At 38.4% G+C, this 144,179-nt stretch overlaps 3 protein-coding genes across 3 annotated transcripts; 1 reads left to right on the top strand and 2 right to left on the bottom strand.

Moving 5' to 3' along the window:
* Window positions 1–10,055: 10,055 nt before the first annotated feature.
* Window positions 10,056–97,928, bottom strand: LOC140243631 (kinesin heavy chain). Its single transcript, XM_072323296.1, has 27 exons — window positions 97,398–97,928; window positions 82,558–82,645; window positions 53,529–53,602; window positions 48,440–48,544; window positions 36,071–36,119; window positions 29,348–29,491; window positions 28,580–28,704; window positions 27,620–27,724; window positions 27,061–27,209; window positions 26,122–26,270; window positions 25,415–25,569; window positions 24,091–24,264; window positions 22,621–22,722; window positions 21,585–21,734; window positions 20,639–20,830; window positions 19,649–19,766; window positions 18,799–18,875; window positions 17,695–17,804; window positions 16,927–17,028; window positions 16,378–16,438; window positions 15,436–15,507; window positions 14,758–14,868; window positions 13,819–13,955; window positions 13,219–13,298; window positions 12,435–12,597; window positions 11,314–11,381; window positions 10,056–10,156 (listed from the first exon to the last, which is right to left on the bottom strand). Exons 1-27 carry the CDS (start codon window positions 97,518–97,520, stop codon window positions 10,056–10,058), a joined length of 3,084 nt encoding a protein of 1,027 aa, XP_072179397.1. The 5' UTR covers window positions 97,521–97,928.
* Window positions 97,929–101,760: 3,832 nt separating this feature from the next.
* LOC140243887 (uncharacterized) lies at window positions 101,761–116,339 on the top strand. Its single transcript, XM_072323557.1, has 9 exons — window positions 101,761–101,886; window positions 104,253–104,371; window positions 105,341–105,487; window positions 108,385–108,528; window positions 109,422–109,537; window positions 110,209–110,332; window positions 114,285–114,443; window positions 114,857–115,000; window positions 116,130–116,339. Exons 1-9 carry the CDS (start codon window positions 101,817–101,819, stop codon window positions 116,337–116,339), a joined length of 1,233 nt encoding a protein of 410 aa, XP_072179658.1. The 5' UTR covers window positions 101,761–101,816.
* An 8,108-nt stretch (window positions 116,340–124,447) lies between these two features.
* Window positions 124,448–133,781, bottom strand: LOC140243886 (serine/threonine-protein kinase 16-like). The gene is made up of 7 exons (XM_072323556.1): window positions 133,684–133,781; window positions 131,151–131,370; window positions 130,441–130,583; window positions 128,953–129,073; window positions 128,259–128,354; window positions 127,068–127,192; window positions 124,448–125,214 (listed from the first exon to the last, which is right to left on the bottom strand). The coding sequence occupies exons 1-7, from the start codon at window positions 133,758–133,760 to the stop codon at window positions 125,088–125,090; spliced, it is 909 nt and encodes a 302-aa protein (XP_072179657.1). The 5' UTR covers window positions 133,761–133,781; the 3' UTR covers window positions 124,448–125,087.
* Between the last annotated feature and the right edge of the window lie 10,398 nt (window positions 133,782–144,179).

Raw genomic sequence — 144,179 nt, forward strand, 5'->3', positions numbered from 1 at the left:
TAATTGGGTTGAAATCCCTAAGAGTTAACCGAGTGTCTGTGGTCTCCTACCTCTTGGTTGTGAAATCAACCCAAAAAATTACCATAATCACTGACAGTCATCGTGCAAAATTTTCTCGGTCACTCTTTGTCTTCTGTGTCATAGCATTAGGACTGCATTGACTTCTACTTGAGTTTGCCCTTGTCAAAGTGAAATAAATCCTGCACACTTTTTCTTTTTCATGCACAGACATGAAATATTGTTGAGAATTACTGCTCATCTCTCCCTCGCTCTTTTCATTTCTCTATTTAGCAAATCAGAATAATAAAAATATATTATTACAAAACTGAGAAACCAACCAACATCCATTACTGAAGGTAATGTGATGCAAAGGTCACACAACACTAAACAATGTACAGATTCTTAAGTGTAGCCTATATGAAGTTACGGCTCAAATATACACATGGGGTGGTATTTGTAGATTTCATAACTGAAATACATGTATGCCAATGATTAAGGCTGAAACTAAAGCACGACTAAGATTTTTAAGCTGTATGCCATAACACTGGAATTGAGAACTACTCCGGAAACCTAAGAATCCAGTCCACAGCTCTTTCAATGGCTGGTGACAGAATGTCTCAGATAACACTGTTGCCCTGAATAAATGTCACCGCCCAGCTCAAAACCTACAAAAAGTGGGCCAAAATGAATTTCCACTTTTCTACATGATTTACCAGAGTAAGCTCTACGCTTTGAAATGCATAACTTGTTAATACTGGATCATTCTAACCCATTCAAAAAGTAATTGAAATAAGAGAAAGTTAGGAGGTGCAGTTTCATAGAAAGGTGAGAAAAGAGGTTTTAAAGAGTAGGGCTACTCAAGAGTGCTCTGCAGAAGCATCAATGAAAATCATAGTGAAAGCAGCGCCTGTCTGAAAAAAAAAAATAAATATGGTCCAGAAAAACTGCTAATATCTTGATTTAGGTTTTGTTTTAAGCTACCAAATTTGAACAGTAGGTAGAGAAAAGATTACTCTCCCAGGTAAGACAAACTGTAAAAATTTGAGTTGGTCAACCCAGACGACATATTTTGGTCCATTACAGAGAATCCAAATCTTCTGACTTTTTACGGGTTTTGAGCTGGGCGGTCACACATGTGAATAATGTCTAAATTTACTCTTAATCCAATGCAAAGGACATGATGCATCCAAATGACCCAACAGAAGACAAACAGGCCTTGGAAGGATGGAATTTAAATCGGAAAGAAAGACAAAAGAGTATTTTAGGAAGAAGAGTCAGGGTATAAACATGCCAGCAATGTGCTGACACACTGTATAGCTACACTGATCATTTTAGTATTGGCCTTCAATATAGTTGGCATATAAAATTGGCTGGTTTGAGAATAATACCAGGATTGCCTTGCATTTCTTGGGCAGTAATTTCTGCTTGTGATTGAAGCCTTCTTGCACTAAACAAAGATGTTTACGGAAACATGGGTCACCTATGAAAGTACACCATACAGATGCCGTGTGCTTGGTGTCACTTGGGTATGGTCCCTTTGGTGGCCTGGGGTAAGTAACTTCATGCTCAAGCTGTGAAATCCGGATCGTAACACCTGTAATTGTTACAGGGGGAATTCCGGACCAGCTAAAAGTTGATCTGAGAAAAAAAAAGAGTACTAACATTGATATTTTAACAAAAAAAAATTTACAACAATGACAATTTGATCAAAACTAAATTAAAATACTGTGCTTGTAGAATTTTACTCTTTCATTCCACACTAACTTTCAACTGGTCTGAAATTCCCCTTTAACAGTCACAGGTGTTGCGCTCCGGGTTCCACAGCATGAACCTGAAGAACTAGACAGTTCTTTGTATGTGTGTTATTTGCTTGACCAAAGACTCTTCTTGTGTGCAAGCCTAACGGAAGCAGCAGTGGCTAACAAACTACACGCCTCGCAAACATACAACCACTGGTAATCGAGGGTGCTGAAACACTATAAGGAGACCTGCTCATTCCACATGCAAATAGCCAGCACAACTATTGCACTGAAAAATATCTGTTCCTCCATGCTGCATGCAGCCAGGCAGAATACACACACTCACTGAGGAAAACAAATTATGGCATGCGAACAGAAAAGAAACAAAAACAAAAACAGGGGAACACATCTGGCACACATGTAACACATTGCAAAATAAGATGAAACAAAAAATAATCAGCAAACAGACAAGGAATATCCAATATTCATTCAGTTCTCTGGTCGGAACTGATTTTTTGTTTTATTGGTTTTGGTCTAGCCTGACTGTTTCCAGTCAAATCAAAACGACAACAAAGCAAATGACATCCAGATCAATCTTGATTTCTTCAAAGTTTTGTTCTTGCCTGCTTTGACACAATGTGGAACATGATAGGTTTGCTGTAGGAGCTCTCTCCAGCCTTAGTTTCCATGGCAACAGTCAATCAATGACTTTCTGCAATCCCTCTACGACTGTGGCATTACCATACAAATCATAGAATCTTGGGATTTTGCATGCTTGAAATAAAAACTGAAAGGGTTGACATGCACTGGACTGCAAAAAGAGTGGCAAACAAAATATTAAAAAAAAAAAAATTCCACAGAAAAATCACTTCAATGAGAGACTGGTCCACATCAATTTGAACTCCAGTATTCCAAGAAAGAAAGAAAAGCAATCTGTGCTAAAGACGCGTCTGTGAAGCATAATCACAAACATTTCTAAATATACTCTCCCTAAAGTTTACAATCTTCACCACATTGCAAGAAGTAAACCAAATCCTACCACATGTAGGTCCTTAAACGACCCTCATATGCATGGACTTCAACACTAGGACTCCGCTGCTGAAAGCAAGCGGGTGTTCATGATACTGAAACATAAGCGCGACATGTTCAACTGAAAATGGATTATGTAAGTGTACTAGTGTTTGGTTCTTTAAAGAATTTCACATTTTTATACTTCTCCTATCTCCTGCTCTTACACAAAAATCATAAAAACATGAACAAAATAAACAATAAATGAGCACTAGTCATCATATTTTCTACTTTTGAAATAGAACTTCAACTTAACATGACATACAGATATGGCTGGCATAAGTGTATGCAGCACATTAAAACACCTTTGGTGCGTGATGTTGCATGTCGCTAGGATAGGATTAGTGTGAACGTTACATCTGACAAAACCAATATATAATGTTCCCATACTGGAAAGTCTCCAATGCAGTCTGCAATGAAAGCAGAAGCTGTACATCTGCTGCACAATCATTCGGTCCAACGATTTGCACACACCTGGCTACAGAGCAAACGAAACGAGCAGATAGTGTTTTTACTCAAACATGATAAACATACAGTACATCAAACGTTTAAATATAATGCAATTAGAATTCTCAAATTTAACCACTGAGCAGAAGTTGGCAGTAATTTACACAATGACTGTACACATACTTGAAGCTCGAGGCTGCACATCAGATGACAAAATTCTTGTCCTACTTACATACTCAACTTTGACTATAGAGCATTATATCTAAACTAATATGCTTTTGTACAATGCACTTTCAATAGACTCCTACAATATAGGAGGGGCATTACTGAAGGGGCAATGGTATACACCATGAAATATTCATAACATAGTATTTCACAATTTTCTTATTTTACATAAGCACTTTTCGAAACAGTTTACTGTTTAGTTGTGCCATAACATGATAATTAAAAATTCAACGCATTAAAAAAGGAAAAAAAAAATATTGAGATAGAAAGAACAATCAACGATTTGATTGGTTAGCAGGGGAAGCATAATTCACAAGCAACAGTGTATGTGTGTGTGTGGAATTTCATTCTCATAAATATACATCAGACTCATGAATATACATGCTCATTATCTATGTATGACATTAATCACCGGGCAATCAGTTCAACAAACTCACTCCTTGTTCGCTCTCCCTCTCTCTCTAACATGCACACACACACACACACATTGGCATACAACACACAGAAACACACAGAAACACACGCACACACACATACATCCACACAGTATGCATTATCATGAAGTACATTTGCAAACATTTTCCATGACTGAGTGAAAGCCTTGCGTCGGTCATTGACCCCTGTACAGCGGTATCCACATCTCTACTACCGTTCAAACACATCTGTCACAGTATTATCGGTTGCTATGCAATGAGCATAACATGTAGTACATTTTGCTAGACTGATTTACCCAAAGCGTTATTAAATATATTTACAAAATACAAGTTATCATTCCCTGGGGCTCCAAACAACCGGACAATACTCTGCACGGAGATAGACCAGCACAAACTCACTGGATATACATAGGTGTGGATAGCACAACTCTTGTATGAAACATTCAAGTACATGTTACAACGGTGAAATCCCAAGATCACGTTTGAAGATAAATGGCAAACGATCAATAATCTAGACATAATGTGCTGACAAATATAACGTAGATATTAGTCAATTTTGCATGTATGTACATGTGCAACTCTATCATCTAACTCATTAGTGCCTAATTTTCATCTACAGGTGTTTCCACACCAGGCCTATCCTTCTTTTTTTTTGCATCCTGCTTTGTAAACAGCCAGGAGAGTCCAGGCTCTAAATAAGTGTAAGTTTTATGACTCTTTTCAGACAAGCATGATTCTGTAAAATTTGATTTGAAATTTTTTGTTTCCTCAGAATTTCAGTCAACTCAAAAGAAATCAGGCTTGTGATATTCCACAAAAACAGCTATGGAAAGCTTGCAATACATACTGCTAATCTGCCTAATATTTATGCCAAGGCAGTTGCGGACTTCTACAGCACTCTGCAACTCTACATGTGTTGCATGGTAAACCTTCCAAACCGGTTCAAGTTTCTTGTTTCAGCCACTCAACAATCATCACACTTTCTGTCACACACCTTGCCAATGTATCCACCCAAAATTCTTTCTCATCTTTGCTCCTGGACATCTGAAAGAGTTTGTACAAAGTGATGACAACGCTACAATGTACTTATGGCTTGCTCAAGCAGGACAAATGGTTTTCCACAGAAGATTTTTGCATGCATAGTTATCCCCACAACCCAACAACAAAATCTGCATACCAGACAGACTCCCCTATATACAGACACACATTGCTACATCTAGAATACACACAACTGGCCACCTCCCAGAGATATGGAGTCGTAGGCCTTTAATGACCTTTGACCTCCTGTATATGTCTTTGCACTGTAAATGTTTTTAATATACATATATATGCTATCTTCCACACAACAAAAGAACAGCTACAGAGCATACAGCTGTAATACTTTGTATACGATATAATTTTGGACTGAAATGAATCCACACACACATACACACAAGTATGTACAACATTTTACGACGATGACGACAATGTTTAATATCTGGCTTTTGTTGTTTTGTTTTCAGGTCTTTGTGACCAACAGATGAACACACATTTCTGTATTTAAATGACAACTCATGGAGCTGCTCTTACTATAATACCATGCTATATGAGGGAAGGCCTACCAGTGCTCTAGTCTACACTTCAGACCCACATTACATCCTAATGCTAGGGTATGACAACAGCCATTGATTTCACAACTATTTTTATCAGATTTTCCTGGAGGTTGCTATACAAGACTATAGAAATGTCCTCCAATGTGCATACCACATTGAGAAACCTGCAAATCATACAAAGAGTGTGCTCTATTCATCCAAAAACTCCTTGCCTGTTACATGTGTATCTCCACGCATAGGGCATAGACCAGTGAAGCAGTATTTTTATACGTTTAAGATATTGAGAATGTGGGTAGAGGAGATTGCAGTACATATTAATACTCCCTAAAGGACCTGTACTGTGGGGATTTATAAAGTGGCAATGTGGGCCCAGTTTGCGTATATTCCAGAATCCCGTAACGAACTGTGTACGGTTTTCAAGTTGTCACTGATCTCAATGTCTGTACACAGACACCTGAAGAATCTTGACTCGAGTTGACCGTGACCGATGAACGTGCACTTCGATGCACATATTCGCTGACTCGTGGCAGGAGGGCGCTATTTGTGATTTTTGAATGTACCCCGGTGAGCAGCGAATGAAGACCAGTTCCATCAGATCACCAATGCTTCCCCACGCTACAGGATCTTTTAAGTGTACCCCCTTATTCCAACAGGGAGGGCGTGCTTTGGATTGCAAATGTGATAAATCCAAATAATTGGGTCCAAATATGAGCACAGTATGAGAAAATTGGAGGAATACCTCCCTTCGCTGTCAAGATTGGGCTCGAAAGGTTTGACACCTGCTAATTACGTCCATCTGCTTAAAGGCATCTGCTGGCAAAACCTTTTTAAAGGCAGTACAACTATCCAATGCTAAGGAGTGTCATGGAGTCTCTCTGTGCTGTGAATCATGAAATGGATGTTATGATAATAATTCTAGGTATACATTCATTTGCATCTCCACAAGAGGTTAAGCCCTGGCTTTCAAATTGCTTACTAAAGTAGAATGTAGATGGGACTAATTTAAGAAATACTGATAACTCAACTTTACAATGCACACTGTCTGAATATCACAACTTACCAGGTTGTTATAGAGAGAACATACAAGCTCAAAAGTGGTTGATCTATTGTTTATCCATACTTTTTAGACACGAATGTCTTGTAGGCTGTGAAAGCTATACTTGATAGTTGTTGTCAACCATCATAAACAATATCCCACAATATATGTAGATTATTTGAAATTTTACAATAATTGAGTATTCAATCGTGTGTTGGCTTTTTCCATTTTTGTTTTCCTTTATAGGGTCGTATATATGCAGCTGTCATTCATAAAATGATATAAAATGGCATTATCATTCTCACAAATTGTCAGATTGGAAACTGAGGAGTGGGAGGTTAGTCTCGATTCCAGGCTCTGGCACGACGCACTCCAAACGCAGGAGTGATTCACCTGAACACTGGAAGTGAGCCACAACCTCCCAGCCCTCTGGTGTACCAAAACGGAAAAGATCTTTTCTCCGCAGTCACAATGTTTAGGACAGATCGTTAGAATTTACTGAACAACGTTGACACAGAGTCAATTAATTCTATTTTTTGTGTCTAATCCAAGAAATGAAAATTGTAACCCAGAATCTAAAGACAGGATATTCAGACAGTGAGCATAGGGCTGATGTGAACAATGTCTACGAGGGCTATATGTTTATTCTTTAGGATAAACTCTGTCATATGAACACTGTAAAGATTATATCATTCACTTGATAACCGTATGCATTGAACGGGTCAATAAAATCCATTATGTCACCTCCTGAATCTGAATTTGGAATAAAGGGGTATCAAGTTTGCATATTTGGTTTTCATGTATTATTCTGAATTGTCTTTATAAAGTTTCCATTTCCATCGTTTTGCAAGCACTCTGAGCCTTATGGGAAGAGCGCACTAAACTTTTACTGTATTGTATTGTATTGTATATTGTTATGGCAGCTTACATGCTGTATCGCATATAAAGATCACCGTCATGAAGAGATAAACCTGACTATGTGTATGATTAGAATGACCACAACTCTATACCAGTAAGATGACAGACACCATTCTGACACAGACAATATCTAAGTGAGATGTTCTAATGTGCAATAGCCTTACTTGCTAACAATCTACATGTAATTTCTAAAACCACATAGGCAATTTTGTCTTCACAAATTTTCATACATGTACATATGTTTATAGAGTGCACTACCCCCAACATTAGTCTCAGTGCAAGGCTTGTATTTCTCAAGTTACCTTGCTCAAATGAATCAGTTTTTATCAGACATACACACCTACACTCATATACTGATACCATTCCAACACAATTTATAAGTCATTACCTGTGGTATATGTTCACCACAAATCAGTTACTGTGCTACAGCTAGGCAAGTCATGTATCAGTACAATGGATCAAATAATCAAGCGGATCAATTATCTTATGCGCATTCTAAATTTGTATGCAAATCATTTCAACGATCATCATCATCATCATCTTAGCATTATCGTCATCATTAAACATATTACTGACACACATAAAACATAAAAGAAATCATCTTTTGCTTAACATTCGTATTGCACTACTACGATGTAATACCCCAAGAAATCTAAAATATTACTCCACATTCAACATTTTTTGACCTAGAATGAGAAAGTTTTTACAACTGTTTGATACACTTCAGCTGACGCTCATTCTCTTTGTCTCCTGTGGTGACATTTGAACTTTTAACATTCACACTCAGGTCATGTATGCTGAACCCTATACACAAACACTCATCTCATATTACATTTTACATCCAAATAATTTAAGTAGCAGGCCTGGCAAAAGTACAATTTGTGAACAACTTTACAATGATGATGTAACTCCTGGGCTGACAGCAGTTCATCCGCTGGGTTAAAACTACATCCTCTTCTTGCATCAGCACGACAAATAAGTATCTCTCGCTAGTACAAATTTTACAGATATTTTTTTAGGAAGATTTGAAAGGTATAAGAGACTTTAAACATTTGATGTTGTATAAGTTAGACACGTTTCTCACATGGGATACATGATATTGATATAAAAGACATACCAAATCAGTGCTAAACGCACCACAGAAACTAGTTATGATTATAAAGTTAAAGTGACTGCGCAGTATTCACACCCTACCCCTACAAGTCATTGTTATTGAAAAAAGAAAGAAGAAAATTAATTATACTTAGTATTAGAATTATATATTTTTTTTTTTTGCTCTAAGTCGTACTATCTTTACAAGTTGCACACCCGGGTTCAGTTTGAGTTCTTACATGTTAAACTCCTAAGCTACGTTTCTTTCTTTCTTACATTATTCCATAGGTAGCTCCACCAGGGCATTAACTTGCTTGTTCACCGCTAGCTGCACAGTGATAAGAGAGTGGGGAAAAAAAGTATGAATGAAAATGAGTAAAACAGACTGAAGATGGCAGAGTTATTACATGGTTACATAATTGGTAGGTCTGAGGATTCTTTGTCTTCTTTAGTGCACAAGACTAGCTCTCTACACCTCTGCCTAATCCAACATAATTTTTGTCTTTGAAGACCGCCACTTCATGTCTGAATTGGTCATGAGAAATTGAAGTTATTCATGATATTTCTTTTTGATATCTTTACTGGCTCATACTTTAGATGGGGTTAATATAAAATGCTCACATTACAATATGTTAAGTTGAGCTTGCTCATTTTTTCCATTTTAAATACTTGTTAGGATTGTAAAGATACCAAGTCATCAAAATATTTTGTTTTGTACCGACAGGCTGTAATAGGCTCCCTATTATCACCAACACAGGATCACTTCAAACAAAATTTGAAGACCTACTTATTAGAAATCCCTTCATGTGCACTGGACTTGTACTGTCGCTGCCTGGTATTTTGTATACTGTAAAACATGATATATTCGCGGCATGAAATTCTTGCGAATTGGAGCCGATAGCCTTTTTTGTGGCAAGAAATTTGTGTGAATTGCCACTGGTATTCAATGCATGTAGTGTAGTGTAGAACTTTGGCGTGCATTTTAATTTTGCGAATCTTGGCGCTCGCGAAATTTGCAAAATTAAAATACACACAAACATTCCTCGTTTTACAGTATATCTTATCTCAACGACCAGGGATGACATCTCATAGCACTTTGTATCCAGTGGAAAAGGTGCTATCAAAATATTAGCTATCATCACTATCACAGGTCTGCCAACATTCCTACATCCAAATCAGGGAGATTCCACACAGCAATCACGGAGATATCTGTGTGTTACATGCATTACAATGGACGAAAATAAATCCCAAATCAGGGAGATTTTAATATTCTCTTTTTTGACATTATCATTAGATTCCACACAGCAATCACGGAGATATCTGTGTGTTACATGCATTACAATGGACGAAAATAAATCCCAAATCAGGGAGATTTTAATATTCTCTTTTTTGACATTATCAGGGAGACTCCTGCAGAGTCAGGAAGACTTGGCCGCTCTGCTATCATTATCTATCAGAGTTCCTGTTTAGTGTAAGGTGATGATAAAATGAATGATAAAGGCAGCTACATGAACTCACTGGTGAAGGGGACCTTGCCACTGGAGTTACTCTGTGTCTTACGTCTGGCTTTCATTGCCGCGATATCAGATTCTGTCAGCTTGTTACCTAGTGCAGAGAATGACAAAATCACAGGCTTTTATTAAAAAGACACTTCACAACATAGGATTGTTTGTGACTGTTATAAAATTACTTTCAATTGTCACTAAAGCAGGATATATAAATCATTGAGGACGAATACAGTCAACAATCGATTAGTATTAAAGAGGCCCACTGTAATCATTTGGTGAACATGGTTCAACGAAATGACAAGAAACATTTTAAACATGAAGGAGACACTACAACCTTTCTGGACAGAGTGAAGAATAACCTTGTGGTGTGTTTAAATGATTTTTTATCTCTGTGATATTTGTATGAACTACTCAATTGCATCTCTCTCTATTTGGATGAATATAAAAAGTATGACCTTTTCCTTAGAAAAGTAGAATTGTAATTAATCTCTAAACACATTTCAACAAATGTCAAAGAACGAACAATGCATGCTAACTGTCATTCGTGCTCACAAACCTGTTATTTAGTGAGAGAAAGACAAAGCAAGTCAAAACAAGAAAACAAAAAAACAAAAAAATATTGACAACTAGGGGTACTCTGCCGATTGACTAAAGAGGCAATTGTCTTGTCACAGCTACTAAAGAGGCAATTGTCTTGTCACAGCTACTACATACTTTTAACAGTCCCTTCACCCTCTCTGGCAGGACTTCTGAATACACTTGATCCAAACAATAGGAAGAAAAATGTCCCTAAATGACAATTCTGTGTTTCTCTATCACAGCTAGCCTTGCCATATTAACATTATTCCATCAAAAGATCACACTAATATTACATTTCTTTCCAAATATGCAGTGCACATACTATATATTCCTAAAGAATTTAAAAAAAAAAATCATATGTATCTTTGTATTCATAATCTAGAGCATTTATAGGCAGAGGCAGTGTACAAACATGAATCATTTTCCTCCTAAAACAGCCTCACAAGTCAAAGCATGTATACTAATTACTGATTGCTTGTGTAATAGTATCATACAAATCATGAGCAAACAAATTCCTGCTATAGCAGATTAGAAGTCACTCGGGGAAAGGCTTCTAATACATCAAGAATGCCGTTGATACAATTTGGAATGTCCTGCATAACAGTGACCATGTGAGGTTACTTGTGGCCCAAGCTATCTATCATCTTCCATCAGTGTATCGGTTGCCATAGTTACCTCCTGGTGGCAGCTTTGGCAAGCGCTTGGACTTCTTCTCCATGTTTTCCACATCGTTGGAGTTCATCCTAACAGGACAGGGGGGAGAAAAATGGTTTGAAAGTGGTGCAAACCTGACATGTGTCACAAGATTCAGCGGATGCACAGGCTTGAATGCATCTTGAGATATTTAGAACGGTACCAAAAAAGTCACAGCATGGCGATTAAAATGATTAAAAGGATGACCTTGCACTTATGACCCAAGATGAACACTTCACAAAACAGAAATATCAATCCCACCACACTACATAGCAAAAAATTGTGCAAGCACACACATACACACACTTTAAAGGGATGGCATAGTATTGGTGGAGATGAGGATTGGACTTCTAACTTTTGGGGAGATACCAAGAAACCACTTACGAAATAGTACAGAGCATACCATTCTAAGAGGAATTCAACATTTATTTGATGAAAATCGGTTTTGGGATGGCCGAGACATCCTAAAACAAAGTAAAGCGATCGTAATAAAACGTGGGATCCCTCTCCTTTGGATTTATCGGCAGTTTCAAAGCCAATTTTCATCAAGTAACCAGTGAATTCCTCTTGGAATTAAATGCTCCTTCATATTTCATAAGAGGTTTCTTGTTATCTCGCAAAAAAAAAAAAAAAAAAAAAAAAAAAAAAATGTTACAAACGTGAAGTTAGGTCTTAACCAGAACTATCATGATCCTTATAATACACAAACATGCACCTGGATCAAAAGGCTGGCAATGGCTCTCCCAATCATACAAAATATACAGACATATCATGCTCCAAATTCACTGAGCACTTTGTACAGGCATTAATAACCAAATGACGATGAAAAAAAAAAAAAAAAGAACAAACAAACTCAATTTTTTTTTTCAGATTCAAACATACCACACAAGGTACTTGCATTGGAGTCTATAATATTCCTTCATTACACACTATGAGTGAAGTCCAAACAATCTTTTAATCCACACATTAATATCCATTGATAAAACATCTACGTAAAAAAAAAAGGACAAAAATCCTGTAAAATCATTCAATCCATGAGGCAGAGTTCATGAAGTAGTGTACATTGATTGTACCAAGCCTATGTTAAAAAAGGAAACACTTACGACTTCTCCATGTTGTTGTACTGTGCAATGGGCTCTGGGCTGCCCTGTGAGAGGGGTCGCATGCCAGGCGAGTGACCACCTCCTCCCCGGATACCACCGCCTCCCCTGATGGAGACTGGCCCACCCGGTGACATCGGAGGGTGCCCCGCCCTAATGGCCTTGGCTGCAAGACAAACACAAATAAAATCCATTAAAGCTTACAGCTCAACTATGAGATACTCCTGCTGCTGTGAATACAAGGATGTCAGTTTCATTTTACAAAGTAGCATAATCAAAGGTCATTGTCCTGCTGCAAAAGCAGGTGCAAACAACAACAAGATATGTGGATGATATTGATATTAGGATATGGTAGCCAAATAAGCATCACAACTTTTATGACATCATCCAATAAATGATTCAATTTCTCATCAGCACACTATTCAACACAGATATCTGTGTGCAGACAGACACATCCCAAATTTTCTGAATCAAAATTGAAGACTTCAACACACATGAGTAAGGACTGAGATTTACTAAAAAGACTGGTAAATAAGCATAAAACCTTCAATAAACATAGCCTGCTCCTCTGCATATTCATACTGCTACAGACTGCACTAATATCTCTGAGGTCTTGCTTTGAAAAGAACAGTCATTACTGATTCATAACTCTTGCTTGAGTCACTTTGGTTGTTCACTTAATACATGAGTGCATTCAGTATCACTGTTCCTCAAAGCAAATTTTCCCCAAACAGGTTAGACAGATGAGCGAGTATCAGTGATAAAAACTTGGATTCTCTCTTCCTACCAATCTGGGCTGAGTTTCCTTTTCTGGCATAGTTCCTCTGCCTGACAGCCTCACGGATCCTGTCCACTTCTTGCTGGTACCTGTCACAAAAACCAAACAAAATCTTGGTTATAGGCACAGGCTCTCTCATGACAGCACAGAAATTATTGAATTTGTTGTTTAACTTTGAGAAAGCCTTCATGGCTCTTTGCTTTGAATCGCTATATTGATTATGTGGTGAGACTTACATATGACATTTTGTAGCCTCAATCCAAGACTGTACTGTTTTCTCTCAGTATTGGCCCTCCAGTTTTAACAAAGAAAACTTGAGCAATTCTTTACATTCTCCAGAAATCAATGCATTTTGTGTTTATATAAAGCACAGAGATACTTTCTTCAAAATAATTACACTTATACATTTAGAAACAATCCTATCAAATTTTTTGTGTGTATTGCATCTAAAATTCTGGCAAAAAGCAGACAGACAAAGGGGCAATTATACAATCTCTGCTCTGCTCCAACTATATCAAATCACTAAGAATGTGCAAGGCTTAGACGACATAGCAGTAGACTAAACAAACAGGAAGAGCTAGTCACACAACTAGCAGGAAAATGTCTTACCTCTTGCGGTCACGCATAGCGCCCTCTTTGGTCTCCTTCAGAGACATCTCCAGGGCCTTGACGCGCTCGGACGTCGCTCGGAGACGCTTCTCAAGCTTGGGCAGCTCGCATCGCAGGTCAGCGTTGTCTCGCACCAGCTGTGAGGTATTGGCAAATTGTAAGAAAATACATTTACATCTTGTAGCTTAGACAGCGGCGAACAGGTATAGTAAAGAGAGATATGATTTGGAGCTTCATTTGTAAAATGTTCTTTGATAATTTCAGATATGATTACAAGTGCCAAAAGCCCAAGGCATTTGGTCACAGAGAAATGAAAAGTCAAATTTTATATGACATCTTAACATGGTCTCTAATGAAAACAGATGGGGAAAGAATCCCTTTGCCACATTACAGGATGATTTATACACCTATGATTTCTTTTGTGTATAACCCTTGCAACCACTTAATTTAAATGGAATAAAGTTACCAAATGAGATTCTCGCTACAGTTGGATTCTCCTGTGGGCTCTGCATGCATGGCAAAGCACACATACAGACTTTTGATTAGTCCCGATGATACTTGGGCAGGTGTCTAAGGGAAATGTGTGTAATAGCAATATCAGCTCGCCCTAAAAAGGTTAAAGTCTATAAAGAATCGACAAAGTTACCATCATCTTCCCCCCGCTACCACCCCTCATCCCACCCCTCTCCAATACCAATGTTGAGGGAGGGTACTTCACCCCTCCTCCTCTAGCCACACCCATCCTTCATCCCACCCCTCTCTGATGCCAAGGTTGAGGGAGGGTAATTCCCCCTCCTCTTCCTAGCCACACCCTTCCCTCATCCCACTGGTCTCTGATACCAATGTTCCTCCTCCAGCAACAACCACCCCTCATCCCACTCCTCTCCAATACCAATGTTGAGGGAGGGAACTTCCCCCTCCTCCTCCGGCCACACCCACCTGTTTGTGGACTTTGGTCAGCTGCTCCAGGTTGTTCTCCAGGAAGGAGATCTTCTGCTTCTGGGCCTGGCTGCCTCCCGCATCGTCGTCACGGTCACCACCCTCAAGAGCCTGGCCAGAGGTGAAAGGTCACAAACAGACATAGATGTGATTTGCTCATCGACTAACAATGTATGTGTCTGTTACCCTCTACAGGTTAAGGAAGGCACATAGCTGAACACATGCTTGCATTTTGTGATGCAAGTTTTCAGCCTCCAATCCTAATCTATTACTTTTGTGAAGCTTGTCTGTAACTGGTGAGTCTATAATAATCAATACCCATTTCAAATCAAAGTTACATCTTTACTTTGAAATTAACATGATCATCTACCATTTTCTCACAGTAACTTGAAGGACAAGACAAGTCCTGAAACTGCTTTAACTTGCCCGTGGTTTTCACTAGCCAAGGGCAATTCGGGAAGTAATAGAATAGTAGCTTAGTATCTGACCAAATCGTATTCTGATAGCCAGACACATCAAACTCAAAGCCACGCTAGAGCACTAGTCTAGAAATAGTTATAAACTTGTCCACTAGCCCACGGCTTTCACTAGCCAAGTGGTCAAACCCTGCCAGATGATAGCTATGTAAATTAAGCCCAAAGCCACTCTGGACGCTGGTCACGGTCAAGGCAAACTGACCTTCTTCACCCTGTTCTGCAGATCCTGCACAAACAACTTGCGTAGGTTGTGTAGCGTCTGAAGCTCCTTGGCCTGTTGGGGGAGAGGAAAAAAACCATCATTCCCATGAGCCTTTGCACCATTTCAGATACATGTCAAGGCAGGATGTGAAATTCATGGTAATCAAATCCACTAGCTTAAATCCACATTTTGGAAATCAAAGGAAAAATTGTCTTCAACATACATTCTCCTCATGGCAGAGCTTCCAAAGAAATTTCTGTACCGGTAAATGGTATTGTGAAGGGTATGGAATGACATAAGGCAGATATACATGAAGAAATGTTAGAGTATTACTTTGCATATTTATCTCATGAACGAAGCAAGTAATTCTAATGCAGATACATTGTACGATGGAGCGTTCATTCATATCTGAAAATGTAAGTCTCTAAATCCTGGTTTAATCTTATTTATATCATCCCTATATGAATTGTCGTCAGCATGGCTGGTAAAGGAAGAATAAAAAATGTGTCTTGAGATTTGACAATTTGTTCATATCAACAGTGGATTTGCTTGATCCAACATGCATTAAAGGTATAATTTACCATTTGCAGATGAAACAAAAACCCAGCATTAGTGCTTTAAAGTAGTTCTAAAATATGAGTTTGGGATAGAAACAACCACTGTAAAAATTTGAATACATATAATCAATGTTATGTATTGTTAAATACACAAAATATGAACAATAGTTATAGAAAATGTTTCTAGACTAAACCGCCTACAGTTATGGATTAATGAGAAAAATACTAACATCTCCTTATATTTTAGGCTTTATAGCAAAAATTTTATATGGTAGGATGTTTTGTGATACATCTGACCTACACATATGCATCAAAAGTGATATCTTGAACATTTAATTAAATCACTGCTCCCAAAGGTAAACAGGACCTTTCAATCAAAACTTACTACTGTCTCCTCAAGGCCTTTCAAGTCTTGCTTGGCTTGCTCACGACGGTCAAATTGTTGGCTGTGGTAGTGAAAACAAAAGTGAAAGTAAATTTCCTGATGTTGATTATGACAGCCTGTATTTCTCCATCAAATGAAAGCATGTGTCTTTTGAGTATAGAGACTTCTCCCTATGTTATTGGCTCATTAGAGACTTCATTTGGAGTTTGCGTGCAGTAGATACAAAGTGGCTAATACAAGATACACACTTGAGATACTTTTTGGTTGCAATTACATTTAATAAGGGTTGGAAAGCAATTCGATGTGAGAAAGTGTTGCAGGTAAAGTTGAACATTTGTGAAGAATGATACAGAAAAACTAATTTGGATGTCTCAATTCCACCTCTTCTTTCGGTGCGTAAACTGACAAATGAATTCGGGAACAACATCATATCCATATCAAGGAGGGTTGTTCGTCAAGTTCGTGGAATATGCATAGCATCTGTATGGCTCTGGAAATGAAGAGTTAGCATTCCAGAGATTAAAGGGAAGAGAGGAGAATAGCTCTAACCTCAGTTCTCTCAGCTTGGATGCCTTCTCTGCTTCCTCCACCTTCAGCTTCTCATAGTCCAGCTGCAGCTTCTCCTGCTGTAGGGTCATGCGCTGGTTTTGGCTGCATGGGTCAGAAGAGATGCAGACCACTTCGGTTACCATGGTTACACAGATACAATAGTGTATCTATGCAGACAATCGTCTATCCTAACATAACATCAAGGCACGTATTATCACTCTGGACTGTATCTGACGTCATCAATCAATTTCTAAACCTGAAAGAATCCATCATCCACTTAGACAACTACAGAGTTTACTTCCTAACTTTCCAGAGCAATCTTGATAAATTTTCTCTGCATGGTATAAATATAAATCTAGCACTTATCTTCACACAAGTTTTCATTTTTCCCCTATGGAAAATTAACTTGAGGTCTGTTCTTGGTATATGATGAGAGTAGCATGTGTTTTCATGTCCTCCTCAGTGGGTAAGTTTTGTCTGTGCCCAAATATTTGAGAAATATGAGAATTTGTGAAATTTTGCTTACAAAATAGAGAGATGCTCACAACCCAGATCACTCAGAGTTGCCAATTTGTCATACTCACTGAACTTTAACAATTCACTCTTTCTTTTTTTTATGGTCCGATTCCCCCCCCCCCCAAAAAAAAAAAAAATTTTCACTGATTTACTTCAATGAATTTTCTGTTTGCATACAAAGCAACATAACATGACAATGAAATTTCAAAGACTTTCAAATTCAAATTTTCAAAATCTAAGACAGTCACTTACTCCTGAAGGTCTTCAATCATGTGCTCCTTCTCCAGGATCTCGGAGCGGAGCTTGGCCAGCTGCTTCTGGTGCGCCTCCCTGTGGGCCTCCATCTGCTCCTGAAGGGCCTCCTGGGCGGGGTGAGGAGACAACGATTGGGATGGGTGGGGTTAAAGGTCATACATCCCTTTGGCAAATTTCAAAAAAATTATGCATGGTTGAAGAATAATATCTCTCAACATCATGTATGACATCTTATGGTGATATATCTCGGGGTTTTACAAAAAGAAAAAAATGCAAAACTTACCCCATGTCACTGGAGAATATGCTCGCTTGTTGTACTGAGAATAACAGTTGGAACTTTTTTTTTGGAGGGGGGTCCAAATAAATTCATGGGAAATCTATAATTGTGTTCCCCCCTTCATCACAAAGAAGTTTCAAGTTTTATTATTCTAAGGAAATGTCTGACTTACCTACCTCAAGTATACCAGCCTATGAAAGGAATTTATACTTTCAGGATTGCAAAAGGGACACATGAACTTTAAAAGGACATTGGCAGAGGAAAGGCGTAGTGTCATTTCATCTCACCGGACATTTTCTCACAAAACAGCATCTTACCCTCAATGGCTTCATACCATTATGACCTCTTTCCATTTGTTAGCTAGAGATCAGATTTCTTGATTCATGTCTTACATAAAATACCTACATCAACAAAAATTAAAAATAAAACTAATGGTTCTGTAGAAGGAATTATCTCTACTTTCCTCAAACCATTTAAAAGGGTCAAGTGAAGAGATCAACATGCTAACATGGAGTTGGCACCTAGGAAATATATGACAGGGAATAATTTTCCAACTCGAAATTGAGAAGTAATTTCACCTGATGAACAATATTTCATATGGTATCCTGTACACTTCTATGGAAGAAAACTGCTACCCAAAAGATGTTTGTGTAACAGTGGTACAAGCATCCATAGCTAATTGTAATGCGATACTAAGAAAAGTATTCCCTGCATCATGACGGCCACATACACCAGCACATGGAAGAAAGTGAAGAAATGGTATGCATCCTAACAGTTAAAAGAGTCATGAGAGGGAGGGGAGGGAAAACATGTGACAATAATACCTTCATCTCATTGGCCAGCTGTATCTCGTCTTCCTGTTCACGTTTCATGTCCTCCTGGTCTACCAAACGCATCTCCTCTGTGGGACAAATTGAAACATGAAAGAGATGAGGTCATTATCAGAGTGCTGATATGTGCATGCTTTTTGCATGCTTTTAACTCTTAAAAGACATTAACATCTGGTTGTGTATCAACATCACACAACATTATCATCTTCATTATCATCATTATCGTCATCATTAACACCTTGTTATGTATCCATGATACAGAATATTATCAGCATCGTCATCATCATCTTCATCATAAAACTATCATAATCATCATCATCATCAATATCATCATCATCATACCACTGTCATATTTGTCACAAGTTTCATTGGCAATCACCACTATCATTATCATATATCTTGTATTATCATTATTTTCATCACCTCCAGATACTCATTATCTCTTGGATTATCATCAGCATTATTATCATCACCATCATCGTCTCTCACATCACATTATTCATCATCATCTTCACCTTCATCATCAATATTCATATTATCTTTATCATACTGAGAGTCATCATCACTGTAGGTACAATCTTCACCGTCAGTACACTGTATCCTCACCTTACTTTAATATCATCAAATATAATCCTAATAACACCAGCACCTTAATGTTCATCATCATTATTATCATCACCATGGCAGTTGTTGTTATCAATAAATAATAATAATAATAATAATCACCATCACATACATCATTACCATCCTAATCACACTTTTGACTGGCTACAGGATACATGCATGTTGAGAGCACATGTCTACAGACTGGTACAGAAATGACTGTCATCTAACACTGACTGACCTGCAGCTCTCAGTTTGGCCACCTCCTCATTGAGGGAATCTAGATTGCCCTCAAGATTCCTCTTCTTCTGCTCAACTTCGGTGATGTTCTTCTGCAGTGACTTCATCTTAGCTTCATGCTGTAAAGTGTAAGGAAAATATGGGCAATTGTAAGGCCAAGGTACCCCAAACATTACTATCACAGTGATTTCTTCTGTACAGCACTCATTATGCTTAGGTGATGACTACAAATCATTGCCACAGGAACTGGTTCTAAACTTCATGCTGCACGACATCTGTGAATACTGGTTGCTAATGATGCTTGCATCCTGATCCAACCAACCACCTGAATCTTTGTGCAAGGATTATCTTGTTTGGAGCCACATTTTTATCATTTTTGTAACAAAAGACTGTGACATCATCACTTCGGTAATCTAAAAGGTCAGCAGAACAAGGTATTGATGTGTTATATATTCAACATCGACAGCTGACGCCTTTATGTTGACCCCCTGGAGGGTAGTCCCTCAAGGTTTAACCCTAGAATTTTCTTTTCTACATGTTGTCATTTCATCTGCATCCCACCTCTACCTACTGTATCAGCATCCAACCCCTACCTGCTGGAACAGCATCTGACCCCAATCAGGAGGATCCACATCCAACCTCTACCTTCTGGATCAAGATTTGACCCCTACCTAATGGATCAGCATTTTGCCCCTACTTACTGAATAAGCATCCTACCCCTACCTACTGGATCAGCATCCAACTGCTACCTGCTAGATCAGAATCCAACCCCTACTTGCTAAATCAGGTTCCCACTCCTACTAGCTAGATCAGCATCTAACCCCTACCTTCTGGATCAGCATCCAACTACTATCTGCTGGACCAGCCTTCCACCCCTACCTATTGGATCAGCATCCTGCCCATATCTACTGGGTCACCACCTGACCCCCTACCTCCTGGATCAGCATCCCAACCCTACATTGTACCTACTGGATTTGCATCAGACCCCTACCTGTTGGATCAGCATCCTGCACGAGCTGAGTTCCTCCTCGCTCTGGCTGATCTTGGACTCGTGCTCCATGTTGCTCTGCTCCAGCTGTCGGCAGCGCTGGGACATCGTCTTCACCTCTGTCTTCATCTTGCTGACAAAGAGGCGTGCCATGGTGAACTCCTCGTCCACCTTCTCGCTGTTCTCCACGTTGGGCTGGAGTGAGAGACAGACAGGGGTGGGTAGAGTGAGATGGAATACCTTAACCTGTTCCATACAGGAACTTGACGGCCTGTGTATCAAGTCTATGGGCATTTCAGAATTCAGCATGAAATGAGTTAACTTGCAACGGGCGTGTGTCCTCAGAGGAGGAACTTTGAAAGAAAACTATTGCAACAACAACATAAAAATCCTTGTAAAGCCCTTGGAATGACTTTTTAATAGCACCAGGCTAGATTTTGTTATGAACACTTCCATTTCCACATACTTTCGAGCACATAGGCTCCAAATTTAGAAAAAATTGAGAAAAAAAAAAATGATGTATGATAGCAAGGTAGGTTTTATTAATTGTACTGATATACTTTTTGTGTAAGAAAATTATTACAAATTTGATGGTTGGGATTTTGTTCCATCCATCTCTTTCTTTTTTTTCTGTTTCAGCAGTACCTCATCCATGTTACATGATGAGGTCAGCATTTTCACTAATGCTATGATGATTAATATTGATATATTTCATTACTGTTATTCACTTGTCATATTCAACAACATGATCATAATGAATCATCATTGCCATCACTGGAATAACCAGTACCACAAAAACCTTTCTCAGTACCATTCTAATCATCATCTCATCCACCACCATCACAATTCCTTTGAGATATCCTATCACAATCATCTCAACAATTAATGGCAAAATGGTAGATAAAGTATTTAAAAAGGAAACAAGCCAAGGAGTTGAGATAATGGTTACCTTCATGTCTGCAGCATTGCCTCCCAGGACCGTTCCGATCTCCCCGAGGTCCTTGAGAAGACTGGCCATCATCTCGGTGATGCGGCGGCGCTGGTGCTGCTCAAGCTCCTGCAGCTTCTGTAGCTCCATGTTGGTAGAGGAGAGGGCGGTCTGTGGGGAGGGAAGGTCAAGAATAGAACTCTTACTGGGAGGCCTTAAAGGTCCTGTTTACCTTTGAGATCATTGATTAAAATATGTTCAAGATATCACTTTTGATGCATATATGTAGGTTAGTTGTATCATAAAACATTGTAACGTATAAAGTTTTTGCAATAAAGCCTAAAATATACGGAGATATCACTATTTTTGTCATTAAACCATAACTGTAGACAGTTCAGTCTGAAAGCATTATTATTATAACTGTTGTTCACATTTTGTATATCTAACAATATTTAACATTGATTACACAGCTTAAATTTTTCACATTGGTTGTTTCCATCCCTAACTCACAATTTAGAACTACTTTAAAGCACTAATGCTGGATTTTTGTTTCATCTGCAAATGGCAAATTATGCCTTTAACACACAACGAGAATGAGATTTAGACTTGATGGTTCTGTGGTTAGAGTATCTGAGGTCTCCTTATACGTACCATGTGTGCCTTTTCATCCTGTCATTTACTGATTTCAAATTTTTGTCAAAAAATGGGGAAAATGTGGGAGAGAAAGATGTCACAAGTTATCCAACAAAGAAGCCATCAAAGACATGCCATTTACTTTAAATTAAGTTGAGTTACACCTGTCTTCCAATGCAAATACAATCCTCAAAGAGATATGTTTTCTGTTATGTTTTATTGATGTAGGCAAACAGACAAGGGAGAAATGTGATCATGAATAAACAATGGCAGAACACAACAGAGGGGCTTAAAAACAAGTATGTCAGGCCTAACCACAACATTAAAAAGTTGAGTGAAAACACATGTACAAGCTATTTTGGGACTAGTTAAGGGCATTCAGTTGGGAGGCGGGGATACGAGGGAGTATTTCAGGATGACAAACCTGTTTCTCGTTGACCTCCTCGCTCAACGTCTCATTGAGTCGGTTCTTGTCCTCCACTTCCTTGGACTTCTCGTCGTAGTTCACTGCCATCTCCTCCAGGGCCTGGGGTCACATGATGCCAAAGGTCAAAGGGCATATAATTTCAATCTCAGAACAATTCATATCTCATTGGTCATTGCTAGCATTGCTTTTTATAGTCATCGCACACACAAAATGTCTGAAACAATTCTCCGTCCCCAATTCCTTGACTGAAGATGTATTTTTGTACAGAGATTTATAAGGTGCCTAAATATTGTTCCAATTGTTAATTCATACCTTCGATCCCAGTATCTGCATCTGTATCATACTGCAGAAGACTACTCATGTCAAATTGACCTCATAATTATGAATAACATATCAAAGGAAAGAAACTTTTCAGACAGTTTTGTGGCAAAGCTTTATCTCTATCATTCTACTGCCCTATTGGTAGAAAGGGTGGAGCTCTGCATTATGAGTCCAGAATGTATTGACCCTTTATGCACCCAAGCACTTAGTTTGCCAAGCTGTTTCATCAGTATTCAGTAATCCATCCAAACCTGAGCTAGTTGTAAACTTAGCAAGCCCACTTAGGTGTAGTAATGCACCTCAGTTCAACAGGAAGGCCATGACCACAAATGGGAATAGAATGATTCAGAACTGTTGAAGTCGATGTTTTTAGTTTTGTGAGTTTTTAATTTCGTGGAATCAAGACATCAACCACTCGATATGGCAAGCAAAAAATACTCTGTTCTCTTGATATGTATCATATGATGTATTATATGATGGTTTGAGTCACGATATTTTATTGGTTGTTTTTCAAAGTATTTTATTTGAAATGTTATGATTTTATATGAAACATTATGATGTATTATGTACTCAGATGAATATATGTTTGATGTAGAATAATAAATATCCCAGTGGGAGAAAAAAAAAGAATACTTGTGTGCTTTTATTTTTGCGGTAGTTTCTGGTTATGCGAAATGAGTGAAGCTTTCAGCATCGCAAAAATGTCTACTTTCACAATAATCTTTATTCATCGACAACTGGTTTCAAGATATCTGCGCCAATCTTAGAGGAAAGCACTCCGGTGTGCATGCTAATCAATAAACAATGTATGATAAGGCAGGGCTGCACACTAACCCATTTTTTCAACTGGTCCGACCAGTCTGTCAGACCAGTAGGTACCCAGTTTGTCCATGTTTTACTCGTCTATTCCTGAAAGAGTTACTGGTCCGACAGTGATTTTTACTGGTCAGGGACCATCGGACCAGTGCCAGTGTGCAGCGTTGGATAAGGGTAAAGAAATGCTGCAGTTAGGTTCTATAGCAGTCTCTGTTTGGATGTTTTGTTTGTTTGTTTGTTCATTTGTTTGTTTGTTTGTTCATTCATTTGTCTGTTTGTTTGTTACTATGTTTGTTTGGGGTTATCAGAGAGATGAAACTGAGACCATACCTGGAGGACTTCCTTGGCCTCCTCCTTAGCTGCTGCATTCTCTGCCTCCAGGCGTCCCATCTGACTCTGGAGCTGTTCGTAGTCTCGCTGCATGGCTGACAGCAGCTCTTCCTGCTCTAGCATCTGTTGTTTCAGCTTCTCCGTCAGCCGTGACTGGTTGTCAATCTCGCTGTCCTGTGAGGAGGGGAAAAACCACAGGACCACACCCGTGTTTGTTGGGTTTGGGGGAAGGAGGCACTTTGGCACTGTTTTCAATCTAATGGAGTACTCTAGAGAACTATAACACTCCATGGGGGAAAGCATATCCCTGGTTTGTTAAGAAATGCCATTTTGACACTGGTTTTGCATAAATTTGCACATCCCCTGTTACTCACGCTATGAATCCAGCCCTCATCCCCAGCCCCATCTACAGCCCTATACCGGCCCAAATCCCCACCTAAACATGGGATACTTATCACATCCACTGAACAACTAAGAAAGGATTTCTGCCTGTTCAATAAACACAGAAAATTTCATTTAAATGCATATATTCACCTACCACTGATGATATGAGTGGAATGTTCATCGAAATGTGTATCAATTCTATCATGTAACATAGAAAATGATTTCATTCTTAGACGGTTACTTTAATAACCAAAGAGCACATGACTGCCTGAAGTTTGTTTTTCTGTCTTTGTGATATCAATACATTGTAACATGAATACAGATTGCATTGTGTTTTATTATTTTTGTCTACTACATTGAACATGTCTACTCTGCTTTTTCTGATGCTCCTTTTCTCTTTCACATCACTACTAACATTGAAACACACATACAATCTGTCTCACTGCCAGTCATGACTTTCTGAATAAGACCACATTCTGATATCCCCTCTGCCTTTACAAACAGTATGATCCAGACACATTCTGTATCTCTGAAACTTGAAGTGAAATTGCAAGAGTGTGCTAGATCTTGAATCACCATAGAATCTCTTAGAGTCATCTCTGTATCTCAAGATCTAAAATATAATATATCCCTATTGTGATATTCCACCCACTTCTCCTGTTGTAGCTTGTCATGGCAGACAATTTGCTGGTCAGTGTTTCTAGGCCATGAACCAAACCATATTTGATGTTATTTCCTTGAAACTACCCTTCGCATACAGAAGAAAAAGATCTCTGAACTACAATTGGCTGCACTGCACAAGATTTAGAGCATGAATCACTTTTCATGCAAACATTATGATGGACAAAGATAGCTGTCAAGGCATTTTGTACTTTGTCTCAGATCCATCCATCAAGTATGAATAGCGAGTGGTAAAATGCAACTAAGTTTTCAGCCCCACCTTCTCATCCAGCTGCTCAAAGAGCTTGGCCCGCTCCTCCTCCCACTTGTTCTTCTCCTCCTCAGACACCTGGACCATGGTCTCCTGTTTGGGCATCAGGTCTTTGAGGATCTCGGGGTTCTTATCCACCTGCTCATTGGCTGGTACACTCTCACCTGGGTGGGGGGGGGGGGTGGGGGGACAGAAGGATGCAATTAAGGCAGGCATGCCAACCTTGTAAACATCATTTCAGTATTCTGAAGGCTGACAAGGCATATTCTCAGTTGAAGAAAAAAAAATTGCAGATTGGTATTTATTCATTTTTTCTCTAATGGAATAATTCACTGCAATTTTGTCTCTAGGCTGATCAATTGCAGATCCTGTTTGATAAAAACAATACATGGACTAAGTATGAGGTCAGAAATTTTTGTATTCCATTACCAACCATTATTCTGCATGTAATGTCAATCACTACTAACTATTACACATACTGGTCAGTGTTCAATGGCTACACTAGTGGTATAGAGCAGGCCACTCCTAAACCCACAGGCATCAACATTCAACATCCACTCCATTGGTCTGAAAGCATGCCACTCCCAAACCCACCTACATCAATATTCAAGTCACACTACCAGTCCTGAAAGAAAGGCCACTCCCACACCCACCGGCATCAATATTCAATGGTCACACTACCGGTCCTAAAGAAAGACCACACCCATGAAACCCACCTGCTCTCCACCTCTGTAGCTCCGCCTCCAGGACCAGGAGCTGTGCCTTGAGTCTGCCATTCTTCTCCTTCTCCTTCTCATACCTGTTCCTCCATTCCTCAGCTGTCAGCTCAATGTTCACAGTCACTGTGTTCTTGATGGTCTTGGCTCTGTGTGTATGTATCAAAGTAGAATGAAATCATGCATCATTCACAAACGACCAACTGAAATGTCCTAATTGTTCTGCTATATAAACTCCCACATGGGACTTCTTTGAGCTTCTCCATGGAGACAATATTATGAGTTCCGTCGTGGAGACATTTCATTAGCATAGGTTTAGATAATAATATTGTTTGATCTGTTTAAAATATCATTTCGATTTGATCTGTCTAAACTTGGGCCCTTTCAAAAATTATTTGCAATGTGTGGTCCACTGGAGTGTGTGGGCTACTGTAGCGTGTAGTCTACTGGAGTGTGTGGGCTACTGGAGTGTGTGGTCTACTGTAGTGTGTGGTCTACTGTAGTGTGTGGTCTACTGCAGTGTGTGGTCCATTGTAGTGTGTGGTCCCCAGGAGTGTGCAGTTCAGTGTAGAGCATGGTCCACTGTATTGTGTGGCCCGGAGGAGTGTGTGGTCCACTGTAGTGTGTGGTCTACTGTACTGTGTTGTCTAGTGCAGTGTGAGGCCTATTGGAGTGTGTGGTCCACTGTATTGTGTGGTCTACTGTAGTGTGTTGCCTAGTGCAGTGTGTGACCTACTGGAGTGTGTGGTCCACTATACTGTGTGGTCCCCAGGAGTGTGTGGTCCACTGTAGTGTGTGGTCTAAATGTAGCATGTAGTCTAATGTAGCATGTGGTCTAATGTAGCATGTTGTCTACTGGAGTGTGTGGTCCCTAGTAGTGTGTGGTCCGCTGTGGTGTGTGGTCCCTAGGGGTATGTGGTCCATTGTGGTCACACTCACCTCTGGCCAAACATAAGAGTTGACTTGGACTCAGCCTCATTGAAGGAGGAGGGGGAGCAGCAGATGACGATGGTGGTTCGGGCGTTACCTCCCAGCGACTCTTGGAGGATACGGGTCATCTTACTATCACGGTATGGGATGTGAGTTTTCTGGAGTGGGAAAGAAACCATTCAGCATTTTGAAACACAACTTGACACAAAGAAAATCATACATATGTACTTCAACCTGCGTATTAACATACTCAAAATATACCTCTGCTTTGATTTGAAATGCTTCTACATGTATGATGCAGCAACTCCAAAGAATTGTTGTAAAAGATGTGGATCAACTTCAGGATGACATCATGTCATGTTTCCAGACAAAAATTTATTTCCATGGTAGTGAAAATCTCAAATAATGTGTCCATACACAGTATGCTCATTTAGCACTCACTGACTCAGCAGAGATAATTAACCCACTGAGGACGAGTCCTGAGTATACTCGGGCAGGGCTCTATGGGAAATGCGTTTTGTGGCAAATTCAAACTGTCCTCAACGGGTTAAAGACACAGAACACTCACCTTGCCCTCAGCCAGGGCAGATATAACATTTCCAAGGGCAGACAGAGACTTGTTGATGTTCTTGGCTTCATCTAGCACGGTACCCTCAGCTCCTGTCTTGCTAACCTGAGAAAGAGCAGACATTTTCACACAATAATTATTAACAACATTCACAAACAATAGGAGCATAAGCCCTGCCGAAACTTGATGGGGTCAATGCCCTTTTGATGCTTATACTGATGATGATAAAGAAGGGCATTTATAACTGAGAGCTACTCTGAATATACGTATTTCACAGACACTCAACAAGATCAGAGAGAGAGGTAGCAATTTCATGTCAAATTCATATCAGCGACATGGATGGACTTAAATGGCTTGGATCTACATTGTATAAAATCCCTCCAATATCAAGAGTATGATAAAGACGTTTTCCACCATTAAATATTCACGGCAACCTTAACATGATTTCCCCCTATGACTGTCCATCTAATATCACCATGTCAACATTCCATCACACACAGTTTGAAGCATGGTTTGTTCATTTTCTTGATTTTCTGCTCCTTTAAACATAATGGAGAGCATACCCTAATGTGTGTTATCAATCTTGCTCAGAGCGACCTTTGGGACAGTTTCTGTCTGTATATTGCTTAAAATCCTACACCCTGGCTTCATCAATTCATTATGAATCTGCTGGTACCGTGACATTTGCTACTGCGACAATTGCTCCCATGAAATATCTGCACGCTAAGCCATACATAAATTCTACCCACAAATATAACCCTAACCCTTATCCTCATACTCGCATCAAACTAAACATAAAACCCTGTCACAACCCTAATCCTAACCCTCAGTCCTTGGAGAAAATAAGACTGGAGCAACTGTCACAGGAGCAAATGTCGTGCTACCGAAACTGCTTCCCATCCGTCTGATGGAACCTGACACATCTCAGACTTGGTACTGAGTGGGGGGTGAGTAAAGTACCTTCTCGCTACCAGCCAAGTCCACCAGGTAGAGTTTACCACTCAGCTTCTTCTTCGTCTCCATGTTCTCCTGCTTGACTTGGATGAGGAAGATGCTGTGACTACGTGAGCTGTGCTCGTTCATGTCTGAGAAGAGGAAGAAAGGGTGATTAAAATGTGAATCTCAAATCTTGAAACAGACCTAGCAGGTGAGGTGCCAAGATGCTATACAGATTGAAACTTTCTTTCTTTTTCATTTGTTTGCTTGCTTTCTTGGTGTCCTGTCTTTTCAGAGTCATTTTCAAGTAAAGGGAATATAACTGACAAAAAAAAAAAAAAAAACAAGAAATGAGTGGAGCACGAATGTCACCATGATAGATATTCACAGTAAGTTCAATCAGCCTTTCACTGATCACTTAACACTAAAAACTTGCCATCAACAATCTTGTCACTAAGATGGTGTGGCCAAATGTGTTAAAGTTTGGAAGAGCTACCCATAAATAGAGAAAACAATGGTTTTCTTTTGCTACCTTACTTATGATAGGAGGTATCATACAAGAATATCAGCTAATATGAGTGGCAAGCAACATCTCACAAAATTGTCTGTGACCTCCTAATTCCTGAAAATATCTGTACATGAAAATAACAGCATTTACAGTAACAGAAGTCGGACTGCACATGTTTAAGAAAAATATAATGTGAATTACACGTTGCATGTCTGTCAAGCAATATGTCATGTTCCCATCTCTGCTGTGAAAAGACTGACTAGCACCAGGTATCGCTAACTTACTTGTAACGGCGATGTGCCTGTTGGACTTTCCCTCATCAATGACCTCCATGACCTCCTCGGGGCTGGACACAAACCTCTCCGACGCACCCTTGACGAAAGGAACCCGGTTCTTGTCCTCATGGACAGACAGGTTGGTTTTCGAAACTGTACAGAAGATGTGACGGGGAGAAAACAGAGAAGGGAGGATTATCATCAAGAACATGTTGTAGCAAAAGTTTTTATTACTGTATACACCAAATATTTTGTGAGGTTTTTATTTTCGCGAATTAGGAGCTATTCCTGAAATTAAGACATGCGAGAATAATGACTCTGATCCCGATATGAATGTGACGCACACGTATGTATTTTTCCATTCAGTACAGTACTCCAAGATCATGAATTTAACCACTGGCGAAATTGTCGGGAAGTCTCGATTCGCAAAAATTTAGACTCACTAAATATATGGTGTATACAGTATATCAAATATTCATTTCAGGTTATATTCTGGAATGCTCCCACAATAGAAGTGCCAAATAAGCACTTACCAATGACAGATTAATCAGTTATGAACTGCTCTGGCAGAATTCAACACTGCTTAATAGAGTTAATAGTGTGAAAGATTTTATAAAACTACTGCAGTGTTCATGTATATACCCTCAAAAACAATTCTACACATTACCGAGATACACCCATTACAAGCCCTTTAAATTATTTTTTCTCCAAAGATCCCCCTAAAAGGAAGCAAAATCAATTCTGTTAATGAGATCCATTTTGACAATATCATTAGTGATGCATGGGAGGGGGGGGGGGTGGAAGAGGGACGCCTGCGGATGCACTATGCAATGAGAATACATTCTTTTCTAAACATAAAAATCTTTCTCAGCGAAAACCAAACTCTGTTCTATGAGTCACAGAGAATGTGCTCCCAGCTCTGTGCAGACATGCCTCACCCTATCACTCTGAAATTAATGACGCCTTTTTCCCCGGTCCGGTAATCCCAGATTACTCCTATTTGCATTTGTCCTGTCTTTCTACCCTGCAATATATGTCGAGTGTCACGGCACACTAATCTTGCAAATCATGTCTTCCTATCAAGTACGAGTACACATTTTTTCCGCTGTCTCTTCTAACATGCTAATCCCCCTCCTCCTCCTCCTCCTCCTCCTCCTCTTTCTTCCCTCCTCCGATCGTCTATCACGACCTCTTTGGGCTTTGAAAGGTTAACAGTTCTACTGGATAAATGACGAGCGCATCCCCATGACAACAGACAATATCTCTCCCCCTGGAGCAAAAGCAAGGGTAATGTCTTTCTGGGTGGAAGGGGGCAGTTTGCGGCACCGCTGACCGACAACCTGAACATTTGGACAGAGGCGTGGCAGTAGTAGAACTTTCCATCAATTTTCATGGCTGATTGACTGAACATTCTTTCATAAATCCCAAACCAATGATTAGACTGCTTTTCATTCGATGCTGTGACCAGTCAATACTGTATGATAAATTCTTTTGTGGACAGTGAGAATATTTACACATTTCAGGGCTTTTGTTTATCACACATTCATGATTGTCTGGCATCCATGCTCTGAATTGGAAACAGAGATGAGGACTACAAAAAAGAGGCAGAGTTGTTGTTGTTTTTTCATACAAAGATCATGTCTCAAAGCACATTTCATGTCAAGAATATAGGAGGGTGGTTCACAGCTTGAAATTTGAGCATGTTGCAAGCTCAGAATCTGAGACTATTGCAGAAATTGTATGTGTGCACAGCACACATCATGACCACGTAGTACACAATATTTTGCAGCTTATCTCTCTTTTGGCTGCTTACATTCAATGTTCTCTCTCATGTTTTACACACAAATATCTCAATACCAGGTACATTGTAGTTTGATGTTTCCTATGTTTTGCACATAAGTATGTTTTTCACATGTGTGAATACATTTCATTTTGAGCTTGTTGCAAATTCTTGAGGATGTTGCACAAGAATTTGAGCATGTTGCAGTGACATGCTGATACCCCTTGTGGACCATGCTGACACCCCTTGTGGACCATGCTGATATTGTCACCCTCTAATCTATCTTTAGACAGCTGTCCATAATGATACTTCACATCTTAAAGGGATGGTACAGTATTGGTGGAGATGAGAATTGGGCCTTTAACTTTGTGAGGTACCCAAAAACACTTATGATATAGTTCAGAGCATACCATTTTAACAGGAATTCAATGTTTATTTGATGAAAATCGGGTTTGGAATGACTGAAACATCCAAAAACAAAGTGAAACAAAGCGACCGTAATAAAGTGTGGGTCCCACACTTATTAGAATCACTCTGTTTTGGATATCTCGGCCATTTCAAAACCAATTTTCATCAAATAAACGTTGAATTCCTCATGGAATTACATGCTCTTTCATATTTCATAAGAGGTTTCTCATTATCTCACACACAAAAAAAAATGTTAGAAACCTGAAATTTGGTCTCAACCAAAACTGTACGATCTCTTTAACATAGTCCTCATGAATTCAACAATAGTCAATGAAGGAGCAGATAAATAAAGTAACACTTGGTGAAATTTTCTCAAAGCTTTCATTTTTCACCTAAAATTTGCAATGCATTTTATCTAAAAAAACAAACAAACAAACAAACAAAACAAAGAGGGGGAGATTATTTCATAGCTAAATGTCAGACTGACCTTTTCTTTGGAGTAATATTTGTCATCCATTATCCACATTTCTATCAATCCCCCTCTCAGAGATCCTCCTCCCCTTCACAATGGCTTTGCAATGTTCTACCACCCACCCATCACATTCTATCCCTCAATCCTTCTCACATGGGTTTCCCTCTTCTGAGACGAAGACTGTCTTATAAGTGCTGCCATAAGGGATTTTTCTGTTTCCTCGACGGCTGATGATTGATGCAGAAATCATACCATGGGATGTAGTTTCACACATAGCTGGTACTAGGGCATGCGCCACACTTCAATGATGGATGCATTAGGTATGTGATACCTGCATATGATATGGTAACCAATTTCCAGAGGGCATTTAGCATTTTAATTTCAATTGCTATTAACGATATACACATCAATGTAATTTTTTTTCCCTCCAATCAATACGAACACTTTGTATGTATAAATCAGAACCTAAAAACATGCAATTGTATTAGCACTGAACTATGAATGACACAGGTCTGATCTTATTTCATTTGCTGTGCTATTCACCAGTGCATTTCTGCCTTTTTTAAATACTGTAAAACGAGGAATGTTTGCGTGCATTTTAATTTCGCGAATTTCGCGAGCGCCAAGATTCGCAAAACTAAAATGCACGCGAAAGCTCTTGTCTACACTATAATGCACTGAATGCCAGTGGCTGTTCGCGAAAATTTCATGCCGCAAAAATGGCTGTTGGCTCCGATTCGCGAAAAATTCATGCCGCGAATATATCATGTTTCACAGTATAGCTCCTTTTACTACCCAAGAAATTTATGAATTATAGTCATGATTTTAATTGATCAACATTATTTTTATGGGCCTTGCTGATCCTGTTTGAGTGCCAATTATACATATATTTGTTAACTGTCTGTATAAATCTGTCAATGACGTTTGCAGAGTGTATGCCGACTACGCACCTGTGACAGGAAATAAAACAGCACAGTGCATATGGGGGGGGGGGGGAACAGTTGAGTAATATTGATACTACAGCAAGGTAGCCAATGAGTGATCGTAGCATGTCACAACAACATGCTGAGACTTTGGGCAACATTCTATAGTACAGAGCAATGTCAATAAAATGATGAGGTGCTAAGAACAGGAAAGTTGTAAATGATTCCGTAGTATCTCCAACTTCCTGATAATTTGGCAAAAATTTGGTTGAATGTTCCAAAGTATTCAGGTGATGATTCAAACAGTGAGTAATCTAGAATTCTGGACCACACTAACAAGGGATATTGCGCTTGCACTAGAGATGGTATTTTATGCATTTCAAACAATATCATGATTCTTCTCCATATATTATCGCATTACAAAATCTGTGCACAATCCTGAAACTGTGTGGCATATTGGCTGTCTGGAATAAAAACTCTTATTTCTTCTAATAATTTGTAAGAAAGACTTCCTTTCTTTAGTAAGAGAGAATAACTGTTTGCTTGATGCTTTCATGTGGTTAGCTGCCAGTATCAATGGAGCGTCCCATTGTGAACCTCAAATCAATCATTCATGTCTCGTTGATTCAAAGCTCATGAAGGAAAAGTATGTCACAGTTTCACGCATGTGAACACTGAATGAGACCTCTGAATGAGAACTGTGAATGAGAACTGTGAATGAGAACTGTGAATGCCGTAAAAGGTCTCAAGTGTGATACAGTGGCAGAGGAAGCGTGTAAGATAATGCTGTTTGCTCTGAGCGACAACAGGGGGAAAAATGAATCAGATAATAGATTGTCATAATGCATTACTGGTGGACTGTTGTACAAGTGTACATGTAGCTCTGTACCATCAATCAACAGCAGACTAAAAGAATTTTATCCAAAAATTTGTAAGCCTTCAATGTAAGAGGCTTCTAAGGGGCATCTCACATAGTTGTCATCTACCATTATATTCACAGATTTGCGCGTACACACTGGCAAGCACCAATAAGTCATCTTGTACGTGTAAGACAGTGTATGATTTATAGAGGTGAATGTGCTGGTGTGCATAGGGATTGGGCACCCAAATCAAAAAATAAAAAATCGAAACAAAACTCAGTCAATTGAATGGTGTGTCTGATTTACAATCAATTCTCACTACCGTACATAAATGGAGGCTATTTTGAGACATACAATGACCTGATAAGGTCAGCATAACATATTTTCTGTAAAAACGACAGTACAGTATTCTGTCGCACATCATCATTTCTATCAAATTAAGGTGCAATGTCACTTGAGGGTAATGGATAGATAGTGGGAATAACACTCTCTCCTACTGGAGACCTTGTGATACGTATTCAAAGTCACAATTGATAAAACATTTGCTCAGCACACAGATAAGCTACTGAATTGCAGTTGATATCAGTCCTAGAATCAATAGTAACCCCACTGGGCAATGAGGCAATTTGCATTCAGTCTAGACAATTTACTCCTATTGTCTATTAAATACATGATTTTGTTGTACTATATAGACATTCTCCACCCTTAATTGATAATTTGTATCTGTTTTTGATCTGTGACATACATTGTAACTCTCTCTTCCAAATCTTATCAAAAAGTTTGCATGCTCTTTTTCTTTTCATCCTGTGATGAGATGCAAATGTGCTTCATGATGCCTTCTTTGTGTGACAATGTTCATAATGCCTTCAAGAAAATCAAAGCACGAGTTCATCTTAGATAACTTGCCATCATTGCAATGATCATAATTGTCCTAAAATTATCTGCTATCCTCAAACTATAGAAAAAACAACAAAATTGTTTTGCTGTTGTGTCACTATGTTTGTGTAGTATAAGTTTTTCATTAGAGTATGTTCTAATGTTTATATTTTAGAAATCTGTGCTCATTGTTTTATGGGGAAGGGGTGAATTAGCATACACAAGCACCAAGGCTTTTAAGACAATCTAGAGATCTGACCATATCATTTTGATTGAAAACCCCGTAGGACATTTAACATTAAAAACCAAATAAACACCAACATTTCTTGATCAATTTTCTTTAACTCTGAACAGTTTTGTAATTTTAATATCATTGCTTGTATTTGATCAGATAAACAATTTTCTTTAACTCTGAACAGTTTTTTCATTCTAACATCATTGCTTGTATCTGTGAGTAACTGAAAGTTATGCAGCTGCAGCTTTCAAAAAACAAAACAAAAACAAAAACACAAAGCCTCCGGCTACACTTTGTGGCGGAGGCATAAAAACAGATGCATTAAAACCTCTACGGTAACACACGAAAAAATCTTGCACTGGTATCACAAAATACTACAGCAATGGATGCCCCGAATGATGAGCCGACACGTAAAACAATTACTGCAGTGGTCAACAACGAAGGTTTCTGGCGAGTGACTCAGCTCTAGACAGTAACAGGTGTTGAAAACATTTGTTACAGTGGCGCAGTCTTTCCTATTCTGACACGTTTCTGCTCTACTAACTTGGTGCTATTTGGGTTGTTTCAGGAAAATCAATCGTGGGCAAATAGTTTCTAAATTAGGGAGACTGTGTTTACACTGTTTGATATTATGTCAAAGTGTCTCATACTTTAATGGATTAAATATTACTCATTTATCATATCCTCTCTTCTTTGCAACCTACAAGTAAATGCAATGCTTTGTTGTTCAATGCATGACATAAATGTTTTTGACAGCTGACCAAAATGACATCCCTTCAGCTATGTAATATCACATTAAAACTTGTATTAAATAGATTTTTACTAGTTTGAAAAAAAGACAGAAAATTAATATATTGTTGCAATATAGTTTGCAAGAAATATCAGCAAAATCTTGTCATGGATGATGTCAGCATAGTTTCAAAGACTTTCATTTCTAGTTTATTTTCTTTTCTGGCTTCAGATGTGCCTCACTATTTCTGCTGAAGAGATTTATAAATGTTCATGCAAATTTGATACAGTACAATTCCTAATGCATACATATACGCTTTTCCCATCATTTTGGGGAGAATTCATTCAATTATGATGCAGTTAGGTCTGAATCCCATAAACAGTACACCGGTATTTTTTTTTTCCTCCTTGTCCTATGACTGATTTATGCAGCAGCATGCATGACTCACCATCCAGAAGATCTCGAATTCTGTCCATGTAGATCTCAAAGTAGGAAACCTGTACGGGGATGAATACGGGAGAATTGGGGAATGAATTAATATTCGTACCTGGAGGCAAACAAAGGGTCTTCCTGCGAAGGTGAGACCGTCCTCGTGTCACAGAGGGCGAGAATCAGCTAAAGCATGACATAGAAATATAAAGAGATGTGAAATGACATAAAGAACATGAGAATACAAAGAAGAAAAAAAAAGAAATACTATAGAGGGCAACACATTTGGACATAGTCCTAATGGTACGGAATTTCAGATTTTGCCCCTACAGTCTTTATACATAATGTAGCAATAAAGAGATCTATCGATGGCACCCGAGTGAAAAGTATGTACAAATGTACTCATATTAATGTGAATACTAATGCAAACACAGAAAACAACAATGGCATACAATAGACTTCCTTGTATTGCAGCCAAACACTCCTATCCAATGTGAAGTTCATTGAATAGCCATACCAATAAGGGCACATGATCTCATGAAGTGCTGCTTGGCAAATCGTTAATACCATTATCGTCAGTATTTTCAGGAATGTTTGTGATGCAAACAGGGTAAGGAGATCGTGGCATTGTTCACATCTGTGCTCATTTAAATGCTTTCTGTCTGTGATATAAACATCTAGAATGGTGACCCTGAGATTATGTCTCTTTGACAGCACATTAGTACACTGTCATCATTACAATGAGACAAGTTACGAGTAGAGTAGAATTTCGCGCATCTTAAAATTCCATGGCCTTCACATACTGACTCCCCCCCCCCCCCCTTTGCTATATCATAGCCTGCTTAACATGACTTCCTCCATTTCATTCACAAAGCCCTCTATTATACTCATTTTTCACTGCATGTTCCATAAAAAGCATTGGGCCAAAAAAAAATAATATCTGGCTGCAGCAATCCAGACCTGTCACCCATTACAGTCATACCAAGCCATATTTTGAAAAATGTTTATAACCCAGCGAACTCATCATTTTTCAAGACGTCATTGCAAAATCTCCTTTACACAAGATTATAGTTACAATGAGATTACTCATACACCGATCTGAGGATTGATTTGCATGTGTGTAACATTACAGTGGTGTCCCACGAGCCAGCCATGCTACGCAGCGATATCTACATGTATCATGCATTCGTCATACACATGGGACACCGCAGTAAAGGCAGATTGTGCTGCCAAGTCAGATCAGTGTATACTATAATGAGAGCAGTCCAAAACTGCCAAAAATGTGGAATATGTCTGAAAAAAGAGAAAATAACACTTGAACATTCACAAGGTAGGCCTTCTAAATAGAGAAGGAAAAAAAAAAGTACCGTTAGTGCACCAGTTTTCAACAGGACCCAGATTTCGACACCCAGCAGATAATTCTTATAAAATTTTATACTCCATAGAAACGTCTGACTTCAGCAATCAACCAAGTTATAAATCACATTTCTAGTCTTATATAAACACCGTTTGTCACTTGTCATCATAATCCGACAGTAGAATATTTAGGAGAAAAGCAACACAGTGTCAGCAGAAATGTTAATGTCAGCCATTTTGAGGGCTCAAAACAATATGACGCATTTTGTATACATCGCCGTAAAATTGAATTCACCCGTGCCGGTTATCTTGCTTTAGTATCAGTTTGTTTGCCAAATCTTGATGTTTGATTTCATAATCGTCTTTAGTAATTTCATGGCTGAATTCGTGATAAATGAGCAAACTTGTAGAAAGAGTTGGCTTTGAGAATGTGGCACCAGATTTCGACATTCCCATATCAAGACACGTTATAGAGGAAACAACAAGTTCTTGCGCCGGTATGATTGCTATAGTTTGCGTCCACAATGCAGTGTACGCGTACTGTACTCGCCATGTGATTTCTGTGTGATGCGCGCTGTGATTGTGTCGAAAAATGATGCTGGGTGTCGAAATCTGATGCCAGCGACGGCGTGACGGAAATCGCTTAAAACTTGAACGCGAGTGCATTCAAATGGGAATTCGTTTAAGGCATATTATATTATTATTGGCCTTTGTAGCTCAACTTCATATCAAAATTCCGAGGTAAAACGGTGCAGTATTGATGGTAAACAAGGAAATGTGCTAAAGTGTCGAAAACCGGTACCCTTACTATATAAACTTGTAAAGTTCACTGAACTTGGCCCAGCTGGAAGCTCACCAAACATGAGTTTCAAATCTTGCAGTATCCTGGCAATCCTACATGAATACAGCCAACGTGTGACCTGCATTGTTCTTTGAATACTTGTCAGCATTGTTCTTTGAATACTTGTCAACCTAGACTACAATCACTAGGGAGAATGATGACCACATAGCCAAACTATGGCATGCCTATTGAATCACTTCCCCTTGCCAGCACCTCAGGTGGCAAACAGACATACTGACAGATGAGAAAAACACGAACTGCTCCCCAATCCCCACCCCCCTCACTTTGATATGCGTCATACAAGTATTTGAAAATCAAATTCGTGAAAACAAAATTCATGAAAACTATCGTATTGTATATGAGCCGTATGGATGAACGCCACTCCACAATGTAAGAATGGCAAATTCCTCCCAACTGCAATCGTACAAGTTCGGTCCTCTACCTCAGCCACTCATTGGGGCAGTTTCTCCCTAATCAAAATTTGGCTCATACAATATGAAACACGGTTAGGGAAAAAAAACATGTCAACCAACTATAGGCCTACCATTAAGATGAATTATATTTCACACTTTATGGCCCAGTCAATATCAGTCAATACATGCAATAGGGAGCAATGTTTTTCATAACTTGAACTTGTGCACTTATATCTTTCTTTTTCTTTTCTTTTTTTTTCTTTTTTGTCAATGCACACTCTGGAAACAAGAGACTTGAGCCTGAGTATCACTACTCAAAATCCCAACTCCATGTTCAATACCAATAGACTACAGCTAGCAGGGGAACGAATGGTCATGATTCAGTACTGTAACACAAGATATGTTATTGTGTGCATGGTAATTTTGCAACTTTCACTAGTACGAAGATTCACAAAATTAAAATGCACGCAAAGTTCTCGTCTACACTACATGCATTGAATGCCAGTGGCAATTTGCAAAAATTTCATGACATGCACAAGACTGTCGACTGCAACAGCAGATCAGAAAACTACAGTTAAACTCGCCTAAGTCGACATCGCATATGTCGAATAATCGCGCAAGTCGATAATTTTAAAAAGTCCCGATTTTTCCCCATTGACTTACGTGTATTAATTCACTCATAAGTCGAATTTTTTAAGTCGAATACTCGCTTAAGTCGATGAAATTCCAAGCACACTTTCACGGAAAAACCATTGAATTCACTGTGCCTAAGTCGAATAAAATTTTATTGTGTAATAAATCACTGTCAAAATCACGAGACGCCAGTTTTTGTTTACATACAGTATATACCAAAAGAAACTGCGTAAATAAACATTAACGTTTCATTAACGCAAGCGGTTTCACCTGAATCGTTAGTAACGCAAACTAACGATCGGGAAAATTAACGTTTGTAGCAACGATGAGTAACGATCCCTAGCGCAAATTAACGATGTTTCGTTAACATTAACGATAGGTAACGCAAGAACTCACGCGAGATGTTGGTTTTGTAACGAGACCTGGGGGGCGTTTCATCAACGAGTTCGTCGGAGATTTCACCGACAAATTTGCTATCAGCCAATCAGACCAAGGATTTCATTAGCTTTTAACAGTTGTCAGTGTAAATCCTTGCGTCTGATTGGCTGATAGCAAATTCGTCGGTGAAAACCTCCGACGAACTCGTTGATGAAACGCCCCCCTGGTGAGAGGACGACGTAGCCACTGCCGAGTGTAGCGATCTATGCCTTATATTTAGCGGAGTCTTTTCGCGAATCGAATCACGATTTCGCGAATGGTTAATTTGCGACCGGGGTCACCAAAAACGCACGCCGGGCCACCAAAAAAGCCGAATGTTTGCCTTCAGTTTTGGAAATGAAGCGGTAACAATCGGTTCCATAAGATGCTGAATAAATGTCAGATGTTTGCTCTTTTAATTTTGGAAATGAATAACAGTAATATCCGATTCCGTATAATACTAAAATAAATGTCGGATGTTTGCTTATACTTTTGGAATGTCAGAGATTTGATTTTGCGTTCGGAAATGAATAAGGATAAAAAAAAAGTATCCGGAAGATGCTGAAATAAATGTCGAATGTTTGCTTTGACGTTCGGATATGAAAAATAATGATATTCAACTCCATACGATGATAGAATAAATGCCGGATGTTTACTTTTACGTTCGAAAGTAAATAACAATTACATTCAGCTCCGGAAGATGCTAAAGTAAATGTCGAATTATCCCTTTGACGTTCGGAAATGAATAACAATAATAATCAACTTCGTACGATGATGACATAAATGTCGGATGTTTACTTTTACGTTCGAAAGTAAATAACATTAACATTCAGCTCCGGAAGATGCTAAAGTAAATGTCGAATTATCCCTTTGACGTTCGGAAATGAATAACAATAATAATCAACTTCGTACGACGATGAGATAAATGTCGGGTGTTTGCTTTTACTTTCGAAAGTAAATAGCAATAACATTCGGCTCCAGAAGATGCTAAAATAAATGTCAGATGATTGTTTTTACGTTCGGAAGTGAATAGCAGTAATATTCTTCTCCATACGATGCTAAATAACTGTCGGATGTTTGCTTTTAAATTTCGAAATGAATAACAGTAACATTTAGCTGCGTTTGATGGTAAAGTTAATGTTTGATATTAATTTTGCTTTAACGTTCGGAAATGAATAACAATAGTATTCAACTCCGTCCGATGATAAAATGTCTTATGTTTGCTTTTATGTTCGAAAGTAAATAGCAATAACATTCAGCTCCGGAAGATGCTAAAATAAATGTTGAATATTTGCTTTGGCGTTCGGAAATGAATAACTATAGTATTCAACTCAGTGCGATGATGAAATAATTGCCGAAAGTTCGCTTTTACGTTCGAAAGTAAATAGCATGTAACATTCGACTCCTGAAGATGCCAAAATAAATGTCAGATGATTCATTTCACTTTGGGAAGTGGACAGCAGTAACATTCGGCTCCTTACGATCATAAAATAAATGTCGGGTGTTTGCTTTTAAATTTGGAGATCGAATAACGGTAATATTCTGCTCCGTACGATGCTAAAATAAGTAGCAGATTGTTTCTTTTACATTTGGAAATGATTAACGGTATCAATCGGCTCATTTAGATGATGAAATAAAAAGCGGATGTTTGCTTTCACGTTCGGAAATGAATAAGGATGATATTCAGCTCCGTAAGATCCTAGAATGAATGTCGGTTGCTTGTTTTTACATTTGAAAATGATTAACGGCAACATTCGGCTCCGGAAGGTGTTAAAATACTTGTAAATGGTGGATGATTGCTTTTACAATCAGAAATAAATAACGGTAACTTTCGGACCGAACGTAGGACCGATTTAGTTTTGCTTGTTTTTGTTGTTTTTTTTTGTTCGGGCCACCAAAAAATAAAAATCAATCATTTTGGGGCCACCAAAATAAAAGTTAGTGTGGAGCCCTGGCCTGCATCAATGTGGATAAAGTGTCTTGCTGAAGGGCAAATATCGGGCACACCGCTCCAGCTCTCGGCTCCAGAGTAGACAACATACATGTACATTATACATATGTACGAGTGGTGTAACTTTAAGTCGATTTTTTTCGACTTACGTACAAGTCGAAACTCGCCTAAGTCGATGTGTTTTGCTCAGTCCCGAGAAGATCGACTTATGCGAGTTTAACTGTAGAGTATATCTCAATGCCTTCCAAGTTTCTATGAAATCATGAGACTTTCTTGAGGCAGTAGCTATCTTCTAGCAGACAAACCCCTACCTTCACAAGCTACCTAACTGTATTCATGGAAAACTGTTGTTTGACTTTATTCTATTTTCCCTAAGCAGCTTTTCAACATTACATTTGCCTTTAGCTGACAGCTTTCTCATTTAAATATTACAGACATACATTTTTAGCCCATTATTCATCTTTCTTTATAATAAGTTCATGTAGCCTTCGCCATTGAGTGCATAAACTCTACTTCCTCCCATATAATACTTGACTCCACAGTGCTTTAATAGCAAACAGAGGGTCCTACATATACACTACTGGAAATGCACCATTATTCATCTCCACCCTAGCTTGTGCACAATGCCTACAGATGTCTGGATGTCATGCACTTGGATCTCTGCCTGAAGTATAACCCACCTCCTAGCTACCCCCAACACACGCCTGCCCTCATTCACCAGTGACAGACCACAGACAGCTGGATGTCAGCGCGTTTCCCAGGAAGAGATCTCCCCATTACCTCATTATGCCTTATTGCTTGGTGTCTGCTGTCACTGTATCTTTTCTTGGCCATCAGTATCTCTCACTGCACATGGCATTCATTATTGGGAGGAAAGGAAAGAGTTCATGGGTAGTACACCCTGTCTGTGATCAGCACCTGAAGTAAGGACCCGAACTCTTCACTGCCGAAAGAGGACAAAAATACTGTATACGCCATATATTTCACGAGTCTAAATTTTCGCGAATCAAGACTTCCCGACAATTTCGCGAGTGGTTAAATTCGCGATCGTGGAGTCGTGTACTGAATGGGGAAATGTTTACACGTACGTCACATTCATATCGGTATTAGAGTCAATATTTCCGCGTGTTTTTAATTTTGCGAATAGCACCTGACTCGCAAAATTCGCGAAAATAAAAACCTCGCGAAATATTCGGCGTATACAGTACTCTGTTCCATGGAAATCCATGTCTCTCTCATAAAACTGATGTTCTTTATTGACCCCCTTATTTGCCTTGGCACTTAGCTTAATGTTAAGCCCATTCAGGAGTAGCAATATGCTTTAATCCAACAGGAAGGCCATGGTGACATAATTGGGATTAGGGAAGATTAACTAATCTCTATCAATTAGCAATCAGTTTCCAGCCATGTGTGTCGACCATCAAAGAAAGCATTTTACTGTGTGTATCAATCAGCAATCAAAACATAGTACAGACTGAACATAATAAGCAGGAAAGACAGCCCTCGGCATTTAATGATACCAATCTAGTTCATAATCACAGGATTAGTATTATCACCTGACTTAAATAACCAACTTAAAGCTTTAAAAAGGATAATGGAAATCCTCTTGTTTTGAGTTGTTATTTATTCTCAAGTTTTGTTATTCTATTTTTTAATCGGGGGGTTATGAAAGGAATTACTAGTAGTTTGAACAAGAGGTTTGGTAGCAGGTGTAGATAAGATGTATAATCATCACAAATAAATGTCTACATCTTCAGTAGATCACACACTCATTATGAATTCCAATATTTTGAGTAAAGACATTCCAACATGAAAGGTGTACATAGTCCTTTGATTTAACAATTAACTCCTCCAATGGAAAGCTTGAATGATATATGGGGGAAAAAAATGAAGGGATATCATAAAAAAAAAGGACATGATGTACTAGAATGAGCAGCAGCAGGAGTTACATTCCCTAGGATGCCACTGAAGACTAGAAAACTAGAGGTCTGTCAGCCAGAAACACACCTTTTTATGGTTGTCTCACAAAACCTTGCCAAGAAATGCAACATATTTTAGACCCCGTTTACAGTGCGGGGCTGGGCCGCGGCTCGGCCGTGGCCGAGCCCGCCTTCATTTCAGTGTAAACGCGCAAAAGGCCAAATGCGGGGCCAAAATTGGCCGCGCATTTGGCCACGCTCTGGAGGTGGTCTCGGCCGCGGCTAGGCCGTGGCCGAGCCCGGCCATTTCTCAATGTAAACGCAAACTGGGCCAAATGCACGGTCAATTTTGGTCTGGCATCCAGACCCTCTAACCGTACTACTTCGCTATTCAGGATATTAACCCCCTCAACATCAAAAACTAGTATAGTTTAAGGTGGTTTTGTCCTGCAAAGGATATTCCTTCGCCAAAGGCCTTTGCCCGAACGGCGACTTTGTCGCCATAGAATCCAGTTGGTAAAGGGTCTGAAAACCAGACTATACCAAATTGCCTTTGTTTACAAACAGAGCGCCACTACGACAAAATATTGAAAGGTTTGAATTAAAAGCGTGGCCGAGCCTGGGCTCGGCCCAGCCCCGCACTGTAAACAGGGTCTTTGTCTGGGACAGCCACACCTCACTATACTCAATATGTGGAGCATGTTGTGCTTGAAGTACAACTATAGGATTAATGCATACCAAATCAATATGACAGATATAAGTGCACACCTACAGTGTATGTAACAATTGTTATAAGGAAGAATGCACTGTGTTCCACAATCTTCCTCTCCTTGTGAATAGCTACATTGGTTTGTGTGAACGATGGTTGCTGTAATTCATCCTACCGTCGAAAGTGGGTTGATAACATAATATTACAAACCTGTTGTGGTTTGTCATTAGGAGACCAACTGATGACTTGCATTAAACTGAACCATAGACAACATTTTGGAATCAAGATGAAATGCAACTGCAGCTCTTTAGCTATTGAGAAAGAAAAGAATGAAAATATCTTGAGCAAAGGGAAGAGGAAGAAAGGAATGAAAACACCTTGAGCAAAGGAGATTCTGGAGTAAATGCCTATCAGCTTTAGTTTATTGAAGACTGATGACACATTTTGATGTCATTTTTGCAGTATTTTCAATACTGCTAAGAGTACAAAGCTGTCATTTTTTATTAAACCAGTCCATGACAGTAAACCATTAGGGGTACATATAACAGCAGATGTTCTGCAAGGTGTATCGAAGGAAGATGACTATTAGCACTATACAGGATTACTAGCAGGAAATAGCCACAGGTTGATGGATTGACTCCATTACATAATTGATGCCTGATGTGCATATTATTATTCATCCATGATCTTGAGAGACACTGTTCTTCAACCAAGCCAAATTTCACGTCATTTGCAAGAAGGATGTATAACCTTTAGAATAGAAATTTTGGATACAGTTGAACCTCTCTTATCCGGCCTCCCTTTATCCGGATCTCTCTATTATACGGACGCAATCTCGCCGTGATTTTTTTTTTTTTTTTTTTTTTTTTTTTTTAATAATTACGGGAGGAAAGGGGGATTCCCAACTCCTTGAGAACTCCTACACAAACACACATGAATTACATATTACTTCCAACATTAACATACACCTCTATTTTGGGGTCTGTTACTGAGTGTAACAATGAAAAGGTTGCAGTATACACATTACTACATGTGGTAGTACAATGGGCTACATCAGTACATGTGTAATATGTACATGTATAAAGCATTGAGTCTCCCGTATCCGGCCAAATCCCTTATCCGGATGAGCCCCGGTCCCGACTTGTCCGGATACGAGAGGTTCAACTGTATTTATGATGTTGCAGCAAAATTCTGAAGGAGTGTTGTTGAAGATGCAGTCAACATTACTCTTTTTAATGCCTCCTAGGGAATTTTGTTATGTAGCGTGTGACATACTGGCAGTAGCTGTAACTGCTAGTACTCACAAGAGATGACTACAACCCTCAGAGGGCTGTTGTTGTGTGAGGTGTTAGAGTGCCAATAATGATATAACGATGATGAGCCCCATGTAGATTGATACTGTGTGTGCAAGATGAGAAAGGCTGACGTCATTTAATGGGTCAGGGAGCTCATAAATGGCTGAAAGTTCATCGCACTTCTATTCAAATTCTCCTCAGGGGGTATACTCTGTGACAATTTCACCCCGGTGCATGTTCATTGAGATGAGCTTTTATACTGGCCGCAAAAAAAGCGGCAGTAAGAAGCGTGACATGAGTCACAAAGATGTCAAAATTGGCTTGTCAGCAGATTGTAAAGATACATGCAAACATACTGATCGGGAGATAAGCAGCAGATTGTGTACATGGGAGGCACAACTTTGCCCCATGCTATCACGAAGGGAATTTAAATCTATCTTTAAATATGTGGACTGCAGTGTTCTCCTGTACAACTACTATTTGCAATCCGAGATCATGTCTCCTTTCTCTTCCCTGAGGGATACACATGTGTACTGTAATTGATATTTATAGCATAGCAATAGTGTCTCAAATTCTATATTTTGCTGTGCCTGCCAAGATGTTTGTATTTAAGTGCATTGGGATGATTTTTGTTATTCTATTTTGAACCCAGTGTTAGAAAATCTCATGGAAGGGATAGTGTAGGTTTTCTACAATATGAATCCCTTATTTTGCTGTGTAATAGGCACATACTCTGTCTTATGATTTTACGTACAGCTTGCCTGCAATGTCTTAGCAATATTGCATCCTAGCATGATAGCTAGGATCAAATTCCAACACATTGTGTCATTTAAAAAAAAAAAAATCTTTGTTATCATACATGAACTCTTGATATAAAGATTTCTCAGCACTTCTCAGCAAGGAAAGAACGATCAGTGGCCAAATTGCGCATGCGCGAAACTTGCATAACCGAAGACTGACCCCGCAGTCCCAACAGAGTTTCGCACGCGCTATGAACGATGGGATTAAAAATACCGATTTCCGAATCTCGATCGCGCTCACACACACGACGCTTGGCAAAATAATCGCGATTATTCTGAAAAATCGCATTAATAGTGCGAGTTGGATCCCGATAAGGATCGCGGTAATTAGTGAGATTTTTCTGTCCACACTGGAAAAAATTTCGAAATTTTGATCGCGATAAGAAAATCGATTTTAAAATCGCACTTTTTCCCTTGTGTGTGAACGGGCATAATGACTTTTTTGCATTAGTGGTCAAATAATCGGTTAAGTGATATCCTGTCCGAATCCCAGCTGTCTCACCCCAAAAATGAAGCCACCACGGCATGTCAAAGGAACGGCTATCCCATTCAGTATAGTGCTTTGGCCGCCATGTTTTTTGGCTCTCCTGAACATTTGACATTTTTGAGATACGAGGTCTTGTCGCCCCAGCGACGATATACGACCACTAAAAACAATTCCATTCGAGAGAAAGAGCATTTTAAAGAACCTGTCTATAACAGCCGCTTTTTTGTCTCTTTGGGTGGCCGCTACAGACGTGTTTGACTGTAATAATTCTCCCATATAATAGAGAAGTTTTCAGTCTTGTTATTTTGAGGAAAGGTCTGAACTACCTACCTCTACAATCTGCCAGCTTATGAAAGGAATCTGATATTCAGCATTGTAAAAGGGACACACAAACTTAAAATTCAACACAATTATTTGTCCTAAACACATAAAGGCAATCATCTACTCATCTGTAGTTGCCTAACATACAGTAATGCAGGACTTTTCTTTTCTTGAGCGCCTGTTGGATATTGATGATAGAGGGATCTTGCACTGTGGACTTTTATCAGACATGTCCTCACTTTCAGGCAGGATGAATGTATGCTACCTTTGCAAGGCTCACCATGTTTTTCTACATCATGGGGGATGACGACCCTCGCGGACTACAACGTGCTGGGATTCCACTTGCTAAGAATATCACCGAGTACACATTTCGAGAGACGGAGGTATCAAATATTTGTCACAATTTGTACTGTTGACTGTGACATTTCTCACAATCATACTACAATATCCTCACAATGGCTTTATCCCCTGGAACACTTGTTCTTCATGGAGCCTGTTTCAAAGGTTTGCTTTTATTATGAGTTTCACTTTGACTTCACTGCATGTATTGCACACTGCTGAAGTTGTGAAACTTGTACTTTATGAAACATGGACCCCGGTTTCTATTTATCCTGAATGACACTTACATCTGGACAGAATCTTGTGTGTATGTGTGTGTGTGTGTGTGTGTGTGTGTGTGTGTGTGTGTGTATGAAAAACAAAAAATCACAGCAGTAGATCAGTGGAAAAATGGGGGAAAACAACAGACATACACAAAAAGTTAAGAAATCATTCTGAATAATGAATTTATTTCTCTCCCAAGGAAAAAAAAAAAAACCATATAATATATCTGTTCTTGCTATATAAGGAGTAATACATTTTTTTATGTTCTCTTTCATGCATAAGTTCTGTCTGTGCCTACATATTTCAGAAAAATTAAAATTAGTGTAATTGATATAACATAAAAAACAAATACTTAATCCACAAACAGTTGTCAATTTGTCATATTCTCTAAACTTGAACACTTCAAACTTTTCTGTGCGAGTCTGAATATTTTCCCCAAATTTGCACTGACTTACTTCTCTGATTTTTCTGTTTCCATACAAAGTAACACAATATCAGGATTTTCAGCAATTTCCCTTTAAGAATGACTACCTGTGTTGGTGTCAACAGCTCACAAAGCTCAACTGTATTACAGACGAGACCCCTGGTGCATTCCCATCAAAACTTTGTTCTTGAAACAGATAGGAAGTGTGGAAGAACCAACCTTTATGTGAAATTCCAAGCTCTCATCCATCTGGTAGATGTGATTGAAGATGTCCTGTACGATGCGAGGAATGATACCCATGTACTGTGGGTTGCCCATGATACCCTGCCAGAAAAAGAGAGAGAAGGGGGAGGGGGTGGAGAAAAGGTTAACACTGTAATTAAAAGCAGTCCTTGACTGAATGGAAGCTTGTTCTGTTTAAATACAAACTCATATATTTCTGCTCATAAGTTATAAAACCAGAAACATTCGCAGCATAAAACTTTTGTTAATTGGAACCAGGTACCTTTTTCACTGCACGAAACTTCTGCGAGTTGTCGACTGGCGTTCAATGTACTTTGTAAACAAAACCTTTCCCGTGCATTTTACTTTCACAAATTGTGGCTCCTTGCAAAATTCATGAAGTTTCATGCACGCGAAATGTCTGGTTTTACAATACTTCACATGATCATTTTTTTTTTTTTTTTTGGTATACTCAAAGGTTTGGTTACATTATTCAATAAGGGCAGCATCATTGCTGGGGGGGGGGGGGGGGCAATGTCATTGCAGCAAGCCCTAGATCTTTTGTCACACTCCATTTACAGTTGTAGCTGACTTTGCAGGCACAGAAGAAATGTCACAAGACTTAACTGGTTTCTGTGTCATCATCAATCATGAATCAACGTGCAAATTATCATGTGATTGCTCAGAATACGATTTTACAACCCTTTTGTCTACATATAACAATGTGATCAGGCAGAAGCGGTGTTTAACACTGTAATAGCAAACAGAAGGGCTACACAGCTTCAAGTAAGGCTTGATATGTTTGCACTCCTATGACAAACAAATTATACAATCTGAACTGATTTGTTGAAGTGAAGAGGAAGAAAAGAAAAACAAAGACATATTAACTATTGTCCCATGTTGAATAGGATGAAGGCAAAGGACATTTACATTCACATTTAGGCTGCATTTATCGAAAAAAAAAAAAAAAAATCTGAGGGCAGAATCACGATCCTAAACATGTTTGAGGCATTTTCAGGGGTCAGATAAATGCAACCATGTTTTCAAACGCGTTCAGAAACGCCGTTTTGAAACATGTTTGAGACCACGATCGCCATTCTGTGAGTAAATAAACGCAATGCCATTTTGAAAGGTGTTTATACCTCAAGGTCAAATCCCAGCTGTTTCCGGTTGTGCTCTATACCCATTATTTGTGTGTGACTGATGAGGCATGTTTGCTTGGTAAGCAGTTGACCCGATACTTCCCAGGTCAAACGGCACAAAGCAGCTGCGCAGTGACACCACTCAAATCGCGATTGTATTAAATGACGGTTATCTGGTTAGATATCCGTTCCAAACACATGAATTTTGAAACGTGATTCTCTCTCTCTCAAGTTAGATAAATGCAGCCCTTGATCCTTCTAACTCTCTGTGTAATAGGATATGAAACAATTACTGCTACTTGAAATATTTGTTTCATTGAAACATTTTTAAACAGTAAAATTGACAAATCTTATTCATTGGACACATCAAACTTTATTCATAAGTTTGATAGCACTGCAGAGGTAGACAGAGCCCACTAAAAACACCCCAACCTTGAATATAACACTGTCAAATGACACACGTTTGCACATAAAGAAACAGCAGCAGCTGCCAATATGTACAGACTGTTCTGGCTTTGTTGAAGGGTTTTATCAGACTGTTTAAAGCTACATTTTGTTTTAATAACATCATCAGAAGAAAACAGGGTCCTTTGTACAAGTGCCTTCATGCACCTGCTGAAATCTTACGATGTATCAATCTATCTTCTATTACTTTAAATGTACATGTATGTGGATAAATTGCAATATCTTTACATTATTCTCGGAAACCTATTTTGATTGGGATGTAATCAAATACTTCAGAAATATTTCAGTTCTAAACTGTTTCTTTAAAACCAGCTTGCATTCTCAACTAAACCTCCATTTCATGAACTTTGACCCTCAGCATCTATAGGGAGATGGCTGGCTCAAAGAATGAATTTCAATCGGAAATTGGAATGCCTTCAGCACAACTAAGTTGTAAATGCTTGGACATTTATAAACATTTCCGTGCCACCAAACAGAGACTTCGTAATTTTAATAGCACATGTCACAGACATACACAAAGAAATCAAACATTCAGCCAGACACAGGTTTGCCCAGTCTAAGATGTTCGGCAAATATATTATGTGCCATGACACAGTGCTGTGAAAACAACACGTATGTGACATCCAGGTCACAAACAGAAGAGAGCTGTCCAACCTTGATGAGAGACATGCCATGTGTTGCTATCTCACTGCTGAAGATGATCTGTGCAGTCCTTCTTCCCACCCCTTTCACTAGTCACTTTCACACCATGTTCCTTAAAGGGACTGTACAGTACTGGTTGAGGTAAGGATTCATGTTTTGAACATTCCTAAGTGAGAAAATGAAAAGCCTCATGAAATATGAAAGAGCATGTAATTTTAAGGATTCAACGTTTATTTGATGAAAATTGGTTCTCAAATGGCTGAGATATCCAAAAAAGTGCTAATAATAAAAGGTGATATGCCACAACTTTATTAGGATCTCTTTGTTTCACCTTGTTTTTGGATATCTCAGCCATTTCAAAACCGATTTTCATCGAATAAACTTTTGATACCCCTCTGAACTGCATTCCCCCTTACATCTCATAGAGTGGTTTCTGAATATCTCGCAAAATGTTAAAAGCTAAATCTACACCTCGACCAGAACTGTACACACCCTTTAACTTCAAGATTACATCACAGTTTTAATCTCCGATGATAATAGTTAGTAATTAGTGAAGATGCACTTGTGTAGCAATCTTAAACATTAGTCAAAGATTAGAACCACGCCACATCTTATGAATTATGCTCTATCCACACGATGATCAGATGAGGGGGTCCCCACTCATAGTTTAGCATTCAATTAACTTGAAAGTTAGCACGATGTCTCCATGAACCCTCCTCCTCCCAGCTTTCGGGTCAACCTCCGGTTCATGTTGTACACTAGTGTAACGTTATACATTATTGGTTATCATTCCCGCCATATGTGTATGTAGCCTACAATCTATTTCTTACACTTCAGTGGTTTACTTATCAAGTGGGACTCTTGATTGAAAAATTCAATCATTAAGAATAGGTGTCGTGGTGTGAATGCCTGCCATAGTTTAAAACTACAAGCTAATGATCAAAGATTACAAACGTCATGTGAACGTATCTACTGTTGTACTCACTCCCCTTTCCTCCCTTCTGAATTATTACCAGCTGGCTGGGTAGCCATATTTGATGTAGCCTCTGAAGAAATCCATCATCATAAATCTGTTTTGCTTTACAGATAAACTGCCTCTACTGCTTTTTTCTTGTCTTTCAAGGAAATATTGTTCACTATCTGAATATTAACAATAGTTTCAATTTTGACACTGCTGTAGCATCCAGCTAGCATTTGAAAAGTACATATCTGTTTTACTACAATATATACAGGTATAAACTATATTCACATTCAGTACCAGTACTTAACCCGTTGAAGACGATTTAATTTTGCTACAACACACATTTCCCATAGATGCTTGTCCGAGTATATTCGGAACTCGTCCTCAACTGGTTCATACAAAAAAGGTGGTTCATATAAGTCTTTTTTTTCTTTTTAATTGTAATGGAGTGAGAAAAAAAAAAAAATCTTCATCATAGCGAAAGAAACAGCGGAAATTAGTTCGCAATTACAAAAACGCTATTAATTTTCAGTTATATACGCAACATTGGGGGAGGGGGTGCATGGGTTGCTACATTTTTTTTGTGTGTGTCAATTTCTGCCTTTCATAGCTAGTGTGTACAGAAATTTAATATTGTGTTGGAAGGTCACAAGTTTGATATAATCTCAAGGTAATATTGGCGAGAGGTTAGAGCAGTAATAAAGACCTCCTGGAAGCATGAGTGGAATCATACCGACAGGACTCAAACTGGAGCAAATAGTCAATTCAAATAATGGAAGAGCCTGACAACACGGCATGTTTGGTGCTGAGGTTCACACAGGGTAGTTTAGAAGCAGAATTCATTTTACATTTTGGACTGCACTTTGTAATAAACCATTTGCAGATGAAACAAAAACCCAGCATAAGTGCTTTGAAATAGTTCCAAAATTATGTGAGTTAGGGATAGAAACAGCACTGATTTCAGTTGGAATCGGTATAATTAATATTAAGACAAAATGTGAACAAAAGTTACAATAAAAATGTTTCCAGACTAAACCGTCTCCGTTATGGTTTGATGAGAAATACAGATATCTCCTTATATTTTAGGCTTTAGTGCAAAAATTTTATATGGTAGGATGTTTTGTGATACAACAAACCTACACATATATACATCATACAACAGACCTACACATATACACATCAACTGTGATATCTTGAACATTTTTTAATCACTGTTCCCAAAGGTAAACAGAACCTTAAAGACAATAACAAAAATAAAGTCACTATAGAGGAGGAGAATGACATTGCTGTACTCTGCTATGACAGAGTAAGCAGACTGATAACATTTCTGATGACAGATAAACTAATCGTCAATAAATGGGAAAGCTATTCTTGAAAAAAAAAAAAGTTCTAAAACAAATATACCATCTCAAAAAGATAACAGCAGAACAGACTAAAATGTTTATCTAATGTAAAGCATAATCTGGCATGTTGCCCTCAGTGCAAAGACCACTACTTGTAGTGCATTTCAACATCATAAGAGCTGATTTTTTTTTTTTTCTTAATTAAGAGTGAAATCAAATCTATACAATATTATCATGTTTGGGGTCAACATTTCAGTGAACAATCCATCTCAACTTAAAAGCCCTTGTTGCTAGGTTACCAGAAAATTTGTGAGGGAATATGACTGCTTCACCTCTTCCAATACAAATGTGACTTTGACTCACATAAATGTGAGAGTGAATATAGGTAAAACTTTGAAATACAATAAGCCTATTTCAGATCCTATACTGATGAAAACTTTAACACTTTCATGCATCAGACATTTTTTGTTTCTTATCATAATTCAAAGCCAGATATTACATGGCGTAAAATGTCACTTCGTTTGTGTTCTCACCTCCATAGTGAAAGTCTTTCCACTGGATGTTTGCCCGTAGGCAAATATGGTTCCATTGTAACCTTCCAGAACATCTGCAGGAATGAAGAGAATGAAGAGAATTTGGGAAGATGAGTCACAGGGAAGCTAAGCATGACATGAGTGAAATGTGGGACAAACTGACCCCAGTGTGGAGATCAGAATGATGCAGGTAAAATCAACACAAGCCCCCAGTCACATTGTGAACATTGAGGACCAGATAGAGCACAGTGTCAACTACAGTGAAACCTGTGAATATAGTGACTGTCTGTAGCAGTCATCTGTTGTTATTATGGTGACCATCTGTATAGAGTGACCACATTTATGTCTAATCACCCATTATATCTATTAGGTATGTACAGTAGTCACTTATACAATACTGTCAAAGTATAAACTTTTGTGTGAGTCATTTGAGTAAAATGAATTTCGCTTCTTCGAAATTCCACAGAATCACAGATATCATAATAAATTTAAAAAAATATTTGAACACTTTTTGATGTTAATTGAAAAAATAAATGTGAAAATGTCCATGTTTACAGTACTTTTATTATAGGTCTATATGCATGTCTTATTTGCAAAAATCAAATGACAAAACATACCAAAAGACTAGAAATGTCGCTTTGGCGACTGGTATGCCTCCGCCATAATGCATGATTTTCCCAATAGGTCTAGATAGTACATGTGGACACTGTAAGATTACATTTCACAAAATTGGCAAAATATTGGAATGACAAGTTTGTCATAAATGTGTTGAATGTTCACCTTCCTTGACGTAGGTTTAATTGGATGAATAAGAGAGCATGTATCTAGAGATTTAAGGACTTTAACTTGACTTTGACCCATTCATACATTTAGGCATTGAGTAATTTTCAAGGTACAGGTGTGGAGAAAAAGTGAAATTTCTGAATTGAATAGTAAATTGTTATCATTTTCATCTGGCCCTTGACCCTAAAATTCATAAGATAATTACTTTCAGGTAGAACATGCATAATATGTACTAAGTTTCAAGGTAACTTGAGCCACTTCCGAGATATGGAGGAAAAAGTTAGTTCAGCACTTTCACTTGATCTTTGACCTTTTGACCTTTGAGGCAAAAAGAGAGAAAAAAAAAAACTTTCCAGAGAATTTCTATTAGGTTACACACGCATACACCAAGTGTAAAAAAAATAACCCTGCTGGCATTGCATAAATATGACGGTAATAGTAAAATTTTGAAGTCTTGCACTTGACCTTTGACCCCTGACCTTTGACCCCATGAACCCTACATTCTCTAGATAATCACTTCCAGTCAGTACATGTATATACTATGTTCCATGAAGATACCTTGAACAATTTTCCAAGGTACGGAGAAAAAAAAGTTTTAATATTTTTACTTGACCTTTTGACCTTTGACCTCATGACCCAAACTTTCACCAGAGAATCTTAATTGGGTAATACATGTATACACTAAGTTTCAAGAAAATATCTTCAGGCATTCAATAGATATGGTGGAAATAGTGAAATTTTATGTATTTGACCCTGACCTTTTGACCTTTGACCTTTGACCTCATGACCCAAACTTTCACCAGAGAATCTTAATTGGGTAATACATGTATACACTAAGTTTCAAGAAAATCTCTTCAGGCATTCAATAGATATGGTGGAAATAGTGACATTTTATGTATTTGACCCTGACCTTTTGACCTTTGACCTTTGACCTCATGATCCAAACTTTCACCAGAGAATCTTAATTGGGTGATACATGTATACACTAAGTTTCAAGAAAATATCTTCAGGCATTCAATAGATATGGTGGAAATAGTGAAATTTTATGTATTTGACCTTGACCTTTTGACCTTTGACCTTGAGCATGTGCACCCAAAAGTTGATAGGCACAACTTCACCCCCTAATACACATACATGCCAAGTTTCATTAGGATACCTCAACAGGTTTCGATAGATACCTTGTCCACAAAATTCATTACAGACGGACGGAAGGACGGACGGCCGGACGGACGGACAACCCGAAAACATAATGCCTCCGGCACCACTTCGTGGCGGAGGCATAATAAGGAAATACCACTCGCATTGCACAACACAAATTATTTTCCATGTGCACAAGTTAATACTGTTCTTGGGCCAGGCAAAGACATCACTATATTTCTGCAGTATTATTCATTTCATGCATGTGTGCCTCACAGCTCTTAAAAAGGTTTAGAGAGTTAGAAATATCACAATGGATATCATCGTTTTCTATGCATGTAATGTCAGTCAAATTCACGAAATGAAATACACATCTTTTATTTGGGATAATCACGATGGTACTACTTCACAGATAGAGATAATAACTTCCTTGATTCATTTACCCTTGGCAACTTACATCAACTCAATGCACAAAATAATTAACATTACAAAAAAAAAAAAATCTATTGCTAAAGGATTAGGAAATACACACATCACAAAACACTCCACTTACACAACACAAGCCAGCTCCACATTATTGGATTTCCACTAATTATCCAATGCTTTGGGGTATGCATGTCCTTCTTCGTACTCTTCACAAATTTAACCCATTGAGCAATGAGCATGGATGAGGATGGGTGTGTGTGTGTGTGTGTGTGTGTGTGTGTGTGAGGGAGAGACAGACAGACAGACAGAAAGAGAGACAGAAAGAGATGTGGATTCGAAGGTTGTTCATCTATCCTCTGACCTACATGTCGTGGATGTGCCCAACGTTCCCATCTCAAGTAATGAGATGGCGCCGAAACCTCTACCGCTGAAACCTCCCACGCCTCTTGCTTCCCAACAAACAGATTTCCAACAAACCAATCTCCAAGAAAGAAAAAAACAAAACAAAAAAACTAGGCTACTGCAAAGGGGATCAAGTTGAATTTCCATGACAGTAGAGTGAAATACATCCATATGATTAGAGCTCCAGGATATTGCCTCTCACAAAATGAAACATATGAGACAAACTTGTTGCACATTTCCATAGCATACATTCAGCAAGTGCTCAGGTTATAACTTCCATTACTATAGGCCTAATTCTATAATCCTATATCTTCATGCATACATGTACATTAATTCCATTAATCTAAATGATTTATTAAAACAAAAAAAAAAGACATTGGACACAATAACTTGCAACATTTCTCAAAATTCATGAGACTACTAATGTAAGACATATATGGTATCACAAGAGGTGATGGTTAGCATCAATACAAATAATTATAAGGGCAGGGGAAGACAATCAGAAAAATTATCATCACTTTTTAAATCCCCTATACATTGTAGCCTTTAGGCAGAAGAACTCATCTCTCTTTTAGTAAAGAAACACACCATTTACAATTTGTACTTGCACACTTTATCAAAATCAAGTAAGTATTATAATGATTACTGGTAGTTGGTATGATGTCAAAATGAAAACTGACAATATAGAATGTTTTAGTGCTACTCCCACCTTACTTCTGACCAATATACATGTATACAATGTACATGTACACTGTATCTTGATATGTTGGATGTCTTCAACCTAATACAGGAAACTATTCAGTCCCATTTGCATTATATTGATTACCCTGCTTGATGTCCCTTGGAATACCAGCATCATATTCATATCACTTATACTCAGGATACTAATTGTACATTCAGTCTAATTTAACACTTCTTGAAATACATGTATAACCTATATGTGCCATTAATCCATACCCTTGGTAATCCCCATAAAATCCATCTGGCATCCCAGGGAAGATTTCAGCTCATCCAGTCTCGCTCTCTCCACACCCATTTGTAAAGCCAGATTTTCCACACTAGGAAGATAAATTCCCTCCCACTGTCACGTTACAAGCAATCTTTAGGTGCATTCACATTCATATCTATACCGCAGTATTTTGCACAGTAATTCCTATATGAGAATGTAAATACGTGCTATAAAATAGCATGGTATTTAGAGCTTGATAATTTAAACTTCTCATGAAATACGTACAGTGTATGTATGCATGCAAAATTTGAGTGTGAATCATGTCACAAGATAGCACATATCGTGCAGAGCAGTGTATTTCTCATGTAACCTGACACACTTCGTGTCTTTTTCTTGTAGGAGATCTAATGCGTATGCATAGTGTTTACCTCTGGGAGTTGTGTGTACTTTCAAGCAAAAAATACCACGGTATTTCATTTAATGAATGAGAAAATTACCAAGTGAATTACTGTAATGTTAACGCCAAATATTTCGTGAGTTTTTTTTTTTTTTTGTTCCTTTTTTTTTTTGGGGGGGGGGGGGGGTTGTGAATTTCGAGAGTCAGGTGCTAATCGCAAATTTAAAGACATGCCAAAAAAAATGACTCTGATCCTGACATGAATGTGACATGCAGGCATACATTTCTCTATTCAGTACTGTACTCAACAATTGCAAATTTAACCACTCGCAAAATCATCAGGAACTTGTGATTCGTACAAATTTAGACTCGCTAAATACATAGCGTATACAGTACTGCGGTAACTTTGATCATGATATTCTGCCAATGAGAATGGTGCAATAATTTGAATGTGAATGTACCTCTTCTCTAAGTGCTCTCACTGAGGTACTCATTCTTTCTGTTGGGACTGTAATTTAGCCATGACGGCAATATGGAGTATATGCCAACAAGTCAGGGTGGATATGATTATATAAGTCATAATTTTATCAACTGCATTTTGTTTTTCAACGGGAGTACTGATATAGTCAACCAATGCAGACTTATTTTTACTTCGTTTTCACCTTACTTTTGTGAGAGAAGACATGATTTGTTATGATGACCTTTGCAAAGAATTTGTTCCATTGAGCGGTTGTTTTTTCAGTGAAAGGCTAGTACGCTATACCATTTGGAGCAAGTGGAACGGGAAATAATGACGCTCGGTCTTGGATGATTGTTAACAGGAGAAAGTAATCAGGAAAACATACGCTGAGCACTGATACCCCTTTCAGGTAATCGCGGTTCAATTATCCGCATCCAAATAATGCGGATGAAGTAGTCAAAATCGCGTTCATATAACCCATGAAGTGCGCACTACTTTTACGAGCACCCGTTCATATAATGGTGCGAAGGATGGAGTTATTTGTCATGGTTACGGCGCACGCCTCTATAATGACGTAATGTTTCCGGTGAATATCCTCAAGCGCGCGCTCGCGAGGGGCTTGGGGAGAATCTCGCGCGAAATTTGAGGTATCGTACGAGCAAGTCTATGCCGCTGCAGCAGTACGTACACTTCGTACACGTACATTATTGTGTTTCAATCGAGACTTGTACGTTGTGCTAATCAAAATCCATCATGAATTCCAACGATATTTTTGTATTGAATGCGGTCATTGCTCTTGTCATCATTCATTTACGGATCACAACAGTTAGGCTGTTGAACAATGTAGAGAGATCGTATCAGAAGCGACTGAGGAGAAAAAGGACGCAATTCTACCAGCAATTTAAAAGAAGGAATCATCGACATCGTCGCTTCCAGTTCCAACGACGCAGATGGGGGCTCGTTGCCGTCTACACCGCAGCAGCAGCACTCAATGGTATGAGCTGCAATCGAGAGATATGGAGAAGACGGCATGAAAATCTCCTGTGGATTGACGACATGCCTAACTTCGATGACCAGGAGTGGCGAAAACACCTGAGAATGTCTCGAGAAACTTTTGAATATATTGCCGAGGAGTTGAGACCCTTGTTAGAGAGAAATAACCCGCGAGGACAACCTTTGAGAATCCCGTACAAAAAGCGACTGGCTGTGGTTTTATGGTGGTTGGCTACGCCCACGGAGTACCGCTCATTAGCCACCCTATTCGGGATCGGCATCTCCACTCTTTGTACCCTGACAAGAGAGGTGTGCCATGCCATTAAAGAAACATTGTTTCACAGGTACATTACGCTGCCATCCGGACATCGTCTTGATGAGACAATAGATGGATTTCAGAGAAGGGGATTCCCCCAGTGTGCCGGGGCGATCGACGGCACACACCTCCCTATCCTTGCCCCTCGAGACAGCCCCGCCGACTACCACAATAGAAAAGGATGGCATTCCATTATCCTTCAAGCAGTGGTCGACCATAATTATTGGTAAATTTGATTGCTATTAATTATTGGTAGGCTTTGTCATTGCAATTAGACCTAGATCTTGACTCTACAGACTGTACAGTAGACTCAAGTCTCTAGATATAAATCCACCATAAATTGTAGACTTTAGTAGGACAAAAAAGGAGGCAGCTAGAACCCGGGGCGTAGCTGGGGGGGGGGGGGAACTTCTTTAGGCATTGCCTTAGACCCCCCCCCCCCCCCCAAAAAAAAAAAAAAAAAAAAATATATATATATATATATATATATATATATATATAATAGTAATAATAATAATAAATAGATAAATATATAAATACAATAAAAAATAGATAGATAAATAATAAATAAAAAAAAGTGTGTGTAGATCTACTTTTTATTAAGATCTACTTTACTACATACTACTAGATTAGTAGTAGATGTAGTTTGTGCAAATACTTATCATACAATCCTTGAAGGCTTGATTTTAAGTGGTGCCTGTGAGATTTGCAAATTTCCATGGGCCATGGCAGAGATATGATTAGGGACCACCCGGTTCCTATGGGTTAAAATACATTGAATTTTTGTTTTCATCAATTCATTTTTCAGTTTCACTGATGTGTATGTCGGATGGCCGGGCCGCACCCATGATGCTCGGGTTTTGGCAAACTCTGACATCTTTCACAAGGCAGAAAATGCTGGGCAGCTATTTCCACGTGAGGTAAGAATATATGCTAGACTCTACATTAAATTCAATTCAATTCAGTTTATCAATTTCATAAAATTCAGTAGTATGTACATCAAGATATGACAGGGAGTTCGCAAGGAAAGCCAAAGGCTTGGATGAAATGCGACCCACTTCCATAAAAATACAACATGAAAAAAAAAAACAAATTGAAATTTATACAATCAATTAAATTAAAGAGTCGAATAAAACGAACGGTTTTAAAAAATGAAAGGAAAAAGAAAAGAGGGACGAAGATGGAGTGGTAAGTTTTGTGGCAAACTAGTAAGCGTTAAAAATTGTCGTTTATACATAGACTTGAAAGCACTTTTTGTGTTTGTATTCTTTAAGAAAGGATCAAGAGCATTCCATAGTTTTGCACCTTTATAAATTATAGAGCTATTTTGTTTTTATGTCCAAGCGAGAAAATGGCAAGATAATGTATTTATTTCTTTTCTACATATAACTCAACCTACTAAAAAAAAAATACTATTTTATAAAAAAGTAAAGTTAAAAACATTTAATGCATCAATAATTTTCATTTTAATAAGCATTGGAGTGAACATAAAAATTTAGTTTTCAGTCATTGCCAAAATACAAATCTGTGTGCTATAGTTTAGCTGAAATGCTCTGATAAAAAAATTATTTGTATATTAAAATCATTTGTTACAGAACAATCGACTGATGAATGACATAGAGGTACCTGTCGTCATCATCGGGGACCCCGCCTATCCCTTGAAGAGATGGCTGATGAAGGCATACCCGAACACGGGCCGTCTTACGCCAAACCAGGAAAACTTCAATTTTAGGCTGAGTTCAGCAAGGATGGTTGTTGAAAACGCCTTCGGTCGGCTGAAGGGGAGGTGGAGGCGCCTCCTTAAGCGGAATGACTGCGACACCGCGTTTGCTTCAGAAGTTGCCGCAGTCTGTTGTGTATTGCACAACATCTGCGAAGTCTACAGAGAGGCATACTATCCAGAGTGGGATGAGATGAGAGAGGAGGAAATGAGACGGCGAGATCAGCCAGGACAGAATGCCGATCAGAGACCGGGACAAGATGCAGATGCCGGTGCCATCCGCAATGCCATCATGCTTTCCCTCTAACTTGATCAATTACCTTTCTTGTATCTAGGGCTACATATATGAACAGTGGTATGAGATGAGAGAGGACAAAATGAGACGGCGAGATCAGCCAGGACAGAATGCCGATCAGAGACCGGGACAAGATGCAGATGCCGGTGCCATCCGCAATGCCATCATGCTTTCCCTCTAACTTGATCAATTACCTTTCTTGTATCTAGGGCTACATATATGAACAGTGGTATGAGATGAGAGAGGACAAAATGAGACGGCGAGATCAGCCAGGACAGAATGCCGATCAGAGACCCCGGACAATATGCAGATGCTGGTGCCATCCGCAATGCCATCATGCTTTCCCTCTCATAACTTGATCAGTTACCTTTCTTGTATCTAGGGCTACAGTTATATGAACAGTGGTATGAGAAGTGTAATTACATGCATCAACCATTAATCCCAACCACCTCATTTGTTTAAGTATTTTTCTTCAGTTTGCAATTGTATTTCTCATACAAGTTTCATACATTTCAAATAAAGGTCTAATATTTTGCATTTGGAAATCATGTTCACAAGACAATATGGGCATTTAGCAAATTTCGGAATAATGCAGAGTTAATTAATAATGCATGTAAAAAAACTAAACACAAATCATTTTACTCAACAGTGAAGTTCATATCATTTTTGTGAAGGTTTGATGCAGGCATTTATGTGATCCTTTCAAAAGGTAACATCAAGTTCACTCTTTTTCCAAAAAGTTACAAAATAGTGTACCGGAAATTTGGTTTAAAGTATAGTTTTGGTAATCCATAAAAAAAAAAAATTTTTGCTTTATGAGCTGTAACCGCCCTGTGAATTATTTCCCCAAATTTATCAAATTTTAGAAATATTAGCAAAAATGTAAAATCTCGGGGTCCCCCCCCCCCCAAGACTTTTACCATAGCATTGTGTATATACAGATGTAGCTCCCTCCTAGTGTTTGTTCATTTAAGACGGTAAATTTGTCATCTACAGAAACTTTGTGTGCATAATTTTTTCCTGGTGTATACTGTAGTTTTCATTAGATTGATGAAAACATGTTTTAATTTTTTTATACCAAAGCTATACTTGTGCTTTAAGAAAATAAAATCAAGGAGTGTGTGATAACTAACATTTCATGTCATATTTCTGAATAGAGAGCTCAAAACATATTCTGTATTCAATAAATCCTTGATATAACTTATAATGAAGGCCTTGAGATCATAAAATTACCTTGTTATGAGAGTGTCATAAATATTGTTACATCAGGGCTTAGAAAAGAATATAAAGAGCCACAAATCAAATTATACTTCTGTGTATATCAAAGTTCTTTGTAATGAGGTTCCACTGCCATTGCTTGATGTGTATGATTTTTGTTTGTGTGTGTGTGCATGTGTATACAGTAGCTTCACTAAGGGGGATTATTAAAGAATAGAAGTAAATGATATTACAGGCCAAGGAGCATGGTCTCCCCTCCTCCCCCCCCCCCAAAAAAAAAAAAAAAGAAATAATAATGAAAAATAAAAAATAAAAAAAAAATAATTCATTTAATAATAAAAAAACAGTGGTCAATCAATGCTATGCCACTAATGTGTGTGTATGTGTGTGTGAGTGTGTGTGTGTGTGTGTGTGTGCGTGCGTGTGTGTACGTACAGTTTAATTTAATTTGTGGGAAATATGTGGCGTTTCAATGGTCACACAAATACATACATACATACACACATCCCACACAGCAGACATTTTCTAGGCTATTTCTCTTGCTCTTTATATGCACTCTAATCCAAAGTACATGATACAGGTAAACCCCAATTGTAACAAAATCTTTGGACCCACTAAATACTAAATAGCTTGTTATAACAAAATCTCATTTTTGGCAGCAATTTTCTTATGCTGTTCCTGAAAATTTAGTTTGTCATGAGATTGTTCTATATGTGTGCATTACAGTAGGGTTTGCCTGTATCTCATTTCATCCAACATGAAACTATAAACAGTTTGACACTCGATTAAAACTTTTATGTTGAACATTTTTAATATGAAATATTGTTCTTACGTCATAAACCATCTTAACATCTGCATAGTTTTAAGATGATAATCTGGCAAGAATAAAACTACAACTACTACTGGACACCTAAAAAAGTAAAAACACAATGTTTCAAGACCCTGATGCACTGTTTACATGTTCATAAAGAGTGTAAAAGACAGCTTCAAAGATAGCATTAAAGAAAATTTGATCTAGTTACTAGTAGTGAAACCAGTTCAAACCATCATTCAATCACTGTTACTTCGAATCATTGGATGTGCATACTCCAAAGTTGAAGAAGAAATTTGTGTTCCTGTACATCCATCAAAAGTAATGACAAGTTTTATGTTTAATGTACATATGAAAATCTGGTCAGAATAAACTAAAACTACTGAACACCAAACAAAAAAAAAGAAGAAGTAAAAACACAATGTTACAAGACCATGATGCACTGTTTACATGTACATAAGGAGTTTAAAAGACAGTTTCAGAGATACTAGGTAGAACAAATTTGATCTAGTTACTAACCAAAGTAGTGAAACCAGTTCAAACCACCATTCAATCACTGTTACTTCGAATCATTGGATGTGCATACTCCAAAGTTGAAGAAGAAATTTGTGTTCCTGTACATCCATCAAAAGTAATGACAAGTTTCATGTTTAATCTACATATGAAAATCTGGTCAGAATAAACTAAAACTACTGAACACCAAACAAAAAAAAAAGAAGAAGTAAAAACACAATGTTACAAGACCATGATGCACTGTTTACATGTACATAAGGAGTTTAAAAGACAGTTTCAGAGATACTAGGTAGAACAAATTTGATCTAGTTACTAACCAAAGTAGTGAAACCAGTTCAAACCACCATTCAATCACTGTTACTTCGAATCATTGGATGTGCATACTCCAAAGTTGAAGAAGAAATTTGTGTTCCTGTACATCCATCAAAAGTAATGACAAGTTTCATGTTTAATCTACATATGAAAATCTGGTCAGAATAAACTAAAACTACTGAACACCAAAAAAAAAAAAAAAAAAAGAAGAAGTAAAAACACAATGTTACAAGACCATGATGCACTGTTTACATGTACATAAGGAGTTTAAAAGACAGTTTCAGAGATACTAGGTAGAACAAATTTGATCTAGTTACTAACCAAAGTAGTGAAACCAGTTCAAACCACCATCCAATCACTGTTACTTCGAATCATTGGATGTGCATACTCCAAAGTTGAAGAAGAAATTTGTGTTCCTGTACATCAATCAAAAGTAATGACAAGTTTTATGTTTAATCTACATATGAAAATCTGGCAAAACAAACTCATCCATATAATATACCAACTATTACTTAAGATGAAAAGTAGTACATGGCAAGTTACGTATTTCATGCTAAAAACGTGTAACATTTTATTACACTTTTTTGTTCTGTTCTAATTCTATAGATCATTACACATCTACTTGACATGCATCTCAAAAATTGCATAGATTTATGAAGAAGTTTACATGGAATTGGGCTAGACTACATGTTATAATAAATCAAAACATCACATATGAATACACAAAAATGCATCACATATTATGAACAAAGAACCAAATCTTTCACGAAATACTGGAGTGCTGAAACTGAGGTAGTTTGTTCTGAATTTTAAGTCAACAAAAGTTTCACCTTTAATCCTTTACACGGAGTCCGGAGATCATAGTTCTCATTTACATCTTTGTTAGGGTGTACTCATTGTTTTCTTCCGAGAGTGACTGACAATTTTGAGATGTGCTCTGCTGGCCTTGTGCATGCTGAAAATGGGATGGACCTTGATCATGTGGAATGGGGTGCTGGTGGTAGGAATGTTGGCTATGATGCTGCTCAGTGAAAGAAGGCTGTGTGTGCATAGGATGAGTTGGTCGTTGATCTTGGGTCTGTGGATGTTGAGCCAGAGGATGAGTTGGTCGTTGATCGTGGGTCTGTAGATGTTGAGCCAGAGGATGAGTTGGTCGTTGATCTTGGGTCTGTGGATGTTGAGCCAGAGGATGAGTTGGTCGTTGATCTTGGGTCTGTAGATGTTGAGCCAGAGGATGAGTTGGTCGTTGATCTTGGGTCTGTGGATGTTGAGCCAGAGGATGAGCCTGGTGAGGTAGAGATGGGTGCGGCAGAGTAGACTGGTGAGGCATAGTAAGCTGGGGGGGAAGGGGTACTACACATTGATGAGCAGCCTGGTGAGGTGGACGGTAAAACTGCCCCATCATGTTGAAAAAACTGTTCAAAACTTGCGTAGTTTGTTGGTTCATCTCTTTCATAATGTTCATCTGCGCTTGTTGTTGTCTACGATCTAACTCTTCCTCCCACTGCCTCTGTTCTTTGATGCGCCTCTCCTCCAACTCCCTCTGTTCATTGATTCGCCTCTCCGCTGCCTCCTGGTATCGTCGATCTGCATCATCCAGGTGAGTGGTCAATGTTGAGGACACTGCTTCCACAGATTCCTCCAGTTTGGTTTTTTTCTTCTTCTTTGTTGGTCCTACATTAATGAAATGTTAAAGTAAATAAAGATGAAAATAATAATTATTACTTTATATAAGGTTACTGCCAGTTACTAACAATGCAGCACTCAATGCATTATCGGTTTCCCAACAATCGCCGCTTTGTCGGTAACTGTGGAGTTTCACTTAACTAAAACACAAAAATAAAGAGCAAATTTGAATGCGCAGTGTTTGTCATCACAAATCAAAGGTGTAATTTTGACTGCTCAAAAAAAATCACATGAATCAAATGTAGGTAAAGCTAGCTGGTAAAGAGATTTTTGTTTTCTTTTACAACCATTCGATTCGGGTGGGCATATGCCACATGCCCCCTGTAATCAAGCTACTGCACCTCTTAAATTACAGTGGGGTATGCGAGGGGGTTTCCCCCTCCCATGGAGGAATTTTTGAAATTTTATGTCGAAAACTAGAATTGAGTAACAGCACATTTCAAGCTTGAGGTACGTCTTTAAATTATAAATACATTATGCCATATTTCTTAATATTTGTTTTATTATTTACCCACAGCTTTGGCACATTGACCACTCATGATTGCTAGGGAACTACCTCTTTACACTACAGTTACATTTTCAGACTTTGTAAAGGCTTTATAAAGTTTTTAAATAAAGTTACATTAGTTTCTACCTCCAGTACTTGGTCGAGATTTAGGGTGCCATTCTTTTGGATTTCTGCGACGTTCACGATTGTCACAATGTGCTCCTTCCTCACCGTCTGTCTCTGTATCAGAATGAGGCTCTGTTTCCAGGTCATCTTCTATGTCATGGTCGGAATCATCCACAGCGAGACTGATATTACTGCCACTGGTCGAAGCCCCAGCTGCTCCTGCCGTTGACGTTGTCGCTGCATCTGCACCAGCTGGAGCTGTAGCCACGGTTGAGCTCACTAGGTTCAACGGCTCAGCGCATGCCGTCTTGCCCCAGATGTCAAAACATTCGAAGTAAAATTCGAAGTCTTTGCGTGCTTGTCCACTCTTATTATTGTTCTGTTTAACGTCAAAGAATTTCTTTTTCAAATTTTTAAGCTTCGTCTTCACCTGCGTTGCGTTGCGGTGAATCCCCTGATCTTCCAGCTTTCTCGAGATTTCTTCTAACGCCGCTGCGTCGCTACATTTACCAGTCATTTGACGATTAATCTCGTCCTCTCCTCGGATCGCCAGAAGTGCTCTAGTTTCTTGAGAAGTCCAGTTTGGACACCTCTCTTCATTTTTCTTTGGCATCGTGAAACAGTTCAGTTGATGAACACGAGTTATGCAATATGAATCGCGACAAACAGACCAATAATTGACAATACTTCTTGAAAATCTAGTAGCACAATGCACACGTCAAACGTACCTGTTACTGCAGCAGCTAATTGACCATCCAGTGCATGCAGTATATAGTGCATAGTGGTGGTTGTTTTGTTTACAACAAAAATACGATCGATCAAAAATACGTTTGCAATTGAAAATTTTATCATACATAACAATTCGACAACCCAAACTTTCCTTTTCTAAATAATTTCGAATTAAAAAAAATATTAATTTATTACAATACACAAACACAAAGTATTTATTTTTTAATAAAAGCTAACATTTGAATATTTCTAATCGACACATGCACGTGCGTGTACAACTGCAAAACTGCGTATACTATAACTCACGTGTATGCACACCTCTCGCGCGCTCAAGCTCAGCAATCAGCGGTTGTGCGGGAAATCGTGTGACCTTTGACCGAACTGTGGAATGTTAGTGCGGATAAGTCGTAAAACGCGTTCATGTATTCTCGATCTGATCCTCATGCTGCAATTATGCGCATAATAGCAGCACAAAAATAATGCGCACTTTTCTAGTCCTCTCCCGTTCATGTAATCGAAATTTTACGACTTGTCCTCCTATTATCCGCATCCACGATTACCTGAAAGGGGTATGAGTCTTATGGTAGTATTTGCTACCACAACGTCATATCAATGTCTGTTTTATTTTAAAAGATATTATATGAAAGAAAGTGCTTTTCTTTATCTCATTATTTAGGGCCTTTTATACATGTATATTGCAGCATTTATAATTACATTGGTTTCTCAGTGTGAAACGTACATCTCCCATTTCTGTGCTTGTAGTGTGAATTGGATGGAGAGATCTACTATGCATTGGTGGGTCAAAACTTTCTGTGATCTAAGGATGAAGTCTCATAGTGTTTTGCACATCCCTTGTGGACAATACAACAAACACTTCTGCCTACTGTGTTTTTCAAGCATTGTTTTCAACAACAATATCACACTGAATTACATCAAATTCCACAGTGACATTTGAAAAAGAAATACAAGCACTGCTGGCTGCAGGACAACTTTCTCGCTGAGGTCAATACAATAATGTGCAATCTGTGTCAACTGAAAAACAAACAATTTCCCTCTAGTCTCACACCCCATCACTCGTGCCTCAGCCCCTCGCATCCAAGCGATTGCCAGGCGTATTTCACAGATACTTCACAGACATACCACACGAGCCAGGCATACAACGCTTCACAAGCTGGGCCTATACGGGAGATTGGATTAGCCCCCTCGAGAGGGGCGACAGTGGAAATCTGGGGCTTTGAGCTCACAGACTAGTCATGGCAGGATACTGAGAGTTCACTCGCGGTGTCATCCCAATGTGGCCCAAGGTAACTTCAGGGTTTTGTCCCCCCCCCCCCCCCCCAAAGTTCAGCTACAAGGATGCAAATGTTTTTGTGATTCTGACACCAGTATATGACCTCTCATATAAACATGGACATTCCAAAGGTTTAGCCTATCAATTACCAAATCACATCATACTGAAAGCTGTGAAAAAAAGTATAGGTATTGATCACATCATTGTAAATTGACATAGTGTCTGGGAAGGAGACTAGGCCATACAATGGACTCACTTGCCTCCTGTCAGTGAAACAGTTCTACTCCCCTGTTTTTGTTTTTGTTTTGCTTTGTTTTTTAAGAGGATAACACATACTAACATGCACATACAGAAAGAACTGGCTCAATTCAAGAAATAAAAACCTCTTAAAATTCTTATCAAAAGCTACTGAGCTTAAAATCAATTCAAATAAACCAGTTATTATTTTTCAAATAATCAGAAAGATATGAATCTTGAATTTCAATACTCAGAGACTAACAATCTTTGTTTGTGTGTGTGGGGGGGGGGGGTTCTATGATTTTTCATCTGCCTAAAAATCCATCAGAGTATTCGTTTAAAATAAACATACTTTATAGGAAATATATTCTTATGGCCTTTGAGCTTACAATTCAGGTCTATTCCAAGGATACTGTATAGGGAACTATGACCCAAATCAAAAGTATCCAGTATCTTCAATCATAAGCCCGCCGCACACTACACGATTTTGCCCCAATTCACCGGTCTTAAGACCTTAAGACTAGAAGTGTGACGTCACAGTCTTGCCATTTTCTAGTCATACGACTGGGTCTTAGCGCCAGTCGTAGAGATTTGACATGTTGAATTTCTACGACCAGTCGGGAGCTTTCAGCCATTCACAATGCAGTAAAATGCAAGCTCATGCAGTGCGCACTGCGCGCGCTTTACAGTCGGGTCGTATAGTGTGCGGTGTCCGGTCGTTTATACGACTGGTCTTAAGACCCAGCTTGGCTTAAGACTTTAAGACCAGTCTGATCGTGTAGTGTGCGGTGGCCTTTACAGGCAGTCAAAACTTACTAGCTCTGGACCACTCCCCCCATAACCCACAAAGGAAATGTTCTGCACTGTGTGTTCTTGAATCAGGGCCTAAAGCAAAGGCACGGTTTATATTTGAACTATTCCTACGAATAACACCTTCATATATTTGTAGCTTCACCCTAAAAGCTGGTGTTTACTTTTACACCATAATACTATTAGCAGTCAACCGGCTGAAACATCAATGAACAAATACTGTTTTTCTTTTTCTTTTCAATATCTCCTGTTCCTCCCTTGGAACCACACAAAAAAAGGAGTGGGTGATCAGGCAAATATTTTGGTGTCAGACAAAAAAATAAGCTGAATCATATCATATGTCTGATAAAAAGTAGGTATTCCTCAAATATTCATTTACAGTTTCTGAATTGCTATTTTGACAATATTTTTCTTTATCATCTACTGACTGTCAGTACACAACTCAAACTCTAAACAAATATATGTAGGCCTACTACATTGATGTATCTCTATCATAATAGAGATAGATCATAATATTTACAAAATAAAATTGTCTTGTATATTTGTTTATTTATCTAAAAATACAGTTGATATTTTTATAATTATATCCATGTTTTGTTGAAACTTATGCGATTCAATGTTCCTTAAAATATTCTGTACTCATGGAAGCATTATGTTATATTGCTTTATATTACTTTATGTGGAAATAAAATCACTTGAATTGAATTGAATTGAATAATGTACATGTACATCAATGTGCTTTTCCATGATTTGTTTTCACTTCTCTATCAAGGGTACAATTATCATTCTGTATGTCATTATCATTCTTGATGATGTTCTGTTCATTTCTCAAAAGTCTTTGAATTTGTAGTTACCTGTATGTTTTTTATTGTATGATAAAAATGCACACTAAATATTTACTGCAAAGATTAGGCCTAGATGCTAAATGGAAGTCTAGGCTACTTTTAATATATTATCATCACTACAATTATGAAATAAAGCATGTGTGCGTATCTGGAAACATTATATCCTATACAAACATGTACCTCCTCAAACACACACATGTTCCATACCATTATTGTGTAGAGCCACGTGCACTCTCTGTGCTATCTAGGTCCTGCTTGTAAAGTATATAAAAGGCCAAAGATTTACGACCAGGGATATTCTGGTACTCATAATTTATCAAATGACCTTTAACCTGCATTGAATCTACAATATTAAGGCTGTGAAAGTTCAATGAGAGTCTAAAGTACAATTGCGTCAGCTGGCAACGGCTATGACTCATGTGTAGTATATGTGTTGAGAGAAGCATGCGATCACTGGCACACAATCATGAACCATGTCCACATGTCAAGATGCAAAGTGCAAGCATGCTCAATGAATGCAAGCCCTGTGCATCTCCCTCGTACCAGATTTTATGCTGAATCAGGTAGTAAAGATATCTTGCCTTGCAAGCCTGCAGTCTTTGCTGTGTTTGCCTTGTACCAATGTGTCAGAAAACCAGTCTACATGTATACCTTCATGAGGATAACAGTACTTTGTGCAAAAATGACAATAACAATGACTTTTTACACACACACACACAAAAAAAAAAAAATTATGTGCAATTTGTTTTAGATCAACTCATTGAAGACAACCTAATTTCCCTATAACTCATTTTCCATAGACACCAGCCCTAGCGTAACTGGGACTACTCTTCAACTGGTTAGAGTGATTATACAGCTAAACTGTTATACCACTATAATGACTTGTTCAAACATGATGTTACAAGTTTTTGCTGTTTCTAAATATTTCTCTGCTAGAATTTGTAATATTGTATCCCTCTTTATCAGTATCAATAAGAGCTTAGTTCCTAGTCTATTTCCAGGGCTATATGACTGATTGGAGCTCAAAACAAATCAGCGCTTGACCTCGTGCGATGGGAAGTGGCACAGGTAATATCGTTTCCTCAGCAGCAACCAGAGTGCGAGAATATTCCATGATTTCTGATCGGAAATTGTGCTCTACATCAAGATCAGGATCTTTACGCAATGTAGCTTTGGTTACTTCATTTAGGTCAGACTCTCTTCTCCCGTCAAACTCTTTCATTGGCTGGATGTAAGAAATTATGAGGTACCCTGGATATATGCATTTGTTTCCCTAGCATCTTTCTTCAAACACTTTAGGATGTGCTTCATATAATGTTTATGTACTTATCCACAGGATGAGGTTTTATCTTTAGTTTCACTAAGCCTACCTCCTCTTTCCGTTTGAGATTACCTACAATCACTGGCTAACTACATGTAGATTTATTTTCCTTTTCCCATTGACAGCTGCAATACTGAATAAGTTGTCTGAGGTAATTTCACAGTGAATTTTCAGATGATAGAGAAGTCATTATAAAAAACAACACATCTATGTAGGCCTATATTTATCATCAGTGGTTTGTAAACTCTGCAAATGGTATTTAAATATTAATCATAGGATTTGTTGGCCAGCCAAAAGTGAGCAAAACTGAAAGAATAGAAAACTGAAACACACTAAAAAAAATAGATAAATAAATCAAAAAAAAAAAAAATATATATATATAGATATATATATATCAAAATATAAAGGAAACAAAAATACACATATGGGTAAGTTCCTATTTTTGTCTTGTTTTTTGTGGGGTGGTCTTTTCAAACTTTTCTGCAAGTTGCCTTTGTGCTGCACAAAGTTCACAATCTTTTCTTCTAGCTTTTAACCAATAGTTCAAAAAATCTTCATTCAGAAAAATACATAATAGACTTGAAGATTTTCGTGGTATTATTCATTTTACCTTTACATTTCATACATTTCTTTTTCTCATGCTTTTATTTCTAAAGTGCTTGTTGCCTTGTCAAACCTTCTGTCAAGACGATTTACAATCTATAGGACATACAAACTGGCACAAACTTAAACATGAAACAAACTGTATGCAGCATCTATCAAACTATCTACAGTATGTATTCCTCATCATAGTTCATGGTACATGGTATTTTTTCCTCTCTCAATTGTATGACTCATGAAGGTCATTGCTATGTCATAAGGTTGAGTGTGGCAAGTAAATAAGACAGATAGCACTCATTCGAGGCTGTACATATGGCACAGCACAGTAATACAGAACCAGAGAGCACGCACTCTTTACATGTGTGTGAGTGCTGTTCATAAGCCCAAGTATAGGGGTGGACAACTGCCAAAAAGAAAAAAACAAAATGGATGAGCTATGCTATACTATCACAGATATGCAAGAAGATACAACAGGCACTTTGACAAGAAAATACCTTTGACATGAAAATATTTAATCCATCACAGAAATAGTACAAACTGATGATTTTTGTTGCCATATTTCTGTCTAAATGAAAAGTGATTACTTTCATGAAATTGTCTTAGTTCTTTCCAGTTCTCATAGTTGTGATTTTAGTCATAGTCTGCAAGATCTTTTAATGCTTTCCTTTTCAATAATAGAATGCAAGGTTGTTAAGGACGTGTTTTTGTGTTGGTGGTTTATTTATTTATTTTTCTTTTTTAAGCTTCATACTGCATTCAAGTGTCTCCTGAATGGTATACATGTATAGCCTGCAGGACAGAAACAGAATTAACTTGACATCCATTTTCATTGTTTGTTTGTTTTGTTTTTTGTTTTTTTGGTTTTTTTTTTGTGTGGATATAATATAAACATTGATTTCTATTGGGAGATACATTTTCAAAGTTTGCTCCTTAAATCTACTTCATTCTAGCATCTAATGGTAATGAAGTTTGAACTTTCCATCTGCGACTAGACTATCACCTCAGCCATGCTCTTACAAAAATAACCACCAAAGTGTTTTCCTTCATGCATATACATCAAAACTGTTTTATGAACAAAGCACAAGAATATTAAGACAGAGAGGCAAAGACATGGAGAAGAAACTAGGGCTGCCCATTCTCTCTTCCTCCTGCAAGATAGAGAGCTAGTTTCTCATTAATTACGGTCAGAGAGACTTCATGATATTTGTCACGTAACCACTGTCAGTGGTTGTTGACTTTGCTCCCTTTCAGGCAGGGCATTCTTCACTCCACACACATGGCTCATGAGTGTGGACCGACCGGTTCACATTTTGCCGGCTCAGTAGAATACACATTGAACCTGCTCACTTCACACACCGTGTCTCGTTTGCATCCAACTAATTTCTGAGTCAACAATAATTCAAGCCAGTGATACCAAGACAATCAAATAGAAGCCAATGTATACTACAGAGCATGATGCAATTGTCCAGCCCTGATGCAACCTGTCATTCTCTTTTTCATCACCTTTCCAAATCTTTCTAATACAGACTGAGCCCAACAATGACCACAATGATGCAATATGGGAAAAATATGAGAGGGAAAAAGAAGGAATACCAAATTTGGCAACACCTTTTGACACCCTTTGTCAATGTCTCAAGTCATGGCACGATCTCTATGTACATTCAAATGATATTCATCTTGACATCAAGATTTTCAGCCAGCTTGTACCATGGCACATGTATACAGGTCACTCATCAGACGGTGGAAAACAACTGAGGACTTCAAACCAACTTTGCATTTGACAGTAAAATACTTGTGTGTTTACTTTTATTTGTTAGTGTTTTGGTATTATAACCCTTCATAATTTTTCCTGCATGATGGTCATGGAGTGATCAAAATATCACTTTAGAGTGCTAAAAATGCTATCCAAATTAGTACTATTATTGCAATTTAACTGATTACTCACCAGCCACGTACTGTAAAACGAGGAATGTTCATGTGCATTTTAATTTTGCAAATTTCGGGAGCGCGAAGATTCGCGAAATTAAAATGCACACGAAAGTTCTTGTCTTCACTCGTATTGAATGCCAGTGGCAGTTCGCGAAAATTTCATGCCACAAAAAAGGTATTCGGTTCCAATTCGCGAAAAATTCCTACCGCGAATATATCATGTTTTACAGTATCTCAAACACAGGCCATCACCATTATAAAGGTTAGTACAATCATTGTAGCTTACACATGCACTGTTGGGAGATTTATGGCCTGTTTTTGCAAAAAGAAATAAATCTTAGGTTTGCTCTGAACACATTATGAGTATTAAAATGTACCGTTTGGTTTCTTGTTGCTGAAAGTGTACACACTGTGGTACAAAGGTACGTGTACCACCTGTTCATGTTTGGATTGTTCTGGGTATGTTCGGCACATTTCCTCTGCAAAAAGTTTTGAAATTACTAATGTCCTCAACACTGAGACTGCAAAGTTTGCTCATGCACTCTAAGTGAACTTAAAAATAGAAGCCCACTTCCAAACCAACAGAAATCACCACAAAGGGTACAAGAGAGCTACCAGCTAAATGTTCCTCCTACTCTTGAAGTCACCTCTGTAAAGGTAAAAAAGAAAAAAAAATAGATGCTTTGCTTGTCAAACCTTGAACAATAAATTAACTACACAACCTGCCAAAAGCATGATATTGGCTCACAGCCATGTCATCATGTTCACGCTTTGCTCATGAATCACTTGGACCATATTCATGAACGGGAACTACGGCATCATTTATGCCTCAAGTCGTTCACTTCTTCTGGTTTTTCAGTGGTCGACACAATTCATCATAATGTGCAAATGACCACTTGCGCCTGATGTGTCATGCCTTCACTACTAGAGCATAGGGGAGTCAACAAGAACCCAACAAGGGAGAGTTCTACTGTGCAGAGGCTGGTACTCGGCTGATGTGGATGCACTCCTTCCAGGCCCCTGGCATGTTATTCGCTGGGCTCAGGGGGTACTCGTATTATTGTCTATCGTTATGACTCACGACAAACAGCTAGTCTTCTAGAACAGGCTTTTATTCTAATCTTCCTTCGTGTCCATGCACTTCCTATTCCATGAAAAATGTAAGATGAATGCCACTGTCACAGCTGATTAAAGAAGCTAATCACTGATGAAATGCAATTTCACACAGCCTCATTATAAATCCTTTCAGCCAGAGTACTGGGCTAGAACAGGGCTCAAATGGGGTAAAGAAAGAAAGATCTTTGCCTCTGACCAATTGATATTATAAATCTCTGTGATCGACGTCACAAAGATCTTATCGAAATCTAATTACAGCAGCACACCAAGTTTCCCTTCAGTTTGACTAGTACAGTGAAGCTCTATGCTTTATAAATTCTCCCCTGTTCTCAGAGCCTCATGGCTATTACTATTCACTTCTTTTCTCCCTGTAAATTGGCTCAGTGCAATGACCTGGTGGGGAATCATCTGTGACTCATAACCAGCACTACATTACCTTATATCATGTATTCATTACAATTTCATATAACAACTAAAACAACAACTTTTAAGGAGTCTACAGCTCAAGAATATTCTCCAACAACTTCTGCTTCCATATTAACCCATTAAGCACAAGTCCCAAATACATTGTATACTCTGGCAGGTGTCTATGGGAAATGGGTGTTGTTAGCAAAATCAGCCCATCCTCAAGGGATTAAGTAAGGAATATTTCTGGTTACTGTTTTCATATCTTGTTACTTATATGTACTGAATTAGCATGTTTATCCCAACTTTGAAGGAATGCTCTCATTAAAAGCAAAGGAAAAGCAAGATGGAATTTTCTTTTCATTGTGGCACTGTGTGTTTGTTTTTGTTTTTTGTTTTTTGCTTTTGTTGTTGTTGGGGTGTTGTTTTTTTTTTTTGACATCACAAACTTGGGAGTTCCAGTTCATGGTGCTGAGGCTATTAAACTTGGAAGTGAAGGGCCCCGTTTTATCAAAAGATAAAATCGATTTCAGATTTCCTTACCACATAGGCTGCCATAGACTTACAGTTGAAATCAACTATATAATCAATTTTTACTCTTCATAAAACAGGGCCCAGCTCACAATGCTCAGGCCATGTACAGTAGGGCCTACCTAGTTAGAATACAAACCAATCTGTGCCACACTGCAGCGCTCAACTATTCATTTTGCTTGAGGTCAGCAGTTGAGCGTGACTTCCCCACACTTGTTTGAACAGGACTTAGCTTCCTGTGTAGCTTGCAAGGGAGAGTGGCCCCTTTCCAAACACTGCCATGTTGACTTCAGAAATGACCCCAACTACAAGGCTACACCCGAGGCTCAAACTTCTCTTATTTTCACAGAAATCATGGTAAACTAGACTGTGCACCTAAGTAAATTCATCTATTGATGTAATGCTGAGTTTGCACAATGCAAGAAATTACATGTTTTACAAATGCACATTTTCTCTTATGTTGCTGAAAATAAATAGGCCCTACAACATATAATGTCTTCAGGTAAAGAAAAAGAAAAGATTGGAATGCAATATCTTTTTATTTTCCTTTTTCAAGCATTTTGCAAAAAGCTGTTCAATAGGTGGGAATGTAACACAAATATTGTTTCCACGGGTTTATAAGACACTGCTGTTCGTATTTCTATCCTATATCTTTCAATCTACAATTTTTTCAGCATAAAATGATTTTATCACAGTAGTTCAGTGACTTTGTTTATACCTTTTGATTCAGGTCATTTACTTTGTTTATATCCCTTTTGATACAAATATTACAATTATGTTTTCAATGGAAAGTGTTGTCATTTGACATTTCAAATCTATGTCAACTAGCCTATCCAGAGGATTATATTCTTTCTCCATCTTCATGCATGGAAGCCTTTCAAGTATAGAAAGTCTTTGAAGTATATTATGACAGTAGAATGAACATAAGGACACTTGAGTCAGAGTAAAGGAGGATATATGGGTCAAGACCTTACACACACAATAGAGGTTGTCCAGTGGTGACCACTGGTCAACCTTGAAAACTGTGTTCACAATGGGGTCATGCCTCTAGGAGGGGAAGTCCTGTCCATGGGTCATTTCGCCAATGCTGAACTCAGGCAGGAAACTGCGCATGAGGCAAAGGGCTACTGGCAATAACAAGGCAATAAGAATATATCATGCTGCCCTCCCATCAAATGGGTACATCGTACAGCACCATCAGGATCATATAAATTTCCAGGTACAGCAGCAGCAGGATAATATCTTTCCGGTAAAGAACACCAATGCTATTCCTGTTTACCTCTTTGCTACCTGTTATCCCAATATCCTGACGAAGAAGCAGATCATGGTAACGGCTGAGAAAACTGCAAAGTAAAGATGACTTGGCTTTAAAAACAAAAAAAAAAACAAAAAAAAAATTGAAATTAATCTGAAAATCAAAAGCTTTATTGTTCATATCTTAAAAAAAAAAAATGTATCCTGTTCATAGTTTAAAGTCTAAGAATGTTTGAATTTGGAAACTTTTTCAATTTTGTCAGTATACAGCATGCTTTCTGCTTTTTTTTTTTTTTTTGCTTTTTTTTTATGATAATGATGAACAGCTTTTTGATCAATTATGCCCCTGCCGGAATTATCTCAAAACTGTGAGTAATCTTTCTTTTTATTTCAGTGATAAATAGTCAAAATCACTGGAAAGTTCAGAGTCAGGAAAATGTGAAAATTTGAAGAAAAAAAAAATCAGAAGATGAATGTCTGCTTGCTTTATCATGTTTTCATGGCAAAGAGTCACATTAAGTTTGATATTCACTAAATGCTTCATTACATGTAGAGCTTATGTCTCATTTTAAAGCCATCTGAAAACTTCCCTCTAAATACAAAGTCGCTTGGCCATTTGTCTTTATACTGTATTTATATGCCATATATTTTGCCAGGATTTTATTTCTTTTCAATTTTGCAAGTTGCCTGCAATTTGTCAATTCAACAACATGCAAAACTATTATTGAAACTAACATGATATATGTGACATCAACTTTTTTGCCGCACAATTTTTTTTTCTTCATGATGAACATGTGGCATCTCAAATGCCACAAATTTCTGAAGATGGTAACAAATCTCCAGACTGCAACAAATTTTGATCATAAAGATAGTGTTTACACACTTTTGATAATCATTCTTCATTTTTTTTCAAAAGCATAATTATTCTACTAATTAGGCCCATACACATAGGGTCATCTATATATATTTATTGATTTATGTGTTTACTAATATTCATTTATTAACTAGAATCTATATAGGCCTACATTTACAAATAGCAAAAAACAATTAAGTTCAGCAAATAGTTTTTCTCTCGTAATACAAAATGTAGACTATTGATAATTTGGAAAAAAAAAACAACTACAATTGCAAGTTTGTACCAGAGTGTGGGAGAAAAAAAAAATAGAAGGTTAAAAATATTCCTGCACAGACAGGGCCACAAATGATGGGCTACCAGAGCAGAATCTTTAACGGAATATAATGCTGACAGATGGCTGAGTATACAAATTTTATTGACGGATGGCCTCCATGGGTGTATATCAATGTCGCACACATACACATACACATACACATACACATACATTTATACGCACACACAGTTTTTGCAGCATACCGGTAAATGTACACTAGTATAGTCACACAGAAAGTGTGCACACAGATTATCAAATTTTATGACCATAACTTTATTCTATTATAATGCTTTGCCCAAGGCTGAATAAAGCAGAATTTGCAGCAAATCTTCACAAATGACATCACAGTGCTGCCACAAAGCACAGACAGTGTTAAACTTCATCTCAAATGCAACCAGCACAGGAATTAACATGTTCTTCTTTTAATAGTTTCACTGAAAACGAGCAACGTATTTGTTTGATATCTAGTTCAGTATTAAAAAATGTAATAAAGGATGGCTTTTAGTTCTCCAGCAATTTATAATATGTGCATTACAGACACTTTAATTTCATCAACACTTAATAGTGAGCGGAATACATCCTCTGGCGATTTTAATAAGAGTACGCCTTCCAATTCAGTGTGCATGGCAGTGTTGCGCACACACACACACACACACATACTGAGGTATAAAGTATGATACTGCTCATGAAAAGAGACATCACTATTTCATCAATGTCTAAATCACTACCGGTATGTTGTGCTCGGTTTGATGCAGGTGCAGCGTGTCACATTTTATACTGTGATTCCCACAATAGCATTCATGTGATGTCTCAACTCATAGCTAATCCATTCTGAACAGATGCGTGTACACGGTCATCTACCATTTGGACTTCACAGACATACTCAAAAAGCTGATGAAAATATTGTTAAATCATGCATAATCATCAATATTTGCTCTTCTAGATAAGAGGAGCATTTCAAGGTAGCCACATACCAGCATGTAGTGTGCATTGAATGCCACAGACAAGGTCTGAATTCACACACGACACACACACACACTCCTGACAACACTGTATCCCTTGTGCTTGCATCTTCCCGCAGCATCATGTCAGAACTTTGGGACCCTAGCACACAAGGTGCATGGTGTACAGCATTTTGTGTCCCTGTGTGTGAGTATACAGATCATGCACATTATGTTTGTTGGTTTGTGTGTGAAGGGTGCGTGTGTTTACAATATGGGTACTCTGTGTGTGTGTGTGTGTGTGTGTGTGTGTGTGTGTGTGTGTGTGTGTGTGTGTGTGTGTGTGTGTGTGAAAGTGTGTGTGAGAAGTGCCACCATCCTCCTCATGGTAGAGGACACTGTGTGTGTTGGTATGGATGCCAGAAGGCATGAAAGTCAAGTGCTCTCATCTACTCCGCACACTGGGATAGTCTTGCACGAGCATGCCTCATGGCAAGCAACTGGAGCTGGAATCTACTGCTGATGTGAAAATCACATGACGGGGCTACAGTCAACAACATTGGCCATTTTGCAAGGCAAGGTTCCGCCATGCCCAATTGCTCATGAGGGCAAAACCAGATGGAAACATTTGCAGGTCTCCAAGCTTTTAAACGTACAGCAAGTGTAAACAATGTCACTTGACTAATACCGGTAGGACCTACTGCATGGAGAGACTGATTTTCAAAGGGGAATTTACAGTATGTTACTTCACACACTAGATCCAAAAACATTCTGTTACATGTCTGCCTCACAAGTTTGAGCTGAAGTTAAATCTAAAAGCTGCACTAGTGTTTGTTCAAACAACTGATATCAATCCATGATTGGTGACAGAAAAAAGATATTGCTATTCTCTTTTCCTAATTCTGAAACTGTTCTCTTTCAAAAAACATAACCTCCTACCTTGGCGGAGGTAATAAGTTGTGAATGCTGCACTGATTGCATGACTGGGAAATTCAATTTACTGGTTGTTCCTCTCAATCACCTTAAATTAGAGAACTGAGAGACTCTATAACTGTATACGCCATATATTTCACGAGTCTAAATTTTCGCGAATCAGGAATTCCCAACGATTTTGTGAATCAGGAATTCCCGACGATTTTGCGAGTGGTTACATTGTAAATTCACGATCGTGGAGTCCCGTACTGAACAGAGAAGTGTACACGCGTACGTCACATTCACATCGAGATCAGAGTCAATATTTTTGCGTGTCTTTAATTTCGCGAATAGCACCTGACTTGCGAAATTCGCGAAAATAAAAACCTTGCAAAATATTCGCCGTATACAGTAAATACCTCTCACATACAACTCTTGAATGAGCACATTTTTCTGAAAATTTATCAAAAATTTGCTCAAATGGCATAACAGAACATTGATTTGGAATCAGTATTTTTGTAGGGTCTACTGATAATCAATTCTGCAATTTGGGATTCCACACTTCATGTGCTTTGCCCCAACTTTGCCAACACAAGTGCTATCAATTTTAACTCCCACATAGTATGTCTTTTTCCACTAAAATTCTGGTAATCACTAGCACTCAAGCGGGTTGTTCAAGCGGGTTTCCATGAAAGCAATTTCACCTTTTGTGGTGGGGCTGTGGTTGAAGTAATTTGCCCTATACCTCCTGCGCAGCAATGATAAAGATCCTTGATACCAAGAACGATAGGTATTTATGCAACTAAAACCAATCATAATCTAATTTGTATGCCCTGCCACTGTAGTCTAATTGAATAGACCCTTCGAAACTGCACATGATATATTGTATCAGTGAGGGTTGATTTGCCATGGTGGACGAACATATTTCATCACAAGATTGTGAAAGACGTGTAAAAATAGGGTCTAACATAAAACATATCATAAATATCTTCGTCATTGGGCCTGACGTACCTTGAATCTGTGTAAATTAATTTGACAAGTTACACTACAGGCAGGCTTCAAACCCTGATAACCAGGACCAGTACACTGTATGTGTCACTAATGGCACACAACTTTGTGTATATTCCTTCGAACAAATTAAGTGGTAAATAATGTATTTAAAATTTGCTTGCATTTTCCTGCACATTGAATACAAACTTTGACCAGTGGGATAACTCCTGGGGGGTGTTTCATCAACGTTTGCCAGCGCAAAAAGTTGTCATCGCCGACAATCACCATAGTAACAGTCAGCGACCAGAGCATCTCAGCCAAAACCAAGGGTTTTGCTGAAATTGTCAGCACTGACAACTTGTCAGCGCTGACAAACGATGAAACACCCCCCTGCTTAGATTTACGCTCAATACATGTAGATCCATTTTCCACCTCATACAGGCACTGCCATGTTGACTGTATACGCTGAATACCTCCATACCACAATCCTCAACCCTGCTAATTTGTGGGATTAAAATGCTTCCAAGCCTTTAACAGACAGACAGACAGACAGACAGACATTTTGTAAAGCTAAATTATCCTAACCTCAGGGATGCCAACCTCGTAAACAACAATGCAGTATTGGAGAGCTGAAAAGGTATATTTCTTAATGGAAAAACATCAGTTCCTACAAGAGACACAGGGTGTGTTATAATAAAATTTGGGCAAGAACAGTATTTTCCAGAAAAAAAATATTTTTCCACAAAAAAAAAACACACACACAGACAACAGTACAAAATGCCACAAAAACTAGCAGATATCTATGTGACATGTAACCTTGAAAAAAAAAGAGGAAAATATACACACATCATACAAAAGTACAGGGTTAGTCACAGAAAATCATTTTTTTTTTCTTTTCCATGAAACAGTGAAATTTACCTTTTACAATCTGTTTTGCTGCTTTATTGTACACCTCCTCCTGGGTTGTGTTGGGCTTGAAGACTCGGTCAAATATGAAGAGTTTTCCCTGCAAATTAGAGTGGGGAGGAAAACAAATTCTGGTCAGGATTTAAGCATTTCAAATACACAACACGACAAGCAACTCACAAGCATGACTGGAATGAACAGTGCTTGAAAACAATGTCAATGTCATGATATCTCACCGAAGTAAAGACAGTACTGCACGCACCCTGAAAACTCCATGTACATATATGCAAATTGTCATGACACCTGGCAGGAATACCAAGCTGCTTTTAAATCTAAATATCTCTTTGTGGCTTTGATTACTGATTGGCACAGAAACTGTACAGTGTTACACATACACTGTCCAAACACACCGGCACAGAAAGGGTTAAATCTCTGTCCAGGCACTTGACCATCAAGATACAAAACCTCCTGGAAAGGGGGTAGAGATAGAGTGAAAAGAGAGTTAATATGTAATGATTATGATTCAGGCGGTTTGCGTATGATTGATCCTTTGGTTTATGCACAGGCTCAGAAGATGACATGGGTTGCAAAATTCTTAGATCCTTATTATTCAAATACATGGAAGGATATTGAACAGATAATGCTATTGAATTTTCATGAACAAAGCTTAGTCTTGTGGAGAGCAAACGCCCCAGGTTGTGTTTTGAACAAGCTTAAGAATTCTCAATTAGTTGAAACCTTAAAAGTATGGTACATTTATAGAGAAGGTATTTTGAAAGACCTTGGCCTTTCAAATTTTCATTTACAGGACTATATACGGTGGAATAAGAAAGTTAGTTTGAAACATAGACCTTTTTTCTATTACCCTGACTGGTTTGAGAAAGGAATTAATTTTATTAATGATTTGCATATAGGGGGTCGTGTTAAAACCTTTGAAAAGCTAGTTCTGGAATTTGATATTGCAATTAAGGATAGGAGAAAATATAACTCTTTAATGAATGGTATTTATCTTTCATGGTTTGATTCTTCCTTGGACACCGATGAAGATATGTTTGATAACATAGTGTCAGAGCTGGTGAAAAAAAAAGAAAATTTCTAAACATGCTTACATGTATCCGGTAATAAGAAATGTACATTGTGACTCCTCATGTGAGAAAAGAATAGGTACATAAAGATGTAAGTGGAAAGACCTCTTCTCCATTAATGATGAAACAGTTCAGGGGGATGTTATTCATATGAATAACTATAAATGTACTGTTGAAACACAACTCGTTCCTTTTATTTTAAGGTTTTTCATGATGTTATTGGTTTAAATGCATTCTTATTTAAGATTTAAAAAATAGAACACCCAAACTGTATGTTTTGTAGTCAAGAACAGGAAACTGCTTTTCATCTATTTTTACACTGTCCTAAAACACTACCTTTATGGAAAAAATTATTTGATTTCATAGAGGAAAAGACCAAAAAGGTACATACCTTTTTGCCTTTTAATATGATGTTTGGTGTAAATAATGACGTAGAATTTTGTACATGTATAAATTTTTTATTTCTTTGTCTTACATGTAAGTTTTATATAGATGTAGATTTCAAGGTTCAACTTTGAATTTTGATGCATTTATGGCTTTAGTAAAGTATAAACAGAAAACTGAATATGCTATAGCACATAAGAAAGGTAAATTACAATGTCATTTAAGGAAGTGGTCCATGCTTTTGTAATGGTTGATCCTCTATTTTCATATATCTCATAGACATCCATCTTCTTGTGTTATTCCATTATGGCAGATAGTTTAATGTGACTTGTTTACTGAACCCTTTTTAATGCTATAGGCTGGACATTTGTACATTGTTTATATTGTGAGTTTTGTTTTATGGTTGCATAAAAAAATAAAAAGAGAGAAAAAAAAAGATACAAAACCTCCAAAGGACGATATCATTGTATATCATCATATCATAAAATTACCACACTACTAGGTATAATATACCATGTAAACGAGAGTACATTTCATTATACCTTTCTAAATACCTCACAATCTTGGGGCAAGAGAATAAAATGTGATTCACAGTGTAACAATCATTGCAAATTTTGGTTGTTCACTGAAATTGTCCCTGAAATATCATTAGGAAATCACACCTATATGAAATGCACAAGGAAACACCCATGCTCCTCCCCTTTTCATGCAGAACCCAAGTTTATTAGGCTATGAGATACAGTGTGTACATTATCATCATCATACATAATGTAATTATGTGAACACAGAATCCTACAGAACCTAATATTTGGGGAGCGCTTTTAATAGTGAGAGTTACACACTGTGATTATGCAAATATGATGCTTGGAGGTCAATTCTGACTCATCACACTACATCTCCAGTGAAGCAGCGTACAGAAAACAAACTGCACTCTCATGGTAACCGATGAGCAGGTGTGACGTCATCTTGTTTTCCACTGTCAACTCCTCCATAAGGTCTGGTGGGAGGGGGGAACATTTATCCTTCGCTATCACGTCATACACATGTAGGTCCACGCGACATCTTGCAAACATTCTAATCAACATGATTTTAGTGTGCTACAAATTTGTATTTTCAACAATGCTGGAAATAGATCTGCACTTTAGGTATGGTATTCAAATGAAGAGCAGTACAACAGCTATTTGGGTTTGACTGAAAAACACATACAATGTACAATATATCTCACTTCACATCATACACTTGTGATGTTTATATTTAGAGAGAACTAGAAATACATGTAGGTCATCAACTACCATGAATATTACACAAATTCCATCAACCACTCCTATTTCATCCTGAAATAAAACTAAAAATGTTCATCACTCTTATTTTTCACATCCCCCTCCCCATCTCCTCTCATATCTTATGTGGATTTTCCTGATTCTCCGCATCTTCGACCACTCTCCTCAGCGTCATCTTCAACCACCGTCCTCCCGCTGCGACCTTTAACATTTGAGGTTCACTCAGCAGCCCTGCAGGGAGGGAACATGCAATATACAGTGAGTGGCAGCAGCAGAATTCATGCCCACTGTATGACTCTCTCTACAGCATTCTATCCATCGTCTATCCCACTCACATCTTACAACGGTAGCTTTGATACACGCAAACCAGTAGGGCAGGATCTCGAGGCCGGTGCTTAAAAGCATCAAATTGGTGAATGCAATCTTTAGGCAATGCTCCTGTCTGCTGATGAACACTAACAGCATTGAACATGGTCATAACTGTTTACAAGCTCAGGAAATCATCAACATAATTTACATACATTTGTAGTACTTCATTCAACAAATGAAGCATTGTAAAAAAAAAAAAAAAACTGTGTTAATACTGCACATGTAGTGTCATACAGAACGTGAGTCCTTACGTTCCTTGCATTTCATAAATTACATGCAATGTGTGATCAACATCGATTGTTCTCATATAGGACAATGGAATATAATCCTCTTAGATCTATGGAACCATACATTGTATGAACAAGTTTAAAGAAATCTACATTCTAAACACACTAAAGCTGCATAATAAACTCTCTGCTCCCTCCAGTTTCTCCCTCTTTCTGCCCCTCCCTAAATCTAGTACATTTTAAACAAATTATTGCTACATCTCTGCCCCTCCCTCTTTCCCTTTTGAAAGTACCTACATGTAGTACAGAATGCATTAACAATTGATGATTTCAAGTATATTTCACAGTATTTCCTTATCTTTATAGTTAATGTGTTATGATGTTCTGATGTAAACTGGTTCATGTACATGTATGTACATGTGTGACAATAATCCTCTCACACACATATTGACAACATGCATGAAACATCAGTTCAACGACATCCCACATTTGTGCACAATATGTACTTTTCAAGTGACAGAGGCATTCACATCAAACAGTGTACTTTTATAGTTGGCAAGCAAACTTCATTGCACTTTTATATAATTTCCTAGACACATCCCAAAAGTGGATCAGGAGCTGCTTCCCTTCAATACTAAACATTTACTGCAAAGTAGATCAGCCAAAGCCCATTAAGTGGGTCTCTCCCTCTCCCTCTCCCCCTTAGCTCCATCTCTGCTCTCATTTGCATTTTCCTCACGTCTCCCGGCAAGATGTGGGCCTCCCTTTCACGGGCCACACGACTGGACTCTTGGCAGACATCTTGAAGTATCAAAATATAATGCCAGTATCAAAACAGGTGCAGCAACGTTTACATTGCAGTTTGACATTATTATCTAACACCTTAGTCATCATCAACCCGCTTTACAGCTCACCCGTCTGAAGGGTGGAAAGCAGTAAATCTCTGCTATACCTCAGAATACATTGTATTAGAAATGATCACTGCATTTAAACCTGATATGGGCATCAGATGAAGAAAAAAGTGAATGATTTCTTCATGTTACTACTATTTTGATTTTTGGAATGATCTACAGGTACTTGACGCTATAAATGTCAACAAAATGTGTGCAATATGTTATTAAGATTCTATTGTTGCACCTTCAATGTAGGTACAGCTGTAATCTGTCAACTGAAGAACAGTATACAAAACACTTCAGAGTAACTAGAAAACCACTAATAATATCTGCCTAATTTATGCAATCAGAGAATAGCACAGTAAAAAACTTAAATACGAAGAAGTTGAGCTTCTGATTTGGATGAGAGCATTCTTCTCCACCCCACCCTCCCCCCCCCCCTGTGTCTTTCAGAATCTGTATACAAATTATGTACTGTATGTACCCATGTAATTAAGTATTACATACAGATCACATGTGCAAATCATATACAATATCTGTATTATGACCACAAGCATCTGTACAGACCTAACAATTACACAAAACAGGCTATGTTGTGATCAGTCGGCATACATTTACAGTGTATACTGTATTCTGATGCACCAAATTACTGAGTATAGTAGCTGAAGCTATTGTACTAGCTGTAAGCAAATATTCCAGTGAGGCAAACAAGTGTACATGACATTGTGTACAACATACTCAAGTCTTCTGTCAATGATACAAGCAGTGTGAGCATTACTGTCATGTAAATTATAAAAAATGAAATGTCCTTCATAACACCATCACTGACAAGTCATGTGAACGCCACCTTTGATGTACCAGCATCAATTATAGTCAAACTTCAATGATAAACCTTGGCATGAAGGTGTCACTTAAAATGGTTTTACAACACACTGGAGTCATTAATGGACTTACAGTAGTCCTTTAACACAGGACATCATCAGACTTGAACTCTTACAAAATCTTTGTAACTGTTGCCAGTGAAATTTAGTTCTGGGATCTTCAGTACCCACTGAAACTACAAACGTACAAACAAAACTTAGGGTAATAAAAGGCATTGATTTATTGAGCAGTGTTCCACTTCTATCACAATTTATCCCATACCATACAATATTCACAAGACTCCATACAATGCTGTACTATCACAAATATAAAGGCTCACATTACAGCAGGAGTGGAAAGGTCACTTGAGTAAGAATATAAAATTGCATCAATTCCACAATCTACAATTCACTCACCAGGAAAGCTATGCAGGATTTTCACATTAGATAAGAATCATTAAACACAGGTCGTTTATTGCACAAAATCACATTGTACACTGTACATTGCAAAAATTGTTGAACAGTTTGTAGTAAGTAAACCATTGCTAGAGTACTACATTTTTGGAATTTAGGATAAAAATGTATTATTTTATATCACTTGTAACCATGGAAACAAAGCAGTAATTGAAACATCACAATTATGACTCATTTGCATGACACACGTTCAGCAATAAGCGACTCTCTGGAGTATATCATTTGCTATGCATTAGGCAATACAGTACATTATACGGCGTCAAGACCCATCCATTGCAGGCGGGGGAGCTACAATCTTATTCGTGATAGGAAACCCTCCGGTCTCCTCACATAACGCACGTCACTCACAGAATAATTTATGAGCACACAGTCGGAGCCGCATTAAGCCCCAGCAGCCAGAGAACCAAGCACATATCATTTGCAGTTAACAGTGTAGCGCTGGAGGTCCATTAGCCCAACATAGGCCACAAACATTAGCAACATGAAAATCAACCCTCTCTCTACAATTTCAGAATTGATCAGCATAAGATTCTCAAAATAACTTTAAAATATTATGCAATTTCTTGACAGCTGTAAGGACATTTCTTAATTTACACACACACAAAAAAAAAATAAAATAGGACCTTTGATGATATTTTCACAAATGAGAAGTATCAGTCTTGTATCAAAATTGCTGTTTTTTAACTTATGAAAGTATACAAAATGTGGTACATGATACCAAGTAATCTCAGTACAAGTGTACACATGTACATTGGGCAAAAAATATGAATAAATAATGTCTCCGGCCACTTCGTTGCGGAGGCATAATAGAATGACTATTTGTACACTGTACATGTACATACGTACATCAACAGTTGATATTGTTGCTGCCATCAATTTCACTCAAATTACATTGTACATTTTCATAGTGTTACAAATGATGCCATCCAAATTTGAATTATCATGACCAAGTTAACTAATTTCATAGAAACTTTGTGAATTTTGGCCCTTAGGTGCTAACTTTCATGGCACTAGCATGAATTTGTTTTGTATTTTGACTAATCCACTGTACTGCTTTGATAGTACAACTGCCATCATCTCCTTGGGTTGAATACCTCTTTACAATTTGCTCATTTTAAAAACAACAAGAGACCCGCGGGTCTAGCGCTCACCTGAGTATCCCAAGTTCACCTTTCACGCAGTCACTAATCTAAATTATTCACAGCTCTACCAAAATTTGACCAGGCATTCTCAAGTAGAAGATGAAAATGTACAATAAGGGCACAAATTTTTTTAAGATTCCTTAATTATTGGCCTCCTAGGGATGCTACCTGCCAAGTTTGACGAAAATCCATCATGAGGTTTTCAGGAAGAAGATGAAAATGTACAATTCTGGCCCCCATTTGGACCTTCCCAACCCCCCCCCCCCCCCACCCCTGCCCCCAAGAGGGGCACCCCTGGATCTCCTATGAACAAACTCAAAACTACAGTCATTAATGTACTCACTCATAGTATTATCTTAGCTCTATAACTTCTGATTCTAGAGAAGATTTTTAAAGATTCCTTCATTTTGGGGGTTTGGGCCCCCCTGGGGGCCCCCTGGGTGGGGCATGGTGCCCATTTTAACAAATTGGGATCCTAACCCCTTAGGGATGCTACCTGCCAAGTTTGGTGAAAATGGGTCATGGGGTTCTAACGAAGAAGATAAAAATGTACAATTTAGGCCCCATTAATACCCCTCCTCACCCCCCTCCCCTGGGTCCCAAGGGGGCACCCCTGATTCTGCCATGAACAAACTTGAAACTACAGTCATCAATGTACTAACTCATAGTATTAACTTAGCTCCATCACTTCTGGTTCTAGAGAAGAACATTTTTAAAGATTCCTTAATTTTGGGGGGTTTTGCCCCCTGGGGGCCCCCTGGGTGGGGCATGGTGCCCATTTTAACAAATTGAGTTCCTAACCCCCTAGGGATGCTACCTGCCAAGTTTGATGAAAATCGGTCCTGGGGATTTCAAGAAGAAGATGAAAATGTAAAAAGTTTACGCACGACGCACGACGGATGACGGACGACGCACGACGCACGCCGCACGCCGGACGAAGGGCGATCGCAATAGCTCACTTGAGCCTTTGGCTCAGGTGAGCTAAAAATGCTTCCAACCAATAAGGTATCCACAATCCTGTAAAGCAGACCTCTTGTGTATTGAAATCAAGTCTTTGCCCCCCCCCCCAAAAAAAAAAAAAAAAAAATTAATGATATAAGGATAAAATAAAATAAAATAGATAAATAAATAAAAAAATCCACAACAGAGCCTTACCTCAAATTACAACAACAAACATACACTGTAGACATTTCAACAGTAGTTTTATCTACAGTATATTGTATCTTTTGCACTGTCCTGGTATCGGCCAGTGAACCATGTGATGTACAACAATGTACTTCAGAATTCTGTATTAAACAGTAGAATCACTATTGAATGGCAATGAGGCCTGATGGGGGAGTGGATCTACCCAGTTGATCCATCCTTCTCTTCTGCTCTGCTTTCTGACTCTAATACAAGGAGTTATTTGCCTGCTTTGCCACGGGCCTGCTGTACTGTGCCTGTCACTCTGACCATACTTACAATTGGACAAAATTTGTAAACTTACCGTTGCCAAGCACTGCCCCCCCCCCCCACCACCCACACACACACACACACACACACATCTGCATTTAAACAAAAAGCTATCAAAAGTATTGAATAGAGAATCCTACTGCAACTGGATAGTGTTGACCACATACAGTAGCACATTCCAAATCCAATGTATTGGATGCTGTAAGATAAGAAATGTTCATGTGCATTTCAATTTCGTGAGAGCAAGTAAAAGTTCTTGTCTACATTACATGCACTGAATGCCAGCACTTGACAATTCAGGAAAATTTCATGCCGCAAAAAAAGGCGATCGGCTCCGAATCGCCATAATTTCATGCCATGAAAATATCTTGCTTTACTGTACTACTAGTACTCGAGAACATATCTCAAATACACAAGAACATTTCTCACTTTACAGTACAATGTATTTACAATTTGTATTTTCCAATTCATCCTTTTGTAGAGTGGTTCTGTACCATATCGCAAATCACCACTCAGATGTGATTTTTGCAGATCATGTACAGTTGTACTGTAACCTACACTGTACAACAATTGTGTACAGTCTGTATATCCCTATATCCACAATAATGTATTTTGCTCAAAGCATCATATGCACAGTAAAACAAAAACCCTCACACTTCCTTGAGAAGATCCCCACAATGCATCCTTTGCTTGAAGAACTATTATCTTATTTTCATGTACAATGTATATTGTAGTTACACATGTAAATATAATACATGTGGACGAAAAAAGAAAAGAAAAAGAGGAAGTAACAGTGAAGGGCTGTTTATGTATACAAGTTCATTGTACAGTAGGTCTGTGGCACTTCTGTGTGCAGAGTTAGCAGAGCAGTTTTCACAGGTTTTATCATGCACTGTAGCTCCATCATGGTTTTAGAGTAAACGTGTGTGATGACGGGCCGAAACAAAAACAAAACAAAAAATCCTTTCACACCTTACAGTCTCGGTAATATGACCATGAGGAAAAACAAAATCAATTCATAAACATAATGGAATTCTTGCCATAAGGTTGTATCATATAGGCCAAATAACTGAACTCAATTTTAAAACTTGGTTAAAAAAAAAAGCAAGCAAACAAAACAAAACACAAAACAAATCCCTACTTATGGACAAATTGTGAGAGTTACAAACAGCTTGCAAGTGCTCTGATTTCAGACAGAGGCCAAATTTCAAGTACTGTACGAGCTGAAATTTTCGCGTACAGATATTTTCGCGAATTGCTACTAGGAGAACATTTTCACGTGTTGTCAATTTCGCGGTTGCGAGGTCTAACTGGGCTTATCTGTTCGCACGTTGTTATTTTCGCGGTTCAAAGGCGATTCGCGAAATTCACGAAAATAAAACCACCGCGAAAATTTCAGCTCGTACAGTATACATTTGTATTTATTATCCAATATGCTGTTGTATAGTGATACAATTGTACATTGTACACTGTACATGTATCTTTAGGGACTTCATAATAATAGTCTGTAAAATGCACTGAATTTCTTGACATGTCTGAAATGCACTGTATATAATTTCAAACAAGCTATAATTAGAATTATTACTGCCATGAATATTCTTCCATACATGTAGCTACAGGTGCACAGAAATTTACATGCAGTCAGTCTTCAGAAATTTTACTACAGTGTATGCACTGTTGGGCAGTGTCATCATGTACATTCTCTACATTGCAGTACACAATATACATGTAAAACTTTGTGTAGAAATATCATGCCTTGTCAAAATTTGATCTGGATATTCAAAAAATATACACTGTATGTGACAAGTACGGTACATGATACAACACAGACACAATCAGACCAGGATAACATGAAATAGAAAACTAAACTGAATACAACATTACATGTAATGAAGTATTGTGCTCTTCAGCTGATCAAAGTACACAAATAATGTATTACACGTCTACAATGGTTGTAATAAATTATAAACTACCAATTTGCATACTTTCCTCCGCTGGGATACAATTCGTATAATTTCGTGTTCAGAATATAATAAAACTAAAAGGCATGCAATCTTTGTGTACCACACTATCTTCCACAGCACTTATCTTTCACACAGTAATGCAGCATGACATGTTATATGAATTAATGCATTTCAATCACTAGTAGCAAACCCTGACAGATAGACTCTACACATTAAGTGCCAAGTTGGATCAACAACTGTGTCTAAGTTCGCACGTTCAAAGATCAGTGAGATGGATGCCACACTTGTGTAAATGCCTTGCCATCTAACAAGATGAGCAGGCACAACATGGCACACTAATTGGTTTCGTACAAATTTGTACCTGGGCTCCACTGATATTGCCCGGCATGAACACTGGCACCAACCTATTCATATTATGGAAAATTATTTTTGGTGTCCAAGGCATCTGATACTACAATGTGTTGTCGTTTTGTACAAGGTACACTGTATTTAAAAGCAAAAATCACCATTTCTTCTGCATGCGTACAGGATAAAGTAAATATTGTTGTGCGCATGACTGTAGGTTCTGACAATTTATATCCCCCCCCCCCCCTGCTGCATGACCTTGAAATGATTACGTTCCCACAGGTACAGTGTCTGTGATATAAAAACTATACAAGATTTATGTCTCGTGACATTGAAAACCTTCGACTTAAAAGTTTACACATAGATCATTGAAAATATGGATCAAACCCCAGTGGAACAAGACCGTAAATGAATCTTCTTGGGATAATTTTCCAGTCTGCTAACTACAAAAAAAAAAAAAATATATATATATATATATATATATATATTTATGAATGATAATAATGATAATAATAATAATAATAATAATAATAATAATAATAATAATAATAATAATAATAATAACAAAGATAATAATAATAATAATAGTGCAACTCTACATGGTGTTCAAGTTGACTCTGAATAATGGAGTAAAATCTGACTGACAAAAGATGTACATGTACCAAACATGCGCACCATGCATCACCTGAGGAGATGGTGACATCAACTTTAAACTCTTTTCCTGTTACAATATGCCAAAATATCTGTATTCAAAAATTGATATTTTTGGTTTAAAATACAGCACATACTATATACTGTACCCCCTTCCCCCACAACAACAACAAATCACTGACTAGGCTATTCCTCCACAGTATACAGTTTAAACTCTAGATCCTTTGCATAATACTAGATACAACTGTAGTATTATGCAAAGGATCCAAGTTTTTCATCATACCACACAAGCTGAAAAATGCTTCTTCTTTTTTTTTTTTGGGGGGGGGGGGTACTTGTGGTTGGTTGGATCAACAGTAAACATTCCCAGTCCAATATTGGGCAAAATTTCTGGCAGGACCCTTATAAAATCATGAGTTTTCTTGTGTGTGTGTTTTGTTTTGTTTTCTGATTGTTTGTTTGTGTGGAGGTTGGTGTCACCCCGACCCCACGTTGCTTTTTTTAGCCCCTACATATCATGTCAACAAGTAAAATTTTGTTGTGTTTATGAAGTGATAATCTACATGTACATTGTATGGGTCACTGAGAGACATGGGAAGGACAATGCATTGTACATTATCTCAGCAAATTTGCATGCATGACATTGTATTGATCACTGTTAAAGGGCTCGTATAGTTTTGGTTGAGACCTAACTTCACATTTATAACATTTTTTGGGTGAGATAATGAGAAACCTCTAATGAAATATGAAAGAGCATACTTAAAGGTCCAGTTTACCTTTGGGAGCAGTGATTTCAGAAATGTTCAAGATATCACATTTGATGCATATGTGTAGGTCTGTTGTATCACAAAACATCCTACCATATAAAATTTTTGCAATAAAGCCTAAAATATGGGGAGATATCAGCATGCTTCTCAATAAACCATAACTGTATACGGTTTAGTCTGGAAGCATTCTTATTATAACTATTGTTCACATTTTGTGTACTTAACAATACTTAACATCGATTATACGGATTCAAATTTTTACAGTGGTTGTTTCTATCCCTAACTCACATTTTAGATCTATTTTAAAGCACTAATGTTGGGTTTTTGTTTCATCTGCAAATGGTAAATTATGCCTTTAATTCAAAGAGGAATCCAACGTTTGTTTGATGAAAATTGCTTTTGAAATGGCTGAGATACCCAAAACAGAGCATTACTAATAAAATGTGGGACCCACATTTTATTACGATCGCTTTGTTTTACTTTGTTTTTGGATGTCTCAGCCATTCCAAAACCGATTTTCATCAAATAAACTTTGCATTCCTCTTAGAATGGCATGCTCTGTACCATTTCAAAGTGGTTTCTTGGTATCTCACAAAAAGTAAAAAGCCAAATCCTCAGCTCCACCAATACTGTACCATCCCTTTAATATGTCAAAAATGGAAAAAACTTCCGTACATTGTATGTCTACCCCCCCCCCCCCCCCCAGCTAACTTTTCCATGTACCAATCTACTATACCACCTTACCCTTGTTAGCTTCTGCACAGATGAAGGCACTCACACTCACAGTTCCACACACATTGGCAAGTCATGATATGGGGGGGGGGGCATAAAGTCTTCCCAAAATCATTTGAATTAGACAACTTTCTTCTGGGTCTCACTGTGGTGAATCTATAACATTCTGATTTGCTTTTATTAAAATAAATTCTAAATTCCAACTGTACACTAGAGTCAACTTTAACATGGTATGAAACTGCTCTTTCTTTCCATCATAAGCATTTAAAAATATGTATTTACACTGTATATCAAAACAAATGAAATGGGTAAAGAGAAAAAATGAACATGTGCATTAAACAAGTTGTAAAATAAAAGAAAAAGAATCAGCACATGGATATCAATACCATAAAAGCAGACATTTTTGCAGAATGGAATTTTTGTTAATTGGAGCCAAAAGCCTTTTTTGCGATATGAAATTGTCGTAAAGTGCCACAGGCATTCAATACATAGTGTGGACAAAAACTTTTGGGTGTATTTTAATTTTGCCAATCTTGGCTCCTTGCAAAATTCACAAAAATTTTTGGTTTTAACAAAACCTGCACCAAGGTTCGACATCCCGTGCCAAAATTTGACCATGCGCTGCCAAAAGCATAGTTCTTACATGTACTAGTCAGCAGTCAAATTTTGGATGGTGTTGTGGTCAAATTATGGGCGACTTGCTTTACAGTACAGCCATGGGAAAGGTAAATTTTGGACAGCCACCACAATTTATATGGTCACTCTACACTAGAAACCTATCTTTGTTAGCTTATGCACATTTTGCAAGTCGTGACGGTGCTAGTGCGAAAGTACACTAGCGCCGATGGCTGTCCCAAAAGAGCTCTTGCCCAGTCAGGCAAAATTTTTGGCAATTGTGCACTTTACGGCCCTATATCACCAGTGCGAGATTTTATCCAAATCGAGCAGGACGTGCGAATATGAGTACCTATCAGGCACCGCGGGTTCAACAGCATGTGTTCCGGTACTGTGCTGTGTCCATGCGTGTGAGATTTTGCACTGGGATGCAGTGTGTGAACTACATATATTCCTCAACGTGAGTGTGCGTTGTGAAAGCACTTACGGTACGCCACATGGTTGCTCTAATGCCCTTCCCTGCGCTGCGTGATTGAGAAGAGACAAACAGGGTGCTGTGCATTGGCACACAACGGAACGCAACCAGTGGTAAACTTTCGTCCTTCATTCATGATTTTAAATGAATGGGCACTGAATTATTATCTCAAGCAGGGGATTAACATTTAACCTATTGCAGGGGACATTTATGTATGTCAAGTACCTTGGTGAAATTATTCTGTGAAATAATTTTTTTAAAAAATCCAAAATTTTATCCCGATTAGTAAGTTTGTTGTGTCCAGTTGCCGATTTACTCACCCGATCAGCCCGACCAGACGCTGTGCGGAGTACGCACTTGTGTACAGCAACAGGGCTGTGTATCACACACACAAGCCTCGCCTGCATGGGTAGTTTGCGCGATTTGTGACGGAGTATTTGTCAGGATGGATGACAGAGGAATATTCACATAACTGCTAGCCAGGATGTTCAGATATGGAAGCTATTGTATCACAGACTTACTGCCAACTTTCTCACATTTTGTGCCTGATCATGGCAATTTTCTACGATGTACACAAATGTAAAGCTCGATAATCCTGCAGCGGAGAGCAAAGGCATGCGATATTGCGATCGCACAGCGTCAGCTACGCAGCGCATCTACATAGAAGCGTAGTGAGTGAAGCGGGCATTTAGTGACCTTATCAGTGAATATCACTTGTCAAACGGCGTTTCATACAGCAAGAGAACCTCGCCGGCTGCTCAGCGGTGGTTCATGGGATATCCTGCTTGGCATACGGGGAATGAGGTAGCGATAATATAGGGCTGTAAAGTGCAAAATTGCCAAATTTTTGAGCCTGTGTCACATGACAAACACCAACACTTTTCTAAACAATGGTCAAAATGCAATGAACAACTGTCAACAACACCAATCCAAGCACACAGGAATAGGACCTACAACTGCTGTAGGCCTACTCCGCCTCATTAAAAAAAAAATAATAATAAAATAAAAAGTTTCTTGGGCTGAAAAATACACAATCTGACAATTCCCTCATTAGATTATCAAACAAGGCATGCACACAAATAGATGTGGGTCACTCAGGAATGGATAATTTTAGTTGCACATTTGTGGAATACCTACCCCGACGACAACTTGTTCCTCGCTCTGAATTTTGACACAGACATGAGAAGTGTTCTGTTCATTCGCATTCATGGGCCGCACACGGCACACCACTTTGATATTGCACTCCGCAGGGTCTGCCATCCTCTTGGTCTGGAATTATCTGTTCCCTTTCCGATGAAATTTGTCTCAGTTGGATAATACTGTCTGAGAGGCCACGAAATCGTTGATAATGTACTGACCGATCACTTCATTTTCCAACTGTTTGCATGCGTTGCACCAGTCAGTAATGTATAATGAGATGCAACGTCGGTCGGGCGGGCGGTGCGCTACCGGTGTGAACGGACGTACAAAGCCTGTAGTGTAAGGAGCGACGTGCACCACTGTACCTCGAATAATAATTGAAAGGGTATGAAAATCAGCAGTATTACTCTCCAAATACTGCCAAAACAATACCCAAACAAACCATTGATGGTTAAATGCGATATTCCATAAAACCACTCGGTTTGATATTGAATAATTGTGAGATAAATCGACAAAATATGTCCTAAATTCCGTGAGTAGCGACCCTCCCTAACACCGGCGAACAGAGGTAATTCATTAGGTTCGCGGGTGTTGAGACGCACTATGCATGTAATTCATACGATCGTCTATCATCCTGGCACATATACGACGCGCGGACATTAGACGCACGTACGCCTCCAATGTGTGCATTGATGAAGGGATGAAATAATTGAGTTCAACCTTGACGTCAGGACCGATGTGATTATCCGGAGCTGCGATGCAACGATAAACTCATGCAAAAACGAGAAACTCCTTTAGTTACTAGTAGTTTAAATCCGGTAAAGAAAAGAAGCTATAAATAGGCCCTTGTAGCTGATGTAATCTGTGCAATAGCATAATATCTGCTGACCATGAGCCTTCAAATTCGAATTAAAAAACAACTGTTTGTGCATGGTCTGCATAATAAATGTCAAAAAAAAAAAATAGCTATGTTTCCTCAGAACTGTTTGTCTCAGTCGCACAAAAACTTGTTCATTTTGTCTCATTTACAGGGGAATCACTAAATATTCGGCGCGATTTCTCAGGAAAATAGTTTTATCTGAGAACACAAGCATAGAGTGTCATAAAAACAGCAAAGTTATCTGCAATGATAGGCCTATTCAATACTGAAGGAGCCAATGAGATGAAAATAGAATAGAGCACTAAAGGAGAAGGAGGAGGAAGAAGAAGATGATGATAAAACGACCTGTAAGCCACTATTATGATAATATCCCCGTCACAAACACGTTTTGACAGTATTTTCTTCTGCCAAAATTTGTCAAAAGATATTGATGAATGATATTTCTCTCTGCTCTGTGACAGTTAAGTGTTTCACACACAATAGTGACAACAGCAACTGAATTGTTTTCTCCACACTGAGGTGACGAAAATTCATCTGCCCATCCCCTTTTTTCCATTGCGAATGTTAAATAGCTATAGGATCTAGGCCTACAAATAACTAGATGGTTTCCCCTAATTGTGACTCTCTGTTGCTTTTGATCCCTTTCCGACTATCTGGTCCGTGTCTTTCGGGGATTAATTGTCCGTTAATCCGCTTCATGGTTGAATAGTTCTGTAATCCAGGGGCGGATGGGAATTCCGTAAAAGGGAGGCGACCGGCTTTACAAAATAATAGGGGGGCGCAGGCGTCCCCCTCCCAATTTTTTCTTTTTATTTCTTTTGTTTTAACAAAAAATAAAGAGGGGCACGCGCCCCGTGTGCTCCCCTCTATCCGCCACTGGTAATCTGCATCACTTCTAAACTGGATTTCTTCATTTGAACCCGCTATATAATTGATTTTACAACCGGAAATGGTTATAGGACCTGTCCATTTTTGTCACTCGATCATCCCAAACCTGCAGTATACTTGACCCGTCTGCTAATATAGACCAGGCCCAATAGTAGCTCATATTTACCATCGGAAATCGTCACTTAAAATCGGGATACACGTGGCTGCAAGTAAGCCTACACTATTCAAAAGAACGCTCACATGCTTTTTGTTGTTGTTTTTTGTAGGCACTTCAAAATATATGAAAACTTTCTTGAAGTAATTTTTTTAAGAAAAATAGTTTTCTCATTCAAACTTCCAACTCTTTGTTCTACTTTCTCTTTTTTTTTTCTCTCCGCCTCCTCTTCCTCCTCGTTTTTCTTCTTAGGTCCTTCTCCTTCTAGGTTCTTCTTATTCCTCTTCACTTTGTGTTTTCTAGTGTATATTTGTGGTTTGTTTGTTGTTGTTCCTTTACTCTGGAGCTTTGCGCTTAATATCAGTAAACTTTCATACACGTCACATCATTCAGACCAGTGCCAGTTTGTCAGGCTCGCTTCTGCTGGCAAACCATTTGAACTTATAGTGACTATTACTCATCGAACCCATCTGTTAGACATCTCGAGAATTGATTATTTTAAAAATGCCTATAATTATACTAGTATCCGATATGAAACCGACGTGGTATCAAATTCATTGCCAAGAATCGTTTTCACTCATTCTCTGGATCCCCATGGAGGTAGATAGGAAATATAAGGGCGCCATCTCTGGTAAAAATACGGTTCAGTCTCGCAGGCGTTCGGACGATGCAGCTGCCACCGATCTCTCCTGGACTGTGCAATGATGTGATATGATCGAGGATTGATTTGCTCCAACCCTGCAAAGTAGTCTGGGTGTATACCAGAGGCTGAACCTTGCTTTACTGTCCGCCCAATGTTTCAGTTATTGATTTAAAGGGTCATTATAGTTTTGGTTGAGACCTAGCTTCATGTTTCTAACATTTTGGGTGAGATAACGAGAAACCTCTTATGAAATGAAAGAGCGTGTAATTCCAAGAGGGATTCAACGTTTAGATGAAAATTGGTTTTGAAATAGTTGAGATATCCCAAACAAAGTGATCATAAGAAAGTTGGGACCTACCTTTTATTAGGATCGCTTTGTTCTGCTTTTTTTTAAATCTCAGTCATTCTAAAAACAATTTTCATCAAATAAACTTTTAATTTCTCTTAGAATGGTGTGCTCTGTCATAGTACTAATTTCATCTGTGGTTTCTTGGTCTCCCTTAAGCATACTTACATGCTCTATTTTTTTCTCTTTTCCCCCACTCTTGGGGGGGGGGGGGCTGCACCCTCACCCCCGCCCCCCCCCCCTCCCGACTCCGCGGTCCCTGGGTTTGATCCAACGACGATGCAGAGCATCGTCCACAAGGCGCAAAGCGGCGATGTCTGTGAACCACATTTGGCGGAGCGCCGATTTTTTTTTTTTCCCGCTATTTGAATCCCCGTAAGTGATGTTTTCCTGGTACTAACGCAATGGAAACCATAAAAAGCAGTCCATGATAACGTCTTTTTAGATCAAGTAACATTTTAATACATGTACACAGTTATATCAAAAGTTATCATGTGTTTGGTTATGAGTCTGGACATGGCGTTTTCCTATACGCTTTGAATTTGTACTTGGCAGCCCAAAGGGGGGGGGGGGGGGGTTCAAACCCCCGAAACCCCCCCCCCCCCTGTAGATCCGCCACTGGATGTATTCTGCTAATGTTACAGCATTGATTCAACCCACGTGCATATTGGGGTAAAATGATATGCAATGGGTCAACATTCATCTCAAGTCGACCACAGTGTGTTACTGTCAAGAAGCATTTACTCTGCCGCTGTGTTACCCACGATGATGATTATGACGCATCGGAACTCTTCTTCTTCTTCTTCTTCTTCTTCTTCTTCTTCTTCTTCTTCTTCTTCTTCTTCTTCTTCTTCTTCTTCTTCTTCTTCTTCTTCTTCTTCTTCTTCCAGGGCCGGCGGAAAGGGGGGAGGGGAATGTTGCACTTTTTTGTTTTTGTTTTTTGTTTTTGTTTTTGCACAAGATATAATTGGGAATACATAGAGTACGTGTAACCAGTTTTGGTCCCCCACTTTTTTACCCCGGAAGTGGCACCAGAAAGTTGCGCTGAAGACCTTTTTTTTCCTTTCTTTCTTTCTTTTCAGCTGATGAAACCCGGAAGTGGCAGCCAGAAATGTAAACTGGCCCCCTCCTCTGTGTACTGTGTAAGCTGTTGTTTTCGCGTAGAGATATTTTCGCGAATGAGCAGGTTGCAGACATTTTCGCGAGATGTTGCTTTAGCGAAGTGACACCGAGGCTATTGTAAGTACACTATTAGCCTAGCGCATGGTGACATTTTTGCGTGTTGTTGAATTCGCGGTCCAACAGTCATTCGCGAAAATTAAACTCTTGCGAAATTAACGGGTTATACAGCATCAAGTACACGTCATTGCGCAACATCGCATGCATGTGCAGTCAAATTAAAGATCGATCTACACTACACATAGAATCTACGTGTGCGAATCTAAGTGACTGGAACTGAGAGTACGGTACTGGAGAAGAAGAAAGTATCTTCGTTTGTTTTTAGTATGGGAGGTTCTAGAGGACAGAAAAAGAGAAGGGCCAAGCGTGGACATGGAAAAAATGTCCATAAACACGGTAAGCATGAACTTTAGAAACGTACAAGGTACTCATGTCCTGCTGTGGAAGTTCACATGTGGTACTTTTTGTAACAGTCCGACGTACAGACATTTGTGCTGGATAGGACGAGTTGTACTTAACACCGTAAATAAATTACCAAGTCTAACTGTTACATCATCAATTTTACACACAAAGACCCCGTTTACAGTGCGAGGCTCGGCCGCGGCCGAGCCCTCCTTCATTTCAGTGTAAGCGCGCAAAAGGCCAAATGCGAGGCCAAAATTGGCCGCTCATTTGGCCATGCTCTGGAAGTGGAGGTGGTCTCGAGCTCGGCCGAGTTCTTGGTGTAAACCAAAAAGACGCTTAACTAATAAGACACGAAAGTGCGCGCTAATCCTGTACAAAACAAATGGACAGCGCACGGTCTTCAAGCATATTACGCACGTCACCTGAGACGCGCTGCCTTGACGCTTGATAAACAACAGCAGCGGCTTCGGGGACAGCGCGTCTCAGGTGATGTGTGTCTTTGCCTGAGACGCGCTGTCTTTGCAGATGTTGTTGTTTATCAAGCGTTTTTGATTGTGAGATCATGTTGTTGCCAAATTTTTACCTCCACGAAATAATCCTTATTACTCTAAAATCTTGTTCTTCAAAATAATCCCCTTAATCGAAAAAAAGCTATGACTATAATTTTTAAATCTTTTTAAGATAATAAAAACACCATTACCTTTGGAAATGAATGATGTTCCTAGGTGTACTGAGTTTGTACTTAGCTCTCTTTTGTATCGTCATGTAGGGTAGCCATTTTGTGTCCATTGTTATCGCGCGCCTTCGTATCTTATCTCTACTATCTTTGGTGTAAACACAAACTGGGCCAAATGCGCGGCCAACTTTAGTCTGGCTTCCAGACCCTCTGCCCGTACTATTTCGCTATTCACGATATTAACCCCCTCAACGTCGAAAACTAGTATAGTTTAAGGTGGTTTTGTCCTGCAAAGGATTCCTTCGGCAAAGGCCTTTGCCCAAACGGCGACTTTGTCGCCACGGAATCCAGTTGGCATTATCAATGTTGTCTCTTTTGGAGTCTGGAGGAGAAGTATTGACACCTGCACCAAGGTTCAACCTTGCGCAAAAGCGTATACATCGGTTTCTACATGTAGCAGGCAGTCAAATTTTGGACAGTGTTGTGGTTGAATCATGGGTGCCCGGGTGGCTTGCTTTACCTTAAATCTCTGTATCACAGATAGAGAAGATGTCCATAAGATATTCTGTGGCTCCACACAATAAATACAAACAAGATGTTGATTTGTGTGCATGTGCAATTACATGTAGGAAACATCTGGTGGCTATGGCTACACAGTCTTGGGAATACTTCAATTACTAGACTCCAGAATCTACAGTAAACTTTATAACATTTTGCAGTTGTCTTAATAGACAGACATCTCCACTCAATTAAGTGACCTTAAATTCACTGTGCTCAGTGTTTTCTTTGTGCACTGCTTTGTGGTGCTTTGTATGCTGTGGCTCACTGCTGTGCTCTGAATAATGATTGCAATGAAAGGTGGCCAAAACAGAAAGAGTGTTGCTTAAATATGGCATAGAGATGTTGTTCTTTTTTTTTTGACACTTGTGCGTTAAAGCTGCTTCACCACTTACCTTTTACCCATGAGTACAGTAAAGCAAGCCACCCATAATTCAACCATAATGCCATCCAAACTTTGATCGCTGGCTACATGTAGAAACCTATGCTTTCGCACGGAGTCAAATTTTGGTACGGGAGTTATAACCTTGGTGTGGGTTTTTTTTTTCATCTAGCTCTGTATCTAGGTTACCTCATGCATTCCTTATTCAGCATATCTATGCAAGTACTTCTTCTCATCATGATCTTACTCAGAATTTTGGTTTCCTTCATGTACGGCCCATGACTGTCAATACTACCTTTATTAGCGGATCTAGTAGAAAAATGCAGTGTCTTCTGCAGTCAAGTTTCCAGGTCTATCTCTCTCTAGCTAGTTTGGTTGTTCATGGGTTCTTTGCAGTTTTAGTAATTTTCATAGACCTTTGAACTGTATTAATTCAATTTACCTTTCTAATTTCATGGAGTATCTCCATGCTATTATGCTGTTACATATCATAGTTATCCATATGCAAATAGCTTCAGTCTGTGGTGAAAAACTTTAGAATTAAAAATTGGAGTGTGTTCAACAACCGCTTTTGGGAAGTCATATAAGTAAACAGATTTTATTTTGTGTGAATGTTTTACACAATATTTTGCCCAGTAATGCCATTGCTATATGATTTGTTGACGATTTGACATAATGACTAATATGATTAACTTATATTCAACATAGCATTTTTTTCTCTCTCTTCTTCACTGCACACAGCTGATGGTACTCCATTGACACGACAGGAAGTCCAGGATCTTTTGGAGGAAAGGAGACAAGTTAGAAAAGCTGTCAAGAAAACAAAAGGCAAATTTAGTATAGAGCAATTACTTGAAAAGGTAAATAATACTAATTGTTAGAAATCTAATTGCTTGCATTGTTCATACTGACCAAACTATTTAATAAAAAGAACTAACGTAAAACCAGAAACATTTGCAGCATGAAACTTTCGCAAAGTGCTTCAGGCATTTATTGCAGTGTGTACACGAAATGTTTCTTGTGCAGTGTCCTTTCACGAAACTTGGCTCCTGGCAAAATTTGCTTAAAGGGATGGTACAGTATTGGTGGAGATCAGAATTGGGCTTTTAACTTTTTGCGAGATACCAAGATAACACTTATGAAATAATACAGAGCATACCATTTTAGGAGGAATTCAAAGTTTATTTGATGAAAATCAGGTTTGGAATGACTGAAATATCAAAAAATAAAGTAAAACAAAGCAATCGTAATAAAGTGTGGGTCCCACACTTTATCGGAATCGCTCTGTTTTGGATATCTCAGCCATTTCAAAACCAATTTTCATCAAATAAACATTGAATTCCTCATGGAATTACATGCTCTTTCATTTTTTTTCATAAGAGGTTTCTCATTTTCTCACCAAAAATGTTAGAAATGTGAAATTAGGTCTCAATCAAAACTATAAGATCCCTTTAAGTTTCATGGTTTCACAATAAGTCACTGTGACTAGAGAAATCTATCTTTATTGTTCTTGTTTGTGTTTTTCCTTGATATTATGACACAAGTAAAGAAAAAAAAAGGAAGAATAGCTTTACTCAAAAGGAAAGGTATTTCACAACTTATTTTCCAGTTCATTCCTTCATTTGTAAATGATTTAGAGTTGTCGCTGGTCACAATACAAACTTTTGTTTTCCTCGCTTGGGAATTTTTTTGCTAGTTTTGTAAATCCTTTACCTACCCAGATGCATCAGCATTCTCGCATTATTCTGTTTCCATTCACTAATTGTTCAAATAATTTGTCTTGAACAAGGTGAATAACTTCTCCCCTTTGCTTTTTAATCATCACCCAGGCAAGTGACTATTTAGATACCTATGAGTATGAGATGGCTCAGAGGTTCTGTCAGAGGGCGCTCCAGTTGAATCCAGATCACGTCGGAGCCTTGGAGATGTCTGGGAATCTCCTGGCAGAACTGGGTGATGGGGAAGGAGCCATGAAAATATCCTTTTGCTTACACCACTGACCATTCTGAGAGAGTTTCCACTCGGCATGTACCATTCATAAAACAGCATTCAATCACATAGATGATGAGTGCTCTAGACACAAGTTGTATTCATGAGCATTCAGTCACATATTAATTAACTCTCTCAAAGCAACATTATGTATGAGTATTTTGGTGCACATGATAATCATAAGGGAGAAAGGTTTGTGGTAACACCATGTGTATGTAGACCTTATCTGGACCGTTGCTTGGCAGAAGAAGAGCCTAGAAAGAGGAGAATTGAGGAGGGAAGCAACGTATGGGGGTTGTAAGGAGGGTAAAAAGTGAAGAATGGGGGACAGTAATGGGCTGGAAGTTGCACTAGTAGAGATGTTAGAAAAGGGAACAGAGAGAGTGGTCAGGAAGAATAGAGTGAGAATCAAGTAAGACGTTGGACATCATTGGGAGGAGAAAGATGAAATAGCTAACAATGATAATCAAAAAACAAAAAACAAAAAAAAAAATCTAATGTGGTATTTTCATATTCATGTAAATTAATCCATATGTCTGTGCAGATATTTATTCATACAGATTTTTAATCTATTCCGAAATTTGTCCAGCCCCCCCCCCTTCTTCACTCATGCTGTTGCTGCTGTTGCTATTTTACTCTTTTCCTATTTTTATCCTCTGTTGTTCCTTGTCTTGTTTGATGTTGCCTCCCTATTCATCTTTGCCCATCACAGGTTACCCCCCAATGATCCTTGGGCTCATCACTGGCCCACCTCTGCCTTTTGTCTGTTCACCCCTTTGCTTTAACCCTAACTTACCTGGGGGGGGGCCATAATGGCCCCCCCCTCGACAAATTCCGCGACCATTCCGCCGCGCAAAATTTTTTGACCGCGCCGCTGACTGACTTTTTACTTTCAAGTCTCGCGCAACTTTTGAGACCAAATTTGTCGCGACCGGGCATACCGTTCCGAAGCCACGCCCCTTCAAAAAATGTTCGTCCACCCCAAAATTGCTCAAAAACGTGATTTTGTGTACAAAGTCAATACAAATTGTGTTTTTTCAATTAATTCATATAAAGATTCATATTTTTAATTTTAATGGCTGAAATAAATGTATTTTAGTATAGCTATGCTTCTAAAGATGTGTATGACAAATTCTGCTGAAAAAAACAACAAAAACAAAAGTTCGAAAAAACAAAGAAATACATTAAAAAATGATAAAACAATAGAAAACATAGGAAATTAATTTTGATACTGATTTTCTTTTTACGTACAAATGTTCGGAATGTCACTAGGAAAATTTAAAACAAAAATCAGCATTCCATAAGCTTTTATAAGCCAATTATAGACGAAAATGAGTTTTTTTGCATATATTTGCATAATTAATTAATTTAAAATAAAAACTGCAAATTTTTTGAAAATTGAACTTAACAGTCTTGTAGATTACATCCGGCTTTATGTTCATGCAAAATTTTGCGGCGATCGCGCGATCAACGGCCGAGATCTGAAGGGGGGGCCATAATGGCCCCCCCCCCCAGGAATTCAAGCTTGCTAAATAGCCCAGGTAAGTTAGGGTTAATCCCCCTTCTAATACTGGTACCTGTTTGGCTCCTTGCCTTTGACTTCTAACCAGCCCCTTTTATTTTCATTGTTCTGTGTCATTAGCCCTCCTCAGACTGTGCTTGTTGTGAGTAGTCCATATCTGATTGCTTCCCTACATGCTTGTCCTTTTGCCACTGATGAAGATTCTGCTAGGGTCGAAAGCTCAGGCCCCTTTTGACTCCATGTTCAGAAACTTATTGAACTGTACATTGTCTTATTTGTGCCAATTCTACTTGTCTGTCTTATAGTAATTGTCATATTTTGGCCATATTTACGTTGTCTTTACTGAATGTCTTCCAGTGAAAACTTGGATATCATAAGTGTCATCAAACGTGTAACTTGCACTGATGTAACATCACTGTGTTACATTAACCAGTAGAGGACGTACGAGTCCCAAATGTACTCAGGCAAGCGTCTATGAGAAATATACTGTATGTTGTAGCAAAATCAAGCTGTCCTCAACGGGTTAAACTTGACTTCAGTGATGTATTGAACTGTTTGACATGACATGAACCAAAAATTTTGGCCAGTTGCTCATAGGCCAAATCTATAGTATTCTGCTGCAAATAGGTCATATCACTCTAACAGAGATAAACACTGTAAGCAGCAAACTTTGGATTGATTTGTGTGACGTGTATAATATGAGAAGATGCAATATGTGTCCTCAGTTCAGTAGATCATTCTTCATGAAGCAACCTCAAGCATGTACAGGTCTGTTGCCGTTTGAAACTTTGGCCCGAATTCATGAAGGTGGTACAAATGAAACCATGGTTTAAACCATGGACAAAAACCATGGAGCGCCAAGTGTCGCACGGAATATTTCATTATGAAATCAGTCATTTCATCGATGAAATGATTATTTTGTAACGAGATGACAACATTTTGTAACTAAATGAACATTTCGTCCACGAAATGATGATTTTGTTAATTAAACGGTCAATTTGTTGATGATCACAATTTCATAATGAAATATTCTGTGCGACACATGGCGCTCCATGGTTTTTGTCCATGGTTTAAACCATGGTTTCATTTGTACCACCTTCTTGAATTTGGGCCTAAGTGTTGAGTCAGAGTTGATTGAAATGTGACTGGAATGAGATTTTGTTTCCAGATTATAGAGATGATATGGTATGACAGGTCTTGTGCTGTATCGAGTATCTTCTATTTCTAGGAATTAATGGGATAGGCATTCATCTGGGGGAAGACATTGGTAAGAATAACAAGGGTTTACTTCAACAGGAAGAACAAAGCAAAGGAGAGAAAGAGAGAAAAAAAAAACGTTTCCTTGACAGTGATGATATATACTGCTTTGGTCGTGCAATCACACTGAGTCCGGAGGAAGGGTTCTCCAAGTACATGTACATGGGTCAGCTGCAGGAAGGGTTGGAGGCGGTGCAGTTCTTTCAGAAGGGAGTGGAACTCATGGTGGGGGAACGTGACAAGAAACAGGTTTGACTCGCATCTTGCTATGGTGTAGACTCTCACAGTATGTTGGAAATGTTTGTTTCATTTTCAATCAATAGGTAGTATTCATCAGCTCTAGCTGGTCTTCCGTTGGGTCCAGTTGAATGTGAGGCAGACTACCTCACTGGGTTAAACACCCTGCTCTTTGCGATGAATGAATGAAGCAGGATCTTTTACGTGCATGAGTTGTCACACTCTCACACATCGATCCTCCATTATGTCCTCTTTGGAGGGACAGAGTGTTTTGCTTCTTATTAAAGGAGACGGGATGATTACACACAACATTGCTCAGTTAGATTCAGGAATCAATTGTCTTCTGATGTCAGGGAAATGTTGCAGTATTTGAGTGAATCAAAATGAAAACTACCCTTTATTGGATAGGCATTCAGGCATGAAGAACTCACAGCCATACTACAAGCCAATGAACACCAGGAAATCATCTAGATTTGCATCTTATGGCCTCGGAGAATACCACGGGTAGCCTCACTCCCTTGTCAAAATAATCAGTGAAGAATGGTATTGCTCATTGTTTAATGTGGAGTAGCATTTAAAAAGAAAAAAGAAAAAAAAAAAGGAATTTCTTTCTGCCAAAGTTCATAGTGAAATAAGGCTAGATAAGTTCCCATATGCAGTCTGTCCATCACATGGTCATAGGAGTATCTGTCATACACATTTCTATTGAGTTTCAATTTCCTGTATACAATTTGCAATGAGAGCAAGAAAAAAAATAATTACTCCTGATTTTTTTTTCTCTTTCTGTATTAACACTAACATCCTTCAGAATGCTTGCAACTATGGAATACATTGTCGATATTCTGAAAACATTCATATACAACTGTATGTATTGCTTTAATATCTGATTTCTGTGTGATCAACAGGGTGATGTGAACGGTGCATCATGTTCAAGTGATGAGGATCATGCACCAGCGGTGACCAATCAGGATATATCGAGGGCATACTGCTCAATTGCAGAGATTTTCCTGACAGATGCATGGTAAGGAAGTGGGAAAACATTTATATATATATATATATATATATATATATTTTTTTTTTTTTTTTTTTTTTAAGTAATGCAGTCATGACTGTTTGATAGCCACTGCAGTAGACCTTTGACTCTTAGCTGCTTTATTTATCACAATTATGGTTTCTAGGCTCATGTCCTGAGCATTTCCTACCTGATTGCATGTCACAGAATATTTTGTTTAAAATGATCAAAACACATGGAAAAGTGTCACTGATACAGTGGACTCCCATTATAACAAAGTCCTCGGGACTGGCAAATTTCTTTTGTTATATCGAGATTTCGTTATAAACGAACAAATAAACAATTAAAAAACATAGAGCAGAAAATGTTGTGGTCCGAATTTTTACTTTGTTATAACCGGAATTTCGTTATAACCGTGTTCGCTATAACGGGAGTGCACTGTATTTGCAAATGCCCACCCTCCCCCCTCCCCCCCCCCCCCCCCCGAAAAAAAACCCCAAAGTTTTGGAGAGGCTATTTCCCTGGTGTTAAAGCATGGCTGATTGTAGACTATAATATACATGTAGTGTCCCCAATTTTAATAAATGTGACTCATAGTTTCCAATAAATGGGAATTATTTGTGTAGATTGATGTAGATTATTATTTAGATGGTCAAATTGTCTATCATATGCTTCTCTAGCTTTGAAGAGGATGCTGAAAAGAAGTGTAAAGAGGCTCTGGACCACGCCCTAAATGAAGACCCCAATAATCCTGAGGCTCACCAACTCATGGCTAGCTTCTGGCTTAGCAAGGACAACAAAGAGGTTTGTTGGCTTTGATCCATCTTTAGCTCTTTATAATAATAATAATAATAATAATAATTGCATTTATATGGCGCTTCATACTGACGTTTCTAAGGGCACTTTTGCTACTCATACAAATAGACTAGAAACACAATAGCATTAACAAAATCAGCGTTAACAGTAGCAAAAGAAGAAGAAAGAAAAGAAAAGAAAAGAAAAGAAAAGAAAAATACATGTGATGCAATGGTACAATAATTGATAACTGTGTGCGCCTCCAGAAAAAAAAAAATTACAACTGATTAAACAGGTGAGTTTTGAGAAGAATTTTAAATGATTCGACAGATGAGGCATTCTGAATATAAAGAGGGAGTTTATTCCAAAGAGTGGGAGCAATGGAAGAGAAGGCTCGGTCACCATAGCGGGTTTTTGTACGTGGGCCATGAAGTAATTGGAGAGAGGAAGATGAACGAAGGGGTCTGGCAGAAGAGGAGGAGCGAAGAGAGACTAGGTTTTGAAGATATATGGGTGCAAGATTACGTGTGATTTTGTACGTCAGAAGAAGGATCTTGAAGTAATACGGGAATGGACCGGTTGCCAATGGAGTGAGCGGAGAACAGGAGATATATGGTCATGTCTCCTACTAAGGGAGACTAATCTAGCGGCTGAATTTTGGATACGTTAGAGAGGGGATATGTGAGAAAGAGGGAGGCCGGCAAGGAGGGAGTTGCAGTAGTCCAGATAGGAGGAGACGAAGGCATGGACGAGCCGCTCAGCTGATGATTGATCAAGCAGACGTCTGATCTTCCCTATTTTGAAAATACCCCATGATGCAGACTTACAAATGTTTGTGATATGGTGTTTAAGAGTTAAGTGTTTGTCCAAAGTAAAGCCAAGGTCTCTAACACAGTCAGAGACCTTAATAACCCCATCCCGAGTAGTTAGATCTGGTAGAGGAACTGTGCTCCTAAACTGTGATGAGAAATGGATGAGTTCAGACTTGTCTTCGTTCAGACGGAGTCTGTTTGCAGTGGACCAGGCTTTGATGTCGTTGAGACATTCTCTCAGTGAATTAACAGCAGCAATCCTATCGCCAGGTGACATAGTTATGTAAATTTGAGTGTCGTCTGCGTACATAGCGTAGTTGACTCCATGATGACAATTGATGATTCTGGTGAGTGGACCTGTATAGAGGAGAAAAAGAAGGGGGCCGGCAACGGATCCTTGCGGAACTCTGCAGCTGATGGGACTAGGACGTGACCAGGTCCCATTGATTATCACCCTCTGTGTGCGATCTTGAAGATATGACTTGATCCATTGGATGGCAGTGCCTGTGATGGAATAGTCATTACTAAGTCGTTGTAGTAGCAACGTGTGGTCGAGCGTGTCAAACGCAGCCGAATAGTCAAGAAGAAGAAGAGCAGCCTCATTGCCCTTGTCGACAGCAAGAAGGAGATCGTTGAGCACTTTCAACAAGGCAGTTTCTGTTGAGTGGAGGTTGCGGTATGCTGACTGGTTTGTAGGAAGCAGATGATTACTGTCAACATAAGACATCAACTGTGTAGACACAATCCTTTCAAGAAGCTTACTCACAAATGGCAGATTGGCATTTGGTCGGTAATTGTTCAGGACATCGGGATCTAGGTTCGGTTTCTTCAACAGAGGGGAAACAAGAGATGTCTTGAAAGGTATTGGAACTATACCCGATGACAATGATGTGTTAATGATATTTTTTAGAACCGGAAGCAGCTCATCAAGGCACTCTTTGAGCAGCCAAGTTGGGAGAGGGTCCAGACTGCAAGATTTTGGTGGAGATAGCATGATGAGATGTCGAAGCTGTGCATCAGTGACTGGATTAAACTCGCTCAGGTTGCAGTTCAAAGAGTGCTCATTTATGGGCCACGTTCGCATGCCCAACTCAGTTGACGGCGTGTCAAGTTTGCATATTCTGCTCAAACGCACAAACCTGCCTAAACCGATCGATAAATCGCCAAATGCCATAGTACAATGAAAGCATTTCTATTGTTTCCATTTCTGTCACATATAGCTCACATTTTATGTGGTGATTGAATATCAAGTGGTGTTCCCTACTGGATTTGGGGGTAAATTTTAACTTTCTGTCACTGTTGTGTGTGCAACAGTGATGCCCCTATACAATAATGTAGCAACTGGTCATTTGAAAGAAAAATAATCATATGTTTGTCATACAATTTATGTCAAAGCAAAGCTTTACATTATCTCTACAACTTTGCTCATTACATGTCAAAGGCAACAAAATTTTAAAAAGTTACATGGATTTGAAAAACAGAATGTGTCTCAGAATAATGTGGCACACATGGGGTTTACACCATGATACATTTGAGGGATGTACAGAAATTGACCAGGCTAAACAGATTTCTGTTTCAAATGCAAATGTTATTGTTATTGAAAATTTTCAGATGTGTACTGATAAGATTTCTGTGGCAAATGTCTCCCTACATGATCTGCATAATGATATATGTATATACAAATATATATATATTTTTTTTGTGTGTGGATAAATTGATACTGTGTGTTTTTAAATAAATTATCTACCAATCAAGTTCATGTTTTGGCATGAAACCTGAACATAGTACTATGACTTGGCTGTGGTTATGATTGCCTCTCAAATTACCATCCATTTTTACACCAGATTTATATCTTTTTGCACCCAGTTTTTGTGTGTACTTTCTTACAAGTCAAAATCAATAATTTTCCCTGAAGTTCATTAAATCATACCATGCAATATATAATACTGATATAATACCAGTATGGTATTCAGATGCCCAATTAATTAGTTGAATGGGGCTAAGGAGCTGAGAACATAAGATCAAATGTGTATGAGACAACATTTATGCAGCTAAAGATTATGTCATTTTTGAAATTCAATCTGCTGGATATATACAGTTAAACTCGCCTAAGTCGACGTCGTATATGTCGAATAATCGCGTAAGTCGATGATTTTAAAAAGTCCCGATTTTTCCCCATTGACTTACGTGTATTAATTCACTCACAAGTCGAATTTTGTAAGTCGAATACTCGCCTAAGTCGATGAAATTCCAAGAACACTTTCACGGAAAAACCATTGAATTCACTGTGCCTAAGTCGAATAAGATTTTATCGTGTAATAAATCACTGTCATTTATTATTCATTATTTATTACTCATTATTATTTTGTTTGTCAGATGAGTTTGAGGTGACAAAAAAATGATCTAAAGTATCAAAATTCAAAGCGATCACACCGCATGCGATTGTTGAACTCTCTTCGTGTTTGGAGGTCCGCTGGTACAGCCCTGTCAGCTGTCGCGCTACGTACGTACGTACAGCGACTGGGCTGTGTATTGCATCCACTCGCAGTATAAGGCGTTCGTACAGTACACATGCGTTCATTCACATGTACAGTATAGTATTGAGCTTTGCAGTGTAGCTTGGCATTTGCAGCGCTGTGCAGTGGAGTGGTACGTATGGATGAAGCTGCCGAGTTTTCAAAGCGAAAAGTAGGGGGATAGTTACGGGCACGGGTAAATCAGAATTGCACCTCTACACGCATTTCAAGCCACGGTATGGTAAACTGGAATCAATCACTGCTCAAATGTCGTTCATATTCACTTCCCCAAGGTTTAACAAGGGTGTAAAGTAATCGGACCTGTGCCAATACTAATGCACTGTCCATACAAAGTTAGCCGGGGCTATGCCGGGCTGCGGCACCGCTCCAGCTCTCGGCTTCAGAGTAGACAACATACATGTACATCATACATAATACGTGTGGTGTAACTGTAAGTCGATTTTTTTTCGACTTACGCACAAGTCGAAAATCGCCTAAGTCGATGTGTTTTGCTCAGTCCCGAGAAGATCGACTTATGCGAGTTTAACTGTAGTGGTAAAATCTCTTGTTGTAGATCACTCAATGGGTAATATTGTCATTGTGTACATGGCATGTTTTATTCACTGTACACAGAATGCCAAGGTCTCGATAGAGAAGAGTGTATCACTATGGCAACAGGCAGACGTAGACAGGATTCAGGGAGAGGAGACCGATGAAGAAGCTGGCCCAGTTCTGGCATACGAAAGCAGGGTTGGAGCAGCCAAGATCCTGATGGAACTAGAATCATTTGATGTAAGTAGAGCTGTTGCAGCAGAATAGTTGAATTGAATTTGATATACCTGTATCAGATATAAAATAGTAGTACATCCAATTTGTTTTGTTTCAACTCTCAGTAAATTGAAGTGAGTTTTTGAAAACTGGCTTTAATATGTAGCGATACATACATTTTGTATTTTCATACATATTCAGTCACTCCGTCATATTCATTCATTCATTCATTCAGTCAGTCATGCATATATATATATTCATTTATGTATTTGTTCATTCATTCATTCATTCATTCATTCATTCATTCATTCATTCATTCATTCATTCATTCATTCTTTCATTCATTCATTCATTCATTCATTCATTCGTGTACATGTTGCCTTTCTGGGAATCCTAAATTTAACCCACACTTGTATGTTGCATGTACAATTTTGTAGATCGCAGAGACTGTTCTACACACCCTACTGGAGGAAGATGATGAAGTGGTCCAGGTGTGGTACATGTTGGGACTCCTCCAGTGTGAGAGGAAGATGGAAGAATGCAAGCCTCCTGCCAGATACTACCTGCACAAAGCAAAAAAGGTACTTCATATTTATTACTCCTGCCAAGGGAGGAGGTTATGTTTTCTTCAGCATTAGTTTGTTGGTTTGTTTGTTTGTCCATGTGCAAAATAACTCAAAACTTGAGAACGGATTTGGATGAAACTTACAGGAAAGAATGAAAAATGACACAAGGAACAGATGATTAAATTATGGTATTGATCCAAGAATTTTTGTGGATGTTATGAAGGATTTTGGATATTTTGGCAGTTAGGGTCAATGAACTTGGGAGTGCAAGCTGCGCATTTTTTAAGGTTTTCATACGTGCACTAAAGTGCGTGCTCTAGTTTCTGCCAGGGCGAGGCACGCCGTGCAGCTGGATATTGATGATGCAACAAAAGGCTTCTGTATTGGGAAAACTGGCAACTTACTGGGTGGAAATCGATCACTGATCTCTGTGGAAGAACAAGTGGGTAAAAATGAGCAGCTTGGCGGAGGTCTGGGCTCTCGGAGTGCTTCTCTAGTTATGAGAATGGTGTGTTCTTTTTTGATGCAATGTAGCCTGTTTGACAAACGTCTTTTCCAACATTAAAATTTGCCATGGTTATTACTCAAAGTACTGGGTACTGTAAAAATCAGAAACATTTGTGACATGAAACTTTCGCAATTGGAGCTGACTGCTTATTTTGTGGCATGAAATTTTCTTGAATTCCTTACCATGAAAAAATTATGAATGTTCTACATCTACCTGCGTTCATTGCACTGTGATGACAAAATTTTCATATGCACTTCACTTTCACGAATCTTGTTTCCCAAAATTTTCAACAGTTTTATGCACACGGAAATTTCTGGTTTTGATACATTATGCATTTATACACCTGGGTAAAAGTTTATGTTGTAGGTGACATGTCTTGTCCAACAGTGTGCATGCTTGGTAGGTTTCAACCCGAGATATTTTGATTCAGAGTCCACAGTCCTTTCCAATCTACCACTTCACTCCCACTGATGATTATAATTGACAAGCCCTGTCTTTACATGGCCTTTGGATAGGGTTTGAAGGGAGTTGTAATACCATAACTGTATTCATCCTGTCTTGTAAAGCTTACAACAGGTACATTTAAGAGTAGTTTGGTTTATATTAAATGCTTTTTATCTATCCTTCTTTTGTCAGCTGTACTGTGCATTAAGCTGCGACGATGAAGAAGTTCTGCAGCACATCGATGAACTCCTGACGTTGTTAGGACCGGGAGAGGGTGACGAGGAAGACTGGATGGAGAAGAAGGCAAGAGAAGAGGAAGAGGAGGAGGAGGAGGAAGGAGAGGATGGAATCGAGGTTGATAGTGAAGCATCATCCGATGAAGAGGAAGATATGGAGCACTGACAGTGAACACAGAGGGACATGAAAAGAGACATTTCAAAAGTTTGACAGACTGATTATGAGATCAGATGGACCAGGCTGCAAGAAAGGAAGATGGAGGTTGAGATGAAAGATGCCTTACTATGTCACCAAATCCCATCACTTCACAACAAGTTAAAGGCATAATTTACCATTTGCAGATGAAACAAAAACCCAACATTAGTGCTTTAAAATAGATCTAAAATGTGAGTTAGGGATAGAACAACCACTGTAAAAATTTGAATCCGTATAATCGATGTTAAGTATTGTTAAGTACACAAAATGTGAACAATAGTTATAATAAGAATGCTTCCAGACTAAACCGTATACAGTTATGGTTTATGGAAAAGCATGCTGATATCTCCCCATATTTTAGGCTTTATTGCAAAAATTTTATATGGTAGGATGTTTTGTGATACAACAGACCTACACATATGCAGCAAATGTGATATCTTGCACATTTTTGAAATCACTGCTCCCAAAGGTAAACTGGACCTTTAAAGTTGAAATCCAACAGAAAGTGGAAGCTCCATGAATGGATTGATAGATGGGATGGTGGATTGAGGCAAAAGGAGTGAAATACATAAGAGAAAGGAGAAATAAGAGAGGCAGGGAGATTAGCTCAGTTATCTGATTTTTCACGACAAAATTTTATTACTATTCTTGAGATTATATATATATATATATCCCTGAAATTAGGAATAAGAAGATGACAATTCAAAAAAAAAAAAATGAATTTGGAAACTCTTGTGAATCCATGTACATTGTACTGTACACAATATTTGATCAATACACTGTATTACCATTAATAGGTTATGCATGAAACTTTCACAAATTTTGCAAGGAGCCAAGATTCATGGAAGTGAATGTCATTCTACACAATGCATTGAATGCCAGTGGCAATTTGGGGAAGTTTCATGCTGTGAAAAAAGGCCTTTGACTCCAATTTGTGAAAGTTTCTTGCTGCAAATGTTTCTGGTTTTACAGTACATGCAGTTGAAATATGTTGGCATTTTATTATTTCTCAACTGAGATGGCATTCAGGAATGCACTTCATGCCAAAATGGTGTGTGTTGAGTCAAATATCTGTCGAGTCATGTTTGAAAATGGCATATGGTTCGAGTATTAAGCATCTTTCTTGGACAAATGGACTTTCATTATGGAAACTAGAATGCCAAGAAGTGCCAACTTGTGCAGCAAATTGCTAATTTTGGATAGGTATGATTGCTTTTTTACACAAGTTTTAGTGCTACTAGCGAACCCTGTTATTTGGAGATACAATGTACACCTACACTGTAGTTGGGACTATGAGAATTTTCTGGTTATAGTGAAATCTTGTCGGAATAGACAAAGCAGATGCAGGAAATACGACAATGCATCTACATGTATTACCAAATACAATTGTACATGTAAATTATCTCTTTCTAATGAAATCTTGTATTTGCATTCGTTATAACCCATTCATGACAGAGGATTGCTTATCACACTTTGCTCTTTCTTCCAGTGAAAGAGTGGCTCCAAGTTTTAGGTTTCCTTTTTTCCCTATCATTAGTTGTCCAGCTTACACAAGTTTTGACTGGAGACTCAGGTTGGAATGTCAATTACATACGTCTTCTCTGCATCTTATCTCACCAAAATAGCATACAAAATCTGAAACAAAACTAGCAGCACACCTAACAGCTGCAGGCTGTTTTAAGAGGATGTTACATCAGTGGCAGCTATCAAAGTATATTTGGTGGCCTCTGGTAGATAATTTACTACAGGGTAACTTAATTCTTGATTAAGTACTTGGATCATGTACAATCGTAGAATAAGTCTGCACAAGTCCAGACTTCAGGATGAATCTGTATTGTGTGTGTGTGTGTGTGTGTGTGTGTGTGTGTGTATGTCTGTGTGTGAATAGCAACACTAAAGTACAGTGGACTCCCATTATAACGAAGTCCTCGGGACTGGTAGTTTTCTTTCGTCTATCGAAATTTCATTATAACTGAACAAATGAATAATAAAATTACATAGATTGGACAATGCTGCAGCCTGAATTTTTGCTTCATTGTAACTGGAATTTCGTTATAACCATGTTCGTTACAACGGGAGTGCTCTGTATAAGCCTTCTGTTGGTCCCATCTCATGTAACTCGTGTTTCGTTGCCTACATGCTGTATGTGTCAAAATGTGAATCTAACACTGTATGTTGGAGGAAAGGCAACAGGATGGCAGGCTCTGTTATTACAGGAATACCCATAAAACAAGCTCACCAGGATTGAAGATTTTACCCCATTATAACCGGTACATACTCATAAACACAGTATGTAAATGAGACCATGAGCCAAGCACAGCTATGAAAAACTGGGAACGTAATTCACCTGGTTAAAAGTGGTATTTCCTTGTCAGCAAGCTCATTATAACTGTTGTAGCATTGTAGCATGACATGTGCATGTACCGTGGACTCCCATCATAATGAAGTCCTCGGGATGTGCAGTTTTCTTTCGTTATATCGAATTTTCGTTATAACTGAACAAATAAACAGTAAAGTAAATATGTTTTGTAGAGCGAATAATGATTCGGCTCGAATTTTTACTTTGTTGTACACTTGTAGCCGGAATTTTGTTAGAACTGTGTTCGTTGTAACAGGAGTGCACTGTATTGTTTTACACTGTACTAAACTCGTTTGTGGTTTGGACCATACCTGGAACAAGTTTAAAAGATTGTTATCCCATGTCAATCTGTACCATCTCAATTATGTCATTCATTGATATCAGAACACTTCCTACTTGTAAAAATTTTATTCAAAAAATAAATGATGTGTATATAATATTCTATTCCCACAAGTAATGCCTTTTTGTGTCTGTGTGACCAATGAGTGGATGGAATATTCTCCCCCTGCATACCAATTTTCATAACAGTGTGCATTCTGTTCTGTCCAGTATCTTGAACACACAATAAAAATCCACCCCTAGAACCTGCACTCTTGAGGAGATTTATATATTGGCTTGTTTCAAGACTACGTAATGTTGCATGTACAGTGTACTGGCATAATACAGGCATGGACAGGTGGGAAGCTGAAGTTTGTACTGTGAATTATACCTGGTGAACAGATACACATGTACATACACATACTACACCTGTACGCGTGTACATGTAAAGACAAGCCTATGATCATCATTGTATGATTTTCTGAGTTCATCTTGGTTTACAGTGCCAAGCCAAGCTCTTGACCCACCAATAATACAAAGAACCACCAACAAAATAAGAAGTTTTCTGTGGATTTGTGACATACACTTTAATTTACTCAACATCATGTGACATGACAGACATAATGTGATTTCAGAACATTGTGGTTGTACTGTAATACTTTGAGGAGTTGTCAGAAAAAAAAAGTGTTTTTTTTTTTTTTTAACTTGCTGATGCTACAGGTAAATACCATCTAAAATGACAAACATACGTGGTATGGTGTATGCACTGTATCTACTGCCCACATCTTACATTTGTGACCTTCACCTGGCAATAGTATAAACAAAGAAAAGTCTTCACAAAACATTTTACATTGTATCATCTAATCAGACACTGATATACAACGAGCCTGAATACATGAAAGTTATTGATGTTAAATTGGCCCTTTGTGTCAATGGAGATGTGACACTTTGATAAATTATAGATCAGACATCAGGGCCCCATTTCATAAAAGATGTTAGGAAAGTAACTCTTGCTGGAATGGCAACTTCCAATAGCAACAGCCAATCATGAAGCTGGATTCTTGTTCATGTTGTGACCATGATAACTGACATCCAGCAAGAGTTGCTATCGTATCAACTTTTTATGAAATGGGGCCCTGGAATAACTCTTGTTTATTTTTACACTGTACATATATATTGTTATGAGAGGGAAACTGTATTAAATACAGGTGCATACCAGTTACATTAGAATATAGTGCAAACCAGAAGTGCTGTACTATTACCAGTCTCCATACAGGTTGCCATTCATATCTGGTGAGTAAACATTATGTGAACATTCATTAAATAAAAAAAAAAATATGAAGGGTAATCACTCTTATAAGACCAGGGCCCTGTTTTATGAAAAGATAAAATCGATTTTAAATTTCCTTAACACACAGGCTGCCATACACTTATCATAGAAATCTTATAATCAATTTTAACTCTTCATAAAACGGGGCCCAGGTAGTGTGAGGATTCAAGGGTGGCCCGATTCATTTGTTGACCACCGGGGTACATTAAAAAAACATGAAAATACTGTAAAAGTGGAAATTTTTGCACATTTCCTGCAACCAGAAACTAGCACGAAAATAAAAGCACGCAAATATTTTTTCTTGACAGAATATGTTCCAATAGTTGATACCTTGATTCTCCGGAATTAAAAACATGCTAAACAAGCAAAACTCTTCTTCTATACCCAGCAGAGTGCGAAAAATTAGTCGCGCAAAAATATCCAATTTTACAGTATGCATCAAAGTGTACGCTTGTTGGTAATGGCCGACACCAGCCAAGACTCTTCAGCTGTGTGTGCACTTACACAGAGCTCTATGATAAAGCTGTACACATTTTGTTAAGGGATTCTCAAATATATCCAAGCAGGGCCAGCTTTTTCACTCCATTGAATCCCAACACTACCAGGTCTTTAAAGTGATTTAAAGAAATATATCACACGATTACTGGATCTTCAATCTTGTGTATAAAACTTAAAAGTAGAACAGGAGGACTTGCCCATTACGTACATATAGATAGGGAAGGAACAAATGCGGATTGTGGCAGTGCTTATTACAAGTACAATGTTGTAATTAACTTGAAGTGTACAGAACAGTCACACTATGCAAGTCTTCTTCAAACCATTAAGTGTGCACAGATCCCTTTAACTTCTCTACAAGTCAGCCAAACATTTTTAATACTCTTAATATCTTGTATGGAACTCGCGTATCTTTCACTTCTTTGACACCACAAATAGTTTGTACACATACTTGCGATCTTTCTTTAAACAATTACTCTTAATATGGAAATACATGTATCATCATTTTCGAGCAATGACGAATGACACTTTCTTACTAATTACTGCAGTCAACATTCACACATGGCTCTTAAACATCATAGAGTAAGGAAGTTTGATTATGAAAGATCATAAAATTCCAATTACTGTATATGCCATATATTTTTTGAGTCTAAATTTGACAATGTTTGCACTTTGAACAAATTAAACATTTGAATGCAAGGAATCTGAATACAGTTGAACCTCTCGTATCCGGACAAGTCGGGACCGGGGCTCATCCGGATAAGAGATTTGGCCGGATATGGGAGACTCAATGCTTTATACATGTACATATTATACATACACATGTACTGATGTAGCCCATTGTAGTACCACATGTAGTAATGTGTATACTGTAACCTTTTCATTGTTACACTCAGTAACAGACCCCAAAATAGAGGTTCGTGTTTGCAAGAATGAAATCATTTTCTTTTATAAATTCTTGGGATGATTTACCTAAATAATTATTAAGAAATGTATCAAGTATATGTAATTCATGTGTGTTTGTGTAGGAGTTCTCAAGGAGTTGGGAATCCCCCTTTCCTCCCGTAATTATTAAAAAAAGATTAAAAAATCACGGCGAGATTGCGTCCGGATAATAGAGAGATCCGGATAAAGGGAGGCCGGATAATAGCGGTTCAAATGTACATGTAATTACTGAGATTTACATGTCATTATGCTTGACACAAATCCATACCAAACACTTGCATCACGTTGACATGTTTTAAATTGAGCTTACTGTAGTGAATGCAAGTGATATCCCAAACCTATTCAGCTATGGTCTCAAATAAAGTCAACCAATGATGTTACACTCTGATAGTAATATCATAATTTCACTGTTCCAGTGGTAATAACAAGATAAAAGCAATACAAAACATTGTTTAACCTCTTTTTTCCTCAAGAAAACATATTAAGCACCATATCCTTGTACTATCAAACCTTATTTTATTAAATTCAAAAGTAATGAATTGTAAGTAACCAGTGGTCTGGAATCAAATTCTAGAAACTTTTTTCTTTTGTAATAGTACTGAGTAGCTGGATAGCAACAATAGAATATTTTTTTCTTCTTTCACAAAATGGAAGTTTGCTGCACTCATCTTCACTGACACCAGTTTTACATTGTACAGCTGTATATGCACATTTTCTGGCAATGTTTTCATCAGTTTCATCAGGTTTAAGTTTACTGTAGTGCAAATAACTTGCAGACTACATCAAGAAAGGAAGCCAAAAGTGAAAGAAAAAATAGTTAGGATTGAATTAACAAGGGACTAAATTACAAAATAAGAAGTTTGAGCTGGATGATAATTTCACAGGCAGATGATACACAAAATGTCTGTCCTTACACCAAACAATTGTAAGTGCCAAGGAAAATGCTGCACAATTTTCTACCAATTTTGTTCAAGTATTTTACAGTAAGATAATTCTACATTCCCAAGTATTGATGTCTGAAAGTACAGTGTCATTGCAACAGTATGAATAGGACTGCAGAAAGAGTGCACAAAGATTTACTTCAGCGTTCTACCTTGTGAAGAGAACAGAAATTGCATGGGTGTGTATTAAAGAGGGCTTCTGTTTAATCCTCTAATTCAAAAGTTGCAGTGAATATTATCAAGTAGTCACCTCAAATCACAATTTATCTCCAGCATTCCAGTGCATCATGGACCAAATCTTCAGGAAAATATAATCTCTTTGGAAAATGAAGCTTCTGCAGGGATGTAAAGAGTTATAGTTCATCCATAAGAAGGCAGTTTCTGTATGATATTGCTCAGTCAACGAGCTTTATTGGGTAACTATAAAAGTAGGCCTACATGACCCTTCTTCCGGCCCCTTCATACATCTTATGTAATACAACTCAACTTTGGTAATATATGCCATTCCTGATGTTTCCCCCAGGACAAATCACTCTGAACAAAGATCCAAGTATACATAGATGTATTTTTGTGCATGAAATACACTCATTTCAAAGAAATTTATCTTCACGAGGTAGCACAATTCCCTTTTCAGTGCCATGGCAAAAGAGTCATGCCTCTATTTGTAAAGTGTGTTACACTTTGAAACATCCATTATACAGAGTTTTGGCTGGCGAAGTTGTTATAGTATCTCTACAGAGGACAATCACTGCATGTGCTTTGCATGTAAATATTAAGTGAACATCCTATCCGCAGTCATACAAAAAAGTGTATGATACATGTATATTTATTCATATTAATAGCTGCTTTTGCCTATTACACTTCTCATGTATGCATCTTGTTAACCCTAAAAAGACTGGGGGGGGGCCTAAAAGGCCCCCCCCTCAACATTTCGCGCAATTACTCTGCAACACGCAATGCTCTCGCCGCGATGCTCTATGACTTTTTTCTTTCGAGTTTCCCGCACATTTTGACACCAAATTTGTGACGCCCGGGGGTACGGTTCTGAAGTTACATAACTTTTTGTACATGCACGTGAGGCCGAAAATGGCTCAAAAATGTGATTTTGTGTACAAAGTCAATGCAAATTGAGTTTTTTCACATGGCTCATATAAATATGCTTATTTTTACTCTCAATGGCTAAAATTAATTTGTTTTAGGAGTATTATGCTTCAAAAAGTGTCTGCCACAAATTTTGTTAAAAAAAAACAACAAAAACAAAAGGTCGAAAAAACAAAGAAATACATAAGAAATTCATAAAACAATAGAATAGATAAAAAATTAATTTTGATACCGAATTTTTTTTCAAGTACATTTGCTAAGAATGCCACTAAGAATAATTAGACCAAAAATGAGCACTTTTGGAGCTTTATTTACTGATTTAGATCAAAGAGTCTGATTTCTCGCATAAATTAGCATATTTAATCAAAATAAAATAAAAGAAGACTATTTTATAAAATTTGAATATACGATCTTGTAGATTACATCGCACACTACCATTATGCAAATTTTCGCGGCGATCGCGCGATCCTAAGCCGAGATCTTAAGGGGGGGCCCTTTAGGCCCCCCCCCAGTCTTTCGAGCTACCAAAATAGCCCAGTCTTTTTAGGGTTAAGCTAATGATAACTGTGACAGTCTTATACATTAGGGCAAATATGCATCAACATCCATTCGTTAGCTGCATTAATATTCCAGCTGGAATACTTCATCCATGATCACTGTGTGTTTAGAATTGAAAGCTTTGAAAATATATGTCATTTATCCGTTGATTCTCTGCAACACACAGAATGTTTGTATTCTAATTCACGACTAGAATACCACTAGCTCCTGCTTTTGTTTTGCCTGAGAGGAAAATAAATTAGGAATGCATTACTTCACTGCAGGACAGAACAACATACACTCAAATATCCTATGCATATCAATGAATCAATAGGAGCTACATGTATTTCACAGCAGCATGTCATTAAGATATCTTCCCTTTGCAAGTACCGGTACTTCAATCTTTGACTAGCCAAATGATTTAAGCCAATATGATGTCCTTCAGCCAATACAATGTCCTTCAATCCGGTAGTGGTGGACCTTGGGGTTTATCACACACATCTATTAGACATACTTGACGCACATGGACTGAGTCCATGTCCCCACAAACCGTTCCATCACTGTACAAGCTCCATGCTTCGTATCTCTGTCGCATCTCTGCTGAAGTTGCACTGAGCGCTTCTCTCATGCACCATACGTTGCCATTGCCACGATGGTCCATTCTCGACTTGCCTCCCAGTTCAAGCACCTGCTCATATTCTGTTTTCCATATTTCTCTGTCCCTCTGTCGCTTTGGTCAACACCCAGTCGATAGATGGTCTTTCAACAGCTTCCACCACTAGCATACCAGACACCAAGTCTTGTAGCCCTTGGGTGTACCTGTGGTTAGTGGTTTCAGGCCCATTCAACCCGATGGACAGACAGACAGACAGACATAAGAAATAGACACAGAGGCAGGTCGAAAGGCAGATACATGAAAATAATGGATGAAAGAACAGCTGGACTGGCAGATAGTTAAATGACTTGTCAAATAGATGAATGCATATATACATAACTATGGAAAAATATGGTGTATATGAAACATTAGCCTGAAGGTGTTAGAAAAGGAAGTCACACCTGCAGACACAAGAGCATTACCGGTAATGCAGAGATACGAACGTGACAGATATATAACAGACTCCTGCACAAGGCACCAAGGTCAGGTAGCAGATGAAAACAGACTTATGAGATCATAGTGAATAAACTGTAAACTGTGTTGGTATCAAACCACCTTTCCACGCACACAGATCAGTACAGCAGCTGAATGACGCAGGCAGTCGAAATAGGTAAGGAATATTGGTAACCCATTCCATACAGGAACCTGGTAGCCTGTGCATCAAGTCTATGGACATTTCAAAATTCAGTATGGAATGGGTTAATTCAGCTTATGTACCAAGGTATGTTACTTTATTTCACACATGATAGCAGAATTTGGCAAGCATGTTTATTAGAGGATACACATGATGAAATCATCAGGTAAGTTTGGATAAAGGAAGGAGCAGCTTGATTATTAAAAAATTATGTCACAGAGATTCTAGGATTATTTCTACAGATGACCGTTCATTGGGGTTTACGCAAAGCATTTCATTTACAAGCCGTTTAATTTTCCCAAAGCCAACCCTGCATGTTTTCGAGATGATAGTTTCCATTATACATGTGATGAATATAAAGAATGATGAACAAGAAGAAAATGTATTAAAAGACAACCATAATATTCATTTGGATAATGCCAGAATCATTACCATTTCAGAAATTGGTGCCAGTCGTAAACACAAAGTAAACAGGGCTGTCACAGTGCTATTTAAATGCAGTATTTTCAGAATACAGTATGAAACTTCTTGAAGGAATGCACAATGAATAAACATTACCCATCATTGCCCTGGTACAGTAAAAGACTTACAAGTCAAGAACTCTGCAAAATGATGTGATTGGCTAAATACAATGTAGCAGGAAATGCAGCATTGATTTAAAAAATTAAGATAAAAAGAGTTTGCATGATTGAACTACCACTTGTACAAGTTTGAAAGACTTCAAAAATTATTTTGAAATTCGAAACTTTTCCTCATTTAAGAACCAGCGATTATGATATGTGGAATGCACTGATAGTGCTTGGATACCTAATCTCCTAAACGCTGAACTGCATCTAAACTTCTTATTCAATTTCCTGTCTTAGCTACCTTACGATCCTTTTTTTGGTAATATATTTTGGGAATTAAACAGGGATAAAGTCCTTACCATTGGAAACTTTTCAGAATTTCATGACTTCACAATCAGAAAATCGTGATTTGGTTTGTTTTTTTCTGGCTTTTGTTGTGACTGGTGAAAAGTGCAGTCAAAACAGTTAAAGCGCACAAGATGTTGTACAAAGATAACTTATCTATCAACAGACCAAACAAAAATTAATGGGTATATCACTTCGTATGCTATACGGTCACAGGAGTGCAGAAATGAGAGAGGAAATATGCTGAACAGAAATAAAGAAAATTTGTTTGGATATAGAATTGTACCTTGTTGTCCTTTGTGAACTGAAAACAAAACATTCCTATGAGGGCCATCAATTGATTAACTAAACTCGTGATGAAAACTTTTATTTGCACATTTTAGCCAAGCAAACACAGTGACAGCAAATGTCTGACATTAATTCAATGTTTTTGGTTTGTTTTTCTCAAGGTACACAGATTGTCATTTCTCACCTTGAATTTTCTGGAAACTTGAAATTTCTACCCAGCACTGCTAGGTGGAGGCTGTCTCCCCTGGCATAGATTGGTTCAAAGGGTGACTGGAGGAATGCCATGTTGTACAGCAGACAGCCTAGAGACTGGTAGAAGGAGACGGGGGTAAAAGTTTACGAAAACTTGTGAAGCAGACATGACAATAGGGAGCTTTAGATTTTCGCAATGCAGACATTTAGAGGAAAAAAACCCTGATCCGTGCATGTGCAAAATCGCTTTCTATCAAATCAGTCTGGCGTCATCTGAGTTTTCATGGTTGGTTCCAGGCCATTTTTGCATCCACACAAGTCAAGAAACAGAGAGCTATTTGATGCAATGATCATGTGGGGGAGCCATTTTACTTTGTATAGGCTGCGTCCTCACGTAATCTACAGTTAGTTTGCAACACGACACAGGGAGAGAGGAAAACTGCCTACGCAATCGTCTAAACGTCTGCGTTGCAAATTTAAAGCTCGCATTATACGAGGAAGCCAAACATCTACCAATTCTCTCTTGTGATGGCTCCAAACAAGTTAACTTGAAATAGGTGTGAGATTGCATTGTAATGGAAGGGTAATGCATTGAGAATGATAAAACAGATTTCTTTTACAATCTCATTTTCCATTCACTCGTGAAGAAGCATAGATGAAAACACTCATACCAAAAGCACTGTCTTTCTTTCTAAATTACAGGAATCATAATGAGCCAGCTATTATTTGCTCAGTATCCTGAAGGTTTCCAAATGATGACTTCTATGATACAATAATGATAATATGTTACTCAAATGAAAGTCATATAATGATAATGAACTGAGATGAATTCTAAAGAACAATACCTCAGGGGGACTAATTTTTTTTTATTTTTTTATTTTTATCTTTCTTGGATGTGGGTAGGAATCAAAAGGCCAATTCCAGGAAGGGTCTGTAAAAGGATGTGTCATCCTTGAAACTGACTGAGAAGTAGCTTAACATGTCCCAGGCCTATCACATATCAGACTGATTTTTCAACATTTTGTGACTAATATTTTGAAGGATGAATCAGAGGTATTATTTGATATCATGATATTCTGTCTCTAGCCTCCTTATTACAGGCTGGTACAGAGAGAGTATATCAGTCTAGCTGGACTTTGCCTGCGTATACATATGTAAATCCTTGTCATACATAGAGCATTACCCAAATGTCCACTTTCTCATCAACGATGCAGTGGCTGTCTACATGGAAGAGCTCTGGTGCTCTGAACAGCATGCTACACTTCTCGGCTGCGAGGTCCTGGAGAATGGATGTTTGAATGGAGACACCGAAACATCACTCATCATACTCGTAGGTTTCAGTGCAACCAAAATACTACACAACAGCATACACTGCAATTTGACAGAATACCGCATTGTTTGGTAATATTCCATAACCACAGCAGTACAATGAATACCAGAATAAATTGAATATAGATAATTATACAGTGTATGTATGTATATATATATATATATATATATATATATACACACACACATGTATACATTACTGATCTGTCAGCTACCAGATATTTGAGAAAGGCAGCTCTCACAAGAAAAGTACCGATACAACAGAGCTATTCATAGACTTTAATTGGGATCTACAGAGTGAGCTTGTTTGTGTGCAGATGCAAACCCTCAACAAAAATTTGACAGAAATACATGCACAGCTAACACTTCTTCTGTTTTTCTTCATTTCTTAATAGGAATTGCCTGAACTCATCAATTTGATAACAGGTCAAAGAAATTGAAAAATACATACATATAATGCTTTGGGATTTTCATTTGATAGCAGAAGAAAAGTTTTGCCTTGAGGCACTGATATACTGTGAAATACATTTATGAACAGCACTTTTTACCTGCAAAGCAACAGCTTCCGAGCGACCTTTGACCTCTATCCTTGCCTCCCCCATGGAGCCAAAGTCCATGATGACTGGTGTATCGTCTTCCGTAAGCATCACATTACCTGGCTTCATGTCTCTATACACACATAAGTACAGGACATGGGTTGGTAGAACATAGGGTTTATGAATGGAGTATATGACAGTGTGATGGCAATGTACATTGTCTGCTACTCAACCATGATTGTATAAATTGACATTAGTTTGACCTTTCATTTTATCATGAGTGCAAGGAAAGGCTTCTTCAACGGCTAATCTTTTTTTAATGTGCTTAGAATGAAAGCAATGGTTTCATTTCAAGCCACTTATGACTGATCAGTGCCAGAGTTTATAGGCACACTCTGACACTACTATCTCAAATGTTTTCTCTCTAGTCTCAGACTCTCAGACTTTGCAGTGATAATTTTTGTAATATATCACGATATTATGAAGAAGTGCTTGACACTGATTGAGTGCCTGTTGCAATTGCGAAGTCAGAGAGCGTGATGGTGCAAAACTGCATGTTACATTAACCCTTTCTGTGCTGGGAATTTTAGACAGTGTGCATTGCGCTATGAGGTTTTCAATGCCTATTGGCATATAAATGGTTAAGGGCCTATCATGCAAGTAAATGTACAGTATGTCCCATCAAAAAATTACAATCAGATTTTGCATTGAAAACTTCCCATACGATTAGACTGTCTAAATGCTACTTCAGGGTCTTAAAAAATAAAACATCTTAGCTACATTTTGCAGAAAGCCCCATTCAGTTTGGTTAAGTTGTTATAGAGAAATGTGGATCTTTGTGAAGCATGTCATGGGTCTGATTTATCCAAATTTGACACTCAGGGATGCTCTTGGCCGTGCATAATGTGTGAACACAATGGACAGAACTTGGAGGGAAGGGATTCCTGACATGCTCTACAAAACTCTACATTTCTCTTTGATCACTGAAGCAAATCGGATGGGGTTTTCAGTAAGATGTGGGTAACAAGTTTTAGTTTCATACCCTGAAATTGTATTTGGATTGATTCACTATTTCTAAAGTTACCATAGCAGAGGGTCCGGTCATAATCTTTTATTTTTTTTGACATACAGTAGTTGCAGCACATGGTTTATAACATCAGTGTGCGCTTCGAAACTACTGGACAAAAAATGTGCACTCAACAGCGAAGCTGTGCAATGGTACTTTGTAGTGAATGTCACCTGATGAGCAGTAAACCAATCAGATAGTAAGAATCTTGTTAGGTGTCATATTTTGGTCATTACAGTCGACTCCCATTATAACAAAGTCCTTGGGACCGGCAGTTTTCTTTCGTTACATCGAAATTTTGTTGTAACCAAAGAAACATATACAATAAAAAAAAAAAAATACATAGAGTGGATGACGTTGCGGCCCGAATTTTTACTTCGTTGTAACAGGAATTTTGTTATGACCATGTTTTTCATAATGGGAGTGCACTGTACCTGTGTGCCAATGGCTTGGGCTTGGCTGTATGCAGAGCCTTGATCCCTTCACAGATCCCTCGAAATATTCTCCATATTCTCTCCTCCGACATCTGGTCTCCTTTGCTCTTGAGTTTGTCAAGTTCATCCTGCAGGGTCCCTCTCTGCTCAAGGGCAGTGACAAGAAAGTGAAATACGTGATCAAGACATGTGTTATTAGTCTAGAACAGTATTATGGAGGAAAGATAGCAAGAATGGAGTGAAGACCATTCTAAGAAAATATAGTTGTTCAGAATTTAAAAAATACAACTAAAATTGAAGGTACTTTTTGTGATAGTGGTGTCTGATGTACCGATACATTGCGTGTTGTTGTGGCTGTATATAGCCTACAGACCATGGATACTACCACAAATGTGTGGCTGGATGTTAGAAGACACACATCTTGTGTAGCTGTAAACACTGTCTTCACAGAAATAGTTGATTTTACAGAGCACAGAATTACCATCACTCTTGCAATGTACATTACCAAGTATCACTGCTTTCCACAGAACACAGATACACAAATAGTTGATCACATGTCAGTGTAATGTAGACATTATCAGGCCACGATTAGTTTTATTTGAATACTGATGCTATAGGTTATTCTACAGCCATTGTTAATGAGATTTTGTGGAAACTTGCGACTAGTACTGAGGATTACCACCATGCAATTTTTTCCTACATGTACAAACCTTGAATAGGGGTAATACTAGCAGAACCTCGTTGGCCCCGCCCTGTCCTGGCACCGACCCCCACTCCTCCAGTGGGATGAGGTTCTTGTGTTTAAACTGGCAATGGTACTCAGCCTCCTTCTTGGCCTGCTGTTCATCCTCTGGACTGTGGCACTGGATCCGTTTCAGGGCAAACTTGTCACCCTGATCATCCTCTACCAAGTCCACCACACTGAATCCTCTGAGATGAACGAATATAGACATATAAAAGGATACTTTAGGAAGCAGCAGACCAGCACATAAATTGTCAATTAGCTTCATTACTCCCTTTTGGAAGGGACTGCTGAAGTACTGTAAAATGAGGAATGTTTGCGTGCGTTTTAATTTCGTGAATTTCGCGAGCGCCAAGATTTGCAAAATTAGAATGCACGCAAAATTTCTTGTCTACACTATATGCATTGAACGCCAGTGGCAATTCGCGAAAATTTCATGCCACGAAAAAGGCCATCGGCTCCAATTCGCGAAAATTTTGTGCCGCGAATATATCGAGGTTTACAGCAATCAGCTTCAACACTAATGGTCAGATGGCTGTAAACCTCAAACTGTCCTAAGTTGTTCACAGCTGTACTACAATAATGTACTATTATGAGACTCAACAGAATGGTAATCCAAAAGATATTGTTATTGACAAGATTCCATATCTTAGTAAAACATTGACACACCACACACCACAAATCTGCTATTTGTGCTGAAGTCAGTAACTGACATAATGTAAAAGTCAATCACTTTTTCCCACTGAGCAGTTCAAAAAACATAATTTGTGACCCGCTACAACAAAAGGATCCGAAAGTTCAGGGAGGTAAATTTTCTGAAAATGAAATGACATTATTCCCATACTCTTCTGCTTTAATTTCATATCCAACACGACTCAAAAAAGTACTCGGTTGCAGAAATATTGATGATTTTATGAGACCATGTCGAGTGGTCTAGGAAATCAGTGTTTCAAGAAAACCGCCTTCAAAGCTTTCTTTCTGACGCAATCGTGATCAAGGGGAGGTAAGACAGATTTCACCTCTTGACAATAGAAGGTCTGCTCATAACAACCTCTACGATGTTCATTCAAGCTAAACACCACAGTCTATGCAAGACCAATCAGTAACCACAATGCTATGCACTGACCAATAAGATCACTCCCTCGTTGCTAGGAGTGGAGTCTATCTACAGCGCTAAATCCAAATCTTTGCACACATTTCTGTTTCATTGAAAGTCAAATATTCATGGCCCAGAAAAACGCTAATTTGGTCTTTCCTTTAATCATTTAGCTTGGAAATTTTGGAAGATGACAGACGAGACATGAGTATGCCAAAAACAGACATTTGAATTTGATGGCTTTGACCAATTTTGATGACCTGACTTCAAACTTGATTTTTCTATGTCTTAGCTCAGCCATCTGCGACTATTGGATCCTTTTGTTGTGGCGGGTCACATTTATTTTAGGTTCTTGAATTTGTGCTGCGCAAATTGCCAACCCATTCAAAATATGCAGAGAAAATTGTGAACATATTTTTGAGGGTTTTAGAATTTGCTCTAACGGTATACGGTTAGCCAGAAGAAGTGCGAAATAAGCGAAAATTAAAAAATCATAGAAATTTCTGGCTGGGAGCTCTGGCCGGCAGCTGGAACATCACAAATACTCAAAAAGGCACAATCTTACTTGCTCTTGATAGCACTAAACCAAATACTATCGTTGTAGTTTAGAGAATGTAAGAAATACTAGGTAGAACCTACTGTCGTAGTAGGCCTACTCAACAAGTAGACCGTATTACCGCAGAACTGGAATATTATAGATTTAAAAAAAAATAGTAAGGTTTTTGTTTGTTTGTTTGTTTGTTTTTTTACCTTATTTCCTATTAAATCCCATTACGGCATTATCCATGTGCAACATTAACACTCGTACAGTCATCCTTTGACCTTGGATAAGAAGGGTTTAATCTAACTGAATTTTAGTGTTATACTAATATAATAAAGGTAGAATGCTATGATGATGAATTTAAGGTCAACTGAAAAGTTCACACAGCGACTGGGCTGTGTATAAATTTAGATCTAGTTACTGAAAAGTTAGTGTAACAAAATCTGATAAGCAATGCCAATGATAGTCTATCTAAAATGCTATTCATTATTGCATGTAGATACCCGGTAGCTCTCTCTGCTCCAGCCTCGGGGGGGGGGGGGGGGTGTTTCACAAAGCCGTTCTTAAAGTTAAGAAGGACTTTTAAGTGCGACTGGTGATCAGTATCAGTTCTTGTGCTGAATTATTGAGATTCTGATAAGTATAGCACGCAAGAACTGATCACCAGTCGCACTTAAGTCCTTCTTAACTTTAAGAACGGCTTTGTGAAACACCCCCGAAAACGAAAACGATTTTTTTGGTCACGAAAACGATTTTTTGTTGGAGTGGCATATTGATCATGTTGATGATTGCTATTTCCTGCGATTGCACATGTATGCACTAATGTTTGTGAATGTTTAAAAAAGCAGTTTGTCCATAACTTACCCTTCACCGAGCTTCTTGAGAATGTAAAACCGTCTTCCACCGACAGTAACTCGCTTTTTGGTGCACGAGCATCCCATGTCTTCGCTTCGTATTTCAGTTGTCACTTCGCTTTGAAGAGCCAGAGGATTGTAAATGCTCAGTCCCACTCGGATGAGTTTGTGTTTGTACCTGGTGCCCCTATCATTCAAGTCATTGATTTGCTCTCATTGCAACACTGCTTTCCGAAGGAAACAGACGTTCACCCACTTCAAATTGACTAAGTAAAATATTTACATGGGCGTGACATACATTTAAAACGTAAAGACCAACGTAACTGCTCGATTACGCTACGTTATTGTCCTCTGGTCTGGTCTACGTGGTACACACACTTGTCATCACAGATTTTTCGATGTCATGTTTTGCATTTTTTGTTTTTGTTTTTGTTAGTAAGCAAGCACTCTGCTGCCCCCTATTGGTCATTGAGACGACATATTAATACAATGTATACAAATAATGTACATTGTATTCCAGCTTTTCGTTACCTTCTCAGAGCTTCATATGGGTCATGTACGTCGATTCTGTTTTTCCCCATCTTCTTCCTTCACCCGCCTTCTCCGTCTTCATCCTCTTCTACTGATCTTAACCCTTTCTCTTCATCTTTGATAATTGTATAAAGTATTTTTTCCCGTCATCATCATCATCATCATCATCACCACCACCAACACAACTACCATCTTCTTTTTTTTTCCCCTCTTCTTCTTCCACTTCTTGCTTCATTCTCTTCATATCCCTTCCTCTTGCCCTTCTTATATTCTTCTTCTCCCTTATTACTCCTTGTAAAGCAGAAAAGACACGCCATAGTATAAGGAAGGGCATCTCATAAGTCGTCATTTTGAATTAGACGAAGATAAGTAATTGTTGTATTGACATACGGCATGTATCGGACAGTAAAACCCATCGATCGAAATTGTTGGAAACAAAGAGAAGAGGTCGACTTTCTCGCTACGGTCAATTCTCGCAATCAATGAACTTTGGAAATGCATTCTTTGACTTTCTAAAATAAGAAAGGGATGTGCAGCTGAAGGATTAACACGAGTCATAGACAAAGACAGTGATCATGCAAATCACTCTTGGGAGCGACAGTAAAATAGTTCGTCGAGCTAGTTCTTTTGCATGTTTACTATACTCCCAAGAGTCGCAATGTCATTAAAACCAGCTTTTATCGGCTTCAAATTTGAATTTGGTGAAAGTATGCTTTAATGCACACACTCATCCTTCAGTTTATTCTAAAGCTATGTGTAGTCGCAAACAGTTTAAATATCCTCGCAACTACTACTGGCCTCAACAGTAACCTCAAGTATCCTCAATTACTACAAACGCAATTATTTTGACTATTTTATCATTTTGATACCATGCAGAGTAGACCATCTTCACTAACCGTTTCATATTGTTCTATGCCATCTTCATCTGTACAACGTATCAGTAGCAGAACCATGTCTTTGTAATTTGTTAATTTCTCCAACGCTGTCATCAATGTCGTCCCTGCTATTTCTAACACATAGCCACCACCACCACCACCACCACCATCATCATCATCATCCTCGTCACCATCACCATCATCATCACCATCATCATCATCATCATCATCATCATCATCATTATGGTGTATATTTTTATTTCCACTAAAATTGTCTAATTGCTTAAAAACACTTTAGTCGTCGTATATTAAGAAAAAATTAAAAACCAGTTGAAACTAGTTTGATGATGATGTCTCGTGATCGCTTTCGCGTATGTTTGATTGCATTTTAGATAAAAGTAACACTGAGATGTGAAAAACTTAATTGATAAATGTATTTCACTCCTCATAATTATGTGCAACGATCTCACATCCGTTGACCTCTTGATTGAAAACAGTTAGTGGATTATTGACGTTAATGCTTGGGTAAGACTAACTAACACTTTGTGCCGAAGAACTGTATAATCCTATTACACTTATAAATCAATTGACCATTTCTTTGCCCATTGTTCCTCGATAATCTCTAGCGGACGTGTTTGTCCAGCATCATACCAGTTCATTCGAAACTGACAAAAGGAACCAAGAAAGACGTGAGAGAGTGCAACGTCAGTTCCCCAAGACATCGTCAACCGACCCATCACGACTACTGCGAGCTGCTGCTTATGTGATGACGTTACAAAAGGACGAATACATCTCTAACCTCAGACAACCAAGCAAACAAGCTTGCGTGTGATAGAGTGGACATCTCTTTAAAAGTGTTATATACATCAAGTTGAAAATTGATGAGCATCTGCAACTTATTTTGTGTGTTGTAGTCTTTCACCCTTTCAACCGGAACTCTGAAGTAGGTAAGTATACCATTGGCGTTTGCCATGATTTCCGAATGTATAGCCGCTCTGTTTGTCTTAGGACCGATTCAACACCCGATTCAACACCCGATATTATGTTCGGTAGCCAGTTTTTTTTTTCTTCTATTTATTGGGGGAGGCAGAATATGATTCAGAAATTATCGACAATCAAAGTTTGATGTAGATACTGAAGAGAATAGTAAACAGAGTTGACCGGACACTTAAACCGGCGGTATTCATGACAAATAATAAACAACATGGCCTTGTTAACATTGACCGACGAACTGCACAAAAAAGAAAGAAATCAAAAGCGCAAACCAAAACACAAGTAGAACGCCCCGAAGCAACATTTTGTTGAAGGAAAAGAAGAGAAAGAGAAAACAGAAGAAAGAAACTAAGTTATCATCATTTCACTTGGCTTGTTTACTCCCTAGACCTGGAATTTAGACTTAGTAATTCAGACTTGATTAAAAACAAACGAATTAGCATCATTCATGTGGTTTGCTTGTACATCCACACTGAATTCCTATAAAATATAGAAAAAAAAAGATCTATTTAATTAATCGACAGTCTGATTGAGCATCAATGAGAATTGTCAACATCAGCGTTGCAGGATAACTGCTTTCAATTTGTTCTTCATTAGTAGTCGGCGTGAACGTCGATTCAAATCTGATAAGTTCCTTGTGATTTTTTTTAATTTTTCAATTTTTTATGTATTTTTGAAACTTCTTTTATTTTATCAAGAATACAAAATACAAACGAAAAACTTGTCATGATAACACGGAGATGTTGGCAAAAAAAAAAAAAAAAAACCACCACAACGATTATTTATTATTTATTTATTTTTTTTTTAGGACAAAAAAAAAATGCCACAACCAAATTCAATAGATCATGCGGTAAAAATACAGTAGATTGTTGCATTTTTCTTTTGCATGGCATGTTCGACGTTGCAGGGGCTGTTACAACAAACATACTTAATGATGCTTGACAAAGTGACCGCCCTCTCCTCGTGACAAAATGACTGAAATACTTTTTATTCTCAGTGATTTCCAAAAATAAAGGGGAAGGTACATGTGCGAGGGTGGGGTGATCGAGGAATAAAGAATGACCTGATTTGATAATAATTATGCTTACAAAAGAATACAGGTATCCATACTTAAAGGGATATTTTAACATAAATATGCACTTCTAAATAGCAATCCACTTTATGAAGTTGCAATGTTTTAATAAATGAATTGATAACTGTAAGTGGATTCATGTTCTCTGTAATAACGGTGATGACAATAACATCCATTAAATCATACTGGAAACAGTTAATCATTATTATATAGTAAGAATTCGTAACACTATTATGATACCCGTGTAGTAGGATGCTTTGTCTTAATCATTATAGGGTATACAATGATTTAGTATACGCCGTACTAAAATAGAAAATTAGAAATAAACGTTACCGAATCTTTGCGAAGCTCAAGGAAAAAAAAAAGATGTTAACAAGCCCATAATATTGACACTCGAAGATGATATGTGAATTAGAATGCTGGTCTTTTAATTTGCCTGCGGTCGTAGGCGAGCATTGATAAAAGGGTCTACGGTGATATGCACAGAACTTACCTCCATATCAATAGAACTCAACTCTATATCAATAGAACACTTCAAAGTTACCGAGTACCAGGACAAGCATTCCTCCAAATTGTTTTAGGGGGGCATTAGTCACTTGAAGCGCACTCAGAAAAGGATGGGTCTCCGTACGGGAAGTATGTCAAGGATTGTGTAAATATTGACCCAGCACTATACGAGTAGAATTTTTCCTGTAACTTTCCTTCTTGACAAGACGAACTGTCACTAATATCCCTCTCCCCTTCGGGACCCCCACCCCCTCATGCTGCAGAACTCATCCACGAACATCCAATGAACATTGACTTCTCGTGCACTGAAATTTTGACCACTGAGTCGACTACATAAAAAAATACCTTAAAAACTGAGGGTTTTTGTATAGATTATATACCGTATAGATTATCGGTATTTGATTCTCAGAAGAATCTAGAATGGTCATATCATTAATATACTATATGCCTATCAGCATTGTACAGGAAATAGATAGAAACCAACGTCCATATGCAGGCAATTCTCCCCTCTCTCTCCTCTCTCTCTCTCTCACTCTCTCTCTCTCTCACTCTTACTCTCTTGTCTGATGCCCTCACTTTGTGCATTGTGATAGCACACATCCATGTGGAATACCTCTTTCATTAATTGCCTATAAACCCAAAACTGTAGGTATTATCTATTTGATTACATTCTCTCTCTCTCTCTCTTTCTCTCTTTGGATGTGCATTATTGGTTTAGTGTTTTGTGTGCGTGAGTGTGTGCAAATTATGTGTTTCAGATCAGAAAAAAGGAGAAAGCATTAAAACATCAAAATTGACATAGTGTCTCGATTTGGTATGTCACGTAGACCTAATCTTTGCTAATATCTTATTTCCCCAGAGTTCTATTCAAGTTCACAACCACTTCAAATACGGCTCTGCGCACACGTGAGAATATTATCCCTTTACGTCCTTCATCATTTCGTCTGCGTAATACTTGCGTCTCCTAGCAACGCATCAAGCACATCCTCCCTCTCCTCTCCAGGAAGTAGGAGGACAAGTTGCGCTCTTCTTCTTGACCGAGCCAGTCGCGTCGAACACCAAAGCTGCGCTTTTTACTCTCAAACGAGTGTGACAGTCTGGACGAGCCGACATCATGGTGATGAGGATGATGCGAAGGAAGTCGTGCCCGAACACGGCCCTCCCGGATATGTATGCCGGAGCCACGAGCTCGTTGTCGCTCTCGCCGTCACCGAGTCCGCGGACGTCGCCTCTGCCGATTCGCCGCGGAGGATCAGGCTCACTCCCGACATCACCACGCCCATCACCCAAGCCGTACAGGAAACTCAAAGTACCGGCAATCGTCATCACTGGTATGTCTTGCTATTCATTTCAACGTGCCTGCTAGCAGCTGTTTCTGATCCTAGCTTTGTTTGTTAACATCGGATTAGTCTGTGTTATGGCTTACATTTTCCTCCGTTAATCCTACAGTAATGTCATAAACGTTAAGTTCATTGACGTTAAGCATCCAGAAATTGCCCTAAAAATCATGCTGAAAGATTTGATAACTTAAAGCTTGATTACTGGCTTGAAAGATGAAAGTCATATCGTAGTGCAATCAAAATACACACGAGAGAAGATGACAGTGACAACAGATGCCTTCCCGAAATCTGTTTACAAATCACAATAGAAAACAAGCTTTCATTGTTTGCAACGGGGCAAGAACACACTTATAGCAATATTATGATATATATTGCACGACGACACAGTTACCCACTTGCCTCTCCGCAGATCAATTACGTCATCCAAATGTGATGACGCGATATCTGATATTTCACAGGAAATGATGGACCTTGATCATGGGACGTACGTGAATAACTAATTGATAATATTAATAACAAGTGGTTGTCATTCTTTTGACTCTCGTCTGATTGTGCTCTGTCATTTCAATCTTCACAGTTCTAGTCTCCACGTAGTTAATGCTAAACGCTTCTTCATTTATCTCTCACGTTAAAGCCATAGTACTGACCTATTGACTGGAGTTTTCCAGCATATTTTGTCATGATTCTCGACATTATTGTCCTCATCAGTCATTTGCATAGATATAACAATGTTTTTGTCTTTTATATTAATTATTAATCTTTATTTTATTATCATTATTCATTATTATTATTATTATTATTATCATTATTATTATTATCATCATTGTCATCATTATTATCACTTATCATTATCATTATATAATCGTCGTCTTCACTATCTTCATTATATTTAATCATTACCTCATTGTCATTGTTCTTTACAGTACTATCATGAGTATTGGCATTGAAATCAATGTTAGGATTATCAGCATTATCATCGCTGTTTTTATTTCACAAGTACCATTTTACCAGTAATATATGGCAAGCGTAATTATAATAGTTTTTCTTCATTTATATCGCATTATGGTTGTTGCGTGAGAATGTTATACCTATAACATTGTCATACAATCAAGTCTCACTTTCGCTCTATCGGTCTTTCTCTAGTATATCATTCATTACCGACGCTTTAAAATAATGCTAATTATGATGATGATGATGATGATGATGATGATGTTGATGATGATGATGATGATGATGATGATGATGACGATGATGATGATGATGAGGAGGAGGAGGAGGAAGCTATTGTAGAGACCAGGATGATAGTGATGATGATGATGATGATGATGATGATGATGATGATGATGATGATGATGATGATAGAGAGAATGGTGACAACGCTTTTCATTATGATAAACATGAAGAAGATGATTATGATGATGATGACTATGATGATGATGATGGCAGTGACGACGACAATGATGATAAAAGTGATGAAGAGGAGGAAAGAGGGAAGGAGGAGGAGAAGGAGGGATAGAATTGAGGATGGTAAGACGATCATGCTGTTGAAAGTGTCAACAGAGTTTAGCAAGTCAATTGAAACTGTATACCACGTAAGAACTGACCAGAAAATTAGATGTGGCCTTTGTTTGATGCGTTTTCTTTTATGCATTTTAATGATCCCTGAAGTTATAATTGTTTAAAATGCATTCAAGGTTTGTGGAGCTATACTTGAAACCAGACTCAAGACTACATCCTGCAATAAAAGACCGAATTATAGTACTACCGTACTTCACTTATTCAGACGGAATAATGATTGCAATAAAAATCCTTTGTAAGCCAGTTCGGGGTTCCAGTTTGAGCATGAGCAGAAAAAGGTCATTTGTACCGAGAGACAGGTTGGTTTTTAATTTCACTGAGATAAGCATCTGTAATGCTATGATTATATCATGTAATCCTTATAAATGGTGCCTGCCAGTACATCCTCCTGACAGCAAGCCTGGTATTTGGCAATGATAACAGAAAAAGTTTGTTAATGTATTCAAAACAGCACGATGAAATGGATGCTTCCCAAAGTGTTGATTGACGAACCATTCTGGTCACTTCATCTACACAGGTTCATTCTTTGTTAGAATACGAGTTTCATAAATTGCTATGTTGGGCAAGCTGCTGTCGCTTTGAATTGAGTGAAGTGCCTAACCAACTGAGAAAAGTGAAAGGTCATTTGTACCCATTTGCACATGAGCTATCTCCGAACTGGCTTGTAGGCGTGCTTTGCATGCCATTGTATCATGTCAGATCGATTATTATTTCATATGGGTAACGACGCGTTGGGGAGCTCGCTGCGATGATTAAAGGCAAAAAGTTGTGCATGATTCTTTGACAGTGCGTCTCGCTTCGAAACATTTTGGCCGTTTTACATCATTTTCATTGCTTTACGTAAACTCTGTCTCTTTTGTCTCACTTTGGCCATAACGGGACGCAGTGGCGGGTGTTGTATCATACGATCATCGTTTTATTCATGTATTAACATTAAAGCAGCAAGGCAAGCTAAACTGAAATAGCAGTACTTTCGCCTTTTCAAAGTCTGTCGTGCCCTTTACAATGCTTTATGTGGCGTATAGGAATAACGCCTGATTAGGCTGCGAAGTCACGCAAGACTACATTCCCCACAAACGCAGAATAAAATGTAGATATCCTGTCGAATCGATGCAAGCCGGTGTCAGGAAGGAAATGCCTGATATGCCTGCTTACAAAACGCCCAAGATTCTACGCACAGCACCACAGAATCTTCTCGGATAGATGAAAGATTTTGGTATTTGACGCTTTGAGAATACAACGATCGACAGGAATAATGACACGTCAATGAAAGAACGTTTAATCCTTCCTCTCCGTCTGATATCGATTATCCAGGCGATTTGCTTCACTTCAGCTCTCCAACCTACGGTCCGGGTGCATGTACTGTAGTCACGTGTTCTTCTTGTGAGCCCTACACACATCAACAATTCAAACGTAGCCAGAAGCAGCTGCTCAAGTTACATGCAGAGCGCCACGCTTGAAATCACCTTAAACACACACTACAAAGCATGTAGAAAGTTACACAGCTTTATGCGATCGTAAAGACCACATTCTGAATGTTACATTAAACGCCATCATTCCCATGACTACAAATTGACAAAGGTTTAACAAATTAGTAGGCTCTACGGTGCTCATGACACGGTTCCATGCACAGATGATGATGATGATGATGATAGTGAGGTTTATCTTCAGGACGTGTTTCGTTTGCAATCTAGACTACAGCTAATCTAATTACACTATAGAATTAAAGATGTGCATTAGTCTTTAACATGTGCTCCATCTTAAGTGAAATAACGCGAAGGTGGGCCCCGTTTAAGCCTCATAATAATGCAGTGCCTTATTCTTGATGCACTTTTCAAAATGAAACTCGTGAACGCCCTCAGACACAGTAGTTTGATCGAGGTTAATATTCTCATCATTGACTAGATAGCTATTAATTATAAATGAATCCGCATAAACTTGTATCATTATTGTTACTTGCCTACATTCGTGACACATTATACATGGCATATTAGAACTATGAATGCATGAACATTATCCAAACAACAACCAGTCGACATGTGCTAAAGTGCTCACAAAGACACACATGCAAAAAAAAAAAAAATACTCCTGCAGGTGAATTATACTGTAAATTAGTAGACAGACATTTGCAGAGGTAGAAATGAAGAACCCCTTCCCCCCCCCCCCCCCCGTACACGCTCACTCCTACCTCCCTCTCTCTCTCTCTCTCTCTCTCTCTCTCTCTCTCTCTCTCTCTACCTCCCTCTCTCTCTCACATAAGGGCCTACATTTAATTCTTCCACAAAGCTGCACATCACTTTCCTTTCTTTCATCATGTTCACAAGTCGACGCACACGACTACAGAACGCGCGCAGTCAAACATAAACTTGATCATGCCTTTCCATATTGCTGCGATCAATCTGAATACGAGGCGATTTCTGTCTAGCGCCATCTTGTGTTTGCTCACTGTACATGATAACTTGTGAGGATGAGTTAATTTACTGTTGTTGTTTCCAGGGTTATGACCGTCTATTGCTGTCTAGTATGATGCGTCACACGTACTGATGCAGGCCCTCAGTTTCTCGCTTTACACTGTTCACTGACGTTCCGAGGCATGATCTTATGATAATGTGACAAAAATGCTACAAGCATGTATTTTAACATGGGCGTGAGTACCGCATGCTGGAGCCGCAGAATTTTTATACAACTATCAACTTACGTGCGAATTAAGAATGGCAATGGGTCGGCCAACAGTCACGCCGAACATTGAGAACAACTTCCAAACCACATACACGCACCCATGCATGCACACACAACCATCATAACAACAAGCAAACAAACTGCCCTACCTACCGCAACGAAGTCAAACGAAATCAAATTAAAACAAAAATTATATGATTAGGCCTACTGTATCAGGCGCGGTGGAGCACCCCAATTATCTCGCAGAAATCCATCGGCAGCCGAGCCTCATTTGCATAAAGTAAACAACATGTACTCGCGTAGTTGAGAAAAAGTAAACAAATTCTCAAGCTAATAACAATTTAAGGAAACCTATTTTCGGATTAAAATTGAGTTAGTTTGAATTTGAAAACATGTCCGAATATGCACATATAACATATTAAAGGATTTGACAATGATAAAATGTGAAATTTTAGCGAAAACCTGGCGAGCAAAATTACCAAAAATATGCCTCGAAAATCATCCTAAAATTCACGAAGTGTGATTGCGGAACCAAAGCGCCATTCGAACAAAGTACACCGAAATTTATTTATCTGCTTGCATTTTAAATGTCATACCGTAATATTCCCAGCCATGGTTGTGTCGGAAAAAAACAGAAGGTGATGTCAAAAATGACACGAACGCAAAGCGTACAGGTCGGTCCCATGTATATATAATCGCGTCACTGTTGCGTTGCATGTCACAGCACACAAAACGCTTTGCTGCATGCAGCGTGCGCGGCAGCAGCTCAGCAGCAAAGAGGTTCTATATATGTAATAAAGCGCGCGCTCGCATACAGAAGCGGGGCCAATTGAACGACCCGCCGCCATTAGCAAAGAGGTCGACTACGAGAAGACTGAACCCGGAAGTGCCTACAGCAATACACGTAAAGTACAGTTTCGAAGATCAGGTT

This window comes from Diadema setosum, chromosome 20 (genome assembly GCF_964275005.1).
Source record: "Diadema setosum chromosome 20, eeDiaSeto1, whole genome shotgun sequence".
Taxonomy (NCBI): Eukaryota; Metazoa; Echinodermata; class Echinoidea; order Diadematoida; family Diadematidae; genus Diadema; species Diadema setosum.

Excerpts from the sequence above, each read along its gene's own strand:
- LOC140243631 (XM_072323296.1), bottom strand. The coding sequence starts at position 97,520 with ATGGCAGACCCTGCGGAGTGCAATATCAAAGTGGTGTGCCGTGTGCGG. Across the intron at positions 53,603-82,557 it reads AGCAAAACAGATTGTAAAAG|ATGTTCTGGAAGGTTACAAT; the intron begins GTAAATTTCACT and ends TCATTCCTGCAG. Across the intron at positions 48,545-53,528 it reads GAAAGACTTTCACTATGGAG|GGTATCATGGGCAACCCACA; the intron begins GTGAGAACACAA and ends TTTTTCTGGCAG.
- LOC140243887 (XM_072323557.1), top strand. The coding sequence starts at position 101,817 with ATGGGAGGTTCTAGAGGACAGAAAAAGAGAAGGGCCAAGCGTGGACAT. Across the intron at positions 108,529-109,421 it reads GGGAACGTGACAAGAAACAG|GGTGATGTGAACGGTGCATC; the intron begins GTTTGACTCGCA and ends TGTGATCAACAG. Across the intron at positions 110,333-114,284 it reads TTAGCAAGGACAACAAAGAG|AATGCCAAGGTCTCGATAGA; the intron begins GTTTGTTGGCTT and ends CACTGTACACAG.
- LOC140243886 (XM_072323556.1), bottom strand. The coding sequence starts at position 133,760 with ATGGGATGCTCGTGCACCAAAAAGCGAGTTACTGTCGGTGGAAGACGG. Across the intron at positions 131,371-133,683 it reads CTCAAGAAGCTCGGTGAAGG|AGGATTCAGTGTGGTGGACT; the intron begins GTAAGTTATGGA and ends CGTTCATCTCAG. Across the intron at positions 129,074-130,440 it reads CCCAAGCCATTGGCACACAG|AGACATGAAGCCAGGTAATG; the intron begins GTACAGTGCACT and ends ATGTGTGTATAG.